The 132,830-nt window shown below is 31.3% G+C and overlaps 12 protein-coding genes, 1 long non-coding RNA gene and 1 other non-coding gene across 21 annotated transcripts; 8 read left to right on the forward strand and 6 right to left on the reverse strand.

The window, feature by feature from the left end:
• The first annotated feature begins 7,172 nt into the window (after positions 1-7,172).
• Positions 7,173-7,956, forward strand: LOC125865461 (uncharacterized). The gene is made up of 2 exons (XM_049545658.1): positions 7,173-7,302; positions 7,541-7,956. Exons 1-2 carry the CDS (start codon positions 7,201-7,203, stop codon positions 7,682-7,684), a joined length of 246 nt encoding a protein of 81 aa, XP_049401615.1. The 5' UTR covers positions 7,173-7,200; the 3' UTR covers positions 7,685-7,956.
• A 2,959-nt stretch (positions 7,957-10,915) lies between these two features.
• Positions 10,916-13,034, reverse strand: LOC125865505 (GPI-anchored protein LLG2-like). The gene is made up of 3 exons (XM_049545700.1): positions 12,890-13,034; positions 12,660-12,716; positions 10,916-11,399 (listed from the first exon to the last, which is right to left on the reverse strand). The coding sequence occupies exons 1-3, from the start codon at positions 12,972-12,974 to the stop codon at positions 11,029-11,031; spliced, it is 513 nt and encodes a 170-aa protein (XP_049401657.1). The 5' UTR covers positions 12,975-13,034; the 3' UTR covers positions 10,916-11,028.
• Positions 13,035-18,814: 5,780 nt separating this feature from the next.
• LOC125865088 (uncharacterized) lies at positions 18,815-23,432 on the forward strand. The gene is made up of 2 exons (XM_049545260.1): positions 18,815-19,102; positions 23,016-23,432. Exons 1-2 carry the CDS (start codon positions 18,865-18,867, stop codon positions 23,327-23,329), a joined length of 552 nt encoding a protein of 183 aa, XP_049401217.1. The 5' UTR covers positions 18,815-18,864; the 3' UTR covers positions 23,330-23,432.
• A 4,657-nt stretch (positions 23,433-28,089) lies between these two features.
• Positions 28,090-29,807, forward strand: LOC125866278 (E3 ubiquitin-protein ligase RMA1H1-like). Its single transcript, XM_049546616.1, has 2 exons — positions 28,090-28,233; positions 28,957-29,807. The coding sequence occupies exon 2, from the start codon at positions 28,995-28,997 to the stop codon at positions 29,664-29,666; it is 672 nt and encodes a 223-aa protein (XP_049402573.1). The 5' UTR covers positions 28,090-28,233; positions 28,957-28,994; the 3' UTR covers positions 29,667-29,807.
• Positions 29,808-34,005: 4,198 nt separating this feature from the next.
• LOC125865529 (E3 ubiquitin-protein ligase RMA1H1-like) lies at positions 34,006-35,637 on the forward strand. The gene is made up of 2 exons (XM_049545726.1): positions 34,006-34,124; positions 34,854-35,637. Exon 2 carries the CDS (start codon positions 34,942-34,944, stop codon positions 35,530-35,532), a length of 591 nt encoding a protein of 196 aa, XP_049401683.1. The 5' UTR covers positions 34,006-34,124; positions 34,854-34,941; the 3' UTR covers positions 35,533-35,637.
• Positions 35,638-35,907: 270 nt separating this feature from the next.
• LOC125865040 (uncharacterized) lies at positions 35,908-39,071 on the reverse strand. The gene is made up of 4 exons (XM_049545193.1): positions 37,349-39,071; positions 36,930-37,202; positions 36,256-36,375; positions 35,908-36,177 (listed from the first exon to the last, which is right to left on the reverse strand). The coding sequence occupies exons 1-4, from the start codon at positions 38,477-38,479 to the stop codon at positions 36,121-36,123; spliced, it is 1,581 nt and encodes a 526-aa protein (XP_049401150.1). The 5' UTR covers positions 38,480-39,071; the 3' UTR covers positions 35,908-36,120.
• An 8,790-nt stretch (positions 39,072-47,861) lies between these two features.
• On the reverse strand, positions 47,862-55,581 carry LOC125865636 (uncharacterized). Its single transcript, XR_007446374.1, has 2 exons — positions 55,315-55,581; positions 47,862-47,926 (listed from the first exon to the last, which is right to left on the reverse strand). It is a non-coding gene; the product is annotated as an uncharacterized LOC125865636 (long non-coding RNA).
• Positions 55,582-57,798: 2,217 nt separating this feature from the next.
• TRNAV-UAC (transfer RNA valine (anticodon UAC)) lies at positions 57,799-57,871 on the reverse strand. The gene has a single exon. It is a non-coding gene; the product is annotated as a tRNA-Val (tRNA).
• Positions 57,872-63,237: 5,366 nt separating this feature from the next.
• LOC125865405 (expansin-B3-like) lies at positions 63,238-66,143 on the forward strand. The gene is made up of 4 exons (XM_049545599.1): positions 63,238-63,553; positions 63,971-64,271; positions 64,731-64,860; positions 65,581-66,143. The coding sequence occupies exons 1-4, from the start codon at positions 63,382-63,384 to the stop codon at positions 65,776-65,778; spliced, it is 801 nt and encodes a 266-aa protein (XP_049401556.1). The 5' UTR covers positions 63,238-63,381; the 3' UTR covers positions 65,779-66,143.
• Positions 66,144-73,742: 7,599 nt separating this feature from the next.
• Positions 73,743-76,575, forward strand: LOC125866206 (F-box/kelch-repeat protein At3g23880-like). The gene is made up of 2 exons (XM_049546519.1): positions 73,743-74,930; positions 76,147-76,575. The coding sequence occupies exon 1, from the start codon at positions 73,768-73,770 to the stop codon at positions 74,896-74,898; it is 1,131 nt and encodes a 376-aa protein (XP_049402476.1). The 5' UTR covers positions 73,743-73,767; the 3' UTR covers positions 74,899-74,930; positions 76,147-76,575.
• A 348-nt stretch (positions 76,576-76,923) lies between these two features.
• On the forward strand, positions 76,924-80,266 carry LOC125865757 (lanC-like protein GCL2). Of its 2 annotated transcripts, XM_049545994.1 has the most exons (7): positions 76,924-77,190; positions 77,831-78,009; positions 78,476-78,587; positions 78,793-78,909; positions 79,004-79,321; positions 79,890-79,937; positions 80,032-80,266. In XM_049545994.1, the coding sequence occupies exons 1-7, from the start codon at positions 77,011-77,013 to the stop codon at positions 80,098-80,100; spliced, it is 1,023 nt and encodes a 340-aa protein (XP_049401951.1). In that variant the 5' UTR covers positions 76,924-77,010; the 3' UTR covers positions 80,101-80,266. The 2 variants fall into 2 exon arrangements, with proteins under 2 accessions (XP_049401951.1, XP_049401950.1); XM_049545993.1 differs by having other exon boundaries at positions 76,928-77,190; positions 79,890-80,228.
• A 135-nt stretch (positions 80,267-80,401) lies between these two features.
• Positions 80,402-83,864, reverse strand: LOC125865758 (uncharacterized). Its single transcript, XM_049545995.1, has 5 exons — positions 83,734-83,864; positions 83,442-83,653; positions 83,169-83,339; positions 80,972-81,207; positions 80,402-80,787 (listed from the first exon to the last, which is right to left on the reverse strand). The coding sequence occupies exons 1-5, from the start codon at positions 83,801-83,803 to the stop codon at positions 80,541-80,543; spliced, it is 936 nt and encodes a 311-aa protein (XP_049401952.1). The 5' UTR covers positions 83,804-83,864; the 3' UTR covers positions 80,402-80,540.
• A 2,119-nt stretch (positions 83,865-85,983) lies between these two features.
• Positions 85,984-92,235, forward strand: LOC125866320 (uncharacterized). 7 transcript variants are annotated; one of them, XM_049546669.1, is made up of 11 exons: positions 86,045-86,169; positions 86,364-86,412; positions 88,058-88,160; positions 88,804-88,913; positions 89,118-89,186; positions 89,942-90,057; positions 90,398-90,452; positions 90,576-90,696; positions 91,293-91,340; positions 91,425-91,519; positions 91,848-92,235. In XM_049546669.1, exons 1-11 carry the CDS (start codon positions 86,045-86,047, stop codon positions 91,941-91,943), a joined length of 987 nt encoding a protein of 328 aa, XP_049402626.1. In that variant the 3' UTR covers positions 91,944-92,235. The 7 variants fall into 7 exon arrangements, with proteins under 7 accessions (XP_049402623.1, XP_049402624.1, XP_049402621.1 ...); XM_049546666.1 differs by lacking the exon at positions 86,364-86,412 and having other exon boundaries at positions 85,984-86,169; XM_049546667.1 differs by lacking the exon at positions 86,364-86,412 and having other exon boundaries at positions 85,984-86,169; positions 88,058-88,132.
• A 4,299-nt stretch (positions 92,236-96,534) lies between these two features.
• On the reverse strand, positions 96,535-100,156 carry LOC125864535 (uncharacterized). Its single transcript, XM_049544552.1, has 6 exons — positions 99,579-100,156; positions 99,266-99,486; positions 98,305-98,524; positions 97,708-97,793; positions 97,277-97,368; positions 96,535-97,140 (listed from the first exon to the last, which is right to left on the reverse strand). Exons 1-6 carry the CDS (start codon positions 99,666-99,668, stop codon positions 96,902-96,904), a joined length of 948 nt encoding a protein of 315 aa, XP_049400509.1. The 5' UTR covers positions 99,669-100,156; the 3' UTR covers positions 96,535-96,901.
• Between the last annotated feature and the right edge of the window lie 32,674 nt (positions 100,157-132,830).

The following is a 132,830-nucleotide window of genomic DNA, read 5'->3' on the forward strand; positions in this document are numbered from 1 at the left end:
ATATATATATATATAAAACCTAAATTTAATGGTAATTGATCGCTAATATTGCTAATACGCTTGAAGTCAACACCATATCGTCACGACCTATTATAGCATCACCGATATGATGTTGACCAAATTCGATGTGAATCTCATGACGCCCACGCTAAATTCGTGTCGGATCGACACAAATGATTGTTATGTTTGTTATATGTGAAAGTTGCTCTATATAAAACACTAGAAGAGACCTCTTTTACCATAAATTTTTTAAAAAGGTTATGCTATAAAATATGTTTTTTCACCCCATTTCCACATAATCAACTCATGATGGAAAACAAATTTCTATTGATATATTGAAAATAGACACTGAATATTTTCTCTTTAATTAAAATAATTATAAGAATAATCACAAAATATTTTTTCGTGGAAAATATCTATTGAAAAATAATAATATTTTTAATAGTATATATATGCATTACATATCACATTTAGAAAGGTGCATATCCTGTTTGTAGCACTGAAAATAGTAAAGAAATTACTTTATATCTTATCCATATTATTGCTACATTTTTAGAGTCTTTGACAAGAGATATTGATTGCTTTTTAATGTATGGTTGTAATATGATTGATTGATGAGATACGACATTATCATATATAGTTTCGTCAACCACCACTGAAATTATATTGTATTAACATAAAAAGAAAAAAAAAAAGAGTTCACTTATATATATAGATATAAATAGTGCTAAATTATTTTAATCCATCATATAGTAGTTTCTAAAAGTTTTTTTTTGTCAGATTACTAATTTCACTTATTACAGGTGATTTTTAAAAATAATACTAAACATAATAACATTACAATAGTCAATTAAATAGTACAGCAACCGATAATTCGACAAATTTGGAAAGAGGCACAAGAAGAAGGATGAAAAATGCGCAACTTTAACAAACCGAAGGTAAAATATGCTAAGTCAAAGATTAATAAAAGCAAAATTAAATTTTACTCATAATTAAAATACTAAAAATGTTATTATTTCGGTTTTAAGTGATTTGATAGTGTTAAAAATTATTTATATTGTCAGTAATATAGTCTATAGAAGCTAAACTCTATACAAAACAATAGCTACCGCCAAGGGATGTGACAAAATTGTACGTTATTTCCATCTTTAATCAGAATTTTTAAATTCAAGTTCTGAAAATGTATTTTTTATTAGAAATTGCTAAAATTTTGTAAATGGACTTTTTAATTTGCCCCCCTCCCCCCAACCCAGTGCCGGCTCTTGCCTTTGTAAAATAAGTCTTATGCCTTTTGGGGGCCCCAAATTATTATCAAAATAAATTATGTGTTAAATTTTTATAGAAAAATAGATTAATTATGATAAAAAAATATATTATTTTACCCACTTTCACATCTTTTATACTTTAAATAAGAATTAATAGTGAAAAATGTTGAACAAAGTTAATTACAAATTCTTTTATATTTCTTTTTAAATTTTAGTTTCAAACATTACAACAAGCATATTAAAATGGTGTATACCAAGTCATCAACTTCTTGAATCAGATTCTATGGTTCTAATTCTTATCTTTATTTAATATTTGTCAACTAATTACTTATAAAATTATGTTAACAATTCATATAATAATTGTCTCACTAAAAGGATGTTTCTCAATGTTAAGTTGATAAAATCTTACCTAAAATCAATAACTGAAAAAATAATATTACATACTTATAATTTCATCTAAATAGTGTAAGAAAAATAATTTTTGAATAAATATGTATAGAAAGTTTTTATTTATATTTTAAGCCTCAAATTGAAATTTCGCTTTAGGCCCCTAATTACGTTGAGCCACCCCTGCCCCAACCCCCTTCACCCCCACATCCCTTTTCCTTCCTTTTTATATAGGGACCCTTGACTACTCCTATTAGGCTTCTTTGTCAACTCTTTGTAAATTTGGCCGACCAAGAAAAGAAATATTATCTACACATGCCACAACTATAATATGATTTGATTCGATAAGATAAAAAAGAATGGTTGATGATGGAGTCGATGTGGCACGTGGCACACCTCCATGTGGTTTATTTCTATTGGTGGATTAACTTTAACTTCTCAAAATTAAATTTTTTCATCATGACAAGAGGGTTCATGTCTAAGACTAAGGTTTTTCAAATTTTCTCGATGTTCGATATTTATATCTGTTTTGATATTTTAATTATAATCAAGGAAAGTAAATTCTCTTAATTAATATGGAAAGCAAGTGGACTTGCAAGTAGAAATCTTGATGAAACGTATCTAAAAGAGTTTGAGAATTATTAGTAATCGTTAATTTATGACTAGCTAAGTAAATTCTGGATAAAAAAGATGTTTAACCATAATAAATGAGTTGCTTTTTTTGTCGTCATAGAGAAGCTCTTGGCGAAAAGACCTTAGGATAAGTTGTTAAGAGAAATTATTGAGATGGAAGAATCAAGGCGTTCACGTAATTTCAAAGAAAGAAGGTTGACAATTACTCCCTCCATCCACAATTATTTGGCAGGTATACTAAAAATAGATGTCCAAGATTAATTGTCAATTTAAACAATCAAGAAACAATTAATCACTTTTTTCTAATTATGCCCTTAATGATAGTGTAGTTCAATTGAAAAGTTATGTGGACTTTTAGTATTCTTGATATAGTAGGGTTATGTTAGTCAAATTACACCTTCTATTAAATTTTCCTTGAGGGGTGTGTATGACCTTACCCTGACAAACAATTGTGGACGGAGGAAGTAGTAGTTAGAATCTATTTTTTCATCTTTAAGTAATGTTTAATGGTCTTTTAGATTAATGCTACGTGGATTATAAAATAATTTATGATTGAAATTCATTTCAAATCTTACACTTAGCTGAAAAGTCAAAAATAGTAAAAATAAAGCTAATTGACACCGTTAGCTTTACTTTTACCATTTTTGGTTTTTCTATTAAGTGCAAAATTTGAAATGAATCTCAACCATAAATTATTTTATGATCCACATGACATTAATCTAAGAGACCGTTGAACATTACTTGAAGAAATAAAACTTGACTGGATCTTTTTCCCATGCATGCACTTCTTCTTCATCAAAATTTAAACTTCAGACTTTTAATTAAAAATAAAGAATCTTATTCAACCCTGATCCCACTATAATCATCGATGGTCTCTAATGCTAGATTCAACAAAATATTATTGGGTGCATGTTACATTAGTTAGGTGATTATGGGAGGGTGCAATGAATGAGAATGCACACACTATCATGGGCGGAGCTATAGTGTTCCGAGGGTGTCCAATTGGACATCCTTCGCCGAAAAATTATATCGTATATATAAGTAAAATGCTATTGGTAACAGTTAAAGTTAATAGATTGGACACCCTGAACATGTCAAGATACTATTGTCCAACGGTGTGAGGCTCTCCTGCCTTACTTTGAAGGCGTGGGTTCGAATCCCCACTAGTGCATTTTATAATCATTTTAAATTTTAAATAGAACACTCTTATTTTACTATTCAGTAACATATCTCTTTAATTGTCTAAGCTAATTAAATTACATTCTTAATTAGAAATCTAGGTTTAGTAGCTAATTGAATTTTCAATGAATTTGACTTTTATTTCTTTTCATTAAAATTTGAAAAAAAACTTAAATGTAATTATTTAATTTAAAGTTAATAAACAAATTCTAAACTATTTCTATAAAGTTGCTAAAAGCGAACAAAACCTCATTTGATTCTGCTTTTATTATTTATATCTCGTTATTGTTGTCATCACCCTAAATTAGTGAAAGTTTGAAACGTAAAAATGATTTCATTTTAAGCTTAATCCCCCCCCCCCTCCCTCCCTCCTTTTCTTTGTTTTGTTCGTTCACTTTATATTAAATTAAACACAAATATTAAAGCCAAATATTATGCAGTTTGATTTTAAAAATTTTAATACATTTATTCGTAAAGAAAAAGTAATATTAATATTATGTAGGTCAATTTTAATTTTTTCAATGCATCCATTCATCAAAAAAAAAATTACTTATATAATATTTGAACACTCTTTATAAAATTTCTAGCTACGCCACTGCACACTATGTTAACTTGATTTATAAATTGAATGGTCTTATTTGAAAATATATAATTGTACTTAAACAACATTAAACCTAGTCATCTTAATCATTACAAAAAAAGGTTTGATTGGGTGTGTCAAATGACAAGATCACATGCAAGTCGGTGTTGTGTTAATAAAGGACAGGCAAAACATGTTTCATGATTGAAAGGGAATTGCCTATATATATATATATTGTTTCTCCATTTTATTTTACTCGATTCTTATATTAAAATTAAATTATGCGTTTTATTTGTTCAATTTAACACTTGAGCTAAGAATCGTTTCAAATCAGTTTCTCTCTCTCTCTCTCTCTCTCTCTATATATATATATATATATATATATATATATATATTGTTTCTCCATTTTATTTTACTCGATTCTTATATTAAAATTAACTTATGCATTTTATTTATTCAATTTAGCACTTGAGCTAAGAATCGTTTCAAATCAGTTTCTCTACCTCTATAAGTAACAATAAAACCTACGCACGCTTAATCAAAATATAATAGGTCAAATAAAATAAAACGAACGAAAATATACACCTTGCATTTTTATCTTTTTTTTTTGGACAAGTCAACTTGTTATTAGTCATTTTCAACTTCAATGTTTTGTCTCACTCAAATGAACAATTTTCCACAAAATCATAATATTGAAAGTATGAAACACAGCAAAGCTGTTGTGGACAAATTACATCCATACACGTGTGAGGTTTGATTTTTTTCTCATCAAATGAAGATCAAACTATCATCACATACTCCCTCCGTCCACAATTATTTGTCAGGATAAGGTCATGCACATAAAGTAATTATTAAAGTTGTCTCGAATTTTCAAAAAGACATCTTAACTTTGTAATCATCCTATTACCCCACTAAACAATTTTGAATAGATATTATTATATAATTTTTTGATTAGCCCCAGATTTTAAGAAGCAAGTGTGTTCACACATCAATCATTACATGACATGTGTTAATTTAATTTAAAATGTAAAAAAAAATCATTTTTAGTTTTTTCTTTTTTTTTTCTTTATTTCTCTTTCTTACTTTTTGACTTATTTTAATTTTATCTTCTTATAAAAAAGAATTCATACTATTTTCTAGACTTTATTAAATTATTGATAACAAAACTAATTATTTTTCTAAGAAAAATTAAAATGTTGAAGGTATCATCAATTATTCCTTTCCATATAACTTCAAAATTAGAAATGATAATTTCAAAAGAATCAATGAATTCCCCAAAAATTGAAAGAAGTTATTTGAAATCGGATAAAAAAAAACTATATGATACTTCCTAATCATCTTGAAATCTAATGTGTTTATCAAATTGTTCGAAATGTAAGAAAATATTTAGATAAAGTTTTAAAATTAAAGAAAGTAAAACTAATAGTAGTAAAAAAGGAAGGTGAAGTTATGGTAAAAATTGTGACATTGAAAGTGAGAAGCTTTGGAGATGACAATGATTTTTTTGAAGAAGAAAGAAGAAAGAAACAGAAAAATAAAAAAGAAAAAAGTTAAAATAATAAGAAAAATAAGAAATATACTTTATAATAAAATACTTGTAAAAATAAAAATTATATTAGTTATTTTAGGTTGTTCACTCTCTTTGAGAGAGTGCACACACTCTCTATGTCATGTGAACAAAATATGATGTAATAATATCAGTTTAAGATTGTTTAGTGGGTAATAAGACACCCACATAGTTAAAGTGTCTTTTTGAAAATTCGGGACAAGTTCATATGTTACTTTATGTCTTTTCTCAACATGTAAATTAAAATTATATATATATAAATTCTACCCAATTTCAAAAGTTTTGATTTTATAGTCTTTTTTTAAATTTGTTTTTAGTCATATGTTATTTTTATATATATAAAAAATAAAATACGTTTTTAAAATTAAATTTAGAAATGGTTATGAGAGATTTCATCCCTAATTCCTCGTAGTTATATATATATTTTAAAAAAACTAAAATAAGTAGAAGAATTTATCACGGACTTACCATTACCAAGTACCAATGTTGGTATTTTGTTTGGTTATTTTATTTTTAGATCAATAAAAGACAAAAAAGGTAAGAAATTTGTGGATGGGGTTTTTGTTCATCTAGTATAGAAAGGAAATTTTTTAATTATGGATAACTTTTAGTTTTTGACCTTATTATATATGACTAAATATGTTTAATTTTTAATTATTTGAAATATCATTTTTGATTATTTTGTTTCTAAATATTTATTAGTTAGATTTATTAAAAACTTTATTTGTTCATATTAAAAATATTTATCTCAAAATACTTAGTCCTTATTAAAATGTTTATCTCAAAAAATATTTTTCAAAATGCTGATCTTTTTTAATCCTATCGACTTTTGCTATCAAAATGCTTATGGCAATTAATTTATTTTTTTACCTTTTTTTCTTATAGTAATTATCTTTAAAGACAGTAAATATCTCAATTATAATATATAATAGAGTAAATATTTAATGAAAAGAAATATTATCTTAATACCAGATAAAGATGAAGTAGTCAAACATCTTTCTAATGCTTTTTCGTCCTAAAATGATAGTCTTAGTTACTATTCGAACAGTAAAAAAAAAAAGTTAATTTCTAAATTTATAAATTTATTTATTTTGAAAATAAAAAAAATCTATATTCAAAGAATATAATTTTTGTAAAATATATCTGCTTCTAGAAATCAAACAGAGCTCGATTAATTTCCGCTAAGCAAAATATAAAGAACATAATCAATACACAGAATAAGAAAATAGCAAACCATATTTGCTTCTGCATCATGACAATCTCACTCGAATTACGAAAACCTACAAAATACACCAAGTCCTCATCTCTAACCACACATCCAAATTTTCCCACATGTGGCGCGTTCGTGCATTTCGAGGCACTATAACACAACATGAGAGAGGGATCCGGAAGTCAACAAAGGCCAAATAATATAAAACGAAGATTGCGTGAAAAGATAATTGTTGCCGCGTATTTAAAATGTGAATACATGCCAGCATGTCATGGGTCCAATTCATTCAACTTACCTATAAATATCTCCAATAATTTTTCATTCTCAACGCATAAAAAAAAGAAGAAAAAAAAAAAACAAATTTACTTTCCTCCAAAAAATGAAGAAATCAAATATTTTTGTAGCTTCCATAACTGCAGCTTCTGCAGTTGCTATTTCTTCTTCCAATTCTTCATCCAAAGTTCGAATTTCTCATCATCAGGTAAATAAATTTTCCTCAATTCTACTGAGTTTTTTTTTTTTTTTTTTTTTGTGATTTTCTCTTAAAATTTGAAAATAGATCTGGAATTTCAGATTAGTAGAAATAATTTACAATTGTGGTTTAAATGTTTTAAACTGAATATATATGTACTAGACAAGCTCGATGCGATGAGCTTGCGTGGAAAGAAAGCTGTTATAATAACTTAATTATTTTTTTTTGGGGAAAATTATTAATTCAGGATGAAAGTTCGTCGAAGAAGAAGAAGATGGTGGAAGAAAATTCATCGAAGAAAATGGGAGAATCAAAATCTTCTTCAGATAAATTTGCACCAAAATTTGATGGATTGAGATTTATTGAAACTTTGGTTACAGCTCACAGATAAGTTTACAAGAGGGAAACAAATAATTTTTGACAGATTTATTAGGGAAAATATTATCTGAGGAAAATGGAATATATGAAGGTGAATTGTTGTTTAATTAGCCAATTTGATGACTGTTTTTTTTTTATTTTTAATTTGGTACTATGAACGAAGAGATTGAAGGGAGCAAAGAGGGATTTTGCTTTCTTATGTGTTGTATGAAATTGATTGGTGGGAGATTAGTAATTTTTTCCTTTTTTTTAAAAAAAAAATTCATAATTTTATTTGTTTGATTTTGATTTGATACGACACTTTAACGCATGACGAGTATGAAGGGCGATGGGTATTAGCTCTGTATCATTCATATAACTGAGGGTGAACACCATTACAAAAGCTACTCTTAAAAGTTTCATATCTTGTAATAGGATCATAACATATATCATCATACGCGATTGTTATGATATTCTTTACCTTTTATTTTTTTGTAATAATTGGGAGATATGACATATTTTATTACCAGAAAAATAAAAATACAAAAGAAAAGTAAGAAATAGTCCATAGCAGATTTTGTTGAATTTGGTGTAATAAATTATTATTGTGATTTGTGACTTGTTTTTCAAGTCAAAATGGCTGCGACGTCACCCCTAAAAAGCATAATATTTTGAGAACAAAATCGTAGATTCAATTTTGACTTCATCTGAATTTAATATTTTTAATATTAAATATAAAGTTACGTGATCTTTTTCTTCTAACGTTACAATCTAAATCCATAATTTTAGAATATGTTCAATAATGATACTGTCTTAAAAGTTGAATTTATTAAATTTAAATATTGAATCTGTCTCGATCGAACTACTAGCTCATCGAATATTTTCTGCATATTCTCATATCTCAACCTCTATAATGCATTTCTCATCTGTTTTCCAATAACTTTATCTTTGGGGTGAAGATTTTTCCACTCCTCTTTTTGCTTTGTAATGGGAATATTCTTTAAGCCCTATGGGATGATGGTCAATAAAATGAAATGAAAATCATAAAAGATTAGAATTTAAAAAGATATGTGTGAGAGTCTTTATTTCTTTTCGTATGCCGGACATTTTTTTCTTAAAGGTCCTTATTATTCATCGTTATTAAAAATCTTATTTTTGATGGTTTGATTATGCGTTACTAAAGTGATGTCTTGTACTTCAATTATTATATTATTTTGTTGTAGTTACTATTCTGAATAATTTGACATACTTCCATAACTTCTTCACTTTCATTATTTCTTTCTACGTTCTGCGTTAGATTGTTTTTGCTTGAGTCGAGAATCTGTCGGAAACAGACTTGCTAGCTCCAAATAGGGGTAAAAGTTTGTGTAAACTTGATTTTTCTTGAACTTTACTTTATAAGACTACACTAAATATGTCGTTATTGTTGCTGATTATATCTAATGATAAATTATCAATTTCTAAAAATAATTGTGACGATAGAGTACACTACACCACCAAAAAAAGAATGACATAATTGGTTTAAAAATTACAATTGCATTTATATGGATATCGAGTCAACCCCATCCGACTCGACATTGATTCATAGTTGAGAAGGATTAGCAATTTATTCATTTACTTAATTGATAATTATCTATATACAATGACATAATTTTCTCATAAAATAATTCGATTTTAAATAATTTTATAGAGCTAACGTGTATTTGCATATGTGATCTCAGGAGTCGTCTTTGTTAGGAAACATTTTATCTTGCAATGTAACATTTTTTCAGTACGAATTTAGATTAGTCGTGCTCCAACACAAATATCAAACACGGAGTATGAAACAAAATAATATGTGACCTTAGGAGTGGAACAGTTAGATTAAAGTCACAATATAACCTGGTATGCATGGTTTATGAGATAATAGTTATTATTTCTAGGGGTGTGCATCGGTCGGTTCGGTTCAGTTTTATGTATTATTGGTTCGGTTTTATCGGTTTTCGATTTTTAAATATGTTAAACCAATAACCAAACCAATAGGATATTTTTTTTATCGGTTTTTGGTTTATCTATTTTTGTCCTTAACGGTTCGGTTTTCGGTTTAACCAATACAAAAATACTTATAAAACAAATATATGACTTTTTAAATAAATTTGATGCGAAAACACAATAATGTAACTTTACAAATGCTCGTAAAATAGAAACAATAATAACAAATATGAAAAGAACTATACAAGTGTAACATAAAGAGAAATTAAGAAGAATAGGGTTTTTACTTTTGATTTTAACGTTTTGTATAATGTGAAGTTGTGAACTCAAAGTCATTGTGAAGTGTGAATTGAAGGCTAAAGGACAAAGATAATAACTAGTAAGATATTGAGATTAATATATAATATTTATGTACAAGTAAAAGTAGTAAATTACNAAACACAATAATGTAACTTTACAAATGCTCGTAAAATAGAAACAATAATAACAAACATGAAAAGAACTATACAAGTGTAACATAAAGAGAAATCAAGAAGAATAGGGTTTTTACTTTAGATTTTAACGTTTTGTATAATGTGAAATTGTGAACTCAAAGTCATTGTGAAGTGTGAATTGAAGGCTAAAGGACAAAGATAGTAACTAGTAAGATATTGAGATTAATATATCATATTTATGTACAAGTAAAAGTAGTAAATTACTAGTCTTAATGGGCTATCGTTTACCCTATAACCTAATATTAAAAATCAATACCGAACCGATAACCCAATAATTTTTTTTATAAAACCATTAAAAAATCGTTAACCCAATACCCCAATAACAATAAACCAATAACACTTTAATCGGTTCGATTTATCGGTCGGTTCGATTTTTGCACACCCCTAATTATTTCAACTTTATTTTCACATTTTTCGTCTCGAAGTAAACTTTCTCACGCCTTGCTATTTTGAGTGATTGCCACCATTTTTTTCTCTCATAGGAAAGTTATATACTGTCAGTATATATAAGATACACTTTCCAAAAGATGAATTGATTTTTTTCCTCTCCCATAAAATAAATAATCACAAGAAATTTCCATAAGAGCAATAAATAAAATGAAAAGTTCCAGTATGAAAAAGCAAAAATATTGAACTATAGGACACTACCCTCAATGACCCTAGCTTGAAAATTGAGGATCTTGAATTTTTACCCCTAAAAAACTTGTCAAGCTTAAAATTTTGTCCAAAAAACAAACTAAGGTCAAAAATTCAAAAAACCACCCACCTCTAAGGCAATTTTTATAAATCACTCGTTAATAAAAAAGAATTCTTACAGGTCCCAATTATAATTTTATATTTAAATAAATAAAAGTATTACATTTAAAAAAGAACCAAAATGAAAAATTAAAAAGACTTATCCATCATCATTCATTCATATATTTAACATTAATATGATTAAAAAAGTGGCTATCACCATTAGAATTGTTGAACATTTAGTACCTTTTGAAGAATTACTCTTTTGTTCATCATTTTTGCCTTCTGGCTGAATAACATCTTTGCAATTTAGGCCTTCTTTGTCCTCTTTGCACATATTTGCAAATAGGCCAGGTGGATATTTGCCATATAGATTAATGTAATTAAACATAGTTGTAGCACATCCATTTTGCACATCATTTATTTCTTGTGTATGTTTGCATGCTAATTGTTTGAATGCATTGCAACATATTGATGAATTGTAGTGAGGTCCTTTGCATTGACTTGTTATGATGGTGTAGTTTTCCCTCTCAAAATCAATGGGACAATCTTTGAGAAAAAAAGAAGAAGTCAGATATAGTGACGAGTCAGAATTTTCACTAAAAAGTCAGATTAAAAATATAATGAAGTAAATACAGAAAAAGCCACATGAAGACAACACACATGATTAGAGGTAAATGATGTACTTCAGCAGGGATGTTAAGTTTAGTCCATAAAAATATAACTCATTTAACTTGTTCAAACTTGATCCCCAGACCCCACCTAGTGGGATTTCACTGGGTTGTTGTTGTTGTAACTTGTTCAAACTTGAGCCGGTTAATTCTATTGAATATGTATCTATTTAGGGGATTTTGCACCAATCGCTGATTCGAGGATCGTTATGTAAGACACATTCAAAAGTTACCAAATACTTAATGTGGAGAGGTTTTAGAATAAATATTAGACTTCAAACTTCAAGCATGTGAGTCTGGCATTGGAGATTGTCAAGACAAACTTCAAATTGCTTGTACAATTAGAACCTTAGACAAGTAAATTTGAAGTTAAGTTTGACAGTCCCTAATTTCAAAAGAATATATTTGAAATTTGAACTATCAAACCTAACTTCAAACTCATACTGATTTTGAACTTCAGATATATCTAAAGTAAACAAATACATTAATTTTCTTCTAAAATATATACCATAACTTTTTTCCCTTTAGTTTTGGATTTATTCCTTTCAATATAACCATTCTTCTTTGTTCATTTAATAGAGGTCAAAACAAAAATTGATTGTGTTTATAGGTAATGTAAGCAACATCATTTAATAAAAAAGCCAACAACTACAATTTTCTGTGTCAAATAACGTTAATCTTGACTACAAGTTAAATACTTCAAAACTTTTTTAAATATAACTTGAACTACAAATATAAAATCGACTACCAATGCAATTTTAATATTTATTCATCGGTTAATTAGGGTTACAAATCAAACCATTTTGACCTGAACAAACATTAGGCACATTATGACTCTAACCATTTATCAATTCAAATCATTTTAACATGCCCAAATATAGTTCTAACACTGCAACGTGTTCATTTGACACCTCTTCTCAGTTTCAACTTTTTTCTTAGAAGCAATAATTCTTGAAAATTAATCAATTTTTTGAGCTTTCAAGAACAAACGTTTAATATATTTTTAAAAGAAAAAACAAGCCTAAACGTATCAATTCATAAATTAATTGCATTAACTTAAAATTTTTAAAAAACCACATAAGGATAAAACAAGAAATATAACATAATAACAATAAAAAGGGATTAAATTGCTACTAACTTCCTTGTTGTTGAAGAAGGGCACGTCCCGTATGAACACGAGCCTCAAGCACATCATCTGTTCGAACAACAATAATAATTACGTTTAGTCTTCAACAAATACAAAAACAATCAAAACATTAAAAAAAAAAAAAAACAAGAACAATTTTTTCTTTTGTTAATAACCGAATTTTAATATAAAAAACAAAATCATAAATATAAAAAATAATTTAAAAAAATGTAGGAATTTACGTTTGATGTATAATGGAGAAGAAGAATATGACACGCCAACAAGAAGGAAGAAGAGAAACAAAAAGAAGAATTTTTGGAAGCCCATTAAAGCTTCTCTTCTTCTTTTGGCAAATAATTATGAATTTTTCTTAATTAACCTATTTTTATTTTTGCGAGAATTTTCTTCAAATACAAAAAGCTCTTGAATATTTTTTTGAATTTGTTTTTGTTTAGAGAGAGAAATGTTAAATGAATAAAGAGTGGAAGCTAATGAAAATAAAAGAGAAATACTAGGAGAAAACAAAGGGCTTTTAAAGGTCCTTTAATTTCTCTATTTACAAGAATTAAATGTTATTTTAGTTAGTGAAACGTTCAAATTTGTCTCTGAACTATAGTATTGTTTACTCATTATGTGCTAATTTATATGTTTTATTTTTCTTTTTAGTTAATTTAAAAACAAATGATATATTATTACTATATATTTAACAATTTAACTTTAAATGCTCATTTTTACCTAAATAGTTATAGTTTTACAAATATTTATGATTTATTTTAGACCCCAAATTTCAAAAAAATAATTTAAAAAATCATATTAAATTAAATTATATCACATAAATTGAAATGAATGCATATGATTTATTTGCAAACTTTAAAGGTAAATTCATTTAACTTCAACTAAAGGTAATTAAGTATCACTAACTATTATAATAACTTTCAAAAGTGGATAAACGTATGCCATAGTATATCAATCAATTAAATTAATTGAACTCTTTAATTTTCTCTCTCTTGACGTACGTTACTAATTTATCTAAACTAAACTAGATACACGACCCGTGTCAGCACAGGTTCAATATTCGTTCGTCTCATATTAATTGATTACTTTTCATTTTGCACGATACTGAATAAATTATAAATAAAAAAATAACTTTACTAATTCAACCCTTAAAAAACTTTGTGAGAATTTTACAAATAAATGTGACACTTTCAAAAGGAATTAACGGCAAGGGTAATATAGAAAAATTTTAAATAATGTTTTATTGATTTAGTAAGATGATCAACTAATTTGAGACAAATATTTTTAGAATAATAGTCAATTAATATGGGACTAAGGGAGTGTCATAGAACTTGAAAAGTTAGCCAAAATTTTATATGATTTTAAGTTGTTAGTACTTTTTATATAATTTTAAAAATAATATATATTACTCTCTTTGTTTCAATTTACGTGGCATATATAGAATTTCAAAAATTAATCATTTTTTATGTCTTTTAAATATTTTACGTAATTTTCAGATCATATATGTTACTTCTTCTGTCCCAATTTATGTAGCACTGATAAAAAAATTTTAAGAGTCAAGTAATTTTTTATATGTATTTTATACTTTTTAAATTGTTAATTGAAATTGGAAAAGGGCCAAAAATACCCTTGAACTATTTGAAAAGGTTCAAATATACTCATCATCCACCTATTGGGTTAAAAATACCCCCAGTTTATCTTTTTGGTCCATTTTTACCCTTAAAACTAACACTCTTTTATTTTTTAACTATTATTTATTACGTGGCATCTTCTAATTGGATAAAACTAAATTCCAACCCATTAAATTTTCCTTCATCCTCCCGACCCATATCTATAGCCCCATGACCCAAACTCAATTGAAAAAAAAACATCTCTCTTTCTCACTAAAGCTATTTCAGAACCACCCATCAACTACAAGAAGAAGCATTTTCAACTACTTCAACTGCTGTGTGAAAAAATAAAAGGGTGTTAGTTTTAAGGGTAAAAATGGACCAAAAAGGTGAACTGAGGGGTATTTTTAACTCAATAGGTGGATGAAGAGTATATTTGAACCTTTTCGAATAGTTCAAGGGTATTTTTGACCCTTTTCCATTTATAAATTGATACCAATAGAATTTCGAGAGTCGATTGATTTTTTTTATATAACTTTTAAATATTTAAGTTATTAATTATTATGATTTATACAATTTTTAGATATATAACAAACTTAAAAAAAGACATAATTTTTCCATATTTGGTAAACAAATAAAGTAATTAGCATTTTAAAAAATGATTTTGCCATAAAAAATAAAATGAATGAAGTTATGATGTATAAATAAAGAAAAGGAAATAAGAAGTGGGACCTATATTATATGCATTGAAGGAAAGTGGAGAAAAAGAATGGCCCACATGCATGGAAAGTAGGCAAATTGCTTTGCCGCCGAAAAGTAAAATATGGAAGGGCTTTTATGTCCCAAATTTTAAAAGTACAACTATAAAAAGTGAAGTACAATATTATACATTAGAAAAGTATTAAAAGTTGGACCAAATTACCCTTAAGCTTTCCTAAATATGGCAAAAAACAGTCATGTTGAAAGTTGAAAAACTGTCTCTTCTATTTAAGAGAAATTTGAAATAGTTACTATCCCCCGATTTACATTTACTTGTTATTTATTCCTAAAATAAGTTTTCATTTTTTTAAAATTCCATGATAATCTGCAATCGCTATAACCTCTGTCATAGCCTTTGCTCTTCGGATGGGTACTTTGTGCACATTAGGTAAATCTCAACTGTGTAATCGCCTGCAACCCACTCCACATAGGGAAAATAAACTGCACCAGACAAGAGATTTTCATTTTTACTTTTCACTTTTGACATATTAAGAAAAAATAATTTTTTTCTTCTATGTTTTACCATATTAAACATTAATTAGTAAGAATAGTATGATAAAATACTTATATCAATAATTATTTTCTTAATAAATGTACAAAATTAAACAGTTATAAGTAAAAATGAACAGAGAAAGTATATCAAAATTACTATTTTATTTCCGTATAGGCTAACGATAACAATATAAAAGGTAAATTTAGATCATTGGTAAGTTCGAAGACAAATATGGATTATTTACAAATTTTAAATAAATTTACTGAAATTCAACGGAAGGTAATTAAGTCTCACTATTTATGAATAATCTTTAAAAGAGGATAAATGCATGTCATAGACTCATAGTATATCATTTTAATTAATTGTGTAATAAGGTTCTTAATATAACCTTTGTCAATATAAATAAATAGTATTATTAACAAATATATTTGTAACGAAGCTACGGACAATATGTCTTTGATTAGATAAGTTTAACTAACGTCATTAAGATTTTGACTTTTAGCCGTCTTTTTTTTTGCGCCACCCCAAGTGAACTTATGTGCAACAAAACTTAATAATTATCTCATTAGTTTTATATGCATAACCAACAAAGTTTAATGGTTGTCTCATTTTGTTTTATTATAAACAATTGTATCTCGAGTTTCAAAAATCATAGTCATGTTTCTACTCATTAACATTATAATTTATTTGAAAATTGTCAATAATTTTTTTGTACAATAATTAACTTTTTAGTCATGAGGATAAGACGATGATATATTCGGCTCCAAATATTCTGTAATATCTTGAGATTTAAAAAGTGTAAGACAGGTTTAACGGGCAGGTTTTCGGACCATGCTGAAGTGCGCGATCTCTTAGCCCAATCGTGAATCAGTCCCCCTCGTTCATGGAGACCTAAACCGCCCGTGAAAGGATAAACGGTTCATTCATCCGACGTGGTGATCGACGATCACCGTGAAGGGATAAAAGGTCTGTGAAGGCTCTTTAACAGGGCTCCCTTCAAATTTTTTTAATCAGGCTATTTTAGTTTCCTATGCGTAGATATGTCGTTTAACTCATATTCTAAGTCCTATATAAGTATTTTAAGTCTCGTTTTACTACAAGATCTCCAATTCACCATAACTTAGATCTCCAATTCACCATAACTTTTGAGACTTTATTACTAAGGTATGCTGATATTCACCAATGGAGTCCTTTCCTCCCTTGGGTTCCCAAAATCTTCCAATTTTACAAGTTCAATTTATCAAGTCAAAGTTAGGGCTTTATACAATTTTCATGAATTTTTTTCAATTATGATTCAATTGCCTATTTTCTACTTCCTCTGTCCCTAATGACTTGTCTACTTTTCCTTTTTTAGTTGTCGCTAATTACTTATCCATTTTGACAAATCAAGAAAGGACAAAATATTTAATTTTTACCTATTATACCCTCAATTAATTACTTTGAAAAAGGTAGAATTCTTGAAAATCTTAAGTTTTTAATTTATCTACTTCATAGTTAATAGGGGTAAAATAGTAAACTCACTCTATCAATAATTGTTTTCTTAATAGGTGTGCCAATTCAAGAGTGGACAAGTAATTAGGGATAGAGGGAGTATCATATATTGCATGAATTGAATTAATTACATGTTTTTGAGTTGAATTCATATGAACCCATTTACAAAGATATGCATGCTTTTATGAAATTGATGTAAATGACTTGAGGATGCTTTTAGATGAAAGTATCCATGAGATTGTGAAAGGTTTTCTCAACCAAGGATTCACAAGGTTGAAAGGTTTTCTCACCTAAGTTGAATCAAGATTTAAGGAGTTGTTCTAAATGACTTTTAACTTGGATTGGTAGCTTAATTGTGTCTTTCCATGAATGATGAAATAAATATAATTAATGAATATTCTGTGGAATTTTACTTAGCACCGAGAGGATACTGAGATGGAGGCTCTCCCGTAATTAGTAGAGGTCGGGTCTCTAGTAGCAATCTCCTTGTCCCTAACTACAAAGTGTTTCAAACATGTTAAGCTTGTATTGACCATGATGATGACTTGTGTTTTCTAACCTTCTATCTTATGATTTAGCTTGGTCATTGCATGTCATGAAAAGTAGGTGTTTGGACATGTAATTTCATATCGGAATATAAAATTCCAAATTTTCAAAAAAAAAAACATGATTTAAGAATTTCAAATCATGATTTAGGATTTTTCAAATACAAAAAATGATCCACAAGTTTGTATTTGTAAAAAAGAACTCATATTTATATCTAATAAAATCATTTATTGTATAAAAAATAATAGAGATAAAATTTACAATTCATATCATTACGTTTCAAATCATTTATATATCATATAACGATCATTATCACTAACATAAAATTTATTATTACTTCAAATCAATTCTTACTTTACTATCAACCAAATTTATTACTTCTTCATTCAAATCAACGTTTAGTAAAACTAATAATTTTCCATCGTTATATTAAGTGGACAAGTTGACTGACCATTGTGGCATTAATTGATAAAAACAATTTTCTTAGCTTGATCAATAAATATTTAATCTTTTTATTGAATTAATGTTTGATCAATAAATATTTTATTTTTTAAGAATAACTTTGTGACATTGTAATTTGTATTATGCGATTTTATAAACTTTTGCTATTTTGTAAGATTATATAAAAAATTGGGACAATTTTAATAGTTTTTCAACTTATTGAGTTTTTATGTTTATTAGAAAATATACAACATAAAAAGTCCAAATTGCATGTCCAAACAAAACTTCAACTTTATCTCATGATTTCATATCGCATGGTCAAACGGGCCCTAAGAGTGTGTTTGGTATAATTTTTTTTTTTTTTTACAATTTCTTTTAATCAGTAAATTGTTTTACTTATTTTTTTTCGTGTTTGATTAGTAAGAAGGAAATTTTATCCCTAGAATATTTAAGTATAATCTGATCAAATACTATAACACCAAACTCGAACCCGAACTGTTTAACACGGACTGAAACCCTTGTCCCGATCTAACCACAACACCAAATCTGACCCCAACCTGGGACTTGACTCTCGATTCCAACCTAGAACTCAACTCCCAATTCTGATGACTCGAAACTCAATCCTGACTTGAAATTCGACCTGATCCAACTCAAACTTGAGGTCAAGATTGGGAGTTAGGTCACGAGTCTGGATCAGGTCTCGAGTCGAAGTTAGAATAGGGTCCCAAGTCGAAGTTGAGAGTGTTTGAATTAGTTCGGCTTCCATACGAATATCAAGAAGAGAAAGTGGAGCTATAAATTTGTCTTTTTCACAGTTTCATACAACAGAGAAATCGTCAACTAGTCGCACAGTTTCCCTCCTATGTCGACAATTCTCGATTCACTCGCCATCTCTTCAATTTTTTCCTCTAATCTCCGCCCATCCCTCCGCCCCTCGCCGCCGTTCTCCGCCGCATGGGACCGCCGTGCCCCTCTGAAATTCACCGGCTTTTCTATATCATATACCTCTGTTAATAATCAAGTTTCACTTGCATCTTCTTCAAGGATTTCTCGCCGCACAAATAGCGTATCCGGCGAAGCTTCCGATGTTGCCTTCGATGGTTCGTTCTCATTTCCCCCTTTTAAAAGCTTTTTTACTACACCATGCGTTTCTATATTTCGCTTCCCGAGATTCAAACTGACAATATTTTTAGAATGTACTATTGTTTCGTTTGTTATATTGATATGAGAAGAATTGCATATAGTTTTAAAATAATTAAATTTAGTTTTAAAATGTCAGAGTTGATTTGATTGAATTTAGCTTTGAATATCAATCCAATTGACTCTCCATAAGTGAAGTGAAAAATAACACATAAAATAGGACCGAGGGAGGTGCCAAAGGTGTGGCTTTGTGGTCAATAAAGTGGTTTGAGTACCATGAAGTCTCAGGTTAAAATCCCTACAAAAGTACTAGGTGATTTCTTTCTATTTGTTCTAGTTTTGGTGGACAGAGTTGTGTGATACTTGTTGCTTGTGAGAGATGTCAGTTATCTGGTGTAATTAGTCGGGGTGCGAATATTAAAAAAAATGGGAGGGAGTATTAGATTTTCCACAAGATATCATCTTTACTTGAATTTCCGGTTGCGATGGTTTACTATGTAGATTTATGACTAACCTCGTTAATCTTTGTGTTATTTTGTTGTGATTGTGTGCTAGTTAACTCACTATTATCTAGTTTACTATGTAGATTTATGACTAACCTCGTTACTCTTTGTGTTATTTTGTTGTGATTGTGTGCTAGTTAACTCACTATTATCTGCAACTGAATTCAACCCCTCTAAGGACTAGTTTGGTGGAATCTGTATCCACTTCTTAAAATCATGAATCCACCTTTGTCTATAGAGCACTACGGAGTTTAACTTTTCATTGTTGTTGCTTCTTCTCCTTGTAAATGGGTTGACAGTACCTAAACATCATGTTATTATGGAACTGCTTTTGTAGACTATTTTCATTTTGGCTTGGGAAGCAAAAAGAATGGGCCTTTGTTTTGGTTTTCTTGATTTATAAACTCCACCCCAAAACATTCCTAGCCTGGCGCATGGACCCCCAAGACTAAACCGATCACAAAGGAATATCACTACAAAAAAACCCCAAATTGCCAACAAATTTTACTAACCTCCACTAAGATATGTATTTTTTTTGAGTCATGGAAAGAAAGAGGAATATATGCAACAGTTATAAATACATGCTACATGAAGTAAGAGAGAGTAAAGATTATGTAGAATATGACAGGGTAACAATAAGGAGGATGCACCTAAGGGTGCGTCCTAGTGGTCAATGAAGTGGGTTGACCACCATGAGGTCTCATGTTCAAATCCGAGTAGAGACAAAAACACTATGTGATTTCTTCCCATATGTTCTAGCTTTGGTGGACAAAGTTACTTGGTATAAGTTGCGGATAGGAGGTGACACATATCCTGTGGAATTAGTTGAGTTGCATGCGAGCTGGCTAGGACATCACGGTTATCCCAAAAAGACAATAACGAGGATATGTTAGTTTAAGTTTCAGCTACTAGCTTATTTCATTTTGAAGATGTTTGCTTACTCCCTCTGGGTCCAAAAATCAGCTACATATATTGGATGTATCTCTGGCAGTTAGGAAGGTAAAAAAATACAGCCGGTTTACTCATGTAAGGGTTTCAAGACTCTGTACAATATAAGCATGTTCTTCTCTCTTTTCTGATGACACGACTTCCTTTTCCTATAAGCTGCAAAAATGTGAATCGGACCTACTTTTAATGTGAGGGAAGAAGTAGAATCCTAGATACAAGACATCCTGAAAACTTTCATGGTAATTGTAATATGCTGACTTTGAGCTAATGTGCGTTGTTGCTAATTACTGTGGGTAGTTTGTTAAGTTTTCAGTGGCAGAGGCAGGGTTTGGATCTCGTTGTCACTGAAATATCGTGGATTACGTAGTAAGGGTGAATTTATTAGTATGTCGCCGGAAAAGTCATGCAATTTAACAATGGCCACATCTTCTTGATAATCAAGATGGTATGAAGGATCAAGAGCTCCCGACATGGTATTACTATTCATCTGTTGAAATCCTAAGAACTGCTTTGCTGATTTCAAATATGCTCAATTGAGGGATGGATAAAGACTCTTGGAATTTTTTCAGAACTATGAGAAGCACATCTAGGTACTGAGGAAAAAGTTAGGTAGTCTGAGCTGGAGAAGTCAAATATCTCATGAAAAAACATGATTTAGCGTAAAATGCTATAGAGCACTATCTGAGTTGAGTGTTTTCTATGAGAGGAATTATGACAAAAATAGCAGCTAGATTAGTGTATAGGGAGAGATGTTTAGGGTAGTGGTTCGTTCAGCTTACACTATCGCTCTTCTTGGAGATACAGTGATGTGACTATATTGAATGTGAGTGTTTTTCTAGGTTAGTGCTTGTTAAGCTGGCATTATATATATACTTGAAAGAAAGTGATGTGGCTATTTTGCATGTACCTGCAGTTGAGGAGTAAGCACGCTGGTTATGATTGATATAAAAATCGTGGGACCTTAAAGCCATGGTCATAATTGTCAATTGATACTAAGTGATTTTCATGGTAAGAGATCAAAGGACAAGAGTGGCAGGCGTTGGAGCAAAGGACTTTCATATTGAAATTGAAAACTTCTAGAGCTAGTGTGAGCTTAAGAAAGGAACATCTTTTCGATGGTTTTGTAGCAAACAAGTTTTATTACATGTGTTACGAAGGATAAGAGTGATTTAGCAATCCTTCTCCATAACTGACAAACAAGTTATTGTTCGTGTACTTAATATTTCTTCTTGTAATTATCTTCTTCTAACTTTCTTGGGGCAAAAGGACTTTCTTTCAGAGTGGCCTGGGATGCATTGTAGCCAACGAGATTACTATCCATGGCGAAGGCTTTTTTTAAAAATAAAAATTGGTAGAGTATGTTTCACCGCATTTTTATAAGAAGAGTGCACACTCTCTTTTCTATTTTGGGAGTTGAGTCGTCATCACACTCTTGGGAGTTTCTTTTTCTTTCTTCAATGAACTAACAAAACTGAAAAGGTTTGCTACGAATTTTCTTCCACCAAGTAAGCATTACTGTAAAAATTGTTGCTTTGCCTGGCGCATGTTGAGAGGTTGTGCAGTGAAAATCACGTTAGTTAGCTTTGATGTCCTTGGATGCAAGATCATGAAATTGTCTTGGAGGAAAAAAGAAGGGAAGTCGCGGAAGAGAACTTTTGAGCTATCCGTTTAATTCATAGTTTTTTGTCATTCAACGATTGCACAAGTTTTCAGTTTTACTTTCTTCAAAAGCAGATGTAAAACTTCGTTAGTATTAGGTTCCTGAGACCTTTTACGACATTATTGCTTCCTCACATTGAGAGTGAATTCTCAAGCACATAGAGAAACCTTAGCAATTGATCCCATGGTTTAATACCTAATTCCAAAAGAATTTAGGGTATATCTATTTTGTTGAAAGCTTGGACTAGTACAATTTGTCAATATCATTCTATAACTTACACTGATGGCACCCAAAGGTGTGGCGTAGTGGTCAATAAAGTAGGTGTTTTCTTTCCATTTGCTTAAGCCTCGTGGAAGATAGCCAGTACCTGATAAAATAGTCGCGGTACGACCAAGCTGGCCCAGGCACCAACGTCATAATAAAAGAAACTTACACTTCCTTTATGTCTGGCCTATATTTATATTCAAATTGGTGTTTCAAGTAGTATAAATGTAGCCATCTTTGTATTTTCATCTATTCAAACTGTTTTAGATGGTATTCTTTGTTATTATACTGGTCAGATAAATAAAAATTCCTTCTGATGTTATGAATGTTCTTTTTACTTGGCTTTTGGGGGGTGGGGTGGAGTGTGTGTGGTGAGAGACTGACTGAATGATTTCTAGACTATGCATTTGGAGGAGGTTTATCGCTGGTTGAAAGTTTTTGCTTCCCGGTCAAATTTGCCTTAACTTCTTCTGTGCCTCATTTTCTTGTTCTTTTCAGTTCCTACCGTGACAGAGGAAACATGGGATTCACTCATTCTCAACGCTACTGAACCCGTGGTGGTTGAGTTTTGGGCTCCCTGGTGTGGACCATGTCGCATGTTCCATCCAGTAATCAGTGATCTTGCAAAGCAATACACAGGAAGGGTAAAGTGCTTCAAATTGAATACCGATGACAGCCCTTCTGTAGCATCTAGATATGGAATCCGAAGCATCCCAACAATAATGATCTTCGTTAACGGAGAGAAGAAAGATGCTATCATTGGTGCTGTACCCAAAACAAGTCTAACTGCCAGCATAGACAAATTCTTGTAGAAGCTGCTGAATGGTAAAGCCAAAAGCTGCATTTGCTTTGTTTTGTCTGCTTTTTTCTTTCTTTTGAATGGTAAAACCAAAGCTACACTTGGTTTTGAGCTTTAACTTAAATGAAGTCCATTTTTACCAGAATTAGAGGTGTTAATATTGAACCATGGAAGTATATTCAACCTGAATATTCGAATTTGAGTTGGTGGCTTGGCGCTATTGGATTAAACTAGTCATTTGATCCGTTTTGACCCAAGCAAATTTTGGGCGGGTTGATCCATGATCTGTTTATAGAATTAACATGTTTTGACCCACTTAAGCCCGACTTATCCATCTATTTTATACTCCTACTTCAATTTGTCCGTCTTTATTTTTTTAGTCTGTTTAAAAAAGAATATCTCTTTCTTTTTTGACCACTCTTAAAGTCCCAATTTTTATGTGTCATGTTTATGACCACGAATTTTAATGGGCATTTTGGTATATTCTTATAATTTTTTAGTTTACGACCCTCTTGACCCTTGGTCCTGTTTAGGGAAGCACAGAAGGATCTTGGGAGAGGGTGAGTTCAAAGTTTAACCACTTCATAATATATGTATTTAAGCCTAAGTTAATCTCAAAAGTGAAGAATTGTCCAAGTTCGTATGAGAAGATCATCAGTATGTTTTTCTATCGATGTGAAACTCTAACACCCCTTGCATATGCCCAAACGGCAAACTAGAGCGCGGACAACATAATATTGACTTTGATACCATGTATCGTATGTAGATTGAGCTTAACTCAATTCTAAAAACTATCTCATAAGAAGAGAGTTATCCAAGTTCATATAAGGAAATCACCAATCTGTTCTCCAATCAATGTGAAAACTTCTTTTGTCATGCTTGAATCTTTTACTTTGATGTTTATATGGTTCAACTTGCACGTACATCAATTATTTTATTAGGTACTTATTACCTCTCACTAACTCATCAAATAACTCTACTCACATATTTAAGCACATAAAAAGAAATTATGAAAGTCGGAGATTTACTATGTCCCCAACTTTTCTTTATTAAGAAATTAGGTTATCTACTATAATTAGATTAAGATCGTAAAAATAGAAGTTTGTACGTAACATATTTATGACTACAAGAATAAAAGCTATTTTGATACATATTATAAATTTAATTTACGATCGTAAAATTCAAATCAAACAAACAAATTGATCAACGGAAATATTTCTTAATGGACAAATGACAAATCACATGGACTCTTCGAGAAGCAAAGTTGAATAATATCAAAAAGAAAGCTTTCATCATTCTGATGAACCAATGATAATATTAGCACACCATGCTCTCATTTTTTAGTCTAAAACAAGCAAATTAATGTTTTTATAATTATTTATATAAACATAACGTATTTGGTATATTTTTATCATATTTTATTGGAAATAATAAGAGTTGCTGATTGATGGTGAATTGCTTTTTCTTTGAGGTTTATATTCACGTAAAATTATGTGATCTTTCTTTTCGTTATTATTGCTTTTATTAATATTGTCTCACAACATTTTATGTTACGGAGTCAAGATTTTTACAAAAAATAAAATATAATTATAGTTAAAAAAAGAGAGAGAAGAAAAACAACTTTTATTATAATATAATACAATGAAAAAAAAGATAATGAAATGCCTTTTTTTTATGACAAAGTAAATCCGCAATCGCTATTCTTTGGGTGCGCACAGGTAAAACTTCGGCTCCTATGCAATAGATCGCAAACCACATAGGAGAGGTAACCTGCACTAGGCAAACTAGTGTGACGTTAAAAAGATACCTCTAACAAATTAAAATTCGCTAAAAAGATATTCTTCTTCCATCTAGTCCAAAAATGCCCTCAACGTTATTTTTAGGTTACTAAATCTAAAATTGGAAGCCACTAGGAACACAGATTTTCAAGAACACAGTTTTGAAGTTGTAATTTAATTAACTTTGATATATTATAATCCTACTAATTAATTCAGATCAAGCGCGTAGTACTAATCAAGGTATTAATTAGTCAAATCGAGAAAGTTTAAAAGTGCATAGTACGATACTCGATTATGTTAATTAATTAAGAATTAATTAATTAACAATAGTACTGATTTATTTATTTATTATATAGAGTCAGAGTATGTCTACTAACGATTAAGCAAAATGTTAATTGGCCTATGTCTATTACCTACCAGTGTGAAAATGAAAAAGAAAGCTATAAATTAGAATAATGAAATTGGGTGATAAAGACTAATAACTTGACTTTAATATTATATACTAATTGTCAGGGTGGATAAGGCCTTAGCTTAAATATGAAGGTATGACTTTGATCTTGAAATTAAAGTCTTCGGTGAGGAGGCGTGAGAGATCAATGACGGTGGGTTTTGAGGTAGGTCAAAGAAGTATTGAAGAGAGTTGATTAGATAAGATTTGACACATCTTTAGCTCAATAAAGATATGACTCTAATAGGTGGATATTTGAAGATCACAGATTAGGGCATAAGATTAATAATTAATAGAGCATTGTCTTGTTGTCCTACGGATTAGGCTTGGGGTAGTGGGTAAAACGGAAGCTCGTAGTTGGGGTACTATACGATAAGAATTTATCGCCAAGGTTTAAGGGTAAATGCTATAGAGTGGTGGTTAGACCATCATCTCTTTATAGGACAGAGTGTCGACCAATCAAGAACGCACCTTCAAAAATTGAATGTAGCATAAATGAGAATACTTATATGGATTTGATAAGGCAAGAGAGATGATGGTTCAACCATGTGAATAGATGAGCCAATATATGAGAGGTTGATTGTAGAATGAGTTACGATTGGTAGAGGTAGGCCAAAAAAAGTTGTAAGAAAGTGAGAAATTGATTAGACATGATATGATATAACTTTAGCTTACAAGAGTTGTGTCATTTTGACACTTCTTGCTTACATGACATAAGGAGTGCGATATATTAATTGATAGGCGCGTGAAGTGTTAGTTAATTTTTAATTATTTTTTTTCTTCCTCTTCTCCATTTTCAGCTTCCATTTTAACTAAGTTAAATTTCAGTTTGTGAATAAAGATTTAGCAAAGTGAGGAAAAACTGTTTTTAAAATTTAATAATAAACCCATACATGAAATTTAATATTTGTGGGCAAGTGAATTGAAAAAGAGTAATAAAAGGTTATCTTGATAATTTGCGAGGGAGATAATTTCTTTAAATTAAGCTAAAAAATTTATTTGGACTAGCGAAAATCATTTATTAGGCAAAACAAAAAAGGAAGAAAGTAATCGTGATATTTTTTTTTTTGTAAAGAGTTTTTTTCAGTGGTGCACATATCTAGTGAAGAGTTGGTGTGCGTGCAGATGTTTCTACAAAAGGGTAGGGGTATTTAGAGAAGACAATCGAAGGGTAGCGGGTGTTTTCTGTACAAGTGTTTAAGTGAAATATCGTGTCAATTTTAGGGGGTCATCGATGAGTTAGGCTATAACTTGATCTAATTTGTTTCAAATTTGTAGCTACTTCCTTTTAATTAATCATAGAATTAACACAAATAATTTTTTAAATTAAGGCGGCTTCTCAAATATTGGAAGCCACTAGGAACACAGTCTTTTTAGAACATAGTTTTGATGTTGCAATTTAATCAACGCGTAATTATTGATCTTAATATTTATTAGTCAAAATCAAGAAAGTAAGTGTAAAGTAGGATACTCGTTTATTTTGTATAGTTAATTAACAATAGTAGTGTTTATATTTATTAATTATTGAGAATCAGAGTATGTTTAACGTTTCGGAAATTGCTAAATAGCGTATTATATTATACACCAACCAATGTGAAAATGAAAAAGAAGAGGTCCCACAACACTAAAAAAAATAGTTAATAAAAAAAAGTTCTAAATTAGAATAAAGAAATTGGGTGATAAAACTAATAACTTACCAACATAGGTTGTGGTGCACTGGTGGGAGTGTTTCATCCTTAACCAGCGGTCTTGGGTTCGAGTCCTAGGTATGGAAAAAATTCTATTGGGAGAGGCACCCCCGAATGGGCCTTGCAGAGCGCGATTCAAATTTAATCGGAGCTCTAATGTGAGCTTCGAACACCGTGTAGAAATAATAAAAAAAAAGACTAATAACTTGACTTTAATATTATATACTAATTGGGTGAAATATGTAAGGCCCTTATAAGTAGGTGCTAGTGGTTGGTGATATTCAAAGTAGTAAAGGTAAATTAAAAAACAAATATTGGGCAAAGGTGAGTAATAATTAAATGGGGTATGACATATTTGTAACACATTAATGATTTTCTTTAAAGAGGTTCCAAATATGAAAGAAGCATACCCACAAAAAAAGTCAGAAAAAAATCGACATTTACTATATATACTTAAAAAGGTTATTTCAATCAATAATCATATACATTCAAAAAGGGTTCATCGCCTCCGACCTAACAGACATTGCCCCAATCTCTACCTCCATAATGTAGAAATAAAATATGTGTAAATTCTACTCTCTTCTATTGAATAATATGTGATTATGACTATTTGATCCTTATCCCAAACATGAATGACTAGTTACTGTTTTTGTTATTTTATTATCAAGTAAAATCCAAAAAATGGAAAAATCCAAATATACAAAAAAAAAAAAAAATGTCCCACAAAGAGCGTGTCATAGTCATTACCACGTAGGCCAACAAAGTCATCTTATCCAAAACAAATTTGATAACTTAAGTTTCTATTCCAAAAGTTTTCTTGTAAAATTTTATTTTATATTTTTCCTATACATACAACTCCTGTATCTATAGGTGCATATTTTGTAAAGCACTATATATATTAAAGCCACCCCCAAATTACCTCATTCTATTTTCACTTTGCTTCACTTTGATTGGGAGTTCTGAAAAATCAACAGTTAAAAGGACAATCTTGATTTGTATTCAGGTAATTATATTGAAAAAAGATTAGACCTTTTTGTGGTTTCTTCTTTGTTTTTCTTATCTGGAGTTTGTGAGATTACATTGGGTATGTTGTTGAAAAGTTTTGAGGTTTTATTTATGTATTTTGATTGAAAGATTGGAGCTTTTTGTGGTTTAGTTGGTGTTTTGAAAAGTTTTGAGGTTTTATTTATGCATTTTGATTGAAAAGATTGGAGCTTTTTGTGATTTTGTTGGTGTTTTGAGGTTTTCTTGATGTATTAGATTGAAAAAGATTTGAGCTTTTTGTGGTTTTCTTGATGTATTAGATTTGAAAAAATTAGAGCTTTTTCTGATTCAGTTGGTGTTTTTGAAAACTTTTTGAGGTTTTCTTGATGTATTTTGATTGAAAAGATTAGAGCTTTTTGTGGTTCAATTGATGTTTGATAAGTTTTATACAGAAATTGGGATTTTTTGTTTTCAATTTTTCCCCTATTAGAGAAAAAAGATTCAGTAGCTCAGATAGAATTAATGCAGTTTTTGTACATTGTAGTTATGCAGACTTATACTGTAATGTCTCTTGGGATTGAATGTCTTAGGTGAAATGCCGATAGTTGCGTGACTTTTTAGTTATAAAATAAGGTCGAGTGACTCTTTGAGATAAAAAGTTGTTAGTTGAGTGACCGTAGTTGTATCTAATTAAGGTCATGGATTTCTAATCGTTTTCCCTCTTGGCATTTGTTTTCTATAGGCACTAGAAATCAACAAAACTACATCAAGAAACAAGATATGGCGTTAGATCTTCATTTCCAAGAACAGATAACAGAGAGTACCTTTAACGAATGTTGTAGTAGCCCCTTACAGAAATGGAAGACGTTGGATGATGAGCGTGATGAAGACAATCGCGCTAGTGGTTTTGACTGTAACATATGCTTGGATGTTGTTAAAGATCCCGTAGTTACATTTTGCGGTCACCTTTATTGTTGGCCTTGTATCTATAAGTGGATTCAATTCCAGAGCGCCTCGGATCATCAAAAGCTACTATGTCCTGTTTGCAAAGCTAAAGTTTCACAAAAAGAGTTGATTCCGCTCTATGGTCCTGGCCAAGCAACAAAACCATCTGAAGACGACGTTACAAGTAAAGGCATGGTCATACCACAAAGGCCTCTGAGGCCAAGATGTAGTGGGGATCATACACTGATGGCAACTACAAATTCACTTCCATCGCAACAACTTAACCATCGACAACAGCCACATTCAAGAGGTTACATCGCCTCACCACCCGTGATTGGTGAAGTGGTTTATGCACGAGTTTTTGGAAATGCATGTCCAAACTCGTATAACCTTGCAGGAAACACGAGTTTGAGAATGAGAAGGCAGCTATTACACGCGGATAGATCACTTGGCAGATTATATTTCTTCCTCTTCTGTTGTGTATTGGCATGTCTTCTCTTGTTTTGATCACTTTTCGCGCTACATTGCGTGTAATTTGTATATATGTGTACCTTATTAGATGCTGAATATACGAGCTTCGCTCAATGTAACATGTCTTCGAAGCTTTTTATGTTCTTGATTCTGGCTAATAATACACAAAAAATTTTTACCATAAAGTGTGCCATTAACAACCAAAAGATGCTACCTTTCTTTGTTCTTTGGTCTTGGTACTACTACTGCAATAACATATTCAGTATAATCTTATTTGTCGAAGGGTAGAGTGTATGCAATAATGCAAACCTTACCCGGGTGATGGAGAGGTTTGTTACAAATAGATCTCGGCTCAAGTACAAGTATATCAAAACAACAGAAGTGAAGAGACCATGGCAATATACTAGAGATATCATACTAACATTTTGAAAGAAAAAAAGAAATAATAACTACAACATAATAATACTATAATTGAAGTAAAAGAAACAACATATAGTAACAGAAATAAAAAGAACAAGTAAATAATTTGTGTCTTTCGTAGCTTCCTATCTAAGGTCATGTCCTTGATAAGTCAAAGTTGTGTCATGTCCTGTCTAATTACCTTTCCCACACACTTCCTTGGCCTACTTCCACCTCCCCTAAAACCATTCAAAGCCAACCTCCACGCTGGGACATTAGTACATTTCCTATTCACATGTTCAAACCGTCTCATTACAATCACTTCAACAGTTTGTGTAGTTATCTAAAATGTCATAGGATGTTAATTTTGAGTTTGTTGGTTTGACATGAAAACTTTGCTTCTGTTGCAAAAATCTGTCTCAATCTAAAGAAACAAAGGATAATAAAAAAAAAAAAATACTCTGTCCATTTTTATTTGTTTGTCTTGTTTTGACTTGATACGAAGTTTAAGAAGGTAATAATATTTTTGAATCTTGTGGTCTTCAATTAAAAAAAAAGTGAAATGTATCAAATTGTCAATTAAGTTTTTGGTTTTAAACATGTCAGGTTGAAAGTTGAAATTAACAATTTGTTAAAAAAGAAATGTTATAGGGGACAAAGTGAGAGTTGTCTCTTTGGCGGATAAGATAAAGGAAGAATAAGATGATTCAGATACTATGAAGAGGAGGTACGTGGATACGCCAATTAGGAGGTAGGCAAAAAAAACATGGAAAGGTAATTAATAAAGACATAATGCAGTTTCAGATTATATGACCCTAGATAAGAAGGTATAAAGGTCAAAGATCAGAGTAAAATTCGATAGGTAGCCGAGTGTAGTCGTCCGTTAGGTGGCCTCTCAAAAATTGGAAGCCACTAGGAACACAGATTTTCTAGAACACAGTTTTGAAGCTGCAATTTAATTACAGATCTTAGTAATAGTATTTATTAGTAAAAAAAACAAGAAAATAATTACAAGTGTAAAATACTTATTTATTTTGTTTAGTTAATTATTACAGAGAGTCAGAGTATGTCTATTAACGATTAGGAAACTGCCAAGTAGCCCCATAAAACTAAAATGTGGTGAATTAAAGAAAACCTTAAATTAATATTAAAGAAATTGGGTGATAAAGACTAATAACTTCACTTTAATACTTAATTACACACTAATTGCCAGGTTGGATAAGGTCTTAGCTGAAAAATTAAGGTATGACTTCAATGACTCGACACCTAATGTGGTGTTCGCGGGTCGGTTTGGATCGGTTATTGGTCAAAATCAAAATCAAACCAACTTAATCAATTTTAAAATTATCAAAACCAAACCAAACCAAATATAATATACATTTATTGGTTTGGTGGTTATCGGTTTCGATTTGGTTTAGTATGGTTATTCGGTTTTTAACCATACAAAAAAATAAAAGAAACAATTCATTCAAAATGTGAAAAAAGTGACAACAATCCATTCAAAACGAAAAATAGTTAGCATGACTAAAATTACTGAATTTACTATTAATAAAGCTTTAAATTCACTATTTTGGCCTAGAAGGAAGAGACAATAACATTTTCAGACCCACAAAGAATTGTCATAGACACTCATATACATGAAATCAATAAGATAAATGTTTTCACCATGTACATTTTTGCTTTCAATAAGTAAATTATAAAGATTTTTTTATGAAAGCATATTTAAGATCTTTAAAATTGTTTATAAAAATAATATATTAAATATGTATATTAAAATATATGTATATAATTTAGCGGTTCAATTTGGTTATTTCTTCAGTTTTTTCGAATAAAAACCAATAACCAAAACAAATACTATTGGTTTTCAAAAATCTAAAACCAAACCAAATCATACCCAAATAAAATCGGTTTATTTTATCAGTTTGGTTCAGCTTTTCGATTTGGATTGATTTTTATCCAAACCATGAACATCCCTACCTAACATCATGGGCGGATCAAAAGATTATGACGGATTTGAGCTTTGAGAACAGCTATTTGTATAAATGTAAAGTACATAAGGTTGTGTAAAGATGGAAGAAAATTATATTTTTCTTTAAGAAAAGTTAAAACATTTATGGTAATACTTTGACTTTCTTTTAAGAGAAGAATAATAATCAAATAAAGTAAGAAAATTAGGACAAAACTCTAACAGATCTTTAATGCCTCAAAGCTTTAATTTCTCTGTTATAAAAATGCATTATATATTTTTTTAGACCGACTAAAAATAATAGGGAAAATTAGCAAATTAGTCAAAATTGCTAACATAATTAGCTAAAATATCTACACTTTAAAATAATTATCAAAAATGTCATTATGTCATTATTTTAGCAAATATAATGTATCCTAACATAATTAATTTACTATCCTTTTATTTCTCAAATCAGACCCTTATTTACCTAGTTTGACTTCACTATCAGTTAAAAGAAAAAAAAAACCCACATTTCAATCTTCTCTCTTTAGGTTTTTACCTCAAATCTCTCTACTTTCTCTCTATCGTTTCCACCATTGTTATCTCCTATACTTGTTTAAGAAATTTCTTCGAAATTAATCCATTTTTTAAAGAAATTTCTTTAAGTCATTCGTAGCATTAACATTTTGTAGCAGTTTATTCTGCTAAGGCATCATTTTAAGGTTATGAAGTAATGATTTATCTTTAAAAAATGTGTGAAATTTATGAAGCTATTTGGTTTATCATGTTAAGGTTCTGAAGTTTGGGAGGGACAGTATCACATTTTAAAATATATATGTGTTCATTATATAGGAATTTATCCTAATTGCATATGTGAAACAAATTTTTTATTTTATTTTGCTCATTTTGTATTTTGAATATTTCCTTGTATATCCAATAGTATGTATTTAGATTTGATTTTGTATTCTTTCTAATGGTCTACCATTAAGTTTTGTGTTTATTTTTGATTTCGTATTCATTCTCAATTCTAAATAACCAAAATACAATTCATTTATGTATTCATTATATAGGTATTCATCCTATTGCATCGTAAAACAAATTTTGTATTTTATTTTACTCATTTTGTATTTTCAATATCACTTTGTATACCATATAGTTTGTATTTAGATTTGATTTTGTATTCATTCTCAATTCTAAATAATCAAAATATAGTCTATTTACATATTCATTATATATATATACACTAATTGCATTAGTAAATAGATTTTGTATTTTATTTGACTCATTTTGTATTTTCAATATCACTTTGTATACCAGATAATTTGTATTTAGATTTGAATTTGTATTTGTCCTAATGGTATACAATCAGGTTTTGTATTATATGGTCTAACTTTTCAATTGAAATGAGTATTTATCGTGCTCAGTTTGTATTTCATTATCACTTTATATTCCATAAATACATAGATCCGACTACTTTCATCCAAAATAAATAAATAATCGACACTTAAAAGATTTGTGACCATTTTTTATTTTCTTTGATAATTTGAACTTTTAAAGAAATCAATGGAATTCTATTTGAAATACCAATTGATTAATTCAAAATTTTGTTATCCAACGAAAAGTGACGCAATCTACAAAAACTGAACTTCAGAACAATGGTAAACGACTTTTGAAAGAACAAGAGAGAGATGGCACTTCGTATTTTTTCAATTGCAACTTGTTAGAGATTTAAGTGATTTTTATTTTTTTTGAAATATTTTCTCCCATGATTTTCGCCAATATGTTGTTGAAGATTTGTATTTTTTCAAATTAAATAAATACAAAAGTTAGCTCTATAACAAATCAAAATATTGACATTTTAAATAAATATTGAAAGTGTTGACAAGAGGTCCTATTAGATGCTAAAATATTATTGTTTTGAAAATTTTCCCAAAATAATATCATATAACACTGGCTTTAATCATATTTGAAACATGGCCTAATGGGGAAATATATACTACCAAAGTGTCATACTCATTAGCACACCATTTTTCTTTTATGACTATTTTTAGCCCCTCCATTCTTTTGGGGGACTTTATATCAATCAACATGAGATTAAAGTGTTTTTTCTTTTGAGTGGGATATTCTGATGTTTGTATCCAGTTGAGGTATCTTCCTTTTTCCTTCTCTGTGTCTATATTTCTAATTCACTTATGGAGTGTATTTTATTGAAAAAGATTAGATTTTTTTGTGGTGTATTTTTGAAGAATGCAACATGAGTACGGAATATTTTTTAAAAGTCTGAGCAATATAGATTTCTATTGTGCCTGAAGTATCATATTTTAGGTTTTTGCTTTCTTGGAAATTGGGGGGGAAGGGGTTATTTTGTTGTTGTTTCTAATGACTAGTGAGATATTGTCTGTTTTGGGCTAAATCTGAATGATTTTTGCCAAAATGCGTCACACCATTAAGAGCTTGGCTTCAATTAGTATCTCTGCACTCCAACTTTCGATGTGCTCAAGTAAACACTTAAACTTGTATAAAATTGAATAAGTAAACACACGTGTTGTTACATGGCATAAGTTTCTCAAGTTTTATCTACAAAGATCCCCTCAGTTTCTAAATTTTATGCATAAGTTTCTAGTAGTTTTTCTTATAGTTGTGATATCAGTTTATTTGGTGTTTTATGATGTACGTTAAGCTCTTGTTGGATGGAATGGGGGGTAAAAAGCATATGTTTAAGTATGTCCGAGTTGCACCCGTGTTGGATCCTCCAAAAATGCAGTATTTTTTGGAGGATCCAACACACACTTGATGATATTTTTTAAGAGCTTTGACTCATTTTATCCATTCTGTGTTGTATTGTGATCCTGGAATCTATTCATATATTTCTACAGGCATTAGCAATCAAGAAGAATGAGATGGTCCTAGATCTTCATTTGCAACAAGCAAATAGAAGAAGGTACCCCCTTAGAGAAGTCGAAGATGTTTGATGATGAACGTGAAGGAGGCTATCTCTCTCGTGGTTTTGAGTGTAACATTTGCCTGGATCTTGCAAATGATCCAGTGGTTACCTTGTGTGGTCACTTGTATTGCTGGCCTTGCATCTACAAATGGATCCACTTACATAGCATCCCTTCCGAAAATCCATCTCAACGCCACCCACAATGCCCTGTTTGCAAGGCTGATGTTTCAGTAAGAAGCATGGTTCCACTCTATGGCCGCGACCAAGCTACAAAAACATCTGAAGATGAAGTTCAAGCTAATGGTATGGTCATACCAGAAAGACCTGGGATTGATTCACATCCACCTCAACAACTCCATCAGTCAAATACAACCAGGATTGGTGGCACGACAACAAATATGTTACATCCCTTGATTGGTGAAACGGCTTATGCAGCACGCGTTTCTGGAAACTCATCACCAACATTGTATCCATATCCAAACGCGCATCATCTAGTAGGCAGCACTACTTTGAGAATGAGAAGGCAACAATTGCAAGCTGATGATAAATCACTTCGCAGAGTACATTTTTTTCTCATCTGTTGCGTAGTGTTATGTCTTATCTTGTTATGATGATAAAGACTTTTTTTTCTGCTGTAACTTTGTAAGAAATATGAATAATGTACTACACAAAACTATTTGTATCTGGATCTTCAATAATAAACCAATGGAAGACTCTCTACTCCTGACTTGAAACATAAAATTTCTTACTATAGTGAATTATTGGCCTGTGCTTTAAAATGGTTTCCGCATAAAGTTGTTGCTGGAGCATTGAAAATGTTAAATGAAACTATTCAGCAATACTCTATGCAGACAGCTTGTTTCTCAACACCCTGGGATTCACAAGAGAGATTTGAACTCTTCTCACGGCGGCACCTAACAATTTACGCTGTCTCACACCTGGGAAGAAGCATGATATATGAATCTTTACCAAATAAGGAGTACATCTGAATTGAAAATCATGTCTTCTCATATTACACATTCATCTCTAAAGTCTGTACACACTACTATAGTAACCAATAGTTTCATCAGACCCATGACATTTACAAAAGGTTAATATCAACGGAAAGACTAAGTTCTACACATAACAGTAGTAAAGACTCATTCCACACATATCACAGTTGTGAATGCTCGTCAGTGTGATACATCAAAAATATAGCCTCAGCTTGAAACATTGGCGCGATAAAAGTGCAGCAATTTGAGTGGTGATACATATTCCTGCAAAACAAAAAGCATAGTAAGATCCCTAAGATCAATCCCCCTTCTTTATGTAGACATAACCTCTAATATTCCAACCTGGAGAAGATCATCATGCTCAGGGGGTAAATCGAAACCCGTTGAGCAATTTTGCAACACCTCAGGATTCTTCATCCATGCTTTTCGTGCATCACTCAGTTTAATTTTGTGCCTGTACACCTGAAAATCAAGCTAAAGATATAAGCTAACAAGTACTAATAACTTCAGTCACATCCACTCATAGTCAAAACACTGCACTCAAATGAGTCTAATATGGCAACACGACAGGTTCAAGTCTAAATGACCCTTTAGGCCCCACATCATCTGTTGGTTTGATGAGCCAACAGGACTCTCATAAATGGGCACTTAGAGATATTAGATATAACTAGCATATCTGAGGATTACTACCAAGAAATAAACTGGCACTACTTCCCAATTCACATAACTAATACAGGAACAGGGAGTATATTCTGTTAGTGAATGTAAGAAGAATTAGCACATGGAAGAAACAGAAAATGTAAATGAATTAAATAGCATTACTGTGGTGATCAACAGGTAAACAACCAAGTGGGAAAAGACGCATATAAATGTGGTGATCAACAGCTATCCAAGCAAGTGGGGGGAAAAACACATCTATTTTGGTTTCCCCTTCCCTTTTTATTTTTTGTGTGTGTGTGAGGGTGGGCGGGCAAGGTGGAAAGAGAGGAATGGCAACTTGCAGGTTGTTTGCAAACCTCAGAAAGTGAGACAGGAGGCTTCTCCAGCTCATCTCCCTCAATGATGATACCAGTGCCCTGGCATTCTGGACAGAACACTGAGTTGATCCGTCTCACTGATTTTATCTCATCTTCCTTCTCTTTTGCATTGTGTTTGGTTCCAGTCTTCCTCTTAGATCTTCGTTTTGCTTTTGTTTCCATTTTTGGTTCGTCAACAGGTTTCATATAGGTTTGCAATTCACATTGAAGTATCCAATGAATGAGGCAAGATACGTGAAACAAATGAAATGCCTGTATTGACACAGGATTTGAATGAGCATGAATTGTAGTAATAAGTAATGGATCTCTGTTAAGGCTCCAAAAGTGGAGAAACAAATATACAACACAATAATAACAAATATCATATGGAAAAAACACCAAAGCAGAGCAGTGTTTACCCCTGTCAAATTTCTACTGCTGCACATAAGTTTTCCAGATTTCCAGCTCAGAAGAGTTGCCACATCCTTACCAGGAAGCATTTTCTGTTGACAGATATCACACATTCTCTCGGAAGCCACTCGCTGCTGTTTCCTCAACTCTCTCCTCATAGTTTTGCTGGATATAATTCTTGAACTCACTAGTTGATCATCACATGTTCCCAATATCAGTTTCATATTTGAGCTATTTGTTGATTGAGATTCTTCCCCGGACGAATCACAATGATTACTAAGAGACTCACTGAAATCCTCGGGGTCTGAAAATGACTTCCTCTTCCTCTTTCCAGTACCACTGGTTTCCTCAGATTCTGAATAAGGACTGGAAGGGAGCAAAAATCTGTCATCAAGTAACGGTTTCCTACCCAAATTATAGTTATAAGGAAATGTAACAACTGCAAAATCATGATCTGGAACCACAGAGGTATCCATATCATCAGAATCCTTCTTTGCCAACCATTCACACCATATTCTACGAATTTTTTTTGAGTCAATGCCACGAACACTAATACGAGCAGCAATTTTTCCAATACCAATATGCTTCACTTCTAGATCAGATAACTCGTCTTTACACAACACACCCGGAATAACCAAGTACTCACTCTCTCCATTACCAGTTAACTCACTATCCAGCAGGCCGTACTCATACTCGGAAACATATGTATCCCCATTATGTCTCAAGTTGTCATCACACTCAACAATAGCAAGGCTACTTTCATCTTCAAGACAAGTGTCAACCAGTCTGCTTTTCCCAACATTCACATTAGGTGAGTGCTTATCTTGCTTATCTTGCTCCGGATCATTAAAGAAAAGTACACCATCATTGAAGGGCCAAGGATTAGGTTTCAATAATGTGGCTTTAGCAGCAGCAAGCATTTCAGTATGGAGATTACCTTTCAAATGATTAAACAGAACAGAATCGCTATAACATGGAGAATGACATAGCGTGCAGAAAAAGACTAGCCTCTTCCCATCCTCTCTAAGCTCAACATATATGTGCCCTTGAGACCTCACATTCTGCAAAGTTCTCCTCACTAATTGCTCTTTCAAGTTACCACCGCTCGTCCTCGGGAAATCTAACTGCCTACCCGCCATTCAATCAATTTTCCAGTTTCAACTCAGATAACAACTTCTTAAAAATGATCTACAGGTCTCTTAAAGTGTCTTAAATCTTTCAAGCAGTACTCTGAACAACAAAAGCCAACAGATCTCTGACCAGATTTTCAAAATTGTCCATACAATCACAGAAATCACCAAACGCGGCCAAAATTTTCAGAATTTTCGCATGAAATACAACAACGAAATAACCACTTTTCACGAATTACGCAGAATTATCAAACAGAGAATTCAGAATTCACAACAACCTTCACGAAATTCCACACCAAATCTTCAAATTCAGCTTCAGTCCGTACGAATCAAAACAGATAAAACGTAAAATGCGATCAACCCTAACAAAAGATTTAACAAACCCTAAACTTACAACTTCGAGGTGTACTCGGTATTGTAGGTATCTTCGTGAACCGCGTAACTCCACGATTTTTAGCAGCGCATCTTCCAGAAGAAACCTCAGAAATCAACGCAAGCAAACACGAATCCTCCATTTTCATCTCCATTAAAAAAATCAAAAAAAAAAAAAGAAAAGGAAGAAGGGCACCGAAACAACAACAACAACTAGAAATCAGAATCAAACAAGTCGAAACAGAGATTGCATATACAGTGTATATATATGTATATGTATAGGTAGAGAGAGAAACTGTAACAAGGAAGGTTCTAGAGAGAGAGAGGAGGAGGGAAGAAGAAGAGGGAATCGTGAAAATTTTAACTAAATTTTGGTGAATATCTATATTTATATGGTTTTAAAAATGGGTGGTAATCCTATACTTCTCGGTGCACAGTAAAAGCATGTTCCAAACTTTTATAATAACCTGATACGATAATATAATGAAATTTAAAAAAGATGTATAATATACCTAGATCTTATCGCTTCCTCATAAAAGTACAGTAAATTCGAATATCCATATCTTCCAAATGGGTATTTGAGAAACCTACAAGAAGGAAGAAGAATAACAAAATAGATGGATATTCGACAAATAAAATACGATGATAGATATCAAACAACGAAAAATTTGCTAGTGTGATGATGTAGCTAAATCTGTGATAGAGATGATAAACGGTTAAGATTATTAGTTGTAGATATAGGATTAATATGTAGTGTGTAGTTAATTTTGGTAACGGAAGGAAGATTCTTGGGATCTTCTAAATAAGCATGGGAAATAATTTAATTTTTTTTCTGTCATTTTTAAATATTTATATTGTTTAACAATTTCACACGTAAGCTAATTGCCAACTGGCTGAAAAAATAAATAATAAATTATTTTAGTATATGATTGATATGATCATTGACATTTAACTAAAAATTTCGATATCGAACTTAGAAAAAAAAAATCGTAATATGAAATGGCTTAGTTATCGATAGGTTAGTAAATATCCGTTAAGGTTATCTTACTTAAAAGTGTCAATACACATTTATTGGCACATAAAGATTTTTTTTTAGTTTATTATAAATTTCTATAGATTTGTTTTATTGTTTTACTATTCTCTTACCGTTAAAGTGAAGTTATTTTTACCCCTGCCGTTACTAATTTCACCATATATACCCCTCATTTGACGAAAAGCCTCAAATCAACTTAAATTAACCAGAATCTTAAAAAAACGACCCGTTACCCATTTTTAAACCCATGCCCGACCCTCTAATACTTAACCCAAGAGATGAACAAAGGGAAAATAGGGGAGGAAGAAGCAATAACTTCAACCTTTGTTTTCCCATTTTTCCGACCAGCCTCTCCTCTCTATGCTGCTGTCCAACCACCAAACAATCACCCCTAAACGACCCCATTTTTTCCGTTTTCACAGTCACCATCACCCACTTTCTGGCCGGCGACCAAACCCACTTGAAACCAATCTACTCCGGCGGAAAACAATTTGTAAACCACCTCACAACCAGACACCAACTCTGGCGAACTAGACCACCTTTTACTGCCTCTTTTCTCCAGCCTAAATGTCACCAGTAAACACCCAAATCGACCCCACTGGTCGACTTCCCTCAACCCATCTTCCTCCTCCAACCAGAAACTCCAGTGAACCACATCGAAAACACCTCCAAACAACCGCCACTCACCTCCAAATCGCCAGAAATCACCACCCCAAAACAACCCTTTCTGCCGCCGCCTCATCAACACGGAAAAACCATCGCGAACATTCTCAACTCCATGAGCTCATGAAACCCAACAACAACAAGCAACCACCATCGTTGTTGTTTCTCTTCCCTTCCCTTTCACGATTTTGTTTGTTTTGCAGATCTGCATTTTCAGCGAACCAGAACTCATTAGCCCTCCAACTCAACAACGTCAATTAACTCCGTCAAAAATTACTTTCTTTTATTGTTTTGCTCTTTTTGTTGTTATATTTTATTGCGTTTCAGGTGAATTATTTGACTCTCATTTCAAACTCCGACCATCTTATTGTTTTTTAATGATTTTTAGTTATTAATAATTTTTGGGTGAACATTGTTCTTTCTTTCAATTTGTGTTATTCCAAATGTAACAGTATTAAGCACTTGGGTGATGCTTTGTTTTATTAATTCCCATGTTAAAAATGAAATGATGAAATTGTTCCAAAAAAAAAATCGAGCAAAGTACCTCCGACGATTTCAGCAGTAAGTTTTTTAATGGTGGAAGGAGATGAAGAAGATTAAACAAATGGGTTTGTGGTTTTAATTGAGTATGAATTAATTTGGTTTAGTGGATCAGGTTTGGATTAAAAGAGAAACGGGTCATTTTAATTGAAATTGGGTAACTTTGGTTGATTTGGGGCTTTCCGTCAAATGAGGGGTATATATGGTGAAATTAGTAACGGCAAGGGTAAAAATAACTTCACTTTAACGGTAAGGGCATAATCAACCAATAAAACAAAGTTGAGGGGTATTTTTGACCCTTTTCCCATATAATTATAATTTGCTCCTAGACTCGATAAAAGTTGCTATGAATACAATCTCAGATTATTGGGAAGAAAAAAGTAATACTAGCATTTAATATAGATGACAACACAATAGCTTGAGCACAAGACTTTTTATTTGCTTTTACGCTGTATTTTTAACTTTAATAAATCTTATATAACGTGAATTTAGATTAATTGAAATGTTAACCCCTATAACAAAGCATGAACATGGATATTTTCTTACTTAATTAAGAAGACTAGCCACAATAATTTGTGATAGCGTCTTTCGGATAATCCTAGCATCTATTCAAAATAAATAAATTTTTGACACTTTTTTATTGTTTTAAATAATGAATCTTTTAAAGCTCAAATATGTATTAATTTTATTTTTTTTGAGTATGATGTTAAAAAATGCACATGATCCATGATACATTTCTTCTTCTATTTGAAAGACTACCAATCATAATTAATTTAGAATTACATAAATACGTGTAATTATATGTGTGTTATAATCCCCAAATCATACGTAAGGTTTTTTTTTTCTAGCATCCCATTGCTGAAACAAGAAGATGTTTTATATCTTGGTTTAAAAGACCAAAATCACAAATGGTGTTCATGGATTTAAGTATGTTTTCATACCTAGTTTTATGTTCATGATGATTTGTCATGATATACGGGTGTGAAAAAGACAATAGTTTCCGTCTTATAAGTTTTATTTGGTCATAATCTGAAATCATGTTCCTATCACAACTCCTTTATTCTAAAAATATAAATAGGGGTCTTCATAATTCAGAAAAGGGACCAAGAATTCTAACAAGAAGCTAGTGAAAAGCTCGTGGATCAAAAATCACAAATTTCTCTACAAGCTACAAGTACAAGAATTCAAGTATTCGAGTTCAAGAACGATCAAGATCAATACCAACGGATTCAAGAACAAGCTCGAAGCCCTTGAATTCAAATAAAAGTCAAGATGAAGATAAAGCTCAAGTTCAAGTTCATCAAATATTCAAGAACCAGCTCTAAAGCCTTTGAATCCAAGATCAAGATCATCAAGTTCAAGTCCATATCAAGTTCATCAAATTCACAAATCAAGATCAAGAACAAAATTCAAGATCAAGCTCAAGAGCCCTTGAATTATATCTGAAAAGACGAAACAGAGGAATGATAGAGATTGTAACACTCGCACTTTGAAATCAACAAATACGATTATTGCATTATTTTCCAATCTTGATTATTGTTTTCTCAACGCAAATTTTATTGTCTACAAGATTTTTAAGGAAATCTTCAATCTTTGTTACAACAACATGTAAAAGTGTGGTCTGAAGAGGAGAAAAGATGTAAACATATTTTAATTCTATCTTCGTGAGGTAAGGAGAATTTTTTGAATTTATAGATTCTCAACTCAAAAGAAAAATATTCAATGCAAAATTATAAGAAAAGAGACAACAAAACAATAAGATATAAAACAAATATAACAACGGATAGTAATACACAACAAAAAATAAGAAACTATATATGCTATAACTAAATAAATATTGCTAAAAGAACAAGAGAAGGCTAGCTAGTGTGCATCGGTCGGTTCGGTTCAATTTTATGTATTATCGATTTGGTTTATCAGTTTTCGGTTTTTAAATATGTCAAACCAATAACCAAACCAGTACGATATTTTTTTATCGATTTTGGTCCTAACTGTTTTGTTTTCGGTTTAGCCAATAAGAAAATACTTATAAAATAAAATATATTACTTCTCTAATAAATTTAACGTGACAACACAATAATGTAACTTTACAAATGCTCATAAAATATAAGCAATAATAACAAACATCAATAAAACTATACAAGTGTAACATAAAAAGAAATTTAGAGGAATATGATTCTTAGTGCCAACTCCCACTCCACACCTCTTCAAGCATTATTCAACAACCTAAAAGATGAATATTCTATGGTTCTTCAAGAGAGAAATTTCAAGTCCTCCTTTATATATGATACTAGACATAATTGTCCGTGCTGGGATGGGCTTAATATCTGTTATTTTTTGTCTCACTTTATATGACATTGATAAAATTTAGAGAGTCAATTAAATTTTAATATAATTTTTAAATATTTTAAGTTATTAATTATTGTAATTTATAGTACTTTCACATAATTTTTAAATAATAGATGTTACTTTCCTTGTCCCAATATATGTAGCACAAATAGAATTTCAAAAGTCAATATGTTGTTAATTATTGAGATTTGCAATACTTTTTACGTAGTTTTCAAATTAAACATGCAACTTCTTTTGTTCCATTTTATGTGACATAAATAGATTAATTTTATGAGTCAATTGAATTTTTTATAAGCAATTGAATTTTATATATATATATATATATATATATATATATATATATATATATAATTTTTATTTTTATTTTTTTTTAATTATTATTTAAAATATTAATTATCACGATTTATAATATTTTTAAATTTTTTTTAAATATATAAAAAAATTTAAAAATAAAACAACAAATTAAAACGGAGGGAAAAAATAGACAAAAGTAATAGAAGTGTGGAACCACACAGGTGAAGCAGGCATGTTGACTACCTCCTGTGTGGTTATCCACACTTATAAATAAGTAGTAGATTTCAATTTAAAGAGTCAATTAAATTTGAATATGATTTTAAAATATTTTAAGTTGTTAATTATTGTAATTTATAGTACTTTTATGTAATTTTTAAATAATATATGTTACTTTCCTTGTCCCAATATATGTAGCACAAATATAATTTCAAGAGTCAATATGTTGTTAATTATTGAGATTTACAATACTTTTTACGTACTTTTCAAATTAAATAATACATGCAACTTCTTTTGTTTCATTTTATGTGACATAAATAGATTAATTTTATGAGTCAAACAAATTTTTTATAAGCAATTGAATTTTTTTTTATATATATATTTTAAAAAATATTAATTATCATGATTTATAATATTTTTTACGTAATTTTTAAATATATAAAAAAAATTAAAAATAAAACAAACAAATTAAAACAGAGGAAAAAAATAGATAAAAATAATAGAAATGTGGAACCACACAGGTGAAGCAGACATGTTGACTGCCTCTTGAGTGATTATCCACACTTATAAATAAGTAGTAGATATGATATGAAATGGGTAAATTATTATATTAATAATAATTATAAGTATGGAAATAATGAATTGATAAAAACTCACTCAAATCGAACCATAAACATTTTTACACCTTAGGTCTAAGCTATACTTTAGGTTAAAGTTGTTTTGTCCTAAAGTTACTTGAACTTGTAATTAGGGCCGTACAAAATTGAACCGAAAACTGAATCAAATCGTAAATCGAGTCAATTCAGAAAAAAAATCCGACTATATTTGGGTTGGTTTGATTTTAACTAAAAAAAACCAATCCGAGACCAAACCAACCCGACATTATATATATAATTTTAAAATTTTATTTTATACATAAAAATATTTACTGTGATATAATTTTTAAATATTTCTTATACTTTTTCATAGTTTTTATCTTTTAATATATTATTTCAAGTTTGAAACTTAGAATTATGAATGGGCCAATAAAGATTATAGTCCACATATGTTGGTAATTATAATAAAGCTTAAATCAAAATCAAATTAATACTAATGCAAAAAGGAAATCAATTCAACACTAAGAATGACAATAATATTGAATATTTGTTTTTTAATTTTACATTGGTTTAGACATTAAAATACATAATCTAATTTTAATTTCCTTTAATATTTAGTCATGTAACTAATACTTATTAAACTTAATTTTAGCATGATTTAGTACTTTTAAATTATGATCATTTTCATTATGACTTGTTAATTTGCAATATTTGTTTTACATGATTTCATTATTATTATTTTTGTTAGATATTTTAGTGTCATTAACCATATCATATTGTGTTATATTTTTAAGAAACATCTTAGATAGTTATATTTTGGTAGGACTAAAGAAATATTTGAAGTACAAGTAAATTATATGTTTGTATGAATACTTTACCGGAAAAATCCGAAACAACCCGAAAAACCTGAAAAAATCCGAAAAAACCCAAGTTTTATTGGTTTGATTTTTGAAAAATTCGAACCAACCCGACCATGTACACCCCTACTTGCAACAATGGGCTCCTAACAATTTTTTTTTGCTTTTCGCTATTATGTGCTTAGATAAAGTCAAATTTTGAAATTTATGATTATGAGTTTCTTATCAAATATATTACTCATTTTAATTACTGAATTCATGATTAAATATTTGTATACATTTGTTGAAATTTCTAAAATATATTTATATACAAGATCTAAGAAAAAATTATTGAATTAATTCGATCCTTATTTATTATAATCCGCTCCCGTACGCTAGCACACTTATAACATCCACACAAAAATCATACCTCACAGTGTAAGAGAGATTTCAAAATTGAAGAGGAATAAGAAAAATCACAAAATTTAAGATCAATAATTTCAAAAGTCATATAATCATATAAATATTTAAGTAACTTACATAAATCACAAAGTGTAAGGACCTAAATTACATTCCATCCCTACTCTTTTTCAATTTATAAAAATCCCTCAAAATTATTGCTATCTGAATACATAGCAAAGAAGTCGGATACATTAAATATGATACATTAAAACAAAATCAGTTAGACTTTTAAAGGAAAGAGAATATAAAATTGTTGTGAGTTCTCCAAATCACGCTAATCTAGTTAATTTCAATCTCTCCCAAATCTTAAAAGACTCAATCTAATAAAAATTCAAATTTTCTTCTCTCAATTCTCTTCCAAATCCGCTCAGATTCAATTCAAAATTTTAATTTTCTTCTCTCAATTCTATTCCAAATCCGTTTAGCTTCAAACAATTCAAATTTTCTTCTTTCAATTCTCACCCAAATCGTAATAGATTGAAAAAAGTCGAAAACAATAGCTGATTTTATTGGTATGCATATCTACACATTTAGATAATTAATACATTGGTCAATGGATCAATTAGCTAATTTTTGTCCATTGTTAATTGTGTTCTCGTGTTATAGTATCCAAGCTCCTCTTAAACGCTTATGCAAAGATGTTAAATTTCTCATATATTAGTGCCACCATATTTGGAAGGAAAAAATGAAAGGAATATTTTAAAATTCAGGCAAGGTGTGAATTTTGCAGTGAGAGGGGCAACATCACTTGATTCTGCCTACTTGTTGGACAACTGAATTGGTTAAAAAGATATGATATCTTCTTTTTGCAAATTTCCTTCAGGTAATTGCCTTGTGTCGTCCATGTTGGTGCTATGAAATTATATCATGTATATCCGCTATGCATTGAAACAACGTATAAAAAGGTTGAAGAGATACATAACTTTGATGGATACATATCTGTATGGTTATTGCTATGTATCATATACATTTAGTATAAATTCAAATGTACGTATCATGTCTAAAAAATTAGTGCATGATATATTACTATTTATGTATCTTATTTTGTATGGGAAATATTGTATTTTATAAAAAGAAACATTATACATATAATTATTCTAAATAACATTTTTTTGTGTGGGATACAAAAACAGTAGTGATCAGTTGATACATATAATGATATATGTAATAAAGTTTGAAAACTATTGAATTTGATATATATTATGTATCATGCACCTATCAAATAATTTGATACACAATACTTTAGCTACAAACATTAAGGTTTATGTATCAAGTGAATTTATTGAGATTAATACATTATTGTTTGGTAATTGTTATGTATCAGATACATTTAGTATGAATTTGAATTTACATATCATGCCTAAAAAAATAGTACATGATATATTATTATCTAAGTATCTTATTTTGTTTGAGAATTACTATATTTTATTTTATTTTAAAAACATTATACATGTAATTGTTCCAAATAACATATTTTTTGGTGTGTGATACATGACAAAAAAATTATGTATCAAGTACATTTATATTGAACATGATAAACACTAATAGAAGATTCAACAACATTAGAGTTAGATATCAATACCTTAAATATGAACATGATAAATTGCATAAAACAAAAGCTATTGTAGCAGTGATGTATCGGATCAATTAGGAGATTTCAAATTAATGTATCCAAAAAAAGAAAACTCATGGTTAGGAGATTTCAAATTAATGTATCCGAAAAAAGAAAAATCATTGTTAGGAGATTTCAAATTAATGTATCCAAAAAAAGGAATGGTGAGGGCAAAAAAGGAGATTTTTGATATTTTTTTAAATGATAGGAAAAATAAGAAAATATAATAATAAATGATGTATAGTTAGGTAATTTTTCCAATATTTAATTATATATAAGATTATAAATTTCAAAAATATTATTACTTTCTTTTTAAACATTTATATTCAGTCAAACTACAACAAACAAAATCATAGTAAACCATAAAATAAAATAGATAGTTCAAAATCAACTTTGTTCCATAGGAACACTAGAGAAATACCAAAGACTCTTTACATTTCTATCTTCTCAAGAACCAAGCTTGCAAATTAAACCAAAATATACCTAGTGACATAAAATCAACTTTCTCTCCAATAATCAAAACCTCTCAAATTAAAGANTGTATATATATAGTGTAATCAACATGAAGTAATTCAATTTTTCATTTCCCCCAATTCACACAGTTTGCTCCTCTTGTTCTCATCTCGAATCTCAGCTTTCCATGTTCATCAATGGAGGAATAATCTTCTCCAGCTTTGTTTGTTTCAATATGGTATTAGAGCCATAAGGCTTTCTTCATCTTCCGTGATCGTTTCTTTTCTCTCTTTTCAAATTCATCTGCATTTTCTCTTCGTTTTTCTTCAGTAGCTCAATCTCAGACATATCAGGGAGTCGACTGGTGCTCAGGAGGGGACTTCCACTGGCAATCAATTACCATCTCATGTTGTCCAAGATCTGACTAGTGCATTTTACGTTCATCCTTCTGAAAGTGCAGGATCCTCAATTGTTCCAGTCCTTTTTGATGGATCTGGATATCGTTCATGGAGGAGAGTTGTTCTTCGAGGATTATCTGTGAAGAACAAAACTGGTTTCATAAATGGCAAAATACAGAAACCAAATCTAGATTCACCCAATTTGCTCAATGGGAAAGATGTGATGATATGGTGACTTCCTGGATCTTAAATTCTCTGTCCAAAGACCTCAGAGATAGCTTGCAGTATGTTGATAATACCAGGGAACTTTGGGATGAATTGGAAGATAGGTATGATCAAACTAATGGGGCAAAACTGTATCAGCTTCAACAAGAAATCAATGATCTTAGTCAGGGCAATTTAGATGTCACAGGATATTACACCAAGATCAGGAAGCTGTGGGAAGAACTCAACATTTTGGACACTAATTCACAATGCACATGCCTATGTATATGTGGTGGAAAATAAAAAATACACAAGGCTGAACTCGACAGGAGACTCATTCAGTTCCTAATGGGTCTAAATTAAGTGTATACCATTGTGAGGGGTAGCATTTTGATGATGAACCCTTTACCTACTATGGCTCAAACATTTTCTATTCTTGTCTAGGAAGAAAAACAGAGGGAAGTCAAACCTCACAGCAAATTCAACCTGGACTCAGCTTCTTTTCATGTAAATGGAGCTACTAGTTCTAGTTTTAGGACTAACTATACTCCATATAGAAACACTGTGGGTACCAATAAGCCTCCAAACAAGTCTAAGTTGTTGTGTGACTATTGTAAAAAGACTTGTCACACCAAAGACAAATGTTACAAACTCCATGGTTTTCCTTCGGATTTCAAGTTCACAAAGGGCAAGAATGCAGGCACAGCAGCCATTGCTAATGGTTTCTCAGAGGAACTAATGGGAGATAGTTGTGAGAAGACACCTGAGACAGGCAAAGGCAAAGGGAAAATGCATGAGCAGTCGGGCCAAATTCTAACTAATCAGCAGTTCAATCAACTGGTAAACTTGTTGGAGGATATACAAATCCAAGCAGGAAACAATACCAGTAACACTGCACATGAGAATCTCAATGGTGGAGCTGTCAACTTTCCAGGTATCCCAACTTGTTATTTTTTAATTTCTGATATTGGTAATTTGTCATGTAAGTGCCTGAAACTTAATGTTGACTCTTGGATCATAGACACATGAGTCACACACCATATGACCTTCACCAAGTCACTCTTTAACAACCTCAGACCCATACCATATCCTTTCATAATTACCCTTCCAAATGGCTAGAAAGTGAAAGTGACAGAAATTGGTAATGTGTGTTTGAATCCTTCACTGACTTTGTATAATGTGTTGTTTGTACCCAACTTTAAATTCAACTTAATCTCAGTGCACTGTTTGGCTTCCCACATAAAAGGAATGGTAAGTTTCAATAACTCTTCTTGTTTAATGCAGGGCCCTTCACTGAAGAGCTCTCTGGAGATTGGTAGGGCACAAAATGGCCTGTATTACTTGTGTTCAAGATGTCACACTTCCAGTTCTGTCAATGTTCCTACTGGATCAGTTTCTACTGTTACATCTAGTTCATCTAAACCTTGTTTTCTTACTTCATCTGTTACTTCTTCTTCTAAGTGGAATCCATGTAATCTTTTACATGTCACCTCTACTGTAGACTCTTGTAATGCCACATCTGTAAAATCCACATGTTTGAGTAATAATATTGTGCTTCCTAGTTGTGTTCATACTGCTAATGCTCCTAGTTTGATTAATTCTGTCATGTCTCATGGACATGGTGTTGATCATAGTTGATGACTTTAGTAGATCAACATGGACTCACCTTCTCAGCTGCAAAAGCAACACCCTTCAAGCAATAAAATCTTTTATATCTCTTGTAGAAAGCCAGTTCAAGACCACTGTCAAATCAATAAAAACAGACAATGGTTCAGAATTTACCAACAATGAAACCAACACATATCTCCAAGCCAAAGGAATAATACATCAAAGAACTTATCCTTACACACCACAATAAAATGGTGTGGTAGAAAGAAAACACAAGCATCTCCTAGAAGTTGCTAGGGCACTCTTATACCAGTCCAAACTTCCCACTACAAACTGGGGAGAATGTATTTTGACAGCCACTTACTTGATCAATAGACTTCCTAATTTAGTGTTGAACAACAAGACACCTTTTGAAATACTACATCACCTATCTCCCACCTACTCTCACCTTAGGTCTTTTGGATGCCTATGTTTTCCTACACTAAAGACTTATAAAGATAAATTTGATCCAAGATCCACACTTCACATATTTATGGGATATCCTTGCACCTCAAAAGGGTATAAGGTTCTAGACTTGAGCACCAAAAGGATACATGTTTCCAGAAATGTGACATTCCAAGAAAATATTTTTTCCTTTGCTCTGTCTGAGTCTAATCCTAATTTTAGCACTGTATTGAGAACCTTGCATACTGATCCAAATATGTTAAAATCTACTGATAACAATTTTAACAAAGTACCTGTATTGGATGATGATATCACCTTTACTGTCACTAACAATAATCTGCCTGAGTGTTCACCTACACATACACCTTTAGCAGCATTAGACACTGACCACTCATTGGCTCCTGATTCACTACCAACACATAACCAAATTCCAAACAGTTGTTCCCTATCAAACACCATCACTCAACCCCCAGTCTAACCTTTAAACCTCAGGAGATCCAGTAGACCACACAACATTCCTACTTAACTGAAAGAGTACACTTACACATTACCCTTCTTACAACATCAATCGTCAACCCCATCTTATAATCTTGTATTTTCTTTATCCCATTTATCCCTCACAAGTTTCAATCAAGATAATCAACATATAATTTAAGGTTTTCTTCATGATACTGAACCATGTTCATATGAGGAGGCATCACTTGATCATGTTTGGCAAGCAACAATGACATCAGAATTTGAAGCATTGTATGCTAATAATACTTGGAATCTTGTTAAACTACCCATGGGAAGAAGGCAATTGGATGCAGGTGGGTTTACAAGATCAAACATAAGGCTGATGGTACAGTAGAAAGGCTGAAAACTGGACTTGCTGTGAAAGGTTATACTCAACAGGCTGGTATTGATTATAATGAAACTTTCTCTCCAGTAGGTAAGATGACTACAATCAGAATTTTAATCAGCTTGGCTGTTAAAAAGGGATGGAATTTATACCAGCTAGATGTGAACAATGCTTTCCTTCATGGAGACTTACATGAAGAAGTGTGCATGGACACACCTCCAGGCTTTATGATAGATGACACAGGATTGGTTTGTAGACTTAAAAAGTCCTTATATGGACTGAAACAGGCAAGCAGACAATGGTATGACAAACTGGCCCAAGTCTTGGTTCAAGGGGTTATTCTCATTCAGAGAGTGATTACTTTCTGTTCTACAGAAAAATTGGGACTTCTTTGGATTTTGTGCTATCTATGTGGATGATATTGTCTTAACAGGTACTGATGTTGAAGAAATCACTTCTCTAAAAAGTTACCTTCATGATTAATTCAAGATCAAAGACTTAGGAAGACTCCAATACTTTCTTGGTTTGGAAATATCATATATGGATTGTGAAGTCCTAATTTCTCAAAGAAAGTTCACCTTAGATTTGCTGAAAGAATTTGAATGTTCGAGCTACACACCAGTGACATTACCTCTTGAATCTACAGTCAAGCTCAAAGCAAATAAAGGCCTATTGTTGAAGGATCCTACACACTACAGAAACTGGTAGGCAAACTGAATTTTTTGACTCACACAAGAATGGACATAACATTCAATGTCCAACATCTTAGCCAATTCCTTCAGAATCCCAGAGAACCACACCTCAAGGCTGCATACCATGTTCTAAGATACCTAAAAAATGATCCTTGTTTGGGTATATATTTGTCCAACAACACAGACTGCTTCATAACTGCATATTGTGATTCAGATTGGGCTACATGCCCTGATACAAGAAAGTCAGTAAATGGTTATGTAATGTTAATGTGAGATAGTCCTATTAGTTGGAAGTCCAAGAAGCAAACAACCATATCTCTGTCCTCAGTAGAGGCCGAATACAGAGCAATTGAAAAGGTGGTAGGAGAAATAGTATAGCTGGAAATGTTGTTGACAGAGCTGAACTTGACATGTACTTTGCCCATATCTGTGTTTTGTGATAGTCAGACATCCATCCACATTGCCAGGAACCCTGTGTTTCATGAGAGAACAAAGCACATAGAAGTGGATTGTCACTTTGTTAGAGATAAGTTGTAAGGAGGTATCATTGTACTTCATCACATTCCAACTGGAGATCAGCTAGCAAATGTTCTGACCAAGGCCTTGCCAAATATCAAGCATTCCAATATTTTGCACAAATTGTTTGTGAGCTTCCCACCTCCAACTTGAGGGGGCTGTTGAGATAAATATTACTATTATCCAATTGTAATTAGACTAGCTGGCAGATTAGTTATGTGATTAGTTAGTTAGTCTTTCTGTTAGTTAGTTAGTTAGGCCTTGGGTGTTGTGCATCAAGAAGTTAGTTAGCTAAGCTTCTAGAACTTTCTTACATTGTTGTAGATATATAGTGTAATCAACATGAAGTAATTCAGTTTTTCATTTTACCCAATTCACACAGTTTGCTCCTTTTGTTCTCATCTCGAATCTCAACTTTCCATGTTCATCAATGGAGGAATAATCTTTTCCAGCTTTGTTTGTTTCAATAATGTCTTGGTTTAAAAGACCAAAATCACAAATGGTGTTCATGGATTTAAGTATGTTTTCATACCTAGTTTTATGTTCATGATGATTTGTCATGATATATGGATGTGAAAAAGATAATAGTTTCCGTCTTATAAGTTTTATTTGGTCATAATCTGTGGTGGAGTCAAAGTGTGACAAGTCTGCTTCATAAAACTCATATGTCATGTCACTTAAATCTAATGGGCCGAAGGGAATCATGTTCCTATCACAGTTCCTTTATTCTAAAAATATAAATAGGGGTCTTTATAATTCAGAAAAGGGACCAAGAATTCTAACAAGAAGCTAGTGAAAAACTCGTGGATCAAAAGCCACAAATTTCTCTACAAGCTACAAGTACAAGAATTCAAGTATTCAAGTTCAAGAACGATCAAGATCAAGACCAACGGATTCAAGAACAAGCTCGAAGCCCTTGAATTCAAGTTAAAGTCAAGATGAAGATAAAGTTCAAGTTCAAGTTCATCAAAGATTCAAGAACAAGCTCTAAAGCCTTTGAATCCAAGATCAAGATCATCAAGTTCAAGTTCATATCAAGTTCATCAAATTCACAAATCACGATCAAGAACAAAATTCAAGATCAAGCTCAAAAGCCCTTAAATTATATCTGAAAAGACGAAACAGAGGAATGATAAAGATTGTAACACTCGCACTTTAAAATCAACAAATACGATTGTTGCATTATTTTCCAATCTTGGTTATTGTTTTCTCAACGCAAATTTCATTGTCTACAAGATTGTTAAGGAAATCTTCAATCTTTGTTACAACAACATGTAAAAGTGCGGTCTGAAGAGGAGAAAAGATGTATACATATTTTATTTCTATATTCGTGAGGTAAGGAGAATTTTTTGAATTTATAGATTCTCAACTCAAAAGAAAAATATTCAATGCAAAATTATAAGAAAAGAGACAACAAAACAATAAGATATAAAACAAATATAACAACGGATAGTAATACACAACAAAAATAAGAAACTATATATGCTATAACTAAATAAATATTGCTAAAAGAACAAGAGAAGGCTAGCCAACTAGGGGTGTGCATCGGTCGGTTCGGTTCAATTTTATGTATTATCAATTTGGTTTATCAGTTTTTGGTTTTTAAATACGTCAAACCAATAACCAAATCAGTAAGATCTTTTTATCGATTTTTGATTTATAGGTCTTGGTCCTAACTGTTTTGTTTTCGGTTTAACCAATAAGAAAATACTTATAAAATAAAATATATGACTTCTCTAATAAATTTGACGCGACAACACAATAATGTAATTTTACAAATGCTCATAAAATATAAACAATAATAACAAACATGAATAGAACTATACAGTAACATAAAAAAGAAGAAGAGGAATATGGTTCTGCCAACTCCCACTCCACACCTCTTCAAGCATTGCTCAACAACCTAAAAAATGAATATTCTATGGTTCTTCAAGAGAGAAATTTCAAGTCCTCCTTTATATATGATATATGATATGAAACGGGTAAATTATTATACTAATAATTATAAGTATGGAAATAATGAATTGATAAAAACTGTCTCAAATCGAACCATAAACACTTTTACACCTTAGGTCTATGCAATACTTTAGGTTAAAGTTGTTTTGTCCTAAAGTTACTTGAACTTGCAACAATGGGCTCTAACAAGTTTTTTTTTGCTTTTCGCTATTATGTGCTTAGATAAAGTCAAATTTTGAAATTTATGATTCTGAGTTTCTTATCAAATATACAGCTCATTTTAATTACTAAATTCATGATTAAATATTTGTATATATTTATTGAAATTTCTAATATATATTTATATACAAGATCTAAGAAAAAGTTATTGAATTAATTCGATCCTTATTTATTATAATCCTCACCTGTACGCTAGCACACTTATAACATCCACACAAATTAATCATACCTCACAGTGTAAGAGAGATTTCAAAATTGAAGAGGAATAAGAAAACTCACAAAATTTAAGATCAATAATTTCAAAACTCATACAATCATATAAATATTTAATTATATATAAGATTATAAATTTCAAAAATATTATTACTTTCTTTTTAAATATTTATATTCAGTCAAACTACAACAAACAAAATCATAGTAAACCATAAAATAGATAGTTCAAAATCAAATTTGTTCCATAGAAACACTAGAGAAATACCAAAGACTCTTTACAATTCTATCTTCTCAAGAACCAAACTTGCAAATTAAACCAAAATATACCTAGTGACATAAAATCAGCCTTCTCTCCAATAATCAAAACCTCTCAAATTAAAGAAAATAAAAATATTTCAACTCCTCATGTTCTTCATCTTGTTCCAACCCTTCTTGCAAGAATCTCCCACAATTTTTACTCCCTTCTTGAAAAACATCTTCAACTCTTGTGTTCTCTCCTTCACTTGCTTCTCAAAACTTCCCATATTTAACTTTCCCTATAAAAATATATTAAAAATATCACAAAATCAAAACTCTAGAAAAGACAGAAGGGCGAAAACCCTCTTATCTTAGAGTAAGGTTAGTTCACTTTTATTCTTTTTTATAATCCATAAGACATTTTAACATTTCAAATGAAAAAAATAATTAAATATGAAAGAGTTCTTCTTTTTTAAAAGTAAATCACAATTAGATAAAATTCAAATAAAATAGAAAATTTAAGACAAACTCTAACAGTTATAAACTTGCAATAACGATATATTCTTACCAAGCGACTTCTATGCAATGCAATAATTTTGCTGGCTTACGCTACGAGTAATTTAAAGTAGCAAGCAAGAACTTATATGCACAAATATTTCTTAGATGTGAAGAGAATGTTCAATCAAAAAGTAAAAGTTTTTAAAGGAGTTGGGCTACGTGGGATCCAACTCATAAGGTACATTATGAGTATTTTAGAAGATATAGACGTGAAGGGAGTGTATATCATTTCTTTAGTTTTTTTTTAATATATACTTTTTTTAATTATGCTTTTATCGATTTAAAAGAATGACATTTGGTCTTTAAAGGTTTATGAGCTATTGTATAGAAGTAGGTTTATTTATTGCGCGTTCATTTTTGAAGGATAGTAATTGCGGGTTTTCTTGAGGTTTCAAATCCTGCTTTACTTGCACTACAAGATGATGATTATTTAATTTAGTGGGTGTTTGATCATGTTTTATTATGAAATTTGGTATAATAATAATTTTTTATTTTTAAAATGAAAAATGATATTTAATAATTAGAGTTGTGTTTGGCCATGAATACATATTAAAATATTGTTTTTACTTTTTGTAAGGAATTTGAAGTGATACGATTTCAAATTTTATTTTGTTATTTTTCAAATTCTTGAAAATTCAATTTCAATTTTTTTTCTGTCAAATGCCTCCTTAACTTTTGGTACAAAACTGTTGGAAAAGAAATGCTTTATTTCAATTTATGCCCTTGAGGACTTTATTTGTGCTTTTCTTTTCCCTTTAAATAAAGTTGTTGCATAATACAACATAACAAAGATTCAAGAACCAATAGGATTATGGTGGAGTAGTAAATACTCCTTCATTTTTAATCAAGAGGTCTTGGATTCGAGTCTCCTTGGGTACGGAGTCGCCTTTATTAGGGGAACACTTTACCCTCAATGTGGGACTTTCCGGCGCGAATCTGAATTTAGTCGGGCTCCAATGTGGATACGGAACACCAAGTGGGGAAAAAAAAAGACTCAAGAAAAGGTAAAAGAAATTAATAGGGGATGAACCCAGAAAAAGTAAAATTTAAGTAGTTCATATGTATTTGGTAGACATTTTTTAACGTAATAATGAATAAGTTTATATATATATTTTTATGACAGAAATGGAATAAAGAAATAAATAAAATGTTATGTCTTAGGAAAAATGTTTTGAAGACTACAAAAGATATTATGGATAAATGGTAAAAGATTTAATCAAATCAGTATTTTTATGAGACGTAAAATGATAGGCTGAGGTGATTGACTTATAATTTTTGGTTGATTTTAGTTTAATTTACAAGTACTTGTATGACGATGAGCATTGTTTTGTGTTTATGTTAAATTGAGTTATGATTTTGATGGTTAACAAACAAACATGAATAACCTATTTATTTTGATGGAAAGAAACAAATTCCTTGAAAACTTGAAAAAAAAACATATAATTTCTTTTGAATCAAATCCCACCAGCCAAGTACCAACTTCAATTATTCTCTTATGATATTATTCACATGATGTCACATGGAAAATTTTAGTACAAAAGGCTTCAAAATCTCAATAATTTAACAAGGGAGAAAATGCAACATGACTTGAGCATGATGGAATATAAACTTCATTATTATAGCAAGAATAATGACCCCATCTATTCCCATCCAAAATTACCAAAACAATTAATTAAGGATGATAAAATTAGTCGATGAAAACATGATGATCTTGCAATCATTGTCAACCTTTAAAATGGGAGGTCTTGAACTTTTTATCCATGCTTGATTCGTAGATAGACTTTCAGGGTTAAAAGTCAAAATGTTGGGCCAAATTTTATTAAAATTGAAGGTTTGCTCATGGGGAAAGTGGGGGCGAAAATTCAAGACGCCACACACTTCCAACGCCATTCTTGTAATTAATCACCCGATAATGCAATCAGCTCGCTCATTTGACACCTCTATGACCAACCATACAAGTGAATCAATTATAAGTTGGTGGAACAAAAATTAAAGCGAACAAAAAATAAAAAATAATGTTGCTGCCCAGGATCGAACTGGGGACCTTTAGTGTGTAAGACTAACGTGATAACCACTACACCACAGCAACTTCATGTTAAACTAAACTCTAGTAATTAATTTTATCACTTACTCCCAAGTGGGCTCTACCCACGTATTGTAGGTACTGGACACAGGATAGAGAAATAATAATAAAAATAATAGTTTTAGAGTCGCTAAAATGATGATAAATCTTATTGATAAAATAGGTCCTATAGATAGTACATTTCTCATATACATCTTTGTTCGATGGTGCAGGCTTAGAGATATTGAGCACGTTCTATATACGTATCATAAATCTTCGGATGACATTGGATCTATATATTTTCGAATATCATGTTTTTTTGTGCCAGACCTACAAATTTTTCAGCTCATCATCGATCGTATAGAGCTTTAAACTTATAATTTGATAAACTCAAGATTTGGAGCTCGTTAACTTTGAGACGAATTTGAATGGACTAAAATGAATCGAATCATTTTTATTTTTACAAAAAATAATTCATGCTCGATGTGATGAGATGTTCATTCCATGTGAAAAGATTATTTTAAAAGACTAACTAGTTATTACTATTGTTAACTAATGGATCTTTATAAAATTATGAAAAACAACGTCATGATCTTTCAACTGTAATCTGCTCATTTGATAAGATTATATAAGAATTTGAGAAATATACTATAAATGATTGATTTATAGTAAGTATTGTTCTATAAGCTGAAAGGGAATCATAGAGATTTGGTTACTTTAACTAACAGCCTGTAACATATACTCTATGCGATCTAATTTACGTGATATCGTTCGAATTTCAAGAATTAAAAGAGTTTTTCTATAATTGCATTTTATTCAATTCTCGAATATATCAATTAGTTTTATTTTAATTTTTTTTTATCAAACTTACGATCAATTTTTTAACTCTCAAAATTCAAATAGTATCAGAACGAAAGTATATCATTACCCATTATCACAGAAAATCTTGAGATTTTTTCAAGCCTGTACTTTACGTGTAAAGAAAAGTTTGCATTTGGTTGCTAATTGTTTTGTTAAGTAGGGTCGATGTATTAAGAATTATTTGTATATTTAACTTTATTCATAACTAAACCAAAAATCCCAACTATATGGAATCGATGAGATTAAAAAGTACCACAATAATCTAATAAACATTGTAATATTTAGCTGTACCACTTAATTAATTAAACTATACATCATCGCTTCCAATATATTTACTAACTTCCTGTACGTGTACTGCGTACATTAGTCCTATTTTAAAAAAATATAATATGAAAACTTTAATTTTTAAAAAATTTATAGCAAACATAAAAATTATATTTCTATATTATAGCTATAGTTTGCATAATTGCGTTCCATAGCATATTTTATGTTTGCTATGGAGCTTTTGATTTGTATAATTCGCTACAAACATCCAATTTTATACAAATTGTTCAGTTTTGTATAAATTAATTTATACATTGTAATCTGTATAATTATAAGTGTATATGACGAAAATATATGTATTTGTATTTGTATAAACACTTTTCTCTTGCTTTATACAAACACAAACACATTTTATACATTTTATACCGAAATGTATAAAATGACTAATTGTATACTGAATCAAATGGCAAAAAAAAGGAATGTTTGCTGCAAATTACAATTAAAATAAACTATGGCTATAAAATTTAATTTGAATTAATAATTTGCTATTTCATACAATTTTTCCTATAATAATTCCTGAGAAGGTTTAAGTAAGTATATCCTTCGATAATCTAATTTATATATATATATATACTATAAATATAGATATGTTTTATAAAATAGATAATGCAAAAAAATTAGGTTATAATTTTTCCTTCACATTTATTATATATATGACTTTTTATATGAGTTTGTCCAAGAAGCTGATAATTTATAAGAACAAAGTATGCTATATTTGAGAACACGTTCGGATATTTTTATAAAATTTGAATCGAAAGTATCGATCTAATAGAAACACTTAATTATGTGTTTAGGTGCTCAATTGAAATAATACTTAGTTCTAATTTTTACGTTGAATTACTGACAAATTCAAAGAGCTATCGATATAGTACTCCCTCTATTATATTATTGGTTATTAATGTTGTTACACGTCGTGCAATTAAAGAAAAAGAACACAATAACGTGTCAATGATTGAATATGGTAAAAGTTAGACATGTTTTTGCCTAAAATAATTATGAAGTGAGTGTGTGATTGGTGATACGTTTGTTGGATAGATAAGGAACGCACGAGGCATGTTTTTGCCCTCAACCATAATATATAATTCTTAGACTTGAAGGTTGAAGCCACAACCCCACCTACCATTGGCGGAATAAGAAATTTAACGAAGAATATGCATATTAATTAATAATAATTAATATTTAATTTTTACATATCATATAATTTTTCAATAAAGAATGTGTATAGAATCACTCTTTGATCGTTTAAGGTGCCTCTGCTCATGGCACTTGCTATCTTTTCTTGCTATAATTATCACTCTTCATAGCTAGGTGGGAAAATAAGGATAAAACACCTTTGATTATTCACATTTGTTACTCTTCCGCTATGATACATTTTAGATTTTCATTTTATGAATATTCTTGTCGCGTGACCATGATCCTCCTGCCTTAAAGGTAAGTTTATCTCTTCTCTAGCTTAAGGTATGAGGATCATAGTCACTCGAGATTGGATAAGTATACTAATTAATACAAGGTGCACAAACAATTTTTTTGCGCATGTCTCTATTATTTTCAAATCATAAATCCGCCTCTGATTTAAGCAAATAAATCCGCCTCTGATTTAAGCAAATAAATAATGGGATTACAGAATTTTTTTAGGATTTCCCTACATATGCGAGCCAATGATGAGGAACAATTGTATATATGCCGAGTTCCATTTACTAATTACTAGTAAAAATAGTATATGGTATATGATGAGGAAATATAGGTTTTTTTAAAAAAATTCTTATTTAGTGTTTGATATTTATATTCAGATCACGTCTAATTCTGATTTATGTCGCAGCCATAAGATAAATTAAGGAGGAAATAGTACTCTCCATTATATATTTTTTGTTTTCATATAGAAAACTCAAACTCGATACCTCTAATTAATGACGCAAGATTACTATCTATTTCATTTTAACATTGGAGGTAAGAAGATAGAGTCGTCCATTGGTTATTAATGGAGTACATAATCGTCCCTTAAAATTGTCATAACATTTCATTTAGATACTCGAACTTATAATCCTTTAATTTGTTTCAGCTAAACATCTCAATTCCTAATAAAACGTTTCTATTTGACAATTTCAACTAAAAGAATTGAATCATTTTTGTATATTCTTATTCGTCTATATTAAATAATTAAATTAACCACATAAAATATATTACGATAATTTATTTTTGTACGACTTAACAAAGATGAGTTGTCCAAGACCCCAAAAGTGATGAAAAACAAAATGCGTATATATAACAGGCAAATAGAGGTGTCAATCACATGAGCATAAAGTTCTCCCCTAAAGAGATGCCTAAAGTGAAAGATAGAACGTGAAAATTAAATAGCAATAATATATATAATATAAATCCAATAATAATATTCTTAAGTCAAACTAAATAACACTTTTGAGGACTTCATAAAATCATGTTATATATTATTACATACAAATATTTCAAGGGTTAATTCTCTCAATTGATTTTTATTTTATTTTAAAGGCTCAAATTTAAAATTGTTGATTAAAAATGGAGGGATACCAATTATCCTGTCATTACATAGGTCGATTGAAAGAAACTTTTCATTACTATTAGACAACAAGAATGTTCAATTCTTGATTGCTTATTTAAGGTTAAACAAGAAGAAGAAGGGATCCTAATCATCCCGTCATTACACAGGTCGATTTGAAAGACACTTTTTATTATCGTTAGACAAAGACTACATTCAATTCTTGATTGTTTATTTAAGGTAGGGAGCGCTATCCCCTGAATGGAGCCTTATCCGACACAAATCTGAATTAGTCGGACTTCAATATGGATGGACTTGTGAGAAATAAAATAAAAAAGATAAAAAAGCAAAACAAAAATGGAAGAAAATAGTTGATCTTGTTTAAAGTATAAAAATCAAACATGTACTCAAAGGAACATTACAAAAAAAATATGGATCCAAATATTGAAAAATAAAAGATTCTTACGTTCTTTTTTTTTGTTTTTTTAGATGAAACCAAAGAATGGAAATTATAAACAGTACACTTGAGGAAAATCCCAAAACCCAATAAACAAACAAAAATAAGTAAAATAACGGTAGAATTCTCTATTCTTTTCGTCAAATGACCTATATGCCCCTAAGCACTTACCGTTAAGCAAGTATTTTAATACAACCATATTTGGTATGAAATAAAAAATTATGTGTATAATGTTAATCTCCATATAACTAATACTAGTATAATTTTTTTTTTTTTTTTATATGTAGAGCTTGATAGTATAAGAAATTATTGGGCTAAAATGGTCTAAGAAATATCGTGAGATATTGTCTGATTTGAGTCAAATCTACATAGTTTTTCCTAAAAGTCTTACAGGCGCGGCTCACACTTTAAAAGTATCCAACACCTTATAATTAACTCATTTTTCTTTCCAACTATCAATGTGAGACTTATTCGTACACTAGCAATCTCCCTTTCTAACTAAGTTCCACAATCATTCAATTTACGGTCATCAAAAATGTAAAGACGATGTATATATCATCTTCAAAGCTACGAGTACATGTCGTAAACCAACTGATTATAGACGGACAAAGACACTAAGCCAAATTAGTACTCCCTCGATCTGGTCCATAATAAGTAATTGAATTTCATAATTCAAAATAAGTGATTTTTTCAAAGTTCAAAAGAATTCTTGAGTTTTTTTCTTCTTCATATTTACCGTTCATTTTTATGGGATTCTTAACTACTTCACATTTTCTAGACATATAATTTCAGTACTCACCTTGGAATCTGACAAAATCTAGATTCGCATAAAAAAGTTTCACATTAAGGTCAGGTTAATTAAAACGCACCCTAACAATGCCAATTTCATACCTAAAAAAACTCAAACCCAAAATCTCTAATTAAAAATAAAAGAAATACTTACAACTCTATCGGTACTATATAATATAACTGAAAACTCTGTTATTTATTGAATACATAATTAATGTAGTAAAATATGTATAGTTAAAACCAACAAACAAAGTGACCCCTCAACTGACAAGAACTATACTTAGCTTGCTGTTCTAACGCCTTAACTGTCGCTGGCCCCCATTTATTTTATTTTTATTATAATATAAAGTTCGTAGTGGTACCATCATAAAATAAAAATAAAATATTCTAATAGTATAATATAAGGTCACATGGACCTTAAAATTTCCACTAACCTTTATAATATTCTTCACCTTATAAAAATAGGACTATATAATTCTCTTCTTAGTTCTAACTTGTTAACACTCTCATCTCTTCTTCAATTCTTACAATCTTACTACCTCGGTTTCTCCGCGAAACGCAGAGAGAAACCGAGGACTATATTAACACAACGTTATGGATTCTAGTATTTGCCTTGTTAGTTGTGTTGTTTCGGTGATTTTAGTTTTTTTCGCGGTTGTTGACATTGCATCGGCTGGCCCTCTTAGACGTGTTGTGAATTCGAACCCACATTGGCACTCTGCTTCAGCTACTTGGTATGGTAGTCCTAATGGAGATGGTAGTGACGGTACGTTTCAAGTTTTATACTCAATATTATTTGGATTCTTCATAAATGCAGAGATGCTTTTTATTTTAGAGAATCTGATACAAATTTTAAAAGGCTCATATTTACATTCATAGGCGAAATGCTGAAAAATTATAAAAATTCTAATTCCGCCTCATTTACTTCTAATTGGTTCAATAAATAGACAAGGAGACATAAGTGGAAAGTTATAGTAAAACAAGTTGAGTAATTATTAGTGAGGAATTTTATGATATTAAATGCATTATAACGTGCTTTCCAGGTCATGCATTTTATGGATAGAGAAACAGGCCAATGGGAATATAATTAAATATTTTTTTTATAGTAGCGGAGTTAAGATTTTACGACTAGAAAATTTTGAAATATCTTAATTTCGTTGTGAATGATGGAATTTTGGTGTAGGTGGAGCATGTGGTTATGGAACGATGGTGGATGTGAAGCCGTTCAGGGCTCGAGTTGGGGCTGTGAGTTCGGCCTTATTCAAAAAGGGCGAAGGTTGTGGAGCTTGCTATAAAGTAAGATGCTTGGATAAAACCATTTGCTCAAAACGGGCCGTGACAATTATTGTTACTGATGAATCACCGGCCCTAACTAAAGGTCTAGTCCACTTCGACCTTAGTGGGTCCGCGTTCGGACGTATGGCTGTTTCGGGTCGTAACACTAACTTGCGCAATCGTGGTAAAATCTCCATTATTTATCGCAAGTAAGTCGTTTTATTTTATGTGTCTTAATTTTATTTAATTAGTTGGTAATAATACTAACAGACTGCAATTTCAGTTTTGTCAATTTATGGTTAGTGGTTTAATTAATTAATTTAATAAAAGTATACCGTACAATTATACTTTAAAATTTTTGAGAAAGTAGTGACAAACTGACAATGACACCAGTGAGTCACTATATTTTTTCATTTTTAATATATTACTACATTTTTTTTCATTGAGTGATCGATAAAATCATTTGCAAATAATTTAAGTATGACAATGAGGTATTGTAAGTGGTAGAGTGACTTCATTGCTGCTCTGAGCAAGTTAGATTTAACCTTTTAACTATGGGATGAAGTGTTGTTAGTAATAGAGTAATTTTACTGTCACGATCGACTAAAATTTTGATATTTTATTGCCTCAATTAATAAAATACTAAAATTTTGAATTTGTGGGTGTAGGACTCCTTGCAAATATCCTGGACAAAACATTGCATTTCATGTAAATGCAGGCTCAACACCTTATTGGCTTTCACTTTTGGTGGAGTTTGAGGATGGAGATGGTGATATTGGATCCATGCAAATAAGAGAGGTACAAATTTAAATTATATAGGTTGACAACGTAAAATATGTTTTACTTATAAATTAAATTTAACTTGTGATATATAGCGGTTAGCTATTATATTAAAAAGTTCTAGTTCTAGATATCTTATAAGTGATTTAATTTTGTATTTTCTATTTCATTATAGTGTAGAACTTCAACTCATTTTAAGAATTAATTTTTATTTTAAGATTATCTGATCATTAAAAAAAAATAGTATTAATTTATACTAATGTGGATGGATATAGTATATAACAAGTTATGCTTTATTTGAATCAATAACTTTAACTCAAACACTATAAATATGCTAATTCAAATAATTTGTGATAATTTCAAATCCAAACCCATAAATTTCATATTATAAAACTTTTTTTATATTATACTTTCTATACTATTGTCTATAAAATACATATGTTATCTTCTTTTTGTTATGCAATTTTTTCTTGCCATCTAAAATCACTTTCTTCACATGCTCTTCCAATAATCCACCCTAGTGCACAAGTACAATAATCTACAAAATTGACTTTTAACCTTTCCAACCAATCATATAGTGCAAAATGACTTATTTCATTTTTAAAAAATAAATAAATTATTATCTGGTTTTTTCTTGCACTAGAGAGACAATAATAGGTCATCAAGGGACATGCCTTAAAGCAAAAGGACATGTCATTTTTACCTGTCATTTAAAATTTTGATATATTTATTTTTCAGGCAAAGTCTAATCGATGGTTAACCATGTCACATCTATGGGGTGCAAATTGGTGCATTATTGGTGGACCATTACAAGGACCATTTTCAGTGAAGTTAACCACACTAACCAAAAAGAGAACCCTCTCAGCTAGAGATGTTATTCCAAGTAAATGGACTCCTAAGGCTACTTACACATCTAAACTTAATTTCTTAAAGTAACTTTTTTTACTTTTATATCACAACGACCGTAGTTAAAGACTTGTAGATTCACTAAGTATAAATAATGGGTCATGAGTGAAATTTCAAACTTGAATTTTTAAATCTTGAATCTGTCTCGATGTGGACAGATTTAGAAGAACTAAAAACCCTATTTAACAGTGTTGGTTGGAATTTTTTTAAAAAGAAGGAAAATCAGCCTTTGGATTAGTATAATAAGTTTCCTAGGCTCATTTCTTTTCCCTTTTTTTTTTTTCTCTTTATATTGATGTAATTTTTTTTCCCTATTATTTTGTAAAATGCTTATATAAGGGTTGTTAATAGTAGTTGCCCTCTCCAAAGGAGAGTGAGCCCTTTGTGTGTAAAAGTGATTTTTCCTATGTTTATTTGTTAGTTGTATGTTAAGTGATTTACATTTAATGTTTTTGTTGTTTCATATGAATACATAAAATAAATGATGTGGGAAGGCTTATCTTCTTAGTTTTGCTCTGAGGCAGTTTTAGAACAAACTATTAATAACAATTAACATATATTATGTTTTTAGATCAAATTATTAACGAAGAGTATTATTATTCAATTTTGCATGACGACCCTTTTTCATACAAAATAAAAGAGTTTAAAGGAAGTGAATGATGTTGAAAAAACTTGAAATTGGTGACAAAACACCATTATCGCAAAATGAATTTGTTAAAATAATTGTTATTTTGAGAAACTTATATTTTAAATTTGAGCACACATTTCGAATAGAATTTAGCATTAGATCATGTATTGCATTATTAAATTTATTCAGCTAAACCTCATATATAAATAACTGAACATCAGTCATATGTAATTGATATACATTTAAAAAGGTAATCGAAATTTAATCACTTATAATATATTAACGTACTTATATAAAAATGTCTGAACTTCAATCACACGACGAGAGTTTGATTAGGCCAATAGAAAGGGTGACTATATCGTTTGCAAGAACAAAAAAAAATTATCATTCTCACATGCATAATAGTTTGAGAAGTGGACAATTATGATAATGTTCCACACATGGAGGAGGTCCCAATAACTTTTTTTTTTTTGGGATCAAACTGACATTGAATAGTTCTTGCCCATGTGAATGGACATGTGTTCAAATTAATCCTCCACATCTTTAATGGCATAATTGTATTGGTCTACAATATAAGACAGTTTTTTTTTTTTTTTAAAAAGATTTTTTAATTTAGATGAAAAAAGTTTGAAGTATATTCTTAAAGTATTTGAAATTAAGTAGATATGTTCTTTCTTAATAGTTTAGTTCATATATGGTTTTAATGTTTAATAGTTAATCAACCTATATCTTTTATTTAATTGGAGTACTTGAGCACTCAATTAACCTAATTATCTGATTAACAAGTGAATAGGGTCAAATATACGCTTAGCGCATTGTATCAAATTAAACTATGCTTAAAAGTCTGTGTAGGTCTTTGTTAATTCCTTTGAGTTTCAGGATCTGTTTAGAAAGTCATGTATAATTGTAATCAGACTGTGTAACTATTGAAATAATAATTACATAATCTAGTAATTGCATAGTATAATAGTTATATATAATGATCTATTTATTTGTCAGAATGTAATTTCCTTCGTCTTGTTTGATTGGACAAATATAATTACACAATCAAATGAAATGGAAAAGTTTGTTTTTTCTTTTTCTTTGAAATATATAGGGAAAATAGTTTGAAAAATATTTCAACTTTGGCCGAAATTGCTGTTACGATACCAAACTTTATGGAGGACCTTTTACCCCTGCACTATTTAATAGTGTATTTTAAAGGTATATATGTATCCACGTGAACACATACATTACTATTTATGATGATGCAATATTTCTGATGTCCACGTGGACACATATATACCTTTAAAATACACTATTAAATAGTGCAGGGGGTAAAAGGTCCTTTCCAAAGTTCGGTATTGTTACAACAATTTTGGTCAAAGTTCGAATATGTTTTAGACCTTTTTCCCAAATATATATTTATATATGAAAAAAGAAAGAAAGAATTTAAAAAGATATCTTAAAATTACATCAAATTCTTGACCGTCTCTCTCTTAATTACATCAAGTTTTCCACTAACCTAATAATTACTCCATTCATTTCTATTTATATTTCACTCTTTTAGATTTCACGTCCCTTAAGAAATTACGTAAATTTACCATTTTACCTTTATCCAGTGATCTTTTGAAGTCAAGTTTTCAATAAATGAACATAAATTAGTTTATTTTGATTAATTAAATTGGCCAATGAATATGTATTAATTAATTAGCTTTTCTATGTTGGTTAAATTCATACTTTCAAGACTAATAACTCTCAACGATAAAATAAAAAGAATAGTATGATGTTTATTTAAACAAAGGAGCAACATGAGAAAGTGTTGTTGAATTTAGAGGTACTTAGTTCGTTTGGGTTTGCTACGGATGTGGCAAGTGTTGAGAACATTTAAGTGACGAGCACGTGATATTAGATAGTGTCGCGTACTAGGGTAGAAGGTTAGTAGGTAGCGGAATGTTGTTTTGCTTGTTGTTGTTCGTATTCTTTCTTTTAGGCTTTAATTTATATTAGTTATGTTGTTATGTTTTCGTCACTGTTTACTTTTTCTGTATATCTAAAGATCTTTTGGAAACAACCTCTTTATCTTCACGAGATAGCGGTAAGGTTTGTATTCACTCTACTTTCCTCAGACCTTACTTGTGACTCACTGGATATATTGTTATTATTATTGTTGTAATTCAAAAATGAAACATTTAATTAAAGACGAAGAAATTTATCATAGCACCATAACCCTTGAATAACAATGAATTTGTTTCACTGATTATACAATTAGTCATACCAAATGATCTATTATGTTGTTTGGATTATAATCACAAAGTTATATTAGGCCAATTAATAATGTGATATTTGATTCATTATCTCTTATATTTTTCTAATTATTGGTTAGTCCATTTTTTCAGTTGAGCAAAGATTTGGCTAATTTAATCACTAGTCGTTAACCACCTACTTGGAACAAAAGAGAGAAGAAAAAGAAAACAAAAAGGGAAATAACAATTGAGATTTTCACTAAATTTTCTATATGTCATTATTATTATTAGGGTTGGGCATAAATTATCGAAAATGGAATTATTGTATTGAATCGAAATTTTTGGTGATTTGGTATTCAGTAATTGAGTATTCGATGTGATATTCGAAAGTAAAATTTTAGAATTATGGTATTCGGGTTTCCGTTTGGTATGAGACACTAGTACCATCTGGTATTTCCCAAATATCGAATTATTTACTTAATGAAAAACATATATCAACATGTCCATTACTCATTAGTACAAGTCCAAAGAAGAAAGTTAAAGAATGAACATAAACAATACAAATGCATATCTTTTAGTTGTAGCAATTTTTTTTTCTTGATATCTTCTTATTTATTGATCTTTTATTATATCGTGCATCCACATAAAAAATAGAAATGATTGGAAAAATAGTAATTAATTTTGTAATACAATTGACTACAACTTCAAGACGGTATTACCCGAATACCATATCAAATCGAAATTTAATTTACCGATTACCGAAATTTAAAATTTTGGTATTTGGTATCTACTTTTAACTGTCAATTATCGAATTACTACACCCGAAAATTGATAATCCCAAACCGAATATCAAACGCCCGCCCCTAGTTATTATTATTAAGTATTATTTTCATTCGACATCTATTGAAGTTCGATTAAATACGAATTCATATTATAAAGTCCATTTTTAAAAATGACATTTTTAATAAAATTTCAATCATACCCAAAACTCGAACTCCTCATTTCTAAATTAAGGATCGCACTATCATGTTACTCCAATACATTTATAGCCTTATTAGAGTTAAGCATAAATATTGAAAAATTAAAAAATCGGACCAAACAAAATTCATTCAATTCGTCCAGTTGAGTACAATTTTTATCCTAACAGTTTGATTCTTCAATTCGATGTTTGATTTAAAAGTCAACTTTTTGGTGCATCAAAAAATCAAACTTTATTATATATGTTTTAAAGAAAAAGAAATTTACTAGGATTAGAGTTTTCTTGTCCTGCCTTTACCTGACACTTGCAGAAAAATGAGTTTTTGGGACCTCATTCATGGAAATTAGATAGTTCTATTTGATTTGGTATTTATTTTACTCCACTCATTTGCATTGAAAATTCATCTTATAAATATCCAATCAAATCAAATTAATCGATTTGAACAAAATTCAATGATGCTAGGTGGTATTTATTTTACTCCACTCATTTTCATTGAAAATTCATCTTAGAAATATCCAATCAAATTGAATCTGAAAAAAATAAATCGATTCGAACAAAATTCAATCATGTTAGGTGCACATTTTTCTATAATCGGAAATTGAAGACTTGTACTTTTGATTTTAAACTTTTTAAAAAAATCATTTTAAACTTATTTTACGTTAATTTTAACCTTGTCAAACACTCTCAAAAACTAAAAATGACTTAAAAGTGGGTTTAAGTCTTATCAACTTTTAAGTCAATCCAAACAAGTTCTTTATTAACGAAAATAACTTAATTGTCGCTAAATATAATTTTTAGGGACAATTAACACTCTTTGTAAATATCTCTAAACCTTATAGTGTCATTAAATCTAATGACAATTAATTAATGTCGATAAAAACTTTTACTCTTTTTATTAATATAATTTTTATTTCAATGATCCCTAATACAAATGAAAATCATTAGGTATAATAATTTTAAAGCACACAATATAATATATCACTAAGTTAGCTATATGTCACTATTAGGTTCCTTCAACCCATTATTTGCTTTATTAGACTTTGAAAAATCAATCAAATGCTCAAAATTGAAAATAACACATATGAAAAATCATTATGTATAACAACTTTAAAGTTTACAAGTCCAAAAATATCGAAAATGTCCTCGTATTGGAAAAGTTGCCTACCAATACCAATAGCAAAATCCATCTCTCTCCATTTCTATGTTCGCTAAACTTGCTTCCTTTCTTGCTTTCATGAAACCGACCTTAACACACTGATTTTATGAGTGAATTCAACCTCCGAAAAGAAGAAGAAGAAAACAAGAAGGGAAATAAGATTTGAGATTATTCAATGGTTTCACTAAATTAACTATATGTAACTATCACTAAATAGTGCATATATATATATAAATTAGATTTTCATTATGTATAATAGAATACATAAAATGCCCTCAAATAAGAATACAAAATCTTCAATGGTTTCACTTAGGGGTGTGCACTATTCGGATTAAACTGAATAATCAAACCAAATTTTTATTTGGATTGCTTTTTTGGTTTTTCGGATTGGTTTTGGATTAATAAATTACTTTGTTTGGTTTTGGATTTTAAATATATATAACGTTTAGGCTTAGAATTAAGTTGGAGTTAACCACTTTTGTCCCTTTTTGGTTATTGCCTTTAATGATGATTACGTTTATATTTTATGTTTGAATTACATCTATAATAGGTGTATTTATAAAGTATTGTGTTTTTAGTTTTACTTATGATTTATATTAGAAAGTATATTTAAGGGATTAAATATTATTACTTTAGTTATATATGTTATTAATTATTGACATAACAGAACAACCAAACCGAAAAAAGCCGAACCGAATAGAGGAAAACCAAACCAAACCAAATTTATTTTGGATCGGATTGGGTTACACTTTTACAAAACTAAAAACTGAAAATCCAAACCGAAAAACCGAATGCACACCCTTAATTTCACTAGATTTGTTATATGTCACCAATCACAATCATGTTATTTCAACATATTTATTGCTATATATTGAGCTTTGAAAAAACACCCCAATGCTCCAAGAAGATATGGTTGAAGACGAAAGGAAAAGAAAAGAGGTACAGCTAAACACATTTTGAAGAAGATATGTTCATGCGCTAAATAATTGTGTAAAACACACATTTTGAAGAAGATATGTTCATGCGCTAAATAATTGTGTAAAACACTTTTTATGCCATGTAAGCAAAATGTGTTCAATAGGTACAACTTCTAGTTAAGGTGTCCAAGTGAATTGTGCGGACAACTTTGAGTGACTGTCAATGACTTAAGCCTAAAAAAATCATTAATTAAATGTAACAATTTTAAAAGGCCTAATCCATCGGTAGCCTCCTAAAGTTGGCACCACATTTCACTTAAACACCTTAAGTAGGCGATGTTCATTTTAGACACTTAATGTTGAGTTTCGTTGTGTCATTTGGACACTTTTTTTATATCAGCAAAAATATATAATGTGTGTTACGCTCGCGAATCACATGTAAAGTGACAAATTAAATGACGACATTTGTCATTTATGTCAAAAGTAATTTTTAAATCATTAATTTTGAGTAAAAATAAAAATTAACCAATGGATTAATGACTGTCACACCCCAAATCCGGATGTGATGGCACGTGTCCATATCCCACCGGACACGTCAATCTAACCCAACCACAACGATAGAGAAGTAGAAATACGAGGATAAAAGATAATAAATAAGCGGAAGACTNTGTTTATCCTCTCCGGTGCTCGTCTCCCCCCTACATGAGGTGTCTAAAATGAACATCGCCCATTTAAGGTGTCTAAGTGAAATTTGGTGTCAACTTTAGGGAGCCATCGATAGATTTGGCCTATAAAAAATGTCCTCGTATTGACAAGCAACATATATACATGACAACGTTCAACTCCTGAAATGCTATTTGTATAGTTGGCGAAGGACGTTTGACTTACCACCCAAGCAGGAATTAATACATATAAAAGATAATTGCATATAACAAGTTTAAAGCGTACAATTTCCTCTACCAAAAATACCCTCGTAATGACAACAAATATGACACCGTCCAACTGCTTATAGGTCATTTTATAGCTGACGCAAAATGTTCGACAGGCCACCCAACAGGAGACAACACATATAAAAAAAATCCATTACATATAACAATTTTAAAAGCACACAAATTCATAATACCAAACGTACCCTCGTGTCGGTAAGCAATCACAACAACAACCAGCTACTTAGAAGTCACTTGTACATTTGGATATTCGACTGGCCACCCAAAGCGGAGATAAGTACATATAAAAACACCATTACATATAACAATTTTAAATCATTCAAATTCATAAATAAAAATTCTCTCGTATCGACAGGCAAACGTGACAATATCCATCCCCTTCAAAAGCCACTTGTAAAGTTGATGATGAGTGTCCAACTGGTCGACCAAATCAAAGATAATACATATAAAACAATTACCTAATATAAAAACTACCCTCGTATCGACAAGCAGGCATAACAACGTCCAACTACTTAAAAACCACTTATACAATAGATAAGGAAAAAAGGAAACTTATATAAATATACTATATTAAGAAAATATTTACCTTTTATAGCAATAACATTTTTTTTTCACTTGATCACTTTTAATACATTTATAATACAATTTTAATACATATTATAGAGAACAATTTATAAAACACATATAATACAAGTTTTATTGATAAATAATACATTTATCTCATATTTTAATACACTTATAATACAATGTGTCAATTTCTTTCCAAAAAAGCATAATATATTTTAAACAGCTATAATACATATATATTGCATACATAATTCAATTTTAATACATATTGTAGATATGTTACTACAAATAGTAATAGATAAAAAAATATCGCTAAAATCAATAGTTATTTATTAAAGAAATACATTTTAAAGTAATTTTTCGTAAAAAATATTAGACTAATTATCCAAACCGCAGATAGTACATACACATGACAATTTTAAAGCGCACAAATTAATAATACCAAAAATACCCTTGTATCGGCAAGCAGGCATGACAACATCAGACTACTTAAAAGGTCACTCGTATAAGCTTATCGGCAAGCGAAATTTCGACAACAATTGCATCAATAAAATAGTGATTCTATTGATTCAATTCAATAAGCAAATTGAATCATAAAAAATGGAACAAACTTCTGAAGGGTCAACAATTTTTCCCCAAGAAATCATTTTTGAGATTTTCTTGAGGTTACCTGTCAAATCCCTCTTGAAATTCAGGTGTGTTTCGAAATCTTGGTTTTTTTTGCTCTCAAATCCTTTATTCAGCAAAACCCATGTCGATTTTTGCTTAAAGAACCCCAAATTGACTGATTATAAACTTGCTGTGGTAGCTTCTGTTTATGGTTCAGGTAGAAAATGCAATTTTTACAACATGGGGTTTGAAAATTCATGCCTTAGTGTGGCTAGAAATAGTTGTCCTGCTAAATCTTTAGCTATCTCAGCTAGGATTTTGGGTTCTTGTAATGGGTTGATTTGTTTAACTAGTGACTCGTTTACAGTAATGCTATTGAACCCCTGTACTGGAAAGTTTAATGTGTTTCCTGATTCAATGCTTCGGAGTAATGGCGGCGGCGGTGGTGGTAGTGGTGTTGGTTGTTTTATTAGATATGGATTTGGTTATGATGCATCTTTTGAAGATTATAAGGTTGTGAAGATCTTTAGTTTTCCTCATATTGAGGGAAGATATGAGAATATGGTTAATGTTTATAGCTTAAAGGCTAAATCTTGGAAAATGATTGAGGGATTCAATAGTGGTAGTTTAAATGGAAAGGTTGGTGTGTTTGTAAATGGGGCACTTCATTGGGAAGCGTCCCATAGTCATTGTTCGGGTTCGTTTTGGGAGATTGTTACTTTGGACCTGGCTGTAGAGAGATATGGGAAAATAGCACTGCCTAGTTATGAAGATGGAGGTGTTTATTGGACGTTAGGTGTTTCGAGGGGGTATTTAGTCGGTTGTTGCAACTACGAAAAGAATAAGGCGGATGTGTGGGTGATGAAGGAGTATGGTGTTGAGGAATCCTGGACTAAATTGGTTACCATCTCGTTACCCGTTGAACGTAGGGCTTATATCTTACCATTGTTCGTGGCTGAGAATTGTGATGAATTTCTGCTGCAGCTTGGGGAAGAGCTAGCACTGTATAATTCAAGGGATGGCTCATACAAGCAACTTGACGTTTACTCATCTGGTGATTATTTTCGTCAAGCTCAAGCTACGACCTACTTTGAGAGCCTTGCTTCACCTCATATGAAGTGATGTGATGACAGGTGACACTGTGGAGGCAGAGGGTAAAAATCTTTCTGATTGTCTTGTATCCATGTTCTCATATTTAGTGATCACATTGTATCTTTGTCATTGTGTTCCTTTGCGTTCTTCCTTATCATGTAAGATGCTTGGTACTTCAGCAACATTGAAATATTATTGTTATCATGCTCAATTAAGTTCTATCTTCCCGCGCAATTCATATCATGTTGATACACAATCCTCAATGCCAAATAGGAAGTAGCAGGTTGAATGCATTAATAAAGTGTGCGCTGGTTATCTTGCTGTGAGCTTTATGAAGATTAATAAAGTAATTTGGTTGAGTATACAACAAAATTGGATATCTTAGTACAAAATGGAGCTTGTTTGTGAAAGTGGTTTTAGGTTGATTACTTGAAATTTAAGTGCTGCAAGTTTTTCTGTTGTATGTTTTTGGTGTGTTTTTCCCTCTTCAGGAACTAGGGTTAAGCATCTTTCGGTGCTCGTTAAATCATAAATGCTTCCCGTCAAGGATGATTAGCCTTATACCCACTCACCCACCCACACACCCACATATACAGTATAATTGCCCTTCCCAATATGTTTTCATAGAGAAAAATTATCATACTGATTAGCCTGAAAACTGACCTAAGACATGTGTCTAGCTCCTATGAAAAGTAATGAAAAAAGAAATTAAAGTTTCCCATTTGCGTTAATAAGAGATTCTTCCCCATCTCTTCATTACAGATGGACAGGATGTTGTTATGTTATTGGTGATGTAGATTGAATGCATTCTTGACCTCGTAACATCACTTTTACTAAGGTAGCATTGAGGTTACCGAGACACAACCCTTGAATTGGTTTGCGTACAAACTAGTGCATGTGTTTGTTAAAATGCTTAAAGTGAAGTAGTTATGTTATCCTTAGCCGTGTATGTGTTAGAACAAGCATATTTCACGGAAAGACACAAAATTATCTCGAGAAGATAATTAGATAAATAGTGACCAAGTTAAACCTTCATATGTCATACATGACTTGTTATAACTCTTGTGAATGTGTCGAAGTGAAACTTGCTAGTTATATGTGTAGAATGCTTGCGTGACCATGTTTGAGTAAAGTGTGTCTTGTATGTATGATATGAACGACCTGGACTGTACTGTTTATATGCTTGATTGTTTGCTTTCCCATGTTTCCTTGTCATCGATAAAGGAGCGAGGGACAAATTTACATTATCTAAACCAATGACACGATCAATCAATGCAGGAACCACAAGAATTCTGGGTTTGTTCATCATCGAATCAACTTCTGCCTTTGAAGCTGATCTCATGGACGATATAAATGTTGGTGCAAGTAAATACTTGTAAGTTCCCGTGATCTATGCATTTTCCAGGTACCTCTTCGAATGGTGGCATTGTTCCTTCGATAGAGCTATGCATTTTTCAAGCATACTTCGAGCACGAGAGTATTGAGGTTTAAAGTACACACCTACGGTTCACCATTCTATCTCTAACATAAGGAAGGAAAGAATCTTGAGATGTTTCGAAGATATTGGCAATACTATCCAGAAGATTTAAGATGAATTGTTTGCCTTTATTTTACTTTTGGTGTAAAGAAGAATTTGTATGATGAACTATGGAACTTTTGTTTGCTCTTTTTATGAATTATGATTATGGCTTTTAGCAATGCCTTTGTGCTAATGGAATATAACTTTTAAGTCAACATCTATGATAACTTTAAAATAAGGGTTTAAAATGTCCCTAACATATTAAAAAAATAGTATATAAATCAACAACAACATACCTCGTGAAATAAAATAGAGATAAAAGCTGAACAACATTCTTCTTGAATCTTGTTATTATTGTAGGCGAAAGAATGAACATTTCAACTATATATTTTGCGGAGATTAGATATTATATTCCACCTTCTTTAGAAAACCCATTGCCACCTCAAGACGACTTAAAAAATAAGAATAACCATGTTTGGCCATAAAATTCTCGGAAATCAAGTTGAATTTGAGAATTTTTTTATAAAAAATATTTCCAATTACGACGTCGTTCTGTCGTTGACTACTCAGCCTAGTATAGCGACTCTCTGAAAATTTCTTCGATTTTCAGTCGAATTGCAGAAATGGCGGATCGGTTTTACCCAAATGTAATGCCGGATTTTGTTGCAGAGAATCCGGCGATAGAAGAAGAACAACATCCAATTCCGCAAGGAACGAATGAATCACTGTTGAAGCTTCTCTCAACACCATACCACATTCTATCCGAAAAGTTCAAACGCGCAGCTCTCGATCTCAAAGAAACTGTAAGCAACTTGATATTCTTTCCTTATATGATAGATTATTCATAGTCATAATTGTTAAAATATCATTTTTTTGCGAGTTTCACTTTTTTATAGTTCACGTAGGAAAATAGAGCAAATTATGATTGAGGTATGAAACTCGTAAAAAAGTGATAGTTCTGATGTGTTTTTGATGGTTGACTCTTATTAATAGTCTATTTAATCAAGCTTCTAGAAAGGTAAAAGTGAAAAAGAATAAAATGTTTGATTTAGAGAATTCAGTTATTTGGCCAAGCTTTTAAGCAAAAAAATAATAATTCTAGAGGACGGAGTAGCAAAATATGTTTTTCGGAAGCTAAAAAATTAGTGTTTTCGTGTACTATTGGAAACTTGGACAAGAATAACTTGTTGCTCTAATATTGGTAGAAGTGTTTCTCAAATTGATTAGCCAAACATAAACGGTTACTCTTCGAAAGTACTTTTTTTGGAAAAAACTTTTGATTAAATAAATTACTTTTTTCAATTAAGTAGATTTTGGAAGCTTGGTCAAACAGACTATAAATAGCAGAATGACATGAGTCTAATATGGTTGATTTTAGCTAGTTTGAGTTTGAGGTATAATTGTTGTTTTTGACGAATTGGTGTCTGGTGCGGTTGCTAACAGATAGTGGTGGAGACATGGGGACTAACAAAGCAACAGGTTCCAGATTTTACACTATATTGTGGAACCCTTGGGACTGCTTTTTTGCTCTTCAAGGCCTATCAGGTGACGAAGAACACGAATGACCTTGCTGTTTCCTCTCAGATTGTGAAGGATTGTGACTCTGCTTCTCGACACTCAAGGTTTGCGCTTGATCTGGGGAAAGTCTTATCCTTTCTATGTTATATGCAGTGTGGTTTATTTAAAGTTTCCTCTGACGATACATCATCAAAATGAACTTTTTGTTGATTTTTTGTGTTACTTTGATCAATATCTCGCACGCCTTTCTTGGTTTCCAATTTAAAGTTTCAAATGGCGTCAAGATAAGAAATTGGGCATTTTTTTGGTTGATTTTATGTGTTAATTGGATCCATGAGTTTTAATTATTGGCATCCCTTTATGGGGTTTTCAATGTAAAGCTTCAATTGGCAGCAATATGAGGAAAATGGACTTTTCTAGTATATGTTTTGTGTTACTTTGGATAAAATGATCTTGAGGGAAGTGATGACTTCCTGGCTTTTCAATTTAAAGTTTCAAATGGCAACCGGATAAACAAAATGGCCTTTTTTTTGGGTTGATTATTGTGTTAATTTGATCAATGAATTATAGGGATGTGACGTTCCTATGTGGGAGAGCTGGGGTTTGTGCACTAGGTGCCGTCGTTGCCAAGTACATGGGTGATGATCAATTAGTTTTCTACTATGTATCTCAATTTAAAGAGGTTCGGTTTTGATAGCTTATATTAGACTTTCATATTGAAGGTTTGTTTTATATAAACTTCCGTCTGTGTTTTCCCTTACGTGATAGGAAAACAAAACGGAAGCTTATAGCTAGACTTTCATATTGAAGGTTTGTTTTATACAAGCTTCTGTTCTATTTTCCTTTACATGATAGCTTACAAGATACACATTTTGTTCTAAGAGCAGATAAAATTAACCAAAGATCTTCCTGATGAATTGCTGTATGGTAGAGCTGGATACCTCTGGGCCTTTCTATTTATAAATAAGCATATTGGCCAAGGAACAATTCCTTCCACCTACACTGTAAGTGCAACAATAAGTTCTGTAATCTAAGCAGGCATTACTCAGGCGGTTGTGGTATCCTATCCAAACTTACCCTTTCTTGATTGTGTCTAAGGCTGCTGTGATCAATGAAATCATCAAGAATGGAAGAAAATTGGGCGGGAAGGGCAGAAGCCCATTGATGCATGAATGGTATGGTGAGATGTACTGGGGTGCAGCTCATGGATTGGCTGGAATTATGCATGTTCTGATGGACTTTGAACTGAAACCCGATGATTATGAAGATGTCAAAGGGACTTTAAAGTACATGGTTAAGAATCGGTTTCCCAGTGGAAATTACCCTGCAAGTGAAAATGATAGGAGGAGAGATTTACTCGTGCATTGGTGCCATGGAGCTCCTGGGATTGTGCTAACACTTGTCAAGGCAGCTGAGGTAATAACCCCTTTAATTATATTTGCCTCACATGCTATTATGTATGACATCTTACTGATCGAAGATTCATCATTTCCTTAACTAATTGAGGGCGTTCGAGCATTTAGACTTTCCTTGTGTCATTACATAGAACTCCCTTGAGTTTTTTCTTTGTTTTTATGCTCTTGAGATGTAAGAGGTTCTAGCATCTCTTACAATGACGAATTTCAAACTTTTTTATATGGTAACTGACATGGTTTTTAACATCATAAGTTCACTTTCAACTGTTTTCACCCCGTCTTGATTTCAATATATTGTAACTAAGTTAAAGTAGCTCAAGGAGGTCGCGATCTATGGAATTCTACATTGAACTTACCTTGTTATTCCTGGACAATTTTTAGCGTGTTCTTCATTGCATTTGAAACAAATTGGGTTTTCAATGAGCATTAATGCGTTACTGCATTCCTAAGAAGAAAGAGGAATGAAGAAATTGTGTTTTCAAGTTCATATAGTTTTTGGTTTCCTTTGCTCAAGACTTTCTGTCAGTTGATTTTGTAACTTGAAGTGACTTGGAATATTCCAATGCCAGGTTTTTGGAGACGAAGAATTTCTTAATGCAGCAGTAGCTGCAGCAGAGGTAGTATGGAACCGCGGCCTTCTTAAGCGTGTTGGGATTTGTCATGGCATCAGCGGGAATGCTTATGCCTTCTTATCTCTGTATCGGCTCACAGGAAATGTGGAGTACTTGTATAGAGCCAAAGCTTTTGCCTGCTTCCTTCTTGATAGAGCTCACAAGCTAATAGCGAAAGGAGAAATGCATGGAGGAGATACCCCATACTCCCTTTTTGAAGGTATTGCGGGTATGGCTTATCTTTTCCTAGACATGACAGATCCCAAAAACGCTCGATTTCCTGTCTATGAGTGAAAACTTCATCCCACTCAGAGAGCAGGGCGTAGTAGCACTTCTCTTACGTGTATAGCAAACTCTCTTCTGTGATATGTACCTAAATCTCTTCTATTTCATTTGCTTTTATATCATTTGCCTGTTAGACCAGATTCAAAATGATTCAATGAAGTATAACAGGAAATGTTGCTGTAAAGTCTGTGGAAACATAATGTAGAACCGAGGCATCCAAAACCGTTGCCTCACTTATTGATCAACATACAAGTAGAGATATGGCGAAAATGTGATCAGCATTCAAATACAAAGAGGGAAAAGCATTGCTTCGACTCATTTTCGTCAAACGAGCTTGTTGAGGAAGTTGATGATCAACTGATTGACCTGTTGAGGAAACTGCTCTTGGACAAAATGGCTTCCTTCTGGTAAGAATGTGATTTCAAGATTAGGTACATACTCTTTCACCATTCCACTTGAAATAAAGTGCTCTAATCCACCAAACTTAAGGGCATAATCCTTCTCCCCCATCACAAGCAAAGATGGAACTTTGATTTTGATATCTTCAACTCCATATTCTTCTAGCCAAGCCCTGCCAAAAAAAAAAAAAAACCACCTTAATATTTTTTTTATACTACGACAGACACGGTGCTCTAGACTACCACGAAGCCTAATCCTATCGGAAAGTGAGAAAACATCAAACTACCTACTAATCTTCTATCCTAATCTGACGCTCTAAATATGACCACAACTAGAGTTGAATAGAAGTGACTGACCTGTAAGGCACCTGCAGTGCAGTCTGGAAGCCTGAGTTTTCATAAAGAGATGCATAATTTGCAAGATCTTCTTCAGTAAACCAGGCAGGTAATGGTGTAGAAGGATCAACCAAGTCCATAATTTCTTCATCATCCTTTGCTACTGGCAATTCACTTCCAGAGAATAATATATAAATGTTTTTAACTACTGTTTTTGTATCAAAACGCCCAAAGTCCGCTTCAGCTCGCCCTGGTTCCTGCAAAACATAGGCGAGGTGAAGCCAGATTTCAACTTTATGGATTTTGGACTTTAGCATAGTGACTAATAAAATGTGCAAGTGTTAGACAGAGCTAGTAATATGAAGTAGGGGTGTATATGACCGGGTTGGTTCGAGTTTTTCAAATATCAAATCAAACCATTTGTATAAAAATTTTAAATTTATAAACCAAACCAAACTAATAAAATTCGGATTTTTTTGGGTTTTTCAACCTCGGGTTGGTTCGGGTTTTTCAAATACCAAACCAAACCATTGTGTCGAATTTTTTAATTTATAAATCAAACTAATAAACCTCAGATTTTTTCGATAAAGTTTGCATACAAACATATAATTAACTTGTGCTCAAATATTTCTTTAGTCCAACCAAAATATAATTATCTAAGGTGTTTCTTAAGAAAATAACACAAAATATGAGATGAGTGATGACACTAAAATATTCAATAAAAAATAATAATGAAATCATCATATAAATAAATATTGCGAAGTCATAATGAAAAATGATCATAATTTAAAAGTACTAAATCATGCTAAAATAAGTTTAACAAGTATTAGTTAAATTACTAAATACTTAATGAAAATTAAAATTAAATTATGTATTTTAATTATCTAAACTAATGTAAAACTAAAGAACAAATATTCAATATTATTGTCATTCTTAGTGTTGAATTGATTTTCTTTTTGCATTAGTATTAATTTGATTTTGATATAAGTTTTATTATTATAATTATCAACATCTATGAACTATAATCTTTATTGGACCATTTTGAATTCTAAGTTTTAAACTTGAAATAATATATTAAAAGATAAAAACTATGAAATAGTATAAGAAATATTTTCAAAATTATATCAGTGTAAATATTTTTATGTATAAAATAAAATTTTAAAATTACATATATAATGTCAGGTTGGTTTGGTCTCGGGTTATTGTTTTTTAGTTAAAACCAAACCAATCCAAATATAGTTGGGTTTCTTTCTCCAATACCAAACCAAGTCAAACCAAACCACTAGTCGAGTTTTTTGTTCTATTTGACTCAATTTGCAATTTGATTCGATTTTCGATTCAGTTTTATACACCCATAATATGAAGTTTAAAGTCTATATAGTCGTAAGAAAAAATAATGTCCGCCCATCATGAGTAAGGACTTTCAATTGTGTTGGATAGGTAAACATAACATATTCTTTTAAGGGCATTTATACGTAATATAGAAAAGGGTAAAAGATCTATTTGCTCCTCTACTACTGAAATAGTTTAATGTTATATCAGTCCATACAACATACGCAGTTTAATCCCACTAGTGAAATTTAAGGAGGGTAAGATGTACACAAATCTTATCCCTCAGTTGTGGAGTATAAAGGTTTTTGGCAGAGGAAGTTCCAAATACAGGTCTACATTGTTTGCACAGATAGATTTTTTGGGTGCTAAAATCCAAAGTTCCCTAAGCATAGCAAATCACTTAGTAGAAAAGCAAGTGATCGAATAATGACAACTGAGAGGTGAGCTTGGAAGCAACCATCCTTTGCCTCAACTCAAAAGAAGTCCAAAACAAAGCAGGATTAAAAGAATAAAAAAAATAATAACAAAATAGCAAGATGAACAATGCAAAGAGGCAACATGCAATAGTAAAAATTGAAGAATAAGATATTATATAAATGCTATTCTTTTCGTGCCAATTTATGTGACACATTTTGTTTTTCGAGAGTTAAACAGTTGGGACAGATGGAATACTAAAATTAACAGTGTTATGTGGTCTATCCCCGCACCCCCCAATTTATATTCATTAGTGTTATACTATTGGTCCATATATGACATGTCAACTCACCACATCAACCTCAACCTTTCTTCTTCCACCACTACCCAAAACTACTAACACCTACCATCTATGAACACAAAATAATTTCTTAAAAATGACTTTTATCGTATCAAACACACACGTTCTTACCTGCCATCTCAACACATAGAAACCTTTTGGAAGGAGATCTTGAGGAAATGTTCCTGGACCAGTGAGAAGGAATGGGACACCAAGTGTTGCAACTGCTAAAACTCTATTAGGGTGTAGGAGTGCAAAATGGAAAACTACTCTAGCTCCAAAATCCTTCCCCACAAGAAAAACCTACATAAAATAATAAGTGATCGATTTACGAAACAAGGAGTTAAAAGGAAGAGTCAGGAGATCGATAAACGATCTTAGTGAAAATCATGTAAAAAATTTCACCTTATGGATGTCTAATGAATCAATCATATCAAGTAAATCATCAACAAGGTCCTTGAATGTCGTTAACTCGGGATATGTAGGCAACTCTGACAAACCATAGCCTCTAAAATCAGGAGCTATGGCTCGAAATCCTGCATCTGCCACTGCTATCATTTGATGCCTCCATGAGTACCATATCTCAGGGAATCCATGTAGAAATACTACTACAGGACCTATATAAATGTAAAATATTTTAATTTCAGTACCAATTTTTTATAAAAATAAAATAAAATTATGGAATATTAATTAGGACCTGTTCCAATTTCTGCACAGTGAAGCTTCAGTCCTCTCACATTCACATAATTGTGATGAATTTTCTCCATTTTTTGTGTGATTGGAAGGTGTGATGGGATTTTGCATATATAAAGAGAATCAAATTGATAAGTCCAATGTGTGTTGTGGGGACACATTACATTAAATAAAGTGGAACTTATTTTCTATAACTTATTTTTGTCATTTATATTTGTCATGTTTCGTTTTTTATAGGTAATTTTTTTAATATTTTAAGATGTGTTTTTTAATCATATTAATATGAAAATGATTGTAACTTATAGTATTTTTTGTACAATTTTTTTAATATCTATATTTAAATTATTAAATCAATCTTATTCAATTTAACTTCAAAGATTAGTCAATTGACTCTCGAAAACAAAACGTAATAAGTAAGAAAATAAAAATACTATATAATATTTGAAAATTGTGAGCTTAACTAATTTAGATTCACACTACATAAGACTATTTAAATGGGAAAGTACTCCTAGATATTAGATTTTTTTTCATTCCAAGGACGGAATCTTAAATCTCAGATTAAGAATAATGAGATTTATCTTATTCATCTTACCACATTTTTTAATGATTAAAAAAACAAGATATGTGTATTATTATTTCAATTCAAACAATATTTAGATAAATTAAATTTAATTCATTTTGAGGTGTTCAAAATCATCCAGCACAGCGCACCACCATATTTTTCACATGATTGCTTGTCTCTTTGCAGTGGGGGAGTCTAAGCCTAGTAGCTTACATTATTTGACAAATAAACTATGTAGCTTCCTAGATTACTTTATTGACTATTGTAGCACTCCATATTCCTATTTATTAAATATGGTTATTTAATATAAAAATATAGTTGGAAATATCTTTTATGTTTCACATGTATGTAGCGTAATTAGAATTTTGATATTCAAAATTTTATATTTTTACCATAAATTTGGACATCAAAACTTCAATTATTTTAAATTAAAGTTTATACGTTTGAAAATTATGTAACAAGTATTATAAATCATAATAATTAATAAATTAAAATTTTAAAACATATAAAGAAATTTCAATGAAAAAAATTGATTGACTTTCAAAATCTCAACTATGCCCTATAAATTGGGACGAAAGAAGAGTTACCTAATTTTTCGTGTTGAATTTCTATTCCGATAATTAATTTGGGCAATTTTTTTTAGTTAAAACAACACTTATTTTAGAAAGGAAGAAATATTTGCAGTTTGTAATCAAACTTTAGCTATGATTATGAGAAGTCTGGTCTTAACAAATCACATTCTTAAATATAAAATGTGTTGATTTTTAAAAATAATTTATTTAGGTGTTTAATTAATTGTCAGAAAATGACCTAAAATATTCTTGAACTACTGAAAATCGTATAAAATTACCTTTCATCTACCTATTAGCTCTCAAATACTATTCACATTCATCTTTGAGTCCAACATTGACCATTTTTTTTAACAACCATTCAATTAAATAATCTTTAAATACGTGACAATTTTCTATTAGTCACATTTTAAAAAAATAAAAATCAATTAACAAATCCATTCATTTCTAATTAGACCCCCATGAGTATTGGAAGAACCAACATCACCATTGGATGATCTGTTTTTGTTCAATGATGACTCACTTTTGTTTCTTCTTCTTTTTTTTTGCTCTAGCGTCCATGTTCATAAGCATCAAGAATTTCATTGGTGGATAATTTTATATTATTTCCAATAGTTCCAATAGTTTGAAGGTATTTTAAGTTCTTTTTGATTAATTATTTATATATTTAAATAAAATTTTAAATATAAATAGAAGTTCTAAACTAAAAGTACTAAGGGATCATTTGATGGGTGTAAAAGAAATAATTTTGAATATAGTGTATTAGTACAATGGTTGATTTAATATATTAAAAATCACATACATTGCATAGTTTCTAAAATATTATATATACTTACCAAAATACATTCTACAAATACAATGAAACTTTTTTTGAAGAGCAATTGATAACTTTAATCATGCTAGTACATACATTAAAAAGTACCTTTCATAACACGAGATAATCACGTAGTCACTCAATTAAGAATAACATAAAAAAATACTTAATTTTAGAAAATCAAGACACAAGTCACAACAATTGATACCTAAAAACTCATTCAATTAATTTAAATGATTTTTAAAAGAATGATTTATATTTTTTTTTTCATTTTTTTTAAAGGCAAGTCTTTGATTAGCAAAAGTGTTTTTGTAAATTAATCTGCAAAAATAGCTATAAATTAGGCGATGTTTTAGCAACATGTCTGGCTATGGAAGCCAAAAATGTGTTTCTTGATTTCTCCATTGATGTCCCCCTTCTTCTCCATCACTTCTGCTGTCTGCCATCAACAGTTGAATCAAGAACATGGATTTACCTTTATCTATGCCATAAAAGGTACATGCCCCCCTTTTTTTTTTATGTGAGCTCCAAAGGTGCAAACTTTATGTCTTTTTGGGGTTTTCATCATTTCCCATTGATTCAAGAACAAAAATTTCTCTTATTATATAAAGGGTGATACCTTTTTTTTTTGCATGGATGCTGTAAAGATGCAAACTTTATGTCTTTTTTGGGTTTTCACCCTTACACAGAACAGTTGAATCAAGAACACAAATTTCTCTAATTACACAATTGTATGCTGTAAATGTGCAAACTTTGTCTCTTTTTTTGGGTTTGAATCAAGAACAGATATTTGATATTTCTCTTAATATATAAAGGGTGGAACATTTTTTTTATATGTATGCTGTAAATTTGCAAACTTTGTCTTTTTTTTGGGGTGTCATCATTACCCAGAACTGTTGAAACAAGAACAGAAACTTCTCTTATTATATGCTAATTAAAGGTGGTGCCCACTTTTTCTTGTTGTGTATGTGCATGCAATTTGCAAACTTTATATTCTTTTTGTCGTATGTAATGATGTTATTTGTTGGATGTAAAAAAAGAGAGGAAGTATCTAGATTACCTTTGAGAACAACTTTTTCCATAATTGTGCACCTGTAATGAAGGCACTTAAACAAAAGTTCCCTTTGATTGTGGTGTTAATCTCTAATTTGTTTGTAATTATCCCACATTTCTCCTTTATTTCCCCTTTTTGGGGTTACATAATTTTGGTGGTTGGAAGTAAAGAGTGAGAATTGAAATGATGATAGTTTGAAAATATAAGAAGGAAGCATGGGTTAGTGTAATTATTTGAACAACTGTTTATTATCATTCTTCTTTAACCTTTTTTTGTTTCTGTTTGAAACTTTGGGAAAATTTTTGATCTCCCAACAATTTTTCTTTCTAATGAGATTAAGGCGTAGCCAATGCATTCTTTCTTGTGCCTCCTACTACAAAGTAAGCTTCTTTTATCCTCATTCTTCTAGTTCATGTTCTTAGAATCCTTGTATTTGGTTGAACGTTTGGCTATTTAGTAGCTTGGCTTTATTTATGCAAGTATAGTTCAACAGAACTGGCCAAATTGAGCAAAAAGGGATGTTGATGATTTGTATTTGTATACCCGACTAATTTGGGATTGAGATGTAGTGGTTTTCATTAATGAATGCAAGTGTAGTTGAACAGAACAGGTTGATGAGACTGAATGATAGGCTTTATCAGTTCACACTGCCATTCTTGAATTTCGTTGGCAGTGTGAGTTGTTTTGGTTATCTTAGGAAAGATTTGATCTTGATATCTACAATGTTTCCTCTTTCTTCTTGTTCTTTTTCTTGGCATCATTTCAGTTTTCTGAAAGTTTGGTTGTTTATAGCTTGGTTAAGTGCAAACATAGTGGAGTGAAACGGGTCAAATTGAATGAAATGGATGTTGATGATTTGTATTAGCGCACCCCAACTAGTTTGGGATTGAAGTGTAGTAGTTTCCTTTAATGAATGTGAGGCATAGTTGATAGGACTGAAGTATAGGTTTCATCAGTTCACACTGCCATTCTTGAATCCTTTGGCCATGTGGAATTGAAGTATAGATTTCATCAGGCAAGATTTGATCTTGAAGTCCTGTGCTTAAAACTTTTGTTCTACTTTGACTGTAGAACAACTTATCATTCTATTAGATTGTATAAGATATAGATCTTAGGTTAGATGATTGAATTGTCATCCCAAATTGTACAGGTTGACTTTAAGAGCATTAACTTGCAACTTTCTGCTGAAATCATAGTTTGATAGCCAAAGTAGATGGTTGAATTCTGTCATGTTTTCATTTAGTTGTGTCATTTACTTCCATTAGCAATTTATAATAAAGCAGAATGCACTTCTATTCTAATTTTACCTCACAGAACGTATGAATTCAGGCTGATGAAGATGAAAGTAATTGGCACAGAAAGAAGCTAGATGAGGAGCCAGCATGGTCACATAATCCTCCACACGTAATTTCACAGTTTGCTCAGTGCTTTAGTGAGTGCATATTATTTTTCTAAGTTACCACCTAAATGATTTCATTGATGGTGTCTGCATCTGTATTATCTTTGCCTACTGTTCGGAAAAGTTTCTCCTAGGTAGTGCAACTGGAGTGTATTTTAATATTTCAATCTTTCTATTTTTGTGAAATTCATAGTACAACAAATATGTGATTTTATAATGTCTGTGCTTCTTATACACTGCAATTTTCGGGATGGTCCAAATACAAATTGTTTATTTTTGAAAAGCCATGTGCCGTAATTTTTTTACAACAAAACACTCTGGACGTCAAGTCTCTTTTTCGCTATATATATGTGAGGCTGAGCATCTTCCATCACCAGTATCACTATCCAGAAAGAAGTCTTCATATTTTAGTTGTAGAGGCTGGATAAGCACAACGGGGCAAGTATACGGCCTAATTAGGATAAGCCAATGAGCATGGTATATGATAGACTAGTCCATGGAGTAAACTACAACGTGAAGCATAGTGAAAAGAAGCACTTTAATATAAACTTCAAGAAGCACCTCTTAGATTCTTTTTTGTTAGGGCTGTTGTTCCTTTTACTTAATATATAAAGCGATATGTGTACATTTCCATTGTTATTTGTTCATTTCACTTATCAGACTTTGATGGCTGTAGCTAATGCTATGGTTGGACCACGAGCATGGATAGGAGGAATCTTCAACCGCTCGAGCAATAAACGACTTGGAAGCGATAAATATCTTAACTACCCTTTAACTCCTCATCAGGTAAACCAGAGAACCATATTGGCATTTGAGGTTATCTTACCTCTGTTTCGTGTCCTATCTGGTTGAATCAGTTCCTTTGTTAAGTGGTTCTTTCTGTTGGTAGAAATTTGTTGAGACTGTTTTGGAAATTTTATTTTACTTACCATTGTAATTTATACCTTCTTAACATTGTTAATTTTTGCATGTATATTTAATTTCTGCCAGGAACAAAGCTTACACGGGCTTCAAGAACGGCTAGGAGTACCTTTTGACGAAGCACGCCTAGATCATCAAGTATTTCCAAAATGCTTGTTCTATTTTTATATTGTGCTAATTTTGGTTTAGTTACCATAAAACAATATTTTAAAGATAGTGAAATTGCAATTGCTACCGTCACGTAGAGGCATTTTTTCATAAGGGGCTTGGAGTACTATATTTATTGATCCAAGTTATCTATCATATTGTTTTAAAATGATATGTAGTTGTGTACACTTCATATGAAAATCGTTTATACTCGATAGACGTATTTTTCAGAATGATAAAGAATTATGTTATACTAGTAAAATTCCCATAACCGTTTTGTCCAGTCATAGGAATTATGAAGTTCTAATCCGGTCTGATTGGTGTTCTACTATCGGTTACAAGTATTATGCTGGACAAATGTTTTCAGATAACTAGTGATATTGCAGACCGAAACAAGCTATGCACTAGTTCTCGAAACAAATCTAAAATTTGCATGGTCCATAGGCACTCTCATTAATTCAATATGCTGAAATTTTGTAAGAAATCACGTAAACATTCTGTCTCTCTAATTTCATGGAAAGCACCGACGTCTCTATGTTATTACATTTTATCTTAACGATAATATCAGTATTTATGATCATATCAGAGTAGTAACTTAGTTTATAAAAGTTGAAAAAGATTGTACCTCAGCATTTTTCTTCTGATTTTGTTTCTATCTGTACCTGCATCTCTTTTGAATTATAATCTCATTTATGTTTTTCTGGCTACAACCTGTATTTTAGAACATAACTAACTCCAATTTTCAGGAAGCTCTTCGAGATTTATGGAATGCAGCATTTCCAAATGTTAAGCTTAAAAGCTTGATCTCCGAGCAATGGAAAGATATGGGCTGGCAAGGAGCAAACCCATCAACTGACTTCAGGTCAAGTTCACCCTTTAAGATGTTAAATGTTCTGTCAAGACATGTAGATACTTTGGTTGCTTTTCGTAGCAAGAAATGTGTAAAGACCTCTTGGAAGGAGGAGATCGTTTATGTTTTTCAACTGTATTAATTATCATGAGTAGTGTTTCTTTTTCATCTCTAGAGAAGAAGGTATCCAACTATTCATTTGCAACGCTTGTCTAATTGCATTTCTATAACAATGAGTAGATAACTAAGGATTAGAGAAAAGTGATTCATCGTCTTGTTCACTTTTAACCAATGTAAAGTAATACTGAGATAGTGAGATATTTATCTCATTTGTAAAATCTTCTTGTTGCAGGGGTTGTGGATTTATTTCGCTCGAGAATTTGCTGTATTTTGCAACAAGATATCCGGTATGATTGTTCGGCTGTTCTGCAAAAAGCTTAAGTTGCTCAGTAAAATTGGTGTTCTCTTTAGGTGTTCGTAGTATGATTGTCACATAATAACATTACTAATTGTGGATATTCAAAATCAAGGCTTGTTTTCATAGGTTGCTTTTCAAGCAAAGTGGATTGAGAGCAACGTGGGAGTATCCATTTGCAGTTGCTGGGATTAATGTTACATTCATGTTGATTCAGATGCTCGACTTATTCTCAGGTGAATAGTGTGCTGCAAATTTGTGTAACTGCTCATTGGAATGATTTTCAAAAACGCTAAACATTGACAATTCTACTGAAGATTCTCTTAATTTTTAAGTACTCCCTCCATTTCAATTTGTTTGTCTGGTCTTGACTTGACACGATGTTTAAGAAAGTAAAGATATGTAGAATGTATCAAAATGTCCCTAACAGACTAAAAGGAGAGTAAGACAAACAAATTTAAATGGAGGGAGTAATTCGTACTTACTAAATATCATCTCCTATGTTGCTTGTACTCTCCAAAATGTTGTTGCACTCGTATCGGATCCTGCGAAAATGCATTACTTTTGAAGGATTTGACTCACACCCAACAACATTTTTGGAGAGTACAAGCAACATAGACCATCTCTTCTGCTTTCAGATATCAATATTTATCATCTTATCTTCTTTTTTTCTGCACTGATTTATGGCTGGTTTTTCTTTGAGTTTTCGTTTTCTCTACTAGTATGTAAAGTAGTTTTCAGCTGGTGATCATTATGATTATGCTTGGAATTTAAAAACCGTCGGCATTTTAGCATAACTGAACAGACATTAATACTTCTTTTTCTCTTGCAGAAAAACCAAAGTGTCTTCCAGGATTAAATTTTGTTAAGTTGATAGGAGGTAAGCCAGAAAATTAATTGAAGTACTTGTGAATCACTGTTCTATTTAGATGAACTTTGCTTTCTGAAAAAAAAAACCCTGCAGAAGATGACGAGGCGTTTGATGTTCTATACTGTATAGCATTTGCAATGATGGATGCTCAGTGGCTGGCTATGCGTGCTTCATACATGGAGTTTAATGTACACACACACACTCTCTCTCTCTCTGTCTATCTATCTTTGTATGTATGTGTGCGCGCACATCTCTCTCAGTAAGTAACACATAGGCTATGTTGACCATATGAGGAGCATGTCACGAGCTTATGGATTAAGATCAACGTGTGTGATTTTAGAAAATGTTAATGCTGATTATTTTCTAATCGAACACAAGCAAAAGAAAAGGGCTCCGATGAAACAAGGCATATGAAAACGAAACGAGCAGTTTGATCTGTTGTTATCTAGATGAATTTGTAGCTTACACTCTATTCTATGTTTTCTACTAAACTGTTTTTGTGTCTCATTCCATCAGAACGTTTTGCAAGCGACGAGGATGCAGTTAGAGAGGGAACTATCATTAGATGATATACAAAGAATAGAAGATCTGCCAGCATTCAACCTGATATAGTAAGTAAACACACTTCTTGTTCCCCGGATTCTTCAATAATGTCGACAGGTGGTGTGTGTCGGAAAGGATGATACGACAACATTTTTGTAGTATCCGAGCAACATAAGTTAAAAGATAGGCAGTGTTATAAAATGATTTAGATATAGCCAAAACCTGAAGAGTTTTGTACAAAAGGTGATGGTTTTGGCAACTCAATATGAAATATAGAAAAATTGTAGTGTTTTTTTTTAACTTTTATTCTTAATTTAGTTTTGTATAATATTGGATTGAGATTAGTTTAAATACAACGATATAGACAATGAAGATTCATATGATCAATTTCAACTTAAACGTTATTGAATAGACAAAAGAAGTCGTTGCTAAGTTTTTGGGGAATCAAACCTTCCGTCAATCAACTGAGCTACTAAAACTTTCTGATGATCCAATAGGGAAGTGACATGTGGCATGTTTTGCTTTTACTTTTCATTCATAGATCATTTTGCAAATCTAACCACTTTCTGCATTTGTAATACGTTGCATTTACAAATTTAGTAAACTATTAATAAATTAGCCAGTGTGATGATGCCTAACACATCCAAAAAGTCACTGTGTGGAAAATTCTTAGCAATTAGTGATGGATTAAATACCAAACTTTATTGGAATTTCTACAAACATAATGTTGTCATGTCATTGGACCAGAAAAATCGATCGTATAATCTTTTTATTAATGTATTTTAACTTGTTATACTATAAAACTTAATTTATTAATATCAAGTTATTATATGAACGAATATCAATAATTATCTTTTTAAATGACTTGATAATGTAGAAATTTTTTCAGTCTCACTTCTAGAAATTAAATTGAATTCTACTTGAAAATGCAACAACATGCCCCATGTGTAGATATAAGTTGTTTGTTGGGAATTTGCCTAAAATTTCTCCAATTGTCATATGGTTAGTAGTTGTGCTTTTAAGATAACATGATGTTTTTTGTCTCCAAAAATGAAATTCATCTATATATATAATTTTATTATGTTATACTTGAGTTGAGGATCTATCGAAAAATAACATTTTACCTTTATAAGATAGGAAAAAAGGTTATTTATTTTGCTTAGGTCTCACTTATGAAATTATATCGAATATATTATTGTTGTAAGAATATAATAGTAGCATTATTGGTACCTCAAACTTTTGAAAATGAAAAAAACTATACTGAAAATATTGTCGTAAAAAATGAGTCTTATAATAACGAATTTGAATTATTTCAAACTTTCATACACAACACTAGATTATGAGCTTTCATTCGTTAATTAGGGGCATAATTTTGCAAAGTGGACCTTTCTTATGCTCAACAAGTCAAGGTTAATAAATTGGACACACAATTAAGTTCTTGATTAATACTGCTTTGTAGTTTGTACATCATCCTAGGAACAAAATATTAGGTAAAAGTCCAAGATAATTAATGGACGCAAAAAGTCGAAACCTAACTCTTAAAGTGTTGAATGACTTCGCCTCTCTATCGATGTGTCTGCGTTATGTTGAGAACATTTTTGTAATTTTAAACCTCTTTGTTGATATATTTGTTATATGTCGAGGATATTTTTGAAATATCAATGATTATACTTTAAATGTGTTTTACAAATGATTTTTCACTTATAGTTGAGTTTTAACTTCTACATCAAAATATTGATAACATTACTAAATATTTATCAAATAAGAATTTGAGACGTTTTTTTTGTAAAAATAGACTAAAAAGATAAGTGTGTTAAGTAAACCAAGACAGAAAAAAAATATAAGACCACTTTTAATCTAATTTGTTGGGTCTGTGTTGATTGTTAAATATTTAGTATATTAAAGTTAAACGATAGATTAAGGATTAGAGGATGTGAAGACGAGATTAGTTGAGTAAACTATCCAATATGGACCGACAACGGATGATTCCCACTAATTGTTTGTCTTTTTTCTTCACATTTCATTCTTGACCTAATAACTATTTCTCTTTCGAGAAGAAAATTACTTATAAATTAAAATCGAACTCAAGAATATATTTGATTGGTCGGATGTTGGATCGATAAATATTCAATCGCATCATCATGATAATGATGAATGTTCAACTTTAGTTAGATCTCTTTTTTCTCAATAAAAACAGAAAAAAAAAAGTCCGAAGGCTAATCCAACCACTGATGGCTAGAATCTATCTCTCATTTTGGACATTTTTGTATTTTCCCTAAAAAAATTCTCTCTTTATTTTTTTTTTTTCCAAATCATGACTTGTGTAGTGAGATAATTTAAGAATGTAAGTGAGCACCTAGTAGTATTTTATTACAAGAGATAAAAATTTAGTACAAGCACATAGTTTTAAAATAGTGTACTAAACTACATGTTTCCTCATGTCCATTTTAAATAGTTTTAAATAAATAAAAAAGCAGTTTGATGCATTAAGTTAGTGAAAAAATAATTTTAACGTGATTGATAAAATTATTCTTAAGTAATTATAGATTACGAGTTTAAGCTATAAAAAAAAGACAATTTAAAGAAATGCAAAATAAGATAACTTTAAATATTGTTTAAGGTTTAAAAAAAAAGAGTGAATACTGTTGAGAAGATTTTTGGAATATTGTATAAATTATTAATTAGACCAAGGTAAAATTTGGGGGGAAAAAGTATTAATGCTTTTTAATTTTTTAAAAGTGATGAGTACTTTATTTTGGACCAAATTTATTTGACTAAAAGGACACTTAAAAATGGACTACAGATGGTAGTATATCTTTTCTACTCTATAAATCAGTGATGTGATGTTTTTTTTTTTTTTAGTATTGATCGCTAATATAAGTTCATGCAGTGTGAAATTTATTTATAAGAATTTTTGTTTCCCCACAAAAAAAATATATATATAGCAAAGATTCAGACTTAAAGTCTCTAATTAAAAATTAAAAAAATCTTATCCATCTTATTACAATCACCATTTATGATTTGACAGTTTTGTTGACAATGTGCATCTGTTTTTGCCACTAGTTGTATGAGAGTAAAGAGGAAATAATTTCATGTGAACATAAGATAATGTCCTAAGAAGATTTTTTGTATTAATTTCTAAGAACTCTTATGTTAACACTAAACAAAATATATATTTAGTGGTAGTAGATTATTTTTTTAACAACAATATTTATTGTTACAAAAATATTTAACGATAATTAATATCATTGTAGTTAAAATCACTAAAAATTTTAACAGTATTTATATAGAATGTTGATTATAGATATTCATATTTATAATATATCTGCAATTATATTATTACTGCTAAATTATTTATTTGTTATAGTATCACTTTCATTGATCTCCATTTTTGTTTTGTGTGTGAAGCTGAATTGATCAGATCAACAAACTTTAAATAGCAAATAATTAAAAATAAACCTCCCCCCCTAGCAAACTTATGTCTAGATTTTTATTTCAATTCACACAATTATAACAATAATATATTTAATAATAATTATATAAGAAAAATAGTGTACATAATATTATCCCTACCTTATAATTGGACAATTTAAAAATACTTTTTCAACTCTATAGAGTATATAACCAACATTCTATTACTTCATTCAAGTTTGAATTATTTATTGCAATTTGCAAAGAGGAGCCCACATAAGGTTTTAGACTTTTAGGGAGATCAATTAAAGTATCAACTAACTCATTCAATGTGAATACCGGTATCGGTCGAGTCAACTTGTGCGCACATCAATTATTTCATTAAAATTTGTGGTACTTGTCTTTTGGGTTTTTTACTAATATTTGGTATTCGCATTGACATCCAACTAAATTCGCATTTACGTGTGAAAGTCCTACATTGAAGAGACACACTCTCTGACAAAGATGACTTCATACCTAAGACAGAAACTCGAGATTTCTTATTAAGGATGAACTGAAATTCGACTTAATTCGAATTATATTAGGAAGTCCTACATTAAAGAGAAACACTCCCTAACAAAAATGATTTCATACTTAAGGCTCAAACCTGAAACTTTTGAATAAGGATGAATTGAAACTCAACTAAATTCGAATTTACGTTGGGAAGTCCAACGTTGAAAAGAAACAATCCCTAACAAAGACGACTACATTCCTAAGGCTTCAACTTGAGACCACCGATTAAGAATGAAATGAAACGCGACTAATTGCAAATTTATGCTTGGAAGTTCTACATTGAAGGGTAAATCCTCTCTAATAAAGACAATTCCATATCTAAGGCTCAAATCCAAGACTCTAATTAAGGATGAATTGAAACTCGACTCTAATTCAAATCTATTCTAGGAAGTTCCACATTGGAGGGTCAATACTCTCTAATAAATATGACTACATACCTGAGGCTCGAACTTGAGACTAGTGATTAAGGATGAATGAATACTTACTACACCACTCCCAACAATGTTTAGGCATGTGTAAATAGGATTTGAACCATGATTTTTCATAGTGTTATCTTTTCTTGCAATTTGTCTGCATTGAAATTAGATCAACTACTAGAGTAATAGATTAGTTCTTTCTCTGTATAAACATCACATATTTAGCATAACAATTTTACAAAGCACAAGAACTAAACAAATGAAGGGTTGCAAGAACTGCATTCAAGAGAAAGGACTTCATTGACATCCGATGATCATGTTCCCCGATTTAGTCCACAGTTACAACGAGCCACTACAGCTCGTCTCATGCTTCATATCAAGTTTTATCGCGTAAAAGCTAGGCTCGTTCCTATACAAAAAAGTAGTCACAGAAATCACAAGCATAAGATTACTGTGATCCTCGACTTAGGAAAAGGAAGGGACTGCATAAAAGCCTAATGCCTTTACATAAGATGCATTGACAATTCTCAGTTCAAAGGCTGATCATGCTTTCAAGTGACAAAACAAGATTCCAAAGTAGAAAAGGATTTTCCGGTAGTCAATTCCATTGTTAGCGTGCAAAGATGATTTCATCATTCAAGTTTTTCATCAACCACGACGAATACTCATGTAGTTGAAGTCATGGTGCTGAACCCCCAACTGTTTTAGCCAAGAATCAGCCACGCTAAAAAGTGACATCAGCCTTTCTTGGTCCCTTCCGCTTCTATCAGAAATCCACACGTCACCCTGCATCTTGTAAGTGGCCAAACCGAAAGGTGGGAGAGAGATGCTCTCCCCTTCCTTTCTTTTCCTACTACCATTCTCCATGTCATCTTCAAGGTCCATATCTGGACAAGAAATGAAGAATATGGAGTAAAGAATATTCCGAATAGACACTAGTAGAGTAAAGAATAAAAGCTTGGAATTGAAAGGGAATATAAGCAATGGTGAATTCACTTGTTCAAAGGACAAAAGGAATAATACCTTGAAAAGAAGAAGAAAGGGTGTGGAAAGTGAGAAAGCACGTCGATAAGTCCTTAATGGTTTTCCCCATGGGAATGTGATATATCGGATACCTACATTTTTTCACCTCAATAAAGTTAGTGACCCGATCATTCCTTTATTCCCTTTTCCATATTTGATGGTTACAAAGAAAGAAGCAAGACAGAAACAATAAAAGAATAAAGCATCAATGACATGGTATCATGTAGGATATGCTACAGAGAAAACATGATCTCCTGATTCTTCTTGGCCACTAACGGAAGGTAAATATAAAATTTTACGTCACCTTATATAAGTACTTGGATGGAAACATAGTTTAATGCATCTAAATCACTTCAATTTGATAAAGTCGTACAGATTAACGACAGATTCCAAGATCATAAGTTGCAAACAGAGAGTAAAGGCTGCTATACCAAGCAACTGCCATCCAACTAGCCGGCGAAAGATCTACACTTCTCAATGACATTAGTCCAGGGTATCTTTCAGCAAAGCCATTAATCTGAAAGGTAGCATGAGCTGGTGTTAAGACTCACGTCAATCAAAAGAAAGAAACATATTCTTAAACATACAAACCACATATTTCACATGGAATTAATACTCTCATCATCATAAAATAGCATTACATTAATCTAACTTCATAAAGAAAGAACATATGCTTCTAATTATATATCAGATGATATGATATTATGCTACTGATGGTTTCAGGAAAAAACTGCATAAAAGGGCGTACATTAGTTGATTATACCAATTCAAACAAATATTCCATTTTATGCCTACTATTTATAGGCTGTAATTTAATGGCTCAAAGGAAGAAAATTAAGAGGCAGAAGAAACTGCAACATTCTACATTATGAACTACAACAAACTTATCTAATTCTACCACAAAATTTCCCAAAGTACATTATAAGAAGCGAGAAAAGTAACTAACACCTAACATGGTAACAATCCATAACTCAATATAGATTTCTTTATCGCCTAAAAAAAATGATATGATTTGGTAAAGATGATACCTTATCCATTAGAGGAACTCTTCCATATGGAGTACATCTCTCGAAATACTGAAAATATAGGTAGCCCAATCTATCATTCGTTCTGCTTAAGCTATCTTGTTCAACTACACCTTCCTCAGAGGAGCATCCGTCCCACCTCGATAGCTTTTCATTCTCACTCTCGTCACTTAACGAATCGCTGAAAGAATCCCTCATCTCGCAAACAGATTCGGCCTCCTCCCTAAAAGAAACAAACATTTTTACAAAATCATTGTAATTTGACATGTTATAACAGTGTCAGTTACCTGTTCATTCTTCTGCATAACCATTATTGACCTTAGTTGGTTCACCAAGTAATCAACAAACTAATGAAGGAGTCAACTTCAGGAAACACATGATCACCAAAAAAAAAGGCAACAATTCTAAAACCAGTGTAACTTCAACAGAAAGCAAGAAACCACCTTTACAAATTTTGACCAGCTCAACATAGTGCATAAACATTCAACCTTCCAACTTTTAGAAATATATTAAAAAAAGCAAGAACACCCCCCATCCCCCACCTCCCCCACCCCCACCCCCAATCCAAACCAAATTCTAGTGCTACATCAACAAACTTATGAAGGACTAAACTTCAAGAAACACACGATCACCAAAATAAACAACAATTCAAAAACCAATGTAAACTTCAACAGTAATCAAGAAACCACCTTTTCCAATTTTTGACCAGTTCAACATAGTTCATAAGCATTAACCGGCGGAGCTAGGATTTTCACCTAGGGGTTCACATCTACTATATTTATATAAAAAAATCAGATAAATCCCCTCGGCCCCACCTGACTCCGTCCCTGATCAAGCTTTCCAATTCTTAGAAAAACATTCAAAGAAGCAACAACCCCCTCACCCCCCACCCCCAAACAACAACCAAACTCTAGTGTTATGATCAAATTGAGATAAAACAAGAATGTAACCAAAAGGAATATACCTTAAAAAGTTTGCAGGTGAAGTGCTGGTAAAGATTTGAATTGCTGAAAGATAAGGAACATAATATTGAACCAAAGTTTCCCCTGTATCCAATCTAATAGGTATTCCAGCCCCATAAGCACTCCATTCATCAAAACAATTCCAAAGATCAGCCAACTTGAAATATTCCACCTTTTCCCTTTCCCATGGATGCCATAGCCTATTCAGGTTTCTAATCTCACTCTACACGAACAAAAACCAAAAAAATAATAATCATATAAACACAAAATTATACACACAATCAAGAAATAAAATTTATCAAATAAAAAACAAACCTTGGCTAGAAACTGAGATGGGACTAATGGGGTTGTACAATTAAGAAAACAATCAAGATTTGATTGCATTGAACCCTTTTCCTTTGTCATTAATTATACAAAAGAAAAACACAAAAAAGAGAGAAATTGAGAAAAAAATAAAAGAAAAAAAAACAGAATTTCTCTCTTTCTCTCTCACCAAAGAATGAAACAGAGACAAAAAAAAAAAAAAAACAGGGTAAGAGAAGAGGGGAGGTAAAAACGGGATTTTATGTATTATATATGGAAAAACAAAACATAAAGTTTTGATTTTTATGCTTCCGGTGACCGGAAACCGATGATTCCGGCGAGATTTTCTGACAACAGTCAAAACCCACAAGCTAAAATTAACAGTAATTTCAGCTAAAACTTTTCAAGATTACTCAAACCCAAGAAAAAACAGAGACTTTTCTTTGATTTTCGGAGAAATTAACACAACCCCACAAAGCAAAAATATTACCCACGAGTTCCGGCAAACAGATTTAAGAAGAAAATGAGAAAAAGTTTGGACTATAGGAAGACATTTGTGTGACGCGAAGAAAACAGCGGAAATTAAGGTGGTGAGATAAAATTTTATTAGACTCTTTCTAATATAAAGGGATGATGAGTACGACTCGTTATGACAAGAGAGTGTTGTTCGGATAATAACGACTTATGACTAATGAGTGTGATCAAGACTCGTTAAAAGGAAAGGAATCCATCATAAGTATTGATATACAATGATAAGTCTATTTTAAAATTTATAATTGAAGGTTTTAAATTTAACTTTTTTTTTATATAAAAATATTTATTTTTATTTGGAAGCATTATAATATTTAATATGAATTTAAATTATAAATATCGAACAGAAAATAAGAAATAACGATATACAGAAGAGAAGGGGTTTACATAAATATATTCTTTTTTGTATTGGTATTTAAAAGTTATTTGCAAATTATTTTTCTTATGTTTAATGATAAAATTTGAAATTAAAATATCCTTAAGGTTGGAGATGCCCTTAGTTGAGTGTCAAATATAGTAAAACAATATTGATAATTATGACGTGAAAATTATAATAAATCAATAAGATTTTACCCTATATTCAATCTATAGTTATTATGTTGGTCAAACTTACGAACTCTTTTCAATTGTTATGGTTTCAAGTTTAATAGCAGTATCACACAAATTATGACAAACTGACAAAATTTAATGTTATGTATAAAATATTTGAAAATTACTCATAAATCATATTGGATCAATATAAATTTTTCTATTGACTCTAGTTATATTATAGCTCGTTCATTTTCATAGGCTTGTAAAAATATGTTAGGCTTCTAGGGGTGGGCATAAATATCAAAAAATTAAAAAATTATATTGAGCCGAATTATTTTGGTTCTTCAGTGTTTCGGTTCGGTGTTAATTCTTTTATTTTGAAATTTTGATTCTTCGGTTCGGAGTTCGGTGTAAGGGTCCCAAAACTACGGTGCACTGAAGAACCGAAGCTTTATTAAATAAATTTAAAAACATTTAAATTATATTATTTAATAATACTTATATATTTTGACTCAAAATATTTACCTGGTCCATTTCAATTTTAAATTTTGGAGCCTAAACAAAACAGTAAAGGGCACACTTTATCATCTACACTTCAAAACAATGAAGGGCACACTTTATCATTTACACTTCAAAACAGTAAAGGGCACACAGCCTAAACAAAACTATTTTGATGTTATTACTTTTGATTGTTAGACTGTTAGTTGTTATTTTGAAGTTTGAAGTGTGAAGTGAACAACAATTGTTACTTTATCATATTCTCTCTTTATTTTTATTCACATCGAAAAATCGATTTAAAAACATTGAACTAAACCGAACCGAAGTAGAAAAAACCGAACCGAACTAATCTAGTTTGGTTTGAAATATGGTGCACACTTTTCTAAAATCGAATATCGAAGAACCAAACCAAAATTTGATTAAACCGAACCGAACGTCCACCTATAGGCTTCTATAACAAGGGCAACTATGTCTTTTGACTGATTAGACAATTTGATTTACTAGTATTTTTGGTCCCTTAAATTAGACACATTAAGTTACATTTTTAACTTCCTTACTTACGAATATTTATAAATTATTAACTATTTAATCATTCATGATATGTAAAATTGATACATTTACTTCATATTTAAAGGTAATATATTCAATTATGGTCAAAATATAACAATTTAAAATTTTAAATTACATATTGTTATTAATTGATGATCAAGTATATTAAATTATATGATTTGTGTGTGTAAATAAGACGAGAGTTTTGAAGATTTAATGTTAATTAGTGCATGTCTATTTCAATCATTGATGAATGTTTTGTTTTATACTTTTGTTTCTTTCTTTCTTTTATGGTTTTATTTCTTTTATTATTATTACTTTTGGAAACTTTTGAAATATAGCATAAAGTAGAAAATCTTTTTACCAAATATTTCGTATTCCCTCTATTTCCTTTTAAAGTATTTTTAAAGAATTTAACACATTCACTAAAAAAAACTTAATAATATAAATTTAATAAATTTTTTATCAAAGGTCCCTTTAATGTATATTATTATGCACAGAAAAATGAAAAAAAAAATGAAATACTTTTTAGAAATTTATTTAACATTTATTAAACAATGATAATTGTAGAATATTTTTAATATCTTCTTGATTTTAAAAAAAAATACTATTTAGCTAATAAATTAGAAAGTGCTAAAAAATCACTTGAAATGGGGAAGTAATTACATTATTTTTTATATAAAGACAGATCTAGAAGATCATTTACGAATTTATATAAATTCAACAACTATTAAATTACCTTTCATTTATCGAACACACCCATAAACTTATGTTTTGAGAACTTTATAAATGAAAACATTATCGTGCTTAATTATCCTTCACCTACCATAGTATAGAACACTCTTTTTTTGGTAACTATACATAAAGCACATTAATTTCACCTTCCCACGTTTTTAATCTTAATCTATTTATTTTTAAAATGGCAATTTAAAAATTCAGAAATATTTTACATTTAAAATTGGTTAACTTAGGCCAACACAAAAAACGAGACAAGAAATAAAATACTCTCTTTTTTATATTAGTAACAAATTCTTTTGAATAAAAAGTAATGTAATTTTGTTGACATGTTTTAAACGCCTTTGTATTTGTGTGAGATATTTAGGCCTATTTTGTCGGATTTAAAATCAGTTTGATTTGAAATTAAAAATTTTATTTGAATATAAAATTTCAATTTTTCATGTTGTATTTTTTATTGTAACTATGAGAAGTTTATGAGTTGTAAAAAAATTTCAAAATCTTATACAATTTTATCAATGAGCAAATTATAATTCATAAATAAGATATTGAAAAATCTTAAAATATTACATTGATAAATTAAATAACATATTTCTTTGTTTCTTTCATAAATAAATGTGTGTTATTACAAACTTTTAGATACTTATAATTTCATAAACATTTAGTATTCAACAATAAGTTTTAAATTGCATTTTCTCTTGTAAACATGAAAACCTCACCATTTATGTAAACTATCGAAATTTTCCTAATTTATATACAATTTTACCAAAGGAATANAAAATATTGCATTGATAAATTAAATAACATATTTCTTTGTTTCTTTCATAAATACATGTGTTATTACAAACTTTTAGATACTTACAATTTCATAAACATTTAGTATTCAACAATAAGTTTTAAATTGCATTTTCTCTTGTAAACATGAAAACCTCACCATTTATGTAAACTATCGAAATTTCCTAATTTATATATAATTTTACCAAATGAACAAATCATAGTTCATAAAATAAGATATTGAAATATTCAGAGGCAATGCATTAATAAATTACATATCTCCGTATACTTTTTTATAAATATTAATGATTACAAATTTTCAAATACACATAATTTTATAAAAATTTACTAATTAACAATATATAGTAGTAACTATTATACTTTAAGATAACCATTTCATATGGTACAAAACAAAATAATACTATCAATTATACACAGAATTGTTTGTGATGGAACATAATTGGGAAAAGCTTTTCTCTCGATTCTCTAATAATATTGGAATCCTTTCCTTTTATTGATTCTTCGAATCTTGCCAAAAACCAAAGCAAATTGATTGAATAATTGGAGTAAACAATCCTTCAATTTCTTTTCTTTTCTCTTTTTTTTTTTGGGGGGTGGGTTCTGATGATCAATGTCCAACCCATATTATATGGATCCGGCTCCCCTCCATTATCTCTGATTCCCTTCCCTCCATTTCGTCAAGTGCACGTCTAGATTAAAGATATGTGTCATATTTAAAGATTAAAGGTCAAGATTATATTATATTAGCAAATATCATAACCATAGTTAAGTCAACTAATTTTAGAAACATACTCTCCAAATTTGGTAAGGATTACAATATATTCTATACAAAATTTGATATTTATTAATATCATTAATTTCATATTATATTTTTGTATTTAAATATTAAATTGTAAATTTTTAGTTTTAAACCAATTATTTTTAAATGATAAAAGATTGCTATTGTGCGTTCTTTTGATTACTTTTTAATTACTTCTGATCAATTCCAATGTTCTTTTAGAGTTCTGACTAATTTAAACTTATACTAACTCAAGGCTCATTAAGAAGGAAATTGCTCTCCTAGAAAAAAAATTGAATCCTAACATTTCTTGTTAAGGACAGAAGAATGAGATAACTTATAGCCTTTTGAAAACTTTTTTACTAATGAACAATAACTAGAAAAATTTCTGGTAACAATCAAAACAAAGAATTTTATTTTAATTGTTAACTACATCGGGAACAAAATACTCTCATATTAAGAAGTTAAAAGTTAAAGAAATGAGGATATTGCAATAAATGTATGAGCATATTAGGAGAAAAGAAATTAGTAATGAGGATATTTGAGACAAACTGTGAGTGGTTTTGATGGAGGACAAGAGATTGAACGCAATGATTGAGATGATTTGGACATATGAGGAGAAGATGTACAGATGCCCCAGTGCAACGAGTGAGATGCTAATCAAGATGGTTTCAAGAGAGACAGAGGTAGACTAAAGAAACATAGAGGGGAAGATGATTAGAAATAACATGACACGGTTTCAGCTTGCTGAGGATATGACTTTAGATAGAAGGTTGTAGAGAGTACGAATTAAGTTAGAAGGGTAATAGGTAGTAGTTGTAGGATTGCTCCGGTAGTTGTTCGTCTTTTAATATCTGTTACTACTTTTGTTTTGTACTTTAACTATCATTTTGTAGTTGTTGCCTTTTTACTGTGTATTATTTATTGCTACTATCTAATTTTTCTTGTATTTCTGTTACTTTTTTTTAGATTGCCTTGGATTAATTTTCTTTAAGTCGATGATCTATTGAAAACACTCTCTTTATCTTTGAGGTAGGTGTAAGGTCTGTCTATCTATTTATATTTATTTTTTAAAAATAATTATTGTTATATTTTTTTTTTCATTTGATAGACTCGGTTTAAGAAAACCAATAACATATAATGCATGATATTTGTTTTAAATATATTTAATATTTAAACTTTAATAATTTGAAATAAGTAAAATTTTAAAATTGGCCGAACATACTATAAGTTTCTCTATATATGGTATATAATATCTTCAGTATCAAGTGTATATTTTATAATTCTCTGTAAAATTATGTCGTTCAAAAAACTTTACATGTATTATTAATTTAATTTAAATTTATGAGATAGGATCTAGTATGTCCTATTATCAAATTATTTTTAGACTAGTACAAAACTAATAAATCCAAAATTCCTAATCTAACATTCATTTAAGTTGTCAACATCATACGTACTTTAAGATAAACTTCGTCCCACAGTAATAAAAGAGATATTTAGTGGGAAAAAATTTCTTCTTAATGACAATATTTAGTATTTTAATTATCTTTAGCAGTAATTGAGGTAACGTCATTACATTGAGAATTGCTAAAGCTTTTAATGATGTTTATATAGAATGTTGGTCAATGGCGAAGCCAGCAATTTCACGAAGGGTGTCCAGAAATTGCACAACAAAAGATCTTTTTATAAAAAAGGAAAAAATTGTTGCTGGTGAGATTCGAACATGCGACCACTAACTCGTTTAAGGTGTTTTAAACCCATTAAAAAGGTGCAAAAACAATAGGCTACAACAACCTATTACATGAAGGGTGTCCAAAATATGTTATTTAATCACTCTGTGTATCATTTTACTTGTATATACGGTATCATTTTACTGGCTTGCATGTTCTTACGCCCCTAATGTTGGTTATAACTATTATATTATATTATATTATTACCGCTAAATAATTACTGTAATATCTTTTATTTTTTAAACTTTTATCTGCTTTTATAATGATTGGTTTTTGTCACAACCCAGACCACCGTGATTGGCACCCATACTAACCATCTGGTGGGAGAACCATTCATACTAATTAGCTAACCAACTTAATCAAATACTAAAGCATTTAAGGTACGAAAGCAAGTTTAAATGCTAAGAAAAAGATAGGGAGTTCCCATAAACTGCAACAAAAGTCTAACAACCAAAACTAACATTGCGGAAGTAATACCTAGAACCTAAAAGTCAATGTACCAAAACATCTAAGGTTCAACCATAAGTCTAAACAAGAAGGGGTACAACCCCATACTAAGCATAAGAAATCTAGAGAACTAGTCTAAGTATGGAATGTAACATAAATAGAAAGAGAACTCATGGCAGCCTGGAAGAACTGGCTCACCCTTGAATTCGAACGATCATTGATCTTCTAAACGAGGTATGTCAATAGCCACTTGAAGATGCCCTGTACTCAACAAAGAAAGAGCAAGTGCAATATCAGTACACAACCATAGTGTACTAGTAGGATCACGCGGTGTGAAACACATGCAAGTAACCACAACATTATAAAACAGACATATACCAAACATATACAATATCAACATCACTTACGAACAACAGAGCATTTCACAATTTTCAAGATATACAATTTGGTTATCATTTTAGAGCAACAAACAGTCTTTCAACCTCAATCACCATTAGATATGAACGTAATCAACACAAGTAGATACACAACACAATTCAATGGTCCTCTCATGGAACCCATACCCAAACTGCTAATGTACCTGTTCGTGGTACTCGATCCAATGTTTATGCCAGAACGTGGCAACTGATCCCATACTTATGCCAGAACGTGGCAACCAATCCCATATTTATGTCGAAACGTGGCAACCGATCCAAGTTAGTGTGTCGGAACATAACACCCGATCCATTCAAAAAATCACAATCACAATCACAATGCATATTCTCACAATCATACAACAAGAGGTGATTCATGACATACAATTATTCAAGTATCCTCATTTACGATTAGGGTGATCAATAATGCAACATTCGCATACATACAATGATTATAATGAGCAATTACAAATATATATCACTCCAACATGAAATCACAACCATCACCTACCTTGAATCCAAGTTTGAATCCCCTAAGTCACTTGAATCTTCCCTTTTCAGATTCTTTCCGCTTGTTCTAGGTCTACAAATAATTAATATACACAAGGATCAACAATCAAATGTCTAATTATCCGGATTATAACAAACTCAATAACCCTAGACCAAACCCAAGATCCTAATACCTAGATTAGGGTTTTTTCCACTATAATTTCCAGATCAAAACCCTCCCCATCGATAATCACCTACAAATTTACATTCTACAGATCGAAAAAATGGATTTAGAGAGTTAAAACCTTACCTTTAGCCTCATGGAAAACTGTCAAGAAAGCACTTGGGGTTGTCTCCTAGCTCTCAAAGTCGAAACTTGCAGAATAAAATGATTTTGGGATTTATTTTCGACTTAAATCACGACTGTCCCGGTATGACGGCCCCCATCCCGCAACAACGGTCCCGCCTTAGCGGGAATAATCCCGCTACAACGGCTTGCACGAAAACAAAATGTCAAATTAAGAGCTCCAAACCCCCATTTCACAACACATCTTTATCCTACGACACTTAGAAAATACCCGTTCACGCTAAAATCAATTTTGGGAGTTCTACTCGTCCGAATTCAATTCCGTAAAGTCGTACGGGTTCTTCAAGTCTTAGTTATCCACTCACACAATCAATTTCATTATTACACTTCTCATTCATTATCAAATTTCCCTAGACTTGCCTGACTCCGATTTCGTCCAAATCTGGACTAGGTTAGGAAATTTCAAGTCACTACTCAAAAGTTTTTCTGGTCTAATTCTTTCCCCATTGGCTTTTCCCTAACAATGGAATCAGGTCGTTACAATAGATATCAATTTACCCATCACTCGTCCCCGAGTGATCAACTAGGAAATACTGGCTAAAGTAAGAGTAGAGTAGTATCTGAATAGTTGAATCACTGGGGATACTTGTCCCGCATACTTTTTCTATCGACTCTGTCTGCTAAAAGCTTAGCTTGGATACTTCTCACCTTGTCCTGAACATCCTTCACCAAATCAACTCCCAAAGGTTTTACATCTTTAGCCCCAAACCACCCTATGGGTGATCTATACATCCTCTTATACACTGTCTCAATGAAGTCATCACCATACTCGAGTGATAATTATTGTTGTATGTAAACTTAACTACTACAAAAGCTATCCTCAATAACCACCAAAGTTGATCGTACTCACGTCTATCACATGTTATCAAGGACCTTGACATAATCATCAGGACTAATCTTTTCTCACATAAGCATGATAAAATTCTAAATCAATACTCGCTACAATTAGAGGTGGACCTGAACCAATCCAACACACACTCGTAATACTCAACCAATAATAGTTTTTATCAACATCTCCTTCTCACAACATAAATTTCCATGAGCTTAAGTTACAAAATTTGATATTTAGACATCAGATACTCGTCGAGGGATATGTTCAATTATACAACTCTCTAACCATACTATCGAATGCTAGATTTAGCAATTATGACTGTAGATTACCCTTAAGAACAATATAATTGGACCTAATAATCCCTACATTCATCCACACATAATCAATACATGACCTCGATGACTAGACGAATATTAAGATTGTCGGACAATCATGATCACATAATGTAGCTTTTCTATGAATTCTCATAAGAAAGTGGTACATGTCGAACCACTAAAATACTTTAACAACTCCAAGACAACACCAATTATGTCATTCGAAATAACCAAATCTTTCCACTCAACCAAGAGAACATCGCAGGATTTAGTACCTCTGATCCACCACTAGGGATCTACCCACAAAAATGAAAACACACTAGAGCATAGCTAGTGAATCATACTCACAATACTAACAACCATCATAAACACTCCGACTATTTACCTTATTATAAACCAACACTTTTAAAAAATGAAATATTTCTTAGGTACTTAACAATCAATAGTAGTAAACTTACAACTCAACCCATGTGTAAGTCCTTTCAAATACTCAATACCGGATACAATTGATCATTTCTCACCTTGCCAATTCATACCTTGACAAAATACATCACCAAAAATGTAGACTTACAATGAAAAATCTGAATTGTAATTTCCACCGTATAACACAATCCCTTTCTCTATCAACATTAGCTTGTACCTTGAATATTTTTATGAATTCATGGATCTCCATTTATCATTGATCGCATCTCTATCAATCTTACAATATATTTCACTAAAATTTCAATCATACTCATTACTAAACTCAAATACAAGAACCAAACACTTATCATCACACTCGAGCTAATGTCTATTCACTTATTTCTCAAATCATTTTCAATAGTTGCCAACTAATTTTGTGATATAGTTGCATTCTATCACAAACTCTTATTACCCTTATGTTTAGTCAGCCTTGACTATCATCACCAAATCAAACTTTTCATCAACACGACACCTCAAACTCAGGTATACCCATCAAATTCAAAGGACTAACCCAATTTTTATGCGCACTTTCTTACTAAAATACTTCAATTGCCTTCACCCAAGTATACTCAATGTGACTTTCTTTATTCATAAGCTTGTTATTTCGGTATTAATCCACCCTTTTTATGGCTTAAGATAAAATCAACAGGCCTCATACTACCATCATTCTTCTTAACAAATAAGACAGGAACACCCCACAGGGAAGCACTAGGAGGGATGAAGCCTTAATCAAGAAGCTCCTGGATTTGAGCTTTAAGCTCTCTCAATTCTGACACCACAGGAATAGACGCAATAGAGGGGAATTCGACCTCAACATCCTGAATATGAGCCAATCACACCAAACAATCCCGCCCCACCAGTTTCCTACCCCGCACGACAGATATGACCTTAGCTGACTTAGGCTTGTACCCCTTTCCCACTCTAGCCTTTCCCTACCCAAGATCTCTAGAGTTACCAACTTAGCATTACCATTAAGCACATTATAATAGGGGAACAACCAACTCATGCCTAAGATTATACCAAGTCAGTCATATCCAGCATAACCAAATCAACCCAAATCTGAAAATTCATAAACAGAACAGGACAACACGATATACATGGGTGACTATGACTGACTCTTCAACTGGGGTAGAAACATGGATAGGGGCATCAGATATATCACAAATCATGTCAAATTCAGAGACAAATCGCACAAACACATAAGAATAAGTAGTACCTGGATTTAAATAAATTGTAGCCATCCGGTCACATATAAGAATAGTACATGTGAGCACTGCATCTGACGCCTCAACCTCGGTTTTGCCCGAAAAGGTATAAAACTGAGTCATGTCATCTCAACAGGTAACCTCCTTGCCTGGCTGCACTGCTCTTCATATGCCCAGGTTTTTCACAATTGTAACACACTTAATAACTTAACCAAGTAAACCTCGCTATTATTGGAGCAATGGTATCCTGACTCTTCTTGATATACAAACAATTCATAAAATCGTAGTATAACTTCGAACCTCAAATAACATGACTTAATTTCATCATTCTCTAAACAACCCATACATGTTATGACAACAATACTTAATGCATTTTCCAAAGTAATGGTGTTCATTATCTATTCGTCCCTTACCAAAATTTCTTGAATGGTGTCACCTATAAACTTGAATCTACAAATCTGACCTTAATCCCTTCACAATAGACGATAGTAGCTAGCGAGCCCTACGAAACTCTCAATTTCAGTCACAGAACTAAGTTGGACCCAATTCCTGACTGCTTCAATCCTTTGGGGATCTACCATTACCCCTTTCTTGAACTACATGCCCCAAAAAGGCAACCGGAGTCAACTAAAATTCACACTTAGAAAATTTCGCACACCCCTTATGTTTTTATAATCACATAGATGCCAAATTTTCTGCTGTTTTTGACAACATTTGTTTTATTACAAAGTTTTATAGTTTATCCTCGATTGCTGAAAACTGATTGGATTGCAAGGGTTAGTTTGGATTCGATTTGAATTCTATAAGGAGACCTGGGAAAAACAGAGGATTCATGCTTGAGGTTCTGTCTCGCTCTGGTGGAAAAATCCCGGCCCAGCGGCTCAGACGGAAACAGTGCCCAAACAATAAGTTTTTCTAGGGTTTTCTCTTTTCTAAATCTCCCAACGGGTTCCAGCTTTACTGAGAAATGTAAGATAATCCTCTGAACTAGGATAATCATTGTCTACCCTGAGTCAATCCAACTATACACAATCCAACCCATTCTCATTAATTCAACACCATAACTCACACATCCCCATGATACACCCAGACACTCACGCGGTTATTACTCAAGCGCAAGACACGTCCAGATCTTTCTTACAAATCACCTCGTACATTATCTAGACCCTTGCATCGAACTTAGTTGTGACTTTCTTTTCACAACAAGTTTCACGATACTCAACAGTCACAACTTGCATAGTTTGAATCAATTCTGCTATCGTATTGCACATATCAAGAATCAGACCCACACTTATTGTGTGCATGATCACGTCATTACGTCTAAGCAAATACAACTTCCACATTCATAGTTAACTCAGGCAACAAGGAATACACATTCACAGTTTTCAAGTTACAACTTACAAACAAGCCCGATTTCTAAATTAGTTTGTTCCATAGATGACCATTATCGGTCTCCAAGTACAAAAGCAAAATGTAAGTTGATGCACCATCCAACCGGTCAAAAGATCATTTATCCGAGGTAGTGGATACTTTTTTTGAATTGTGACCCTATTAAACTATCGGTAGTCTATACACATCCTCTTGCTAGTAATTGTGTTACCACTTTTGTTGCTTTAGTTCGGACCATAGAGTGAAGGAGGAATGATACAAATTTATATCACCTAGATACCAATTGGATTCAAGTGATAACACGAAGGAGTAGAAAGAAGTGAGTTTTTCCTAAAGTCCTATAGCCTCTCGAAGAAAAGTACGGACGTCTTCGTACCGTTTCGCAAGACTCTACTAGACTCATTTTGGTACAATGAGATCAACGAACCTAGGGCTCTGATATCAACTTTATCTCGATCCAGACCATCGTGATTGACACCCACACTAACTCTCCGGTGGGAGAACCATTCATACTAATTAGCTAACCAACTTAATCAAATACTTAAGCATTTAAGGTACGAAAGCAAATTTGAATGCTAAGGAAAAGATAGAGAGTTCCCATAAACTCCAACAAAAGTCTAACAACCAAAACTAACATTGCGCAACTAATACCTAAAACTTGAAAATCAATATATCAAAACATCTAAGGTTCAACCATAAGTCTACACAAGAAGGGGTACAACCCCATATTAAGCATAAAAAATCTAGAGAACTAGTCTAAGTCCGGAACGTGCACATAAACAAAAAGACAACTCATTGCAGCCCAGAAGAAATGGCTCACCCACGAATTCGAATGATCACTGATCTTCTAAACGAGGTATGTCAATAGCCGCTTGAAGATGCCCTGTACTCAATAAAGAAAGAACAAGTGCAGTATTAGTACACAGCCACAGTGTACTGGTAGGATCACGCGACTATCTCAATAAGTGAAACACATGCAAGTAACCACAACATTATAAAACAAACATATACCGAACATATACAATATCAACATCACTTAGGAATAACGGAGCATTTCACAATTTTCAAAATATACAATTTGGTTATCATTTAGAGCAACAAACAGTCTTTCAATCTCAATCACCATTAGATATGAACGTAATCAACACAAATAGATACACAACACAATTCAATGGTCTTCTCACGGAACTCAATTTAATGGTCCTCTCATGGAACCCAAACCCAAACTGTTAGTGTATCGGTTCATGCTACCCGATCCAATGTTTATGTCGGAACGTGGCAATCGATCCCATATTTATGCCAAAACGTGGAAATTGATCCCATATTTATGTCGGAACATCGCAAACGATCCAAGTTAGTGTATCGAAACGTAACACCCGATCCATTCAACAAACCACAATCACAATCATAATGTATATTCTCACAATCATACAACAAGAGGTGATTCATGATATACAATTATTCAATTATCCTCATTTACGATTAGGGTGATCAATAATGCAACATTTGCATATATACATGCATTATAATGAGCAATTACAAACATATATCACTCCAACATGAAATCACAACCATCACCTACCTCGAATCCAAGCTTGAATCCCCTAAGGCACTTGAATCTTCATTTTCGGATTCTTTCCGCTTGTTCTAAGTCTACAAACAATTAATATACACAAGGATAAATAATCAAAGGTCTAATTATCCGGATTATAACAAATCCAATAATCCTAGACTAAACCCAAGATTCTAATACCCAGATTAGGGATTTTTCCACCATAATTTCCAGATTAAAACCCTCCCCCATCGATAATCACCCACAAATTTACATTTTACAGATCGAAAAAATGAATTCGGGGAGTTAAAACCTTACCTTTAGCCTCAAGAATGGTGGAAAACTATCAAGAAAGCACCTGGGGTCGTCTCCTAGCTCTCAAAGTCGAAACTTGGAGAATAAAATAATTTTGGGGTTTATTTCTGTCTTAAATTACGACTGTCCCGCCACAGCGGCTTGCGCAAAAACAGAATGTTGAATTAAGAGCTCCAAACCCTCATTTCACAACACACTTTCATCCCACGACACTCAGAAAACACCCATTCACGCTAATATCAATTTCGGGAGTTCTACTCGCCCGAATTCAATTTCGTAAAATCGTACGGGTTCCTTAACGTCTTAGTTATCCACTCACGCAATCAATTTCATTATTACACTTCTTATTCATAACCAGATTTCCCTAGACTCACCTGACTTCGATTTCGTGCAAATCTAGACTAGGCTAGGAAATTTCAAGTTACTACTCAAAAAATTTTCTGATCCAATTCTTTCTCCATTGACTTTTCCCTAACGACGAAATCAGGTCACTACAGTTTTAGACATCTAACCTAATTTTAATATCTTTAATATTAGATTTTCTTCACAACATTTTAGTTTTAGCATAAATACTATAGAGAAAATATTTTATAATTTTGTACAATCATATATACTAATAAAACCTATTTTTATAAATTATGTTCCTGATAGATAAGGAAACTAAAAAGACTTATCCCCCACAGATATATAAGACTAGAAGCCTATGGTGCGTGAATCATGCACGAAAGATGTTAGTGGAGCATAAGAATTGTGATGAATTTGACTTTAATATCATAATAGATATAAACATATATAATAACACTTGAATCTAGCTCACCTAAAGTTAACAAGTAAAATGAGGATTATCTAAGTCCGCATTGTTTGCAACATATTTAAAGTGACATAAAATAAATTACAATCACAAAAAAATAACGAAACATAATTTTATTCATCAAGATTGCGGGTACAATTCTGTTGATCCTTTGATTCTACTCTCCAAAGATTTATCCATGATTCGAGGGATGTTAGTGACGTATTTCTCGAACTAGGATGATTTAGATTTGACCTCTATATATATGAATATTTCAAGACTTTTGTGGATATTTCGAGATGCCTTTTAAGAGAATTTAATATCCTTTATATAGGCATAAACTAGGGCTTAGGGTTGGGTGTTGACACCCAATTTTGGCTCTCCACATTTATTTAACTAAAGTTTTAATATTATTATTATTATTATTATTAATAATAATAATAATAATAAAATATATATATACGCTATGAATTTTTGTAGGAATAAAAAAAAGATTTTTAATTATTTATTTTATTTGATAAATTTATTTCATAAATACTATTTTTTATATAAAAAATTATATATTATATTACTACTTACTTTCTCATTTTTCAAATTTCACGTCAAATAAATATTGTTTTTTTAAGGGTTAACTCGATTTTTCTAATTAAATATAATTTCTATTATAGCAATAAATATTTTTCGACATTTTTTTTCAAAACTAGGAAGACTTAATTAATTAATGAGTTGCTAATTTATATATATACTTTTTTAATCACTAATTTTATCAAATAAGCTAGTCTTGCAAAATTATTGTTTTTTAATTTAATAGATTATGGCTATTTAATAAAAAGAGGTTATAATTTAAATGGACCTAATTTGAGCAATCCAAGTCTTTTAATTCGGCCAATCCATGCATGCCACATAAGAAGTACATGGATTGTGCTTCTTCAAATTCAATCTCAACCGTCAGATTTAATCTAAGGGTCCAATTTAATTCAACATTTATATATATATATATATATATATATATATATATAACTCTTGATTAATTTTGACCGTTCGATCAAACGATCAGACGGCCCAAAATAACCAAGACCTTTTAGCCTTCCCAAAATAGACTCCACCGCCCCTACGCTTTCTTCTTTCCCAGATTTGCCGCCTATACTCTATATTTTGCCCAGAGATCACGTTCACCCTCCCATGCCAAATATCACCTCAACGATCTTTCTTTTTCCAAAATTCGGATGCCCCAGGCTCCTCTCCATGGCCGCCACACGTGCTCCCCTATCCCCTTCGTCAGAGAACGTCTCTGGGCCACCGGAAAAATGCCTCCATCAGTCACTCATCTCTCTCAAATCAACTTGAAAAGGTCAATTGTTTCTACCCGTACATGATTTCTTTGTTGTTTCCTCTGAGAGTTGCGTTTTGAATTCTTGGAGCCCAAATTAACTAGAAAAGGGAATTATTTGGTTCTCATAAAAGGGATCCGAAATCATCCAAAAACAATTCAAAAATCAATCGAGTTAAAACATACTTCAATTTTTTTTTAGAGTTTAAAACTTTTTCATCTTTTGGTCCTTCTCTTTCGACCTTAAATTGGAGTCTGGAGAAGAGTGATCGGAATCCTTGACGTTGGAGCCCTTGTTTGCTGCCCTCCGAAAAGTACTGTACCTAGCCCTTATTTTGTTCAGATTCAAGTTAGTTCTTTTTTTTTTGGTTGATTTTCGATAATTAAAAATGGGTTGTTAATCTGTTTGTCTCCTCCTTTTATGTATAATAAAGTTCTTGTTTCTTTTGTTTATATATATATATATCACCTTTGTTGTTGCTTTGATTTGGATATGATAGGTATAGATGGATGGATGAAATGTTAATATCGTTTAAGTTTTCTCGACCACAATATAGCCTAATCTAAATTCGAAAAGTGCTGGTTTAATTTTGATTATGAGAAGTGTTTGTTTGCTGTTGTAGTTTTAATATTTTTACTTTCTTAGTCGACTCTCCTGTCTATTCTAAATTCGTGGTCATTTGAAACTCATTATTGGCCTAAGATATTAGGCCAACAACAATTAGGATCATCGCAAAGCTTGGAGTCTCGCAAATTAGGAGTCCAATAATGTCTTCTTAGTCTTTCTTTCATTGTCCTACTTATGTTGTTTTGTTATGTTGGCTAACATTTACTTACAAGTTTTTGATATATTGCTTGTCTTTTATTTTGAAGATTACTTATGTGAGCTAATATTATTTGTTTATGGATTTAGTTAAAACACTTTTAGAACAAATGATACAAAAAATATTTTCTTAAAAAATGGGTTAGCATTTTTACTTATAACATTCTTTCAGGTCTTTTAAGTTGAAAAGAGAGGGCTTATAGTTTAAAAATTTCCAAATGAAGTTTCAAAGGGGATAAACTAATATTTGTTTATGCATAATTCATCGCTTAGACCTTCAAATGAATTTCAAACTAGTTTAAAAGCTAAAACAATTACCCTTAAGAAATATATTCAAGGCTAAGATATTTACCCATGAAAATACATATTTTTAAAAAACAAGTAGAGAAGTAGGCCCTTATATTTTATTAACCAAAAAAAAAAATGTAAATTATAAGTTAAGTTGCATTAGTTAGGCCTATTTCATATTCTTTTACTTCTTCCATATCCCCTCAGACATTTGATAATTATTTAACTTAGACGATACTTTCCAATTAGGTTATTCGTTAACATTTTTTTTTATTTTTAAAAGCATAACTTTTTCAAAGAAGTTTAAGTTTGAGTAATAATTCAAATATTATATACCTATTTTATAAACTAAGTGTTTAAAGTTTAAGTTTAAAAATACATATTTTGAGAGTTTAAAAGTGCATTAGTTTGGGTCCAAAAAGTCCTTTTAAAATATTACTTTCAAAAGGAAAAGAAACATTATTTTAGAAAGGGCCAAAACAAATGTTATAAGTTTTGTTAGAATTATTACTTTTGTCTTAAAGATACATACGACTTAACTCATTTTTTATAAAGTAGGACCAAAGTATTTCAAGTTCAAATTCGCAAAAAAAAAAAAAGAATATTTTTCTTACTTATACATACTTATCACTACTCATTTCCATTTCTTTTTAGCACAATTGCTCCTCATGCTATTATAAATTCCCAACTTGTTTTCTTGGTTTTTTAAAAAAAAGGGCTCGTGAAAAAAAAAATAGCTTATACAAATTTATTCATTTTGTTATCTTTATTAACCTAAGTTTGACATTTATTAGTTTTACTAATTTCTTAAAGGATCCTTAACCTTTTCCTTTAGGATAATCAAAATCTCTCGCCTAGAATTACATAATTTAAATAGACCAATAAGAGTTACTTTAGCATTATTTAATTCAATATTTAGATGCACTAATTCATTATCTTTGAAATGGTTAGGCGAATTTTTTACCTCCTTTTAAAACTAAAGGTAGAAGAATAAAGATTTGGGGATGGGACACCAATAATTAGGCCTATTTTATATTCTCTATATCACCCCTATATATATAGGTTTGGGGATGGGACGCTAATAATAGGTCTATTTTATATTCTCTACACCCCTTTATGAATATATATATATATATATATATATATATATATATATATATGTTATAATTACTTTTTAAAATCAAACTTTGCTAAAAATATTTTAATTTTTTAACATGATAATTCAAAATTTTAGATATGACAACAGGTTCAAATACAAGGTACATACATATATATGTCATACACATAAAGGTATATATTCTATATTTTTCTCTATATAATCTACTATTTTTTTTATCTACTATCCCGATTGTTATTTATTTATTTTTTATAATTTATTCCTACACAACTTTACACATATTATTTTACTAAATCTAATCTATTGTTAACTTATCCTTACATGTAAATAAAAATAATAAACATTCACGTGTTTTAAACTTTTACATATATATACTACACTTTATAATAAACATATTTAATATCACAAACCTTTATATAATATTTTAACATCTAGTATCATTTATTTATTTATTTATTTTTAGAAAACTCCATTCTATATATATTCATTCAAATTACACATCACATATTACTACGTATATATAACCAACTACTATCTTATTTCACATCTTAATAAGACGACAGATTTTGCAAATTCAACATCTATGTATTTTTAGGATAAGTTTATTATGATACAACTATATTTTTTTTTTACATATGAATTTATCATACATTTATTTATTTATCTTTTACCGTATGATAAATATACTACTATTAATTTATAGACATATATACGTCGTACCTTGTATTTTTTACTCTTTTCTTAAAATGATAAAATTTACTTACCATTGATTTTTAAAGAAAAAATAAATAAACAAGTTTTCTTAATCATATTTTTCCTAAATTGAATTTAAGAACCATCTTCGGATAGGCTTTGAGGGATGCTTAACCCCTTCCCCTCGAGTAACCAAAATTCTTACTCAGATTCTCATTGGTTTCACAAATCTAAACAGAGTTTACATTTACATATTTAAAAAATAATTTTCCTAAATTTTTTTTTAAAATTTAGATGCCGACTCTAAAACTAAAAACAATTTTTTTCCAAAATTAGAGTGACAGCCATATCATGTTGTGAATTGTTTCGAAATAGGATGCTACAGTTTGGCGACTCCGCTGGGGACTTACTTAAGTTTTAATCTTAGAAAACTTAATTTAGGAATAATACTTGTGATTACTTATTTATTTTTTCTTGTTTGTTTTATCGAATTGATATATTGTTTTGACTGAAATGTCGCAAGTGAAATCTAAGTTTGTGTTTCTTATTTATTTTAAAACACTATTTGTTACTATTTTCCCTACACTGTCAATTGCATATTCTATCGAGTCTTTGGCTGTACACGCACACACTGTACACGAAGGGGTGTTCCTGCACTCTTTCGAAACTCTCTTTGGATTTCTTAGTTTCAGAGTTGGTGCAATTAAGATAGTGCGCCTTCTCGCAATTACTAAGTCTCACTCTCAATCGTCTAGGAAAAAATCTTACTCTTAAAATAGGTCATCTTGCATATCCTTAGGCAAGAATATATGGTATTGTCATTGCGTTTAGGAAACCACCCAAATGTCAATGAGTTTCTTCTTTAAAACTCGACGACATACATTTTGTGTGAAATTGATATAAATTATCCAAACTTAAACACTTAACGAATTTGGAGCAAATAAACTCATCATATCCTTTTATCTTTCTTTCAGATGTCAATCAATCAAAACCTTCCTAATATCAGGATGATGATTGAGGTCCCCCGAACTTTGAAAGAGTGGTAGGGAAACATTCGAGTGGCATGCGAAAATGATATTATGCCACACTTGGGGTCATTAACTGATCTACTGAATGTGGAGGCAAATAAGTCACTCATTACTCTAATGATTGAATTTTGGCAATCAGCAACAGTGACTTTCCAGTTCACAGATTTTGAAATCACACTAACTTTGGAAGAAATAAGTCAAATTACTAATTTACCGTTGGTTGGTCGAGCACCATTGGTCCCGCTCACTACATCGGGAATCGACTTTCTCCAGTCTTTGGGTTTGAGGGTAGGCCCATGCTTGCGACGAGTTGATGAGGGATGGGTCAAGTTGGCTTATCTGTTTAAAAGGTTCGGTCGTCGAGATAGCTATGATAGGTTCCAGCAAAAAATTTTCATCTCTAGCGTTGGTTGGGAAATGCACAGGTCCATTGTTTTTGTGATAACCTTTTTGGGTATTATGATCTTCCCAAAGAAAAAGGTTTGTGTTGACATTAACCTACTGCCTATGATTATCTTCATGTTTAGAGGACCTGTTAGAGTGACCATCGTACCCATGATCTTGACAGAAATATTATGATCATTATCCATCTGCTCTAGAGGACATGACCATTTTACGGGAAATAACCTGTTGCTATAGATTTTGGTGTTGGAACTATCAAAGACACGCAGAAAATGGTGCTGAAGCAGACTTCCACAACAAAATCAGAAGCCATGCGGCGAGATTGAGCATGTGGGATGCCCCAAATAATGAAGATGGTTGGCACCTTTTCTTGACCCACTTCACAGGGAATTGTATTCAACGGCGACTACCATGGGTCCATGACCGAACTCTGTTGAGAACCAACCATGCCTACTTCATTGAGTTGATTGGGTTGGAAGGCTTCCAGCCTTACGCACCTCTAAGAGTCCTCCAACAGTTTAGAATTACCCAAGGTGTTCCTTTGTGGTCAAATATGACATTAGTAGAGGTAGATTATGAAGGAAGGATACCGATCGAGATGATCTCTGCTTTGATACAAGGATGGTATGACATTCTTGACTTAGACATGGAGGTTGAGTCCTGGTGCACTCCTGAATATTATACTTGGTTTATGATGGGAGGAATTCTAGCAAGGCCCAACTGTGATGAGATTTTGGGGTTCACAGATACCCAAAGATCAAATCAAATTGGCACGGTGCTATTGAACCTCATGTACATCACTATAACCATGTATCATCAGATGACCCCACGGTCTGTCGACCATCTCATACAGGTAGTTGATGATGAAATAATTGAAGAGATGGATGAAGACCTAGAAGAGGATCCTAGAGAGCTAACTGAGGAGATATAAGGGGATTCATAAGGATATTTATAGCATGACCCTAACTTGTATGACCCTAGAGATGGAGGAGTGATGTACATAGAGGACGAACCTGTTCCAACAGAAGAAGATGCTCACTCGAAATATGGTTCCATAGGGTTTGATGAAGGGGAAGACTCAAACAACTGGGAATGAAAGATCGACGAATCCCCAGAGATCTACCTAGAGCAATTTTATGACAGGGACGATGCTCCAACCTGGCCGTAGATTTGTCTTTCTTTTTTGAACTCTTTTCATAAGCTCCTCAAAGTGCCATGTGGCTTATCCCTCTTGTATGCCTTATAGCCCTTCGTACTTTCATTTCTTAGGTTTATGATTGCCTACCTCAAAGTAACATCCAAGACTACCTTAAACAATGAAGTTATGTTTGCTCCAAATCTAAAATATGTTTGAATGGATAATTTATTATCAAACTAATTGCAACGTAGGCCTACCTTATGTAAAAATAGGTTCTACATTAGGACGCGTTTTGAATGTCTCCAAATTGGCGTATATATGTGTTACACTTATATTTTTCTTACATCTTTCAATATTTTCCAAACTAACATAGTTTCTTTTTTTTTTCTTTGTTTTCTTTTCTTGTTTCATCATTTCCCCCCAAAAGTACGTTGATTTGTGTCGACTTGCAAACTGGCTGACTCACGATACAACCTTCGATCAAAAGGAAAGATGACTGATAAAGACGACTTCAATGCTGCTGCAAACATAATGATACCTATTGAGAACCCCGAAGGTTCTCGAAACTGATAGACATCCAAAATGAAGAGAAAATGGATCGCATGGAGCAAGAACTCGAGATCTTGAGGGAAGAATTACGCCAAGTGCGAGACTTGGGCCTTACTGTCGGCTACCATTTTTCCTACTTTCAAGACGTCTATCTACTTCGCAAAAGCTGACTTTCCTTCTGCTGACTTGCCAAATCAGCCAGAACAAACTCAACACGCTCCAATTCACGATCGAATTCCACCAACTTCTCCAACCGCAGTTAGGACCGTTTCCGACCTTTCCAATCGCGACCCTTCCATACCAACAATGCAGCAAATACTTGGGGCACATGTCGCCGCTCCCTATAAGCCACATGTTCCACCCGTATATGCCGCTCGAGCTCCTACTTTAACAATGCTAACAATGGTTAATCTCTCGTATGAGGTCGATCAATATGTAGAAATGGAGAAAGATACCAAGATAAAATAAGATGCATCGATAAATGCCCTGCTCCAGGGTCTAAGAAAGACATTGAAAAGCTTACAAGTTACTAGAGGAACATAGAGTTTGGATTATGACGACTTGTGCATCTATCCAAACAAGGACATACCGGTAGGGTTCAAACCATCGAAGTTTGACATGTTCGATGGAAAAGGTGACCCTCACGCACATTTAAGGGCATACTGTGACAAGTTAGTCGATGTAGGGAGAAATGAGAAGCTGAGGATGAAGTTGTTCATCTAGAGTCTGTTTGGATAAGCATTGACCTGATACCCGCCAAGACCCTCGCAAATGGCGTGACTGGCAGGAAATGACTGAGGATTTCATGACTTGTTTTAGATTCAATACTGAAATTACTGCTAACAGATTCTCGTTGGCCAATATACAGAAGAAGCCGTCTGAGAATTTCTAGAAATATGCACGATGTTGGAGAACTGAGGTCACAAGGGTGCAACCACCACTAGATGAGAGTGAGCTCTTGAAGTACTTTATTTGAGCTCAAGAAGGTGTCTACTTCGACAAGATGATGTGAATGATGGGCCAGAAGTTCACAGAATTGGTCAAGATGGGAGACTTTATAGAGAAGGGTGTTAAATTTGGGAAAATTCAGTCTATGATCGCATTGCAGGCTGCAAGTAGGTCTATACAATCGGGTTCCATTGGCGGCATCAAGAAGAAAAGGGAGGATGTTTCAGCTGTCACTTACCAACAATGAGGATCGTCCCACCAATACCCCACTAATCCCCAAATCGATGCGCATACTTCATACGTCCCATACCCAATATATAATACCCAACCACACTATAATCCACCCTGAGCACCAGTATACCAAAATCCTCTAAGACCATATGTCCCTGTCCAAGCACCAATCCACCAAAATAGACCAGCATATGCACCGAGACCACGTCCAAATCTTAAAGCTAGAAATGTTTGCACTTACACACCGATTGCCGAACCCTATGCCCGATTCTTTGAGGGGTTGAGGACAACGAGAGTGCTGCAACCAGTTGAAGGAAAACTTTCTAATCCAATCCCTCGTAATTTTGATGGGAACAAACGATGCGCTTACCTCTCAGGAATCTAAGGACACGACACAGAAGATTGTTATGGGTTAAAGAACCAGATCGAGTCTTTGATCAGAAAAGGAGTAATCAAATGCACTACAACACCTCCCAATGTAAACAACAACCCCGTGCCAAACCATGAGAATCGGAAAGTCAACATGGTTACTCTAGACGAAGAATATGAGGGCCCTCACTGTCCAGATGTAGATGAACCAAATGCCATGACATCTTCGGCGCAACCTGTTATCACTGTTCAACTAAGGAAACCTCTAACTGTCCAAACATATCTCCCAAGAGTTGTAGTAACCACTCTGATTGCTAAAAAGTCTGAATATGACACCAAAGCAGTCCCATGGGACTATCGAGCACGCGACAAGGGAAAAATGATCGACACTATCGTGGCTCAAGAGATGATTAGGTCGGGAAGGTGTTATACCCCAAAGGACCTAAATCAAAGAGTTCTTGGAAAAGAACAGAATCCCAGGAAGAATGTTACCGATGCTAAAGCCGCATACTTTTGGAAGAAGATGCAGCCTAAAGACTATTCAGTCGAAAAACAGCTAAAGAAGACGCCTGCCCACATATCTATTTTGTCTCTACTTATGAGTTCTGAAGCTTATAGGAATGCTTTGATGGAAGTGTTAGACAGAGTGAATATTCCAAAAGAGACCACCAGTGAAACCTTAGCTTCAACGATTGGAAGAATAGTGGAAGCTAACAAGATTTCTTTCCATGATGATGAGTTGCCTGCAGAAGGGGCTTGGCACAACAAAGTGCTTCACATCACAGTCAAGTGTTGTGATAATGTGGTGACTCGAGTTCTAATTGATGGTGGTTCTGGATGCAACATCTGTCCTTTTACCACTGTGAGGGATTTAGGTGTTAATGTGCGAGAGATAAAGGAAAGTCGTGTGAAAATTAGAGCATTTGATGGAGCGCAAAGAAGTGTCATTGGAGAGATCTATCTCACATTGCAAGTGGGGCCGGCTAAATTCCCATCTTATTTCAAGTGATGGATGTATCATCCAACTACAACCTGTTTCTGGGAAGACCATGGGTTCACACGGCAAGAGCGGTTCCTTTCACTATTCACCAATGTGTAAAGTTTGAGTGGGGTCGCACAGAAGTTACCATCCACGGAGAGCTCAGTCACCCCATCCTTTCTGTTAATTCTATCCCAGTCACTGACGAGTTAGACGGAGCTACCTTTCACGTCAAATAAATATTGTTTTTTTAAGGGTTAACTCGATTTTTCTAATTAAATATAATTTCTATTATAGCGATAAATATTTTTCGATATTTTTTTTTTCAAAACTAGGAAGACTTAATTAATTAATGAGTTGCTAATTTATACTAATTTTATTTTTTTTAATCACTAATTTTATCAAATAAGCTAGTCTTGCAAAATTATTGTTTTTTAATTTAATAAATTATGGCTATTTAATAAAAAGAGGTTATAGTTTAAATGGGCCTAATTTGAGCAAGTTTTGAGCAATCCAAGTCTTTTAATTCGGCCAATCCATGCATGCCACATAAGAAACACATGGATTGTGCTTCTTCAAATTCAATCTCATCCGTCCGATTTAATCTAAGGGCCCAATTTAATTCAACATTTATATATATATATTTATTATTATTATTATTATTATTATTATATATATATATAACTCTCGATTAATTTTGACCGTCCGATCAAACGATCAGACGGCCCAAAATAACCAAGACCTTTTAGCCTTCCCAAAATAGACTCCACCGCCCCTATGCTTTCTTCTTTCCCATAATTGCCTTATATACTCTGTATTTTGCCCAGAGATCACGTTCACCCTCCCCTGTCATCTTCCCCAAAGATCACCTCAACAATCTTCATTTTTCCAGAAATCGGATGCTCCAGGCTCCTCTCCATGGCCACCCCCACGTGCTCCCCCATCCCTTTCGTCAGAGAACGTCTCTGGGCCGTCGGAAAAATGCCCCCATCAGTCACTCAACCCTCTCAAATCGACCTGAAAAGATCAATTTTTCTCCCCCTGCATGATTTCTTTGTTGTTTCCTCTGAGAGTTGCGTTTCCAAGAATTCAAATTTTGAATTCTTGGAGCCCAAATTAGCTAGAAAAGGGAACCATTTGGTTCTCATAAAAGGAATCCGAAATTATCCAAAAATAATTCAAAAATCGATCAAGCTAAAACATACTTCAATTTTTTTTAAAGTTCAAAACTTTTTCATCTTTTGGTCCTTCTCTTTCGACCTTAAATTGGAGTCCGGAGAAGAGTGATCGGAATCCTTGATGTTAGAGCCCTTGTTTGCTGCCCCCAGAAAGGTATTGTACCTCGCCCTTATTTTGTTCAGATTCCAATTGGTTCCCTTTTTTGGGTTGATTTTCAACAATTAAAAATGGGTTGTTAATCTGCTTGTCTCCTACTTTTATGTATAGTGAAGTTCTTTTTTCTTTCGTTAATATATATATATATATATATATATATATATTACCTTTGTTGTTGCTTTGATTTGGATATGATAGGTATATATGGATGGCTGAAATGTTAATATCATTTAAGCTTTCTCGACCATAATATAGCCTAATCTAAATTCGAAAAGTGTTGGTTTAATTTTGATTATGAAAAGTGTTTGTTTGATGTTGTAGTTTTAATATTTTTACTTTCTTAGTCGACTCTCCTGTCTATTCTAAATTCGTGGTCATTTGGTTTAACATTCTCAGCAGTCATGTTACGGTGTTGCTATGATTTTCCATTCTAAATATGTTATATTGAGTGTTTGGATGATCTATTTTGGCTGTCTATATCTTTAAATTTAACGAACTTGGTATATGAAACTTTATGGTATGTATAACAAATCAATTTCAAACAGTGAGTGAATTGAATCAGAGACACTTGTCTCATATTGTTTTTTGGCTACTTTCCATCCCAAAGTGGAAACATGTACATAGTAAAACAAAACCAGTACTATGACCCTACTTAAATTGTTTAAGCCTACACCTAGTTGTATTAGTCAAAATAAATTTAAATGACTTTTCTGTCCCTTTCCCCTTCTTTACTTATTTTGATTCAACAGTTTAAATGTCATGTGCCCCTTTTTACTCCGAAGGATCTAGTGGAGTTGTCTCTAAAGTTTATGAAACTATTGGTCTTATAAAAGTTGATATCACTGTCTTGTGTGTATTCATGTTTGTTTGTATATTCACTTTATTGCACCATTTAATTGATCACTAATCTTTATCTTCTTTTCGTCTTCTTATGTTTCATGTACAACGGGAGAGCTGGAGTTTCTACTTTGGAACTCATTATTGGCCTAAGATATTAGGCCAACAACAATTAGTATCATCGCAACGCTTGGAGTCTCACAAATTAGGAGTCCAATGTCTTCTTAGTCTTTCTTTCCTTGTCCTACTTATGTTGTTTTGATATGTTGGCTAACATTTACTTACATGTTTTTGATATATTGCTTGTCTTTCATTTTGAAGATTACTTATGTGAGCTAATATTATTTGTTTATGGATTTAGTTGAAACACTTTTAGAACAAATGATACAAAAAATATTTTCTTAAAAAATGGGTTAGCATTTTTACTTATAACATTCTTTTAGGTCTTTTAAGTTGAAAAGAGGGGGCTTATAGTTTAGAAGTTTCCAAATGAAGTTTCAAAGGGGATAAACTAATATTTGTTTAGGCATAATTCATCGCTTAGACCTCCAAATGAATTTGAAACTAGTTTAAAGGCTAAAGCAATTACCCTTTAGAAATATATTCAAGGCTAAGATATTTACCCTTGAAAATACATATTTTTAAAAAACAAGTAGGGAAGTAGGCCCTTATATTTTATTAACCAAAAAAAAAAATGTAAATTATAAGTTAAGTTGCATTAGTTAGGCCTATTTCTAGGGGTGTTCACGGGTTGGTTTGGATCGGTTATTGGTCAAAACCAAAACCAAACCAACTTAATCGGTTTTAAAATTATCAAAACCAAACCAAACCAAATATAATATACATTTATCGGTTTGGTGATTATCGGTTTCGGTTTGGTTTGGTTCGGTTATTAACCATACACAAAAATAAAAGAAACAATTCATTTAAAATGTGATAAAAGTGACAACAATCCATTCAAAACGAAAAATAGTTAGAATGACTTAAATTACTGAACTTTCGATCACTAAATTTACTATCAATAAANTTTGAAACTAGTTTAAAGGCTAAAGCAATTACCCTTTAGAAATATATTCATGGCTAAGATATTTACCCTTGAAAATACATATTTTTAAAAAACAAGTAGGAAAGTAGGCCCTTATATTTTATTAACCAAAAAAAAAAAATGTAAATTATAAGTAAAGTTGCATTAGTTAGGCCTATTTCATATTCTTTTACATCTCTCATATCCCCTCATGCATTTGATAATTATTTAACATAGACGATACTTTTCAATTAGGTTATTTGTTAATATTTTTTCTTATTTATAAAAGCATAACTTTTTCAAAGAAGTTTTAGTTTGAGTAATATTTCAAATATTATATACCTATTTTATAAACTAAGTGTTTAAAGTTTAAGTTTAAAAATACATACTTTGAGAGTTTAAAAGTGTATTAGTTTAGGTCCAAAAAGTCCTTTTAAAATATTACTTTCAAAAGGAAAAGAAACATTATTTTAGAAAGGGCCAACACAAATGTTAATAGTTTTGTTAGAATTATTACTTTTGTCTTGAAGATACATACGACTTAGCTCATTTTTTAAAAAGTAGGACCAAAGTATTTCAAGTTCAAATTCACAAAAAAAAAGAATATTTTTCTTACTTATACATACTTATCACTACTCATTTCCATTTTTTTTTAGCACAATTGCTCTTCATGCTATTATAAATTTCCCAACTTGTTTTCTTGGTTTTAAAAAAAAAAGGGCTCGTGAAAAAAAAAAAACTTATACAAATTTATTCATTTTGTTATCTTTATTAACCTAAGTTTGACATTTATTAGTTTTAATAATTCCTTAAAGGATTCTTAACCTTTCCCTTTAGGATAATCCAAATCTCTCGCCTAGAATTATATAATTTAAATAGACCAATAAGAGTTACTTTAGCATTATTTAATTCAATATTAGATGCACTAATTCATTATCTTTGAAATGGTTAGGCGAGTTTTTTACCTCCTTTTAAAACTAAAGGTAGAAGAATAAAGATTTGGGGATGGGACGCCAATAATTAGGCCTATTTTATATTCTCTACATCACCCCTTTATGAATATATATATATACATATATGTTATAATCACTTTTTTAAATCAAACATTGCTAAAAACATTTTAATCTTTTAACATGCTATTTCAAAATTTTAGATATGACAACAGGTTCAAATACAAGGTACATACATATATATGTCATACACATAAAGGTATATATTCTATATTTTTCTCTATATAATCTACTATTTTTTTAATCTACTATCCCGAATGTTATTTATTTATTTTTTTATAATTTATTCCTACACTTTACATATATTATTTTACTAAATCTAATCTATCGTTGACTTATCCTTACATGTAAATAAAAATAATAAACATTCACATGTTTTAAACTTTTACATATATATACTACACTTTATAATAAACATGTTTAAGATCACAAACCTTTATTTGTTTATTTTTTTTAGATAACTCCATTCTATATATTTTCATTCAAATTACACATCACATATTACTACATATTTACACCCAACTACTATCTTATTTCACGTCTTAATAAGACGACATATTTTGCAAATTCAACATCTATGTATTTTTAGGATAAGTTTATTATGATACAACTATTTTTTTTTTTACATATGAATTTATCATACATTTTTTTTTTTTTTTACTGTATGATAAACATACTACTATTAATTTTATAGACATATATACGTCGTACCTTGTATTTTACTCTTTTCTTAAAATGATAAAATTTACTTACCATTGATTTTTAAAGAAAAAATAAATAAACAAGTTTTCCTAATCATATTTTCCTAAATTGAGTTTAAGGACTATCTTCGAATAGGCTCTGAGGGATGCTTAACACCTTCCCCTCGAGTAACCAAAACTCTTACTCAGAATCTCAGAGTTTACATTTACATATTTAAAAAATGATTTTCCTAATATTTTCCTTAAAATTTAGGTGGCGACTCTAAAACTAAAAACAATTTTTTTTCAAAATCAGAGTGACAGTCATATTATGTTGTGAACTGTTTCGACTGGTTCAAAATAGGGTGCGACATTGAGTAGCCTCTAAGAATTCTAATTGAAACTGAACACACCTTCTAGAGTCTCAATTCGAATTGAATACGTCTTGTAAAGTCCCATATAATTTCAATGTCTACAAATGCCCCCTGCTTTCAGGCTTGTCGGAGTGTAGACTTGATGAAACTTAGAGACGAGGCTTGAAGTACTCATTCTTCCACCTTTGCAACTTCAGATTTTCAAATTTAATTTATGAGAGAAGAGATGAAGGGCAGATTTGGTCCCACTGGGTGTGCCAATTTGTTTGCAATATATTTAAAGTGACAGAAAATAAATTACAATCACAAAAAATGAAGAAACATAATTTTATTCATCAAGATTACGGGTACAATTCTATTGATCCCTTGATTTTACTCTCCTAAGATTTATCCATGATTCGATGGATGTTAGTGCCGTATTTCTCGAATTTGAATGATTTGGACTTGATTTCTATAATTCGAGGGCCGTTAGTGGCGAACTTCTCGAATTAAGATGATTTGGATTTGATCGCTTTATAAATATTCATGAATTTGCGGAATATTTGAGATCTTGATCTCTAAAAATACCCAAGAGTTTGTGGAATATTTTGAGATGCCTCTTAAGAGAATTTAATACCCTTTATATAGGCATAAACTAGGGTTTATTGAGTAGCCTCTAAGAATTCTAATTGAAACTGAACACACCTTCTAGAGTCTCAATTCGAATTGAATATGTCTTATAGAGTCTCACAAAATTTCAATGTCTACACGCATAAATAGACAAAAAAAATCCATTGATCATCGATATAAGAGACCATTTTTTTTTGGTAATAAGATATAAGAAACTTAACAGTACCTACGACAATATTATAATTAATTTGTCACTATAAAAATACATATGGCTTACAATAAATCACTAGTACCAACTGATTAAAATATATGTGTGATTATTAATTGTTAGAACGTCGAGACAAATTAAATTAGGGACCATTCTCCCACTATAATTATTATTATTACTATATATGTTTTCTCTATTTGTTTTCTTTGGTACATAAGATTTAACATGAGATTTGTACAAAACGGACCTATAAAAATGACTTGGCAAGGAATAGGATCTTATCTATATGTAAAAACACGTTTTTCCTCACATAATAAGGGGACCATATTATTAATTGCAAAAGCTAGGGGTCAAAAAGTACAAAAATAAATAAATAAATTATCTATCTCTCTCTATATATAGTAATTGTTGAATCCTTTAAATTTTTTGCATATTTACTTTTTTGTATTTTGAATTTTGTTAATGAAAACTTCTAACTTCACTAATCTGATAGAGCTATATGAGAGTGCTAGATGACCAGAAAAGGATCTCTCTCTCTATATATATAATATAATGATATATTTGAACTGCTCAATAAGTAAAAAGATATGTGAATTCAAATTTATAATGTATAAATCTGAAATTTATGATTAAAAATGAAAAAGTATGTACCACTACAGCTACGAGAATTCTTGTCTTTTGTATAGTCATTTTACAATGGTATATATACATGTTGTATTATAATAATTTGGAGATATTTTGATTTTTTATTTTTTTTTCTATTTGTAGAACACGTTTATTTTCACACACGATATATCTATAATTTTTATAATATGGTTCAGTGGGGGCTATTGCAAGGTTTTGGAAAGGGGAAAAGGAAAAATAAAAAAGAAATACCTTTCAAAACAAACAAGTAAAATAACACAACAGTTTAGAAGCAAAAATATTTTTTTCTTTTTGTTTTTATTAGTGACACTTATGGATTATTGCATTTAGAAAGATCTTAATTTAATTATGTGTTTCTTTTTTTCTTTTCTATTCTATACTTTGTATATTTTACAAAATACTTTTTTTAAAAAATAAAAATAAAATAAAGACTCATAGACCCACTTTGGCATTTTTATATGATTCATGATGATTCTGACAGATACTGAAAAATAATGAAAACAAATGTTACAAATTAAAGCTGAAAATTACCAAATATAGTTATAGTCACAGAGACATATTTTTGGCATTACATAATAAAATGTAAACTTTAATTTGTCTGCTATATAGGATATACTCCTTGTGAAGCTCTACTGTTTAGGTGCATGAATCATATCCTAAAATGTTTTCAGTTTATCACGTGTTGAGATAGATTCAAAATTTAAAAAGTATATTTTTTTACGATAATTTTGAGTAATTCTATCCATTTTAACTATGATAATTTTAATAATTACTTTTTTTTATTCGTTGAAATTCAGTTCAATCTTTATAAAGTTTTCGAGATATGTCCTTACGAAATTTTGATATAACATGCGAAGTTGATTAAGCGAGAAGTCGTGATTGAGAAAATCCCATCCAATAGTCCCTCTATGCTACTAATGCCCCGAAGATGGGACGGAAAGCTCCAGACGAAGACAACATATAAGTACTATTATGGTGAAATTATCTATTACACACTTAAATTATGCGAGAGTTCTATCATCCTCACAGACTATTTAGTGATAGGTTATTATTGAATGTTATAGTTTTTTCTTTTCCTTATAGTGGATAAAAATTGCTCAAGATTGTATTAAAAATAAAGAAAACAATTCAATATAGGACATGTAACATGGTGCGGTGATGTCCTAATTCCATTCACCAATTAAATTTAATTAACTGCATATAATTTAACTATTAAACCTAACTAACATGCCACTTGATAGATTTTTAACATGTGTTGTATTATTTTTTAATACTAAAATGTCTTAGGTAACCCATTCAAATCCTAAAGTGTACGAATAATTAATTCAATATCACAAGTAACTTAAAAAGCTTAAAATTCTAAACTTATAAAATTATGAATTTATCGTTACGTAATGTATTTATTCTAATATAAGTGATATCTAGGTTACTTCTCGCGCATCTCATATTTTGATGATTTTTAGAACACTTGTTGTCCTAGAAAATTATCAAGAGAAGAATATTATGAATCAATAATTCTTTCATCCATAGATTCATCTAGTAGTATATAGAGGTAATTTTTAATCTTATATACATAATATAATTTTTTGCAAGGGTAATCGCATCGGTTGAACATACATGTAATCTCTCAAATGAGGGTCACCAATGGCAGAGGCGGATTCAGGATTTTCATTCAGGGGATTTAAAAAATAAAAGTATAAATGTGTGATTAAGCCAACAAAACACAATTCCAAAAAAAGTAGTAGTATATAATTTATAGGTACAAAAAGTTAATTCAGTTACAAAAGACCTTTTAGCACGTTTGAATTTTTTTGGGTTTAAATCTACTCTTTTAGCACTTTTTTTTTACAAAAAAAATAAAATGAAAAATTAGTCTTGAAACTAAATGAAGAGAAGCTTAAAAAAACATTATTTAAAAAAAAAAA

This window comes from Solanum stenotomum, chromosome 5 (genome assembly GCF_019186545.1).
Source record: "Solanum stenotomum isolate F172 chromosome 5, ASM1918654v1, whole genome shotgun sequence".
Taxonomy (NCBI): domain Eukaryota; kingdom Viridiplantae; phylum Streptophyta; class Magnoliopsida; order Solanales; family Solanaceae; genus Solanum; species Solanum stenotomum.

What these genes read in the sequence shown, in the direction of transcription:
- LOC125865461 (XM_049545658.1), top strand. Translation starts at nt 7,201, where the DNA reads ATGAAGAAATCAAATATTTTTGTAGCTTCCATAACTGCAGCTTCTGCA. An exon ending in TTCGAATTTCTCATCATCAG is followed by an intron (nt 7,303 to 7,540) that starts GTAAATAAATTT and finishes TTATTAATTCAG; the next exon opens with GATGAAAGTTCGTCGAAGAA.
- LOC125865505 (XM_049545700.1), bottom strand. Translation starts at nt 12,974, where the DNA reads ATGGGCTTCCAAAAATTCTTCTTTTTGTTTCTCTTCTTCCTTCTTGTT. An exon ending in TTCTCCATTATACATCAAAC is followed by an intron (nt 12,717 to 12,889) that starts GTAAATTCCTAC and finishes TTGTTCGAACAG; the next exon opens with ATGATGTGCTTGAGGCTCGT. An exon ending in CCTTCTTCAACAACAAGGAA is followed by an intron (nt 11,400 to 12,659) that starts GTTAGTAGCAAT and finishes TTTTTCTCAAAG; the next exon opens with ATTGTCCCATTGATTTTGAG.
- LOC125865088 (XM_049545260.1), top strand. Translation starts at nt 18,865, where the DNA reads ATGTCGACAATTCTCGATTCACTCGCCATCTCTTCAATTTTTTCCTCT. An exon ending in TTCCGATGTTGCCTTCGATG is followed by an intron (nt 19,103 to 23,015) that starts GTTCGTTCTCAT and finishes TGTTCTTTTCAG; the next exon opens with TTCCTACCGTGACAGAGGAA.
- LOC125866278 (XM_049546616.1), top strand. Translation starts at nt 28,995, where the DNA reads ATGGCGTTAGATCTTCATTTCCAAGAACAGATAACAGAGAGTACCTTT.
- LOC125865529 (XM_049545726.1), top strand. Translation starts at nt 34,942, where the DNA reads ATGTTTGATGATGAACGTGAAGGAGGCTATCTCTCTCGTGGTTTTGAG.
- LOC125865040 (XM_049545193.1), bottom strand. Translation starts at nt 38,479, where the DNA reads ATGGCGGGTAGGCAGTTAGATTTCCCGAGGACGAGCGGTGGTAACTTG. An exon ending in CTCCTGTCTCACTTTCTGAG is followed by an intron (nt 36,376 to 36,929) that starts GTTTGCAAACAA and finishes CTTGATTTTCAG; the next exon opens with GTGTACAGGCACAAAATTAA. An exon ending in AGCATGATGATCTTCTCCAG is followed by an intron (nt 36,178 to 36,255) that starts GTTGGAATATTA and finishes TTTGTTTTGCAG; the next exon opens with GAATATGTATCACCACTCAA.
- LOC125865405 (XM_049545599.1), top strand. Translation starts at nt 63,382, where the DNA reads ATGGATTCTAGTATTTGCCTTGTTAGTTGTGTTGTTTCGGTGATTTTA. An exon ending in TAATGGAGATGGTAGTGACG is followed by an intron (nt 63,554 to 63,970) that starts GTACGTTTCAAG and finishes ATTTTGGTGTAG; the next exon opens with GTGGAGCATGTGGTTATGGA. An exon ending in GATCCATGCAAATAAGAGAG is followed by an intron (nt 64,861 to 65,580) that starts GTACAAATTTAA and finishes TTTATTTTTCAG; the next exon opens with GCAAAGTCTAATCGATGGTT.
- LOC125866206 (XM_049546519.1), top strand. Translation starts at nt 73,768, where the DNA reads ATGGAACAAACTTCTGAAGGGTCAACAATTTTTCCCCAAGAAATCATT.
- LOC125865757 (XM_049545993.1), top strand. Translation starts at nt 77,011, where the DNA reads ATGGCGGATCGGTTTTACCCAAATGTAATGCCGGATTTTGTTGCAGAG. An exon ending in TCTGCTTCTCGACACTCAAG is followed by an intron (nt 78,010 to 78,475) that starts GTTTGCGCTTGA and finishes AATGAATTATAG; the next exon opens with GGATGTGACGTTCCTATGTG. An exon ending in CACTTGTCAAGGCAGCTGAG is followed by an intron (nt 79,322 to 79,889) that starts GTAATAACCCCT and finishes TTCCAATGCCAG; the next exon opens with GTTTTTGGAGACGAAGAATT.
- LOC125865758 (XM_049545995.1), bottom strand. Translation starts at nt 83,803, where the DNA reads ATGGAGAAAATTCATCACAATTATGTGAATGTGAGAGGACTGAAGCTT. An exon ending in CTGTGCAGAAATTGGAACAG is followed by an intron (nt 83,654 to 83,733) that starts GTCCTAATTAAT and finishes ACATTTATATAG; the next exon opens with GTCCTGTAGTAGTATTTCTA. An exon ending in ATTCATTAGACATCCATAAG is followed by an intron (nt 83,340 to 83,441) that starts GTGAAATTTTTT and finishes TATTTTATGTAG; the next exon opens with GTTTTTCTTGTGGGGAAGGA.
- LOC125866320 (XM_049546669.1), top strand. Translation starts at nt 86,045, where the DNA reads ATGGAAGCCAAAAATGTGTTTCTTGATTTCTCCATTGATGTCCCCCTT. An exon ending in ACAGTTTGCTCAGTGCTTTA is followed by an intron (nt 88,161 to 88,803) that starts GTGAGTGCATAT and finishes TGATGGCTGTAG; the next exon opens with CTAATGCTATGGTTGGACCA. An exon ending in AAGCACGCCTAGATCATCAA is followed by an intron (nt 89,187 to 89,941) that starts GTATTTCCAAAA and finishes TCCAATTTTCAG; the next exon opens with GAAGCTCTTCGAGATTTATG.
- LOC125864535 (XM_049544552.1), bottom strand. Translation starts at nt 99,668, where the DNA reads ATGACAAAGGAAAAGGGTTCAATGCAATCAAATCTTGATTGTTTTCTT. An exon ending in AGTTGGATGGCAGTTGCTTG is followed by an intron (nt 97,369 to 97,707) that starts GTATAGCAGCCT and finishes GAAAAAATGTAG; the next exon opens with GTATCCGATATATCACATTC. An exon ending in CCTTTCTTCTTCTTTTCAAG is followed by an intron (nt 97,141 to 97,276) that starts GTATTATTCCTT and finishes TTTCTTGTCCAG; the next exon opens with ATATGGACCTTGAAGATGAC.